This window comes from Prionailurus bengalensis, chromosome D1 (assembly GCF_016509475.1).
Source record: "Prionailurus bengalensis isolate Pbe53 chromosome D1, Fcat_Pben_1.1_paternal_pri, whole genome shotgun sequence".
NCBI lineage: Eukaryota > Metazoa > Chordata > Mammalia > Carnivora > Felidae > Prionailurus > Prionailurus bengalensis.
The window spans coordinates 775848-908731 of NC_057346.1; the positions used below are offsets into that span (position 1 = coordinate 775848).

Below are 132884 nucleotides of genomic sequence, written 5' to 3' on the forward strand. Positions count from 1 at the left end.
CGAGCCCCCCCGTCCACCCCACCACTATAATACTTTAAGCAAGGGACTGGTGTACATTTTTAAAACTGGAAAGATCACTGTGGCTGTTGTACGGTAAACAGGCATGAGAGGACATGGGGAAACTGTCACCATTTGGTGAGAAATGGACCCACTTTGAGCAAGGATGGTGTCAGTAACGACAGAGTCATGGGCCGAGTTGTGTCATCCCCAAAGCTCCTACGTTGAAGTCCCAAACCCCTGTGTCGGGAGGTAAGGCCTTCAAAGAGGAAATTACAGTAAAATGAGGTCGTGTGGCGGGGTCCTCACCCCACCCGACTGGTATCCTGATAAGGAGATAAGGACACAGAGACCCCAAGGGAAGGCGCATAGAGACACCAGAAACTAGCCGTCTACAAGCTGAGGGGGACCTTGGGAGCACCCACCCTGCGACACCTTGGGAATGGATTTCTGGCCTCCAGGACGGTGGGAACGTTCATTTCTGTCATCACACCCTGTGCTACTTTATTCTGCAAGCCTCACCACATGAGACCTGAAGGAAATGGATGTCTTACACGTGAGTTTTAGGCCCAGAACCAGTGTTACTTGATGGACTGAATTAGGGGTGGGGAATGGAGATTAGAGAAGTCAAGGATGACTCTCAGGTACCTGGTTTTAGTACTTTTAGAACAAATGTACTCAAAATGTTTGACAAGAAACAATCTTAGAAATAAAAGGGCAACATTGGTTGAAGGCCTTGAAATCTGGAAAAGAAAGATGGAAATTATTTTTTTCTGAGTTGCCTTATTAATCACAACTACATGTTTTATTTATGTTCCGGGGGTTTGTTTTGTTTTGTTTTTTAAGTAGTTGTCACAACTGACATGGGGACCCAACTGAGCAAGCCGGACACCCCAAGAAAGATGGGAATTAAATGAAATAGGATATGGGCGCCCAGCTGGCTCAGTCAGTACATGATGGGACCCTCAATCTCAGGTTGTGAGTTCAAGGCCCATATTGGGTGCAGAGACTACTTAAAAATAAAATCTTTTAAAAAAGTTAAAAAAATTAAATGGGATAACGTATGTGCAAATGTCAAGCAAATATAAGTCATTGTTGTTGACTTTACCATAGTTGTTGTTAGTGTCTGATACACAAGAATCTACTCTAGGTTGTTCTGGGAGAGCAAGGGTGGGACCAGCACTTGAGGGAAATGGGTATAGAATCATAGAAGATTGATGGGAGCAAGAAAGGCCAGAAGGAGCCTGGGAGACCAGCCAGGAATTGGCTGTAGGAATCGAGGTGTAAGCCGAGTAGTGTGTGATGTCTCTGGGAAGGTCAAAGGGACTGGAGACATTTAGTAAACATACATGTATATATTAAACAGCCAGAAAGGAGATGTAACTAAAACACCTGCCTTTTTCTACATGGTCAGCAATCTTACCAAATTTCCTTCCTTCCTTCTTCTTCTTTTTCTCTCTCTCCTTTTCTTTCTTTCTTTCTTTCAATGTTTATTCATTTTTGAGAGAGAGAGTGTGGGGGGGGGGAGGGGGAAGGGTACAGAGGATCTGAAGTAGCTCTGAGCTGACAGCACTGAGCCCAATGCGAGGCTCAAACTCATGAACCATGAGATCATGTCCTGAGCTGAAGTCGGGCACTAAACCGACTGAGCCACCCAGGGGCCCCTTACTGAATATTCTTAAAACCTTCTTGGGGTCAAGATCCATGGCTAGCACAATGCTTTGTACGAAAACTCAATAAATTTTGTAGATAGGTAATCTATCACACTTTCCTCCTTTTTTTAAGGTAGTAGTATGGTGGGATACCTCTGGACCAGGAACTGGATATTCTTGCTCTGCCACGGAGGAGCTGTATGGTTCTGGGCCATTTACCCCAGTGCTGCCCAACAGAGCTTTCTGAGATAAGGGGAGTGTTCCAGACCTGTGCTGTTTAATCCCAAAGCTACTAGCCATGTGTGTAGCTATTGAGCTAATAATACTAGCTTGAAACACGGCTAGTGTTATTAAGAAACTGAATTTTCTCTTTAGTATGTGAGTAGGGGTCACCACATTGGAGAGTGCAGGTCTCTCAAGACGCTGAGTTCCTCTGTGTAAAAGGAGAGAGCTGGGTGAAGCGATCTCTTTGGCTTTTAGTTAAAAAATGCTGTCGCTCCAGTTCAATACAACCAATTCATGCATACATTGTAAGGGTTCAAATTTTGACCTCCCAAAACAAAATATTATTCTTAATGTTAAATTATACACTTTCACACCTAGAAAATATGTAAATAATTTAAATATGTAAGTGATGTAAAGTAAATGTGTAAATAATGATGTTCACAAATGGTAATCACATATAGATGACGTTGTGTTTAGTGCAGCACAGTTATCTTACTGAGAAGAACACGGGGTCCCTGCAGAGGGTTCAGAAGACTGCAAGGAGGTGGTGAAGGACTTGATTAAGAAACAAGACACTGGGTAAAGCTTAAGGAACTGGTATTGTTCAGAAACAAAGACTCAGGGAAGACTTATTAAAAATTACATTCACGTTTACAGAGGGTTATTAGAAATGGTGTCCAGATGTTCTCCACGTATTAGAGCACTAGAAACATAGGTTAAAGAGGAAATAAGTTAGATATCGAGAGGCGCTTTCAGAGAGTTTCGTATATTAAATTCTCCAAAGAAATTGAATGGTTTTTAAACATTTCTTGTGCCACATATCATGTTGAAGATACACATATATCAAAACAATAGTCATGGGGCTCCTGGGTGGCTCAGTCAGTTGAGCTCCAACTCTTGATTTTGGCTCAGGCAGGTCATGATCCCAGGGTCATGGGATAGAGCCCCGTTGGGGCAGAGTCTGCTTGAGATTCTCTCTCCCTCTCTCTGCCCCTCCCCTGCTCGTTCTCTCTCTCAAAATAAATAAAAATTTAAAAAATACAATACTCACATAATATTAAAATATAAACAATTTGGAGTCAGTATTTAATGGATCTTTTAAAATAAGATTAATTGTCAGCTTTCTGATAAGATTCAAGACATCACTTTTGGAGATCCTTTACAACATGATTTTTTTAATTACCAAAGATATATTATGTGCTAGATACAGATATTTATAGAATAAATAATAAGATTAAGGGGATACTTAGCTATAAAACAGTGAAGATGATATTTACAAAGCATGTTACTTACTATTTATAGAATAAAAACAGAATGTGAAGTGTAATATAAAGTTCTCAACATTAGCACGCATCAGAACCACCTAGAGGGGCTTAATAGGGGCTCAATCGGTTAAAACGCCAATTGTTGTGTTCACCCCTGGAGTTTCCGTAGGTCTGGGTTACGGCGTGAGAATGTTCGTATCTTAAGTTTTCAGTGAGGCTGCTGCTGGTTCGGGCACCACACCTTGAGAACCACTGACAGAGAACATGGTGTCCTCAGTATTTTTAGAAGTCACCTTTTCATTTCCAGTATAATTTAGTAAGTAGAGTACATGATGAGCTCTAGTAGCCTTTACTTTCAAGCCTGGACGTGGAAGGCGCATGCTCTGTACTATGCGCAGCCCCAGGAAGGCTCTTTGAAACTTCTAGGATGTGTCCCACAGGGGTCTGCCCTAGGCTGGTGGGGCTTCGTACTCCAAAGTTTTTCCCATCTAGCTCTCAGGACTCCCATACAGATAACTTGAGACAGATTTTATAATAAAAGAAATCTAATTAAATGATTATTTTTAAGTAGACCCCATAGCCACTGTGGGCTCGAACTCACGACTCAGATCAGGCGTGGCCTGCTCCACCGACTGAGCGGGCTAGGCGCCCCTGATCTCGGGATTCTTAAGCTGCATGACGCCATAATAAAAACTCATTCATACTTGTTATTTTATGTACTCTCCATTGTTATGCTGTGAAATAGGCATTATTACACCAATTACTGTCCCGGCCCGGCACATAATCGGTCCCCTACACGTAGGTAGACAAATGTTTCACGAATTTTCACCTGCTGTGAGCCAGATGCACAGTTCGCACCCACGGCAAGACCCAGAAACAGAACAAGTCCGAGCTTGGAAGTTACTGAAGCCAAGAGCGCACAAAACCCGAGGGTGGTCGGGCGAGATCTCCAGGTTCAGTAGAAAGGGAGGCCTCGGGACCCTCAGACAGACAGGGGTGGGTTCTCTCTCCCTCTCTCCCTGCCGAGTCTCAAGTCAGACCCTCCGTAACTGCATAACCCACAGCCTTTGCGGTATGAAAACCCCTAAAAATATCTTGTCCCATCATTTGTTTTCCTAAACAACTCTGTATTTGGAATGAGATTCTGTGTCTTCATACTTTCATCCTGACTTCCCAAAGATCAACCCAGCTTTGTCCTTAACAGTGAACACTATGACCACATCACTGTAAACCACCACTTATTGGTTAATAGAAATAAAAATTTCCTTAGGTAACCGGGGTCCTAAACCCCTTTATCATTCTGCATAAGTAAATCTGACAACACTTTTGAACTGCCTGAAATTAACTACACTATTCCTGATGGAGTGTTTGAGCTCTGGAATCTGACAGGTAGATTCAGATGTAGATCCATGTTCTAGCAGTACAACTTTAGTCAAGTTATTTAACTTTTGTATGCCTGTTTCTTCATCTAGGAGAGATTTTTTCTTTTTTTAAAGAGGATTGGAAGACCCTCATGAGGTCTCTGTCCATACACTTATTTGTTTCTAATGTCTATTTACTTAAGAGAGAGTGCATGGGGGGGGGGGGTGGGGGAGAAGCGAGAGAGAGAGAGAGAGAGAGAAAGAGAGAGAGAGAATCCCAAGCAGGCTCTGAGCTGTCAGTGCCAAGCCCGACATCCCACAAGCTGTGAGATCATGACCTGAGAGGAAATCAAGAGTCAGATGCTCAACCGGAAGAGCCACCCAGGTACCCCAGGAAATTAATGATTTTAACATGCACTGATTGCAATCCAATACAGTTGTATTCACAGATACACCAGATAATTACAAAATTTACTTAAATATTAATTCATAACCCATTGCAGACAGTATTACTTGGTAAGAGGACGTTTATTTAGAGTTGTACAAAGCATGCCTTCTTGTAATCACGTACGTACATCTCTGGGATGATGGTAAACTGGTGACTGGACTAGTGCAGTTATATAGATCTTGTTCAGTGAAATACATGGGGAATGGAATTGAAGGCAGGGATGATTATGAGGTTGAAGGAGTGAGTTATGATTTCTAAACTGAATTGGGAAAGAAGTGAGAACAAGGGAGTGACAGGTTGGTAGAAAAGAGGGAGACAATGCTATATGAAGCGTGAGTGATGAAACCAGAGAACCAAGCGGTTATTAAAAGAATAGTATAACAGACCCTGATTTCCCAACTGGCGTATTTCTGAATATGACCGTGTGGACACAGGACCTGGTGGCTAAGGTGGAGCGGATGGGAAGGTCCACTGGCATGGATGGAGTGCAAGTCGTTGTAGGAGTAGCATTTTGAGACAGTGACCTACACGGACACTGAAGATCATGATCTTTTTGTGACGAGCATCCCCTCTCCAGTGCCTTAAACTGGGAATCGCTCCAAAAGCAGAGCTGGAGAGGAAGAGAGGGGACCAAGGACTGAATGCATGTTACCTTTATCCCTTATTAACCTGTGACTGAAATTTTATAGATAAAAAATAGTAAATGACAAAATCTTGGTTAGTGTACAGAAGTACTCAGAGAACATAAAATCACTCCTGTTCCAATCCACTCATCACAGGAATTTTGTTCTCAGTTTAATGGGAGATGTAACAATATTGAGCAAAGCAACCTCTGCTGTACCCTGAGCCCTGTAACTGGTGTCCCCAGCCACAGAGGTTCTAGTTAAGGGACAGCTGCCATTAAAGCCCTAGATTTTCTATCACTTTGGTTCTTGAAAGTTTAAGTTTTTAATGCAGTTTCTGCCCACAGGCTTTGTTTGTGTAGATTGACTATTGGATGTGAGGGGAAGAGACTGACAGTAGGGTCCCAGAGAGGCCGCAGCACAACACATGGGGCAAGTGATCAATGACAGGTACAGAGAACTCCCCAGATGCCCTCAACTGGGGGAAGGGCCGACTTTATGCCCACTGGCTCATTTAAGGCTTCAACAATTGAAGTAGGTGTTATTACTCTGACCCCAACGTTAAATTAAAGAACAGGAAATGAGTAATGCGCCCAACGTGTCATAGCTACTAAGTGGAGGAAATGGGATCTGAACTCACATCTCCCTAACTCCAGAAGCTACAAGTTTGTGCTTAAATGGTCTTGACATTTGGGGCTGGGGAGAAGTCCCAGAGGCGATCATGGGTCTACTGACGCAGATCCCTTCGGAGGAAAGTGGGGTCCGAAGCAGTGGGGTGGAATCTGGAGTGCGCAGCCTCCCTTCTGGCCTGCCCGGACCACACCAGGTGATGGGTGATAGCGATCCCTGCTCAGAATTCTCCAGGGCATGTCCTGGCTGGAGGAAGACATTATCTCGCTGCTCAGGAAATTTTTTCTTGCTCAGTCCTATTTTTTATACATCTGTTACGCTAACATTACAGAAGAAATCATTTAAAAAGCTAGATTTCTCTAGCATGGGCTACTAGCTTTAAAATCAGAGTGATGTTGCACAACCCTGTGAATACACTTAAAAATACTGAATTGCTTAAATGGACGGTCTGTATGGTATGCGAATCACATCCCAATAAAACTGTTTTTAAAATAGCAGATTGAATGCATTTAAAAGCAAATTTTCATTACTTTAGAGTGATTTCGATGGCCTCCTCGCACACAGGACACTGCCACAGGAGAAGCAGGCATCCAGAGCCCCCTGTGCCTGGTGTAGGGAAGAATGCGTGTAACCTGAGTTCAGCCCTGATTTTTTTCTGCGGCCCAGGATGTCATGACTAGGTTCCAAGCTTGAATGCAAATTAAAAAAAAAGTTTTCACTTAAAAAAAAATAAACACTGAGTCTCCAAAACTCCTCCCATCCGGGGGCATACAGCCACTCCCCCGCAGTCCCCCTCCCCCCGACTGCCCGCACCCGGGCTGCCGCCGCCCCTCCCCCCCGTTCCCTCCCCACCCCCCACCTAGGTCCCCGGGGTCCCCCTACCCCCACGCCACCCCCCCCCCCCCACAACCCGGGTAGCCGGGCTCCAGTACCCGCGCCTGGGCCCCCGGGTCGACCCCACACCTGGGCCCCTGTCCCTCCTCCCCCTGGATTCCCCCGATCCTGCCCTTGGGCCCCCGCCCGCCCCCCGACCTGGGCCCTCCCGCATCCGCACCTGGGTCCGCGCACCGGCCCCTGCGCCTTGGATTCCCCGGCACGCGGGCCCCCGCGCCCCCTCGGATTCCCCCCACCTCCGCCCCCGCGCCCCCCCGGATTCCCCCGCACCCGGGCCCCCGGGGTGCCCCCGCACCCGCACCTGGGCGCAGCCCGCCCGCCCCGCCTCCCCGGGGGCCGCGCGCGCGGGTGGGTCACGTGCGGCGGGCCGGCGGGGCGGGCCGGGCGTCTGCAGGAATGCGGCAACTCGCGGGCGAAAGTTCCTGCGCGCGCCGGCCGCGGACCCGGGGCGGGCGGGCGCGCAGAGGAAGGAAGGGCCGCGAGGAGGCGGGGCCGACGCGCCGCTCGGGCGGGCGGCTCTCTCAACTTTAGTTTTGGCGTCGGCGGCGAGTTTCTGTCTCAGTCGGGCGCAGCCGCCGCCGGGGGAGAGAGAGGGGAGGAAGGAAGGAAGGAACTCCGGGAGCAGAGCGGGCAGCGGGGGAGGGGAGCCCCCGCCGCCCCTCCCGAGCGCAGCCGGCGGGGCCGCGGGGCGCGGGCGGGGGGCGCGGGGTCGCGGCCTGTCCCCCCCGGCCCCGCGAGCGCCCAGAGGGCCGCCGCCGCCGTCCCCCCCCCGCCACCCCCACCCCGGGCGGAGCCCTCGGCCGCGTCGTCGGGCCGGCGCCGAGCATGGACCCCGGGCCGCCGCCCGCACAGCCCCCGGCCGCCCCCGGCCCCCCGGGCCCGCCGCCCGCGCAGCCCCCGCCGGGGCAGGGCCCACCGCCCGCGCCCGGGCCGGCCGCACCCCCGGGGCCACAACCCCCCCCCGCCGGCCACCAAATCGTGCACGTCCGGGGGGACTCGGAGACCGACCTGGAGGCGCTCTTCAACGCCGTCATGAACCCCAAGACGGCCAACGTGCCGCAGACGGTGCCCATGAGGCTGCGGAAGCTGCCGGACTCCTTCTTCAAGCCGCCGGAGCCCAAGTCCCACTCGCGGCAGGTAACCGGGGATGGGGGGGGCGGGGGGAACCGGGGGGGGGGCCCCTCCCCGAGTCCGGCGCCGAGGTTTGCCGTCCCTCCGAGGTTCGCGGCGTGGCGGCGGCCTCGGGGGCCGTGCGCCCCCTCATCCTTTCTTCTTTTCTTCCTCCCTGGGGCTCCCGGGGGGTTGGCGGGACGGGCGGGGGAGGGGGAGGAAGGAAAGGGTGGGGGGCGGCGGCGGCCAGGCCGCGGTGGGTTCGCACAATGCGCGCGCGTCCGCGCCCCGCACCTCGGTCGCTGGGACGCGGGCGGGGGGGGTGGCGGAGGGAGAGAGGAGAGGGGGCCGGGGGGGGGGTAGCCGGTCAGGACGGGAATGCGAGGGGGAGAGGGGGAGGGGAAGAGGAGAGGGGGACCTGGAGGGGGGCCGGCTAGGACTGGACGGGAGGGAGAGAGGAGAGCGGGCGGGGTGGGGTGGGGGGGAGATGGGGCCGGGATGGGGGAGGGGAGAACCGAGGGGGCCGGGGGGAGGGGCGGCCAGGACGGGACGGGACCGGGGGGGGGGTTGGCGGGAGAGAGGGGGCCGGGATGGGGGGAGGGGGAGAGCAGAGTGGGTCAGTGGTGGAGGCGGCCAGGACAGGGTACGAGGAGAGGAGAGAGGGGGCCGCGACGGGCTGGGGGGGACAGGAGAGGGGCTGGCCTAGACGGGAGGGAGGGGGAGAGGAGACGGGCCCTGGAGGGGGGGAGGGGCCGGCCGGGACAGCCGCGGGGAGGGAACGGGGAGAAGAGAGCAGAGAGGGGCCGGGGCGGGCGGAGGCGGCCGAGTGTACAGGCCTGGGTGGGGGGGTCGTGAGGGGGGGTCGGGGGTAGGAGGGTCCGGGAAGTCCGGCCTAGGAGGGGAGGGGGAAGGGGAAGAGGGTCCGGGGGAGTCCGGCGGAAGAGGGGAGAGGTGGGGTCCCGAGGGAACGGGGGTGGGGGGCGCTGGCGTCCCCGCGGTGAGCGGCCGAGGTGGCGGCGTGGAGCGCGGGCCCCTGTCCTGCGGGGCACCTCGGGCCACCCGCGTCTCCGGGGGAGTCGGATAATTGTTCTCTTGTTTTGCCCTGTTGCTCGGGGTGGGGGTTGGAGCTGGGCGCCTGGTTTCTGGCTCTTTCTCCCGCCCGCTCCCGAGAGCGCCCGGCGGCGTCCAGGCTTTCCTGGAAGGCGCTGCGGGCTTAGCGCGGGGGCGGCCGGGCGTCGGGTCCCAGGGGGGCCGTGCGGGACTCTGGAGGGGGCACGGGGGGCCGGGGGGGGGGCCTGCGGGGCAGGGGGGCGCCTCGGCGGGCGGGGGACGGGATCTCTCCCCCCCCCCCCCCACGCCCTGGACCCCGGGCGCTCTGTGCGGAGCGGCGGTGACCAGCCGGAGGCCGGGGACACGCCGCCGCCGGGAGAGTGTTCGCATTCCGACGGTCTGGGTCCTCCGGTTTGGTCACGTCTTTTCTTTTTTTTTTTTTTTTTTGAAAAGAACTTGCTGCAGGCTAAGCTTCAGCGTAGGAACTTTGCCCAAACGTTAATTGGTTTTCCAAATACTGCGACGTAGTTGGTGCAGTAACTCGATCGGGAGGAAGGGTTCTGGCCTCCGGTCCCCCCGTTGGCGCTCTCCTGCCGCACAGCTCGGGGTTCAGGGCCCAGAGAAACTCCTTGAGTTGCTGGCAAAGCCCCGGGTTAGGCCGGAGCGGGGAACCGCCGCTTCCTTTGTGAGAGGTCGGCCCAGGTGTGCCGTGCCCCCTCCTCCGAGCCTCGTGTGGGTAGAGGTGTGCTCCGATGCAGGTTACTTCTGCGCTTGGAAAGCGTAACCCACGCAGGAAGATGAACTTCCCATTTTGTGGCATCTGTAGGCCACAAAGAATTGCAACGGAAAAGTTGCAAAAAGAAAAGAAAATCTTTTACTAAATGACTACGAGACTTTCCGTCGGCAAGTTTATGGATTCATACTATTCGTAATATATAGTTTTGTTTGGTTTAGATAAGTTTCTTAACCAGGTGTTGTGCATCTGCCAATTTGATTTTTATTTCTGCTAGGGATTTCCTAATTCGAGTTTATGCTGATCAAGAACTCAGCAGTCCAGCTGATTTTAAGGCATAAGTGCCTCAGCTGATTGCTTCCAGTCTTTCCCATATGAATCTAGGAAATTCTTACTTTAATAACCAAACCCAAATTCTAATCAGGAATTAGCTATGCTAGATTATGAAAAGTATGAATGTGGATCGTAAACAGTGCTGTTCACAAACTATTGGATATAAGTTCATTTGTGTATATATATGTGTATATATATATCTATAGATATACAGATGTGTATATGTATGTGTGTATATATATATACCCATATCTATAGATGTAGACATGTATGCGAGAAGCTGTTTGCAAATGAGAAAACTGAGGCTTGCGGAGACTGATATGATCTCTGTCACACTGGCCAGTTTGGACTGGAACTCAGATCTTTGGGGTCCGCTTGGAAAGTTTTTTCCTGCCATTCTATACTTGTAAACATGTAAGTGTGTATATTCTTACTACATTGCAGTTAAATTGTTGACATTTTTATCGTCTGGGTACAACTGCGCTGTTGTTTTCATTTTGTTAGGTGTCTGTAAGAACATTTGAAAGATTCTGAATCTTTCACTTTCATTAAAAGTTGTGTAGTTTGTGATGGTTTTACTGATGGCCTTTGTCCATAGGGAGAAAAAAATGACAGTTGTCCTGCGTTTAGGGCTTGGCTTAGGAAAAAAACATTGCTTAAAACCCAGTTGAAAAAGAAAAGAAAAAGAACGCATAGTTGTTACTCTTTGGGTTGTGCTCTACCGGGAACATTTTAGGACTCAGAAGAGCACCCATGCTGCCTTGCTCTTTTAGAAATTTGAGAATTTAGAAATTTAGAAATTTTAGGATTTTTAAAATTCAACATATCTTAGGAATGTTCCATCCATTTTGTACTATTCTCCTCTAAAATCTGTAGAAGGTACATGTAATGTATACTAGGTGGAAATTAAGTTGGATGGACTGCTAATCAGTAAAGTGACAAATGTTTGTAAAAGTGCACATTGAAATCACATAAACCATTGAAAAATACACAACTATAAACCTACATTCCTTTGTGTTGAATTTTAAATTTTGCCTTGGTGCTTAGATACTTGGTTGCAATGAAAATCTTGTCAAGGAAATTTAAAGGGACCCTTTAAAAACCATTTTTAAGAAATTTTCGTTTTAATCTTCCTCGTAGGCCAGTACTGATGCAGGCAGTGCCGGAGCGCTGGCTCCCCAGCACGTTCGAGCTCATTCCTCCCCAGCTTCCCTGCAACTGGGGGCCGTGTCTCCTGGGACACTGACCCCCACTGGAGTGGTCTCGGGTCCCGCGGCTACACCCACTGCTCAGCACCTGCGACAGTCTTCTTTTGAGATACCCGACGATGTCCCTCTGCCCGCGGGCTGGGAGATGGCAAAGACCTCTTCTGGTCAGAGATACTTCTTAAAGTAAGTGGCAATGATGGCGGGAGAGTTTTCTAAGAAGAACATATTTTGGAAAACACAGTAAGGTGATACCGGGATGTAAAATGTCACTTATGTTTATTTTACTTTATATTTATGTCAGGCTTAGTTTTATATACGTGTATTTTTCAGTTGGATATGACCTAATTGCATTCTTGAGGTTGGGTAATATTTTGAAAACTCGATTGATTCTTGGTTTGGAGACTTTTAATAATCTTTTGTGGCAGTTTGGGTGTTCTCATTTTGTCTTTGTTCCAAACCTATTAATGAGCTTGGCTTAAAACTGAAACAATACTCTGAAAAGTTTCAAATAGTGAGATTTACAGGCTGGCAAAGTCTAGGGAGATGGAGGGCACGACTCCGAGTTTCAAGTGCACCTCTCACTGGTGCAGTAGGACTTAGGGAGTCAGATCGCACAGCACTTTAGATGGAGACATGACAGACCCTTTAGCTGCAGTTTGATGTGATTTATTTCTCCTCCTCCAGCCCTCGCGCCCCCCCCCCCCCCCAAATGTAAAGAGAAGTTCACTTTTTCCTGTTGGACACAGTCACTCCCTGGCAAACTTCATTCAAGGTAGCAGATCCTCAAAACAAAATCCTTCTCTTCTGGGAAAACAAAAACAAGGCTACTATTTATTTTTATGAGCCCTTTTGTCATTAACAGAATGGCAATATCTCATTAAGTCGAAGAGGTCAAAATAGAGGTCAAAATAGAATTGTATCCTTTTTCGCTTTGAATTTGTAGGTAAAACCTTTCTATTTTTATCTGGCTTATTGGTGCATGTTATAAACTGAAATCGATGTTTTTAAAAAAGTTGTTGATCAGATTGACATAATAAAGTGAGAAACGATCCTTTAAGTTTTGATGGAGATCTGTCTTGACGACCTCCTCCTAAGGCAAATGTAACATTTATTTATTAGCTCAGATAATACAATTAGTGATACTGTTTTATTGTGTGAGTCTTAGTATTTTATGTTGTTTGTCTTTCAGGGTGGGGTTGTTGGTAATGTAAGATAGGGTTTTGAGACCTGCTTGTTTAGAAGAGCAGAGAAAGAAGTTAGATCTTGAGAAGTTTCTACTCTTTTTTTGCCCCCCTTTCCTGTAATATATTTCCTTTTAAAATTCGTTTTCTGGTGTGCTGGTATCCATTTCAAAGGGTCAGGTTTCAACCAGAACAATAAAGGGCCTGAGACTGGAAAGTACACACAAGTCTGGCAAACTCATCTGCATGAGCAAGATGGACGACCAAAGTAAATGATTGAAAGAGCTGCTAGCTGGGAGGGATGCATCTTGAAGGGAAAAGGAATGGAAACAAACCAAGTCGTTACAAGGAAACAGAAAAGCTATACTTTCTGAACCTCTCCCTGCTGGGTCCCATGCTGACCTGGGGAGTTGTTTTTTGTTTTGTTTTTTTTTTTTTGGTTTTTTTTTCAGCACTTAATAGCCTGCTTGTCTCCTGTCTTTAATTGATGCTGTAGCTAAAAGTATAAGGTTTTTTTTAAAGAGCAACATCTATGCTCATCTTAGTCTTTTGTATCTTGTAGTAATTGCTTATAGGTGACATCTATCTGCCTACATTTTCAGTTACTTTGAGCTGAAAGAATTATTCTATACATTTATTTTTAAAAGTTTCCAATGTATTTTTCTTTGGGAAGAAATACGTCTCTTAACGATATTGATAAAGATATGATGAGGGATATACACAAACACACCACACCACCCTAAATACCGCAATTGAATGGGTCTGTAGGGATGGTAAACCAGTCCAAAATAATATGGAAAGGTATGCCGTATGAAAAATGGTTGTAGGAGTGGAGAGAAGCTTACCTGGAAAAGAAAAAAAAGAGAGAAAACATGATTGTTCTTGAATGGAAAAAAAAAAGAAAAATTAAAAAACAAACAAACATGATTGTTCAAGATTTTTGAGGCTCTCTCCCATGGAAGTGAACTTGGGCTTATTATGTGCTACGAAACATGAGCGTTTGGGACTCCATGGAATAATTTTCTCCTATCGAACCTTTCAGAAATACAGGATTTTTTCTGAGAGGTAGATCTTTCCCAGTAAAAGCAGGCAAATCATGAATTAATTGGTACTTGTCAGGAATTGTATCGAGGGCCCCTAAGCATTGGTTTGTGGAAGATAGGTCCTGTGGGCTTATAAAATTTTATATTCTTTTAAAGAGTGTCTGCTTTACACCAATATGTAATTTGAAGAAGTTATAAAAAGTTAGTTCACATCCAGTTGTTAGCTCCTTTCATGATGTTCTGGGTTGGATGAGTTGCCATAATAAACAACTTACTTTGGTGTACCGTGCAGGTAAAGGGATTAATCTGTCCTGTGAGTCAAAGATGATGATAAATGAAGCTTTTGGAGCCAAGTTGCTGTTGTCCAAGTTCATTTTTATCCTAGTTTTGATGTTTTCAAGTTACAAAGTACATAATTGATTGAGATTTATACTTGGCATGAAGAAATCTGACTATGAATGGTTCAAACATGGAAGGTGATGTAATTTGATTGAAAACTTAGAAGTGTTGACTTTGGAAACTAATTGTTGCCTTGTGATCATAGATGAATGATTTTTTGAAGTCACTTGGCCTTTAGTCTCAAGGCAGGATAATTACTGAAGGATTGATCATTGCAGATTTGAGCCCCCCCGACCCCCCACCCTCCCATAGCGCAGTGAGCTGTTCCGGAGGAGAAGAGCGATCTTCGCTCGACAAGCGCGACCAGTGCAGTAGCTGCTACTCTTACCAGCAACACGCGTGCGGGCTCTGGCGTGATTGTGAGGATGGTGGGAAAGCTCAGTCTATGTTTTATGTAATATTTGTGCTGCCGAGGTAACGGTTTTAAAACTAATTTCTTCAACATTGTATATTGGGCTTTTATTGTACAGGAATCGTTGGTCTGTGTTACTCTGAGAATTGCTGCCTTCTTCAGCTGTCTTAGAGTTTTCCTACAGGAAATGGTTCTTCAAGTAGGTGGTCAACAACTTCCTATTTCTTTATAAGCTGCTGAATAACTTCCTGAATTAGTATTCTATAACATGTCTGGTTACAAGGAGTGTTTTTACTTCTCACATTTTATTTTATTGAATCTGATACTGTGTAACTATTAATGGTAATAGTTACAAAAAATTTCTTGTATATAATGTACCGCGTGGAATTACGATTTTAGAAATTTGATAAAGTGATCGTAAAAGTTTGTGAGTTTCATTGTTTTAATAACGTTCTAATTTTTAAAGGTCATTTTGTTTCATTTATATTACTTGTCATTTTCTGAATAATTGGACAGTGTTTTTAGTCCTTGAAGGTTCAAGGTTTCTTGTGGCTGTGATTTGATTAAAAGTTATATTACCTGGTTTTTTGTATGTATGTATGTATGTATTTATTTATTTATTTAGTGAGAGAGAGAGCGAGAAAATGAACATGCGAGGGGAGGGCCAGAGAGAGGTAGAGACAGAATCCCAAGCAGGCTCCACACTCAGCTCAGAGCCCGAAGTGGGCCTTGAACCAACGAACCCAAGAGATCATCACCTGAGCCAAAATCAAGAGTCTAACACTCAACGCCTTGAACCACCCAGGTGCCCCAAAAGTTATATTGAGTATCTTAATCCACAGTTTTAAGAAGGTATTTTTCCGGAGATCTTCAAACAGCCAGTATTCCAAGATTAAATGAACTGGCCTTGCAGATGTTATTGGTAACTGTAATTGGTTTGTTCCTTTTTTTCTTTTTCTTCCTTTTTTTTTTTTTTTTAGCTACGTGTTATTTCAGGAGTGAATGTTCCACTGCCCTATTTAAAGCTACCTCAGAAATGTATCAGTTAAATGAGATGAATTAAACCCTTTCCTACTATAATTTGACGTTTGCTTCCCCGATTCTCGGCACCCTCGCCCAGTAGAAGACTAAAAGCATAATATATATTGTTACCATAATAAAGCTGAGATGTTTTTCAAAGGAACAGCTTCATAAAGAATAAGGCTGTTCTGTTTTCTGGTTTCTTGATGTGTTAAGTGTGACCCAATGATTTCCCATTAAAAATGAAGAGCTTGGAATATTGCCATTAAATGTCAATTGAGCTGCAAAAGCAAAACAAAAACAAAGCCCTCAAATTGCAGTCACAGAGTGTTTTCTCTGTGAGGGGAGGGCCGATGTCTGCCCATCCCTCTGTCCTGCTTCTCTGTCCTGCTCCCTGGTGGTGGAGGGGGGAGATGGGAGTGTGCCCCCACCCTCTCTGCTCAGTAGGTAGCCATCCAGGGAAGAAAGGCTGTGGGATTTACGCGGAAAAACTGGAGACCTTGTTGAGTACAGGGGCAGAAGAAAAACACTTTGGAGGTAGCGGATGTGACAGAGTAAATAGAACATAGAGATTAGTTTATTTCCTGAGGAGAATAATGAGCAGTTTTTGTGTGAACTAAGAAAGATCATTAACAAACCAGCTGTGAAATACAGCAAACTCCCAATTGGCTGCAAGATGGTAGGCTAATTTTCTATAAAAAATAACATTCAAAAAAATACTCCTTGCCAAAAGCCTCGTATTAATTAACTTAAGAAAAAAAAAGGTAGGTAGCATTTGAATAGTTGAAACTTAAGAAAAAGTGTTTTTGAAATCTTGAGATCAGTCCCCATAAGTAATGTGGAGTAATAAGTTTCACTTCATAGTTAGGAACACAGTGTAACGTAAAATACTATTGCTAGCATAAATCTGAATTGCTTTTTACCTTAAGGTTTTTGGAGACAGGCACATTTTAAGCCTGACCTTTTAGTTGTCAAAAACTAAAGTTCAGACTTAAAGCAAAACCAAGTGAAGTCCTTTTAAAAATCAGTTTAAGATTTAAGATTATGTATACTTAATTTGCTGCCTTCAGTAATATTATAGTTTAGTCATTAATTACGGCTCGGAAGTTGAGTAACGGTTGAGTGGCATTGGCTAAAGGGAGGCTAGAGGCCTGACGAGCTGTGCGGTTCGCCAGCGGTTCTTACAGAAGGGGCCCCGGGTTCTGGGGTGAACCGGAACTTCAGGCCCTGAAGGGACATCGCTGTTGTTAGGGAGAAGAATTGTGTCCTGGTCCTGCGGCACCAGGTGTCCCCGGGAGCAAGTACTGTGGTGGGGGTGGGGGGGAGCACTTCTGTCTGCGGAGGGCTTGACCCCCGCTAAGAGCAAACAAAGAAGTTTGGTTTAAATCACAATGGTCCTTTTGCTTTTTCCCTTTAATGTTTTAGACCAGAACAAGTGGTCAGTAGTTTAATCCTCGTTTGGCTCTTAGCATGAGAAGAATCATAACCTTTCATAGCATCAGTTGATCAGATGTTTCTCTGAATAATGTGGAAACTTAACAAAATACTGCAACTAGGGATGTCTGAAAATACCGACATTTTCAGCTTTATTCGGCCGCGGCCGGCACGTCTCCCTCTGCACGGGTGCTGTATCACTGGACTTAGCAAATTCTTCAGTGGCGTTCTGATTGGGGAGCACTGAGGGTACATTTTGTTAGAAGCTCTATTTTTCCTCTTGCAGTTGCTTGCTTAACCTACAGTGAGCAGGGTTTTTGTTTGTTTTTAAGGTAAAGGCTATATGAGACCTATAAGTACATTAAGAGAGATGTGCTTTTTGGCATAGATCTTTTGGTGTAGGGTTTGGAGTAAAGATGGCTTTTTTTATTCAGGGTGCTCCCACGTGCTCCCATAGAACTGAGTGTGGACCACAGAGTTGTTTGGAATTTACCTCATCACGTGTGCTGAAGTGCCTGTAAGGGCTGGTGGACTTCTGGGGATGAGCTGAACTAAACCCTGCCACCCAGGAGGAGGGGACGTGGGGACTCCTCTCCCTCTCCGTGCGAGCAGGAGTGTGGGGTTTTCTTTTATACTTACAAAACTGTCCTTCCTCTTCTTCCCCGTGCGTCTGATTTTGTGGATTTTTAGTAAGGTGTTTGTTTTATTATAAAAATAATGCGGGTTCATTAGAGAGAATTGGAAAGTTCAGGAAAGGGGAAAGTAGGGCGGAAACTCCCAGATTCTTCCACGGGGAGTCTCATATCTAAGTATATATTTTGGTATTTAACTTTTAGTCGGAGGAACATATACGTAGAATTAGAAAATCTCTTAGTAATATAAGGTTAATAAAGAAAAAAAGGCATTTCTCGCCCACTTTTCTTTTTTTAAGTATTTATTTATTGATTTATTTATTCATTTATTTATTTATGAGAGAGCTCAAGTGGGGGAGGGGCAGAGAGAGAGAGAGAGAAGGAGAGAGAATCCCAAGCAGGCTTCCACACTGTCAGCTCAGAGCCCAATGAGGGTCTCAAACCCACGAACTTGAGCTGAAACCAAGAATCAGATGCTTAGACGGAGCCACCCAGGCGCCTTAGCCCACTTTTCTTTATCTCAGGCTTGCGTTCTCCAGAGGCAAACACTTGGAACTCCTTAGAGATCTGTTCCCTCCTCACATATGTAAGAAAACTCCTTACTTATAAAATGTGCCCCACTGCTGTCCTTAAAATTTCTGCATCCCCTAAAATCCGTTGCTTAATCCTCACAGTCATTTGTGTAACTTTTTTCTTTTTCTTAAAAAAAAAATTTTTTTTTAATGTTTATTTTTGAGAGAGAGAACAAGCGAGAGACAGAACATGAGAGGGACAGGGGCAGAGAGAGAGAAGAGACACAGAATCTCAAGCAGGCTCCAGGCTGCTCTGAGCTGTCAGCACAGAGCCCAACGAGGGGCTCAAACTCACGGACAGTGAGATTGTGGCCTGAGCCAAAGTCGGATGCTTAACCGAGTGAGCCGCCCAGGCGCCCCTGTGTAAGTTTTTTCTTAAGACCCTTTGCGCTGTATATGAGTTTCTGAACACCTTTGATATTTTCTTGGAATTGTTCATTGCCTGGTTTCTTCGTTAGTATTTTCGTTGGTGTTTTGCCCCATTGGAAACAGACCTGAGTGCTCTGTGCCCCTGCTCTGGACTGGCTGCTCCATTCTGTCCTCCTGAGGTTCCCGTATTGCCCTTCATGGTTGGGTTCTCTCTTTCCCACTTTCCTTGGTTTGCTCACTCCTAGAATTGGCTCATCCTTTAGGAGTTTCCTGAGGAAAGGGGTACATGGTAGGTAACTGCATTGAGATCCTTTATGTCTAAAAAGATTTCTGTCAACATTTGGTGGGCAGTTAGGTTGTAGGTAAGGTATTTTCTCTTGGAGTTTCAAAGGCCATGCTCCATTTTAGTTTAGCTTCCTGTTTTGTTATTGAACAGTTCAACCCATTGGGCCTCCTTTGGGGATTTCAGTGGTGTGTGTTTGTTTTATTTTTTAGTTTTTATTTTAGAGAGAATGAGAGCTGGGGAGAGGAGCACAGGGAGAAAGAGAATCTTAAGCATGCTCCACACTCAGTGCAGAGCCCAACGCAGGGATTTTAGTATTTTTATTTCTTTTTTTTTTTTTTTTTTTTTTGGCGGGGGGGGGGGGGGGGTGGGGAATCTTGAACTTCAAGATATGCCTTGGTATGTGCCTTTTTTTATTCACTGTAAATATTTCATGGCTTGGAAAGTCAGTCTCCAGTGTGAATGTGCCACTTGAAGATGTGTGGTGAATTGTCTGAACTGCCCTCTGGTCCTGGGAAAGCTTTCTCTTATTAGTTCTTGGATAACTTCTTCCAGTCGGTTCTGTTTTCTTTTTCTGGAATTCCTGCTAATCAAAATAACTCTTTAATTGTCTTGTCTTTTCTCTGTATTTCTTCACTTATCCTTTAGTTATGTCTTCTGGAGGATTCCTTTTCACTTAGCTTTTAATTTTTTAATCATTGTTTTGTCTTTTCCCAAAAAGCTCTTTATCATTCTTAATTTCCAGAGATTCTTTTGCTGCACTCATTGTTCCTTTGTTGTTTGTAATGACATGCCATTCTTAATTTCATGTGTGTAGTAATATCTCTCTGACGATTTTATAGTGGGTGTGGTTTTTTCTTTTTTTTTCTTTTTTTGTGTGAGTATGGTGGATGTTTCTTTTTAAATTTTCATCTGCTTCTATTTCTTAAGTGGGCTTCACTGTAGAGGGAGAGAGCTGGGACCACCTGGGCCTGCCTGTCAGTATCTAGTTAGGTTCTCCTGTGGTGGCTGGTTTCTCCAGATAAACATCTGCCAGTCCCTCCCCAGCAGACAGTTGATGGTGATGCGCGTGAGTGCCCACCACCAGCATTTGAGAACAGAACAGTTTGGGGCCTGCGGGGTTTTCTCCCTTCTTGGTTGTGCTTTGCGAGTGTCTGAATCCAGAGCCTCTGGGTTCCTCTCTCTGTAACATAAATTTTCCATCTCCTGCTTGGGCCAGGGAGGGGAGCGTGCAGTAGTTTTTTTTAAAGTTTTATGTTGGGGCGCCTGGGTGGCTCATTCGGTTGAGTGTCAGACTCTTGATTTTGGCTCAGGTCATGATCTCACGGTTCGTGGGATCGAGCCCCGTGTCAGGCTCTGTGCTGACAGCGTGGAGCATGCTTGGAATTCTCTCTCTGACTCTCTGCCCCTCTGCTGCTCATGCTTGCACACCCACTCTCTCTCAAATAAAAAATAATAATGAAAAAATAAAAAGGTGTATGTAAAATGAAGTTTTGTGAATCCAATTTGTAATTATTAGGTCGACTCTGTAAAGGTGCCACGTTTCTAAGCCCAGAACAATGATGACTGACCGTTTCATATGATTTGACCTCAATATCCCGGATCACTTTTTAATGAATACTTAATTACATGCTTTTACTAGGCATGTGATCAATTGCCTTTGTCTCGTTTAATGATGGTTTTGCTAGTTTACATCCTAATGTGTTAGATTTTCCTAAAGGTGGGACTGTATACTTGGACAGCAGAGTTGGCATTGCGCATTGTGTGAATTTTGTTCAGAGGCTTGGATTCTGAAATAATGTGTGGGTTAGAAGCACTGGAGACCTGATTTCCTATTCCTGTATGTGACAGTGGGGCCACGCCTGGTTTGCATTGGTGTAGACAGTGGTAGGATAATGGGAATATTTGTGCATATCTAGATTGATTAGATGTCCTTGGTGTACTTGTGTAGATTAGCCTCAGATGTGCATAACTTGGCTTTGAGTTAGTTTGGGTGTTAGCTTTGCCTAAGTGCTCATTCTTCAGTAGACCATTGTATATGTCCTAAAACAACATAGAATATTTTCTACTTGTGATATAACCATGGGAGTGTAAGTAGTTATAATTTCATGAAAACTGGGTTTATTTTTATTTTTATTTCTTTAATGTTTATGAGAGAGAGAGAGAGAGAGAGCGAGCGTGTGCGTGCACACGCATGAGCGGGGGAGGGGCAGAGTGAGAGAGGGACACAGAATCTGAAGCAGGCTCCCAGCTCTGAGCTGTCAGCACAGAGCCAGGTGCGGGGCTCGAACTCACAAGCCGTGAGATCGTGACCTGAGGTGAAGTTGGGCGCTCAACCCACTGAGCCACCCAGGCGCCCCAGTGGGATTTAATTTTGAATGGATTCACCCACAGTAGTGTCTGAGGCGTTGATGGAATTTGAACAGCCTCTGCCTTGATTACGTATAGAAGTCCTTAGTGGAAAAAGAGGAAGCAAACTTTTTTAAAAAACTGCATAAAATCTTTTTTTTTTTTAATGTTTGTTTATTTTGAGAGAGCACATGGCATACAAGTGGGAAGGGGCAGAGAGAGAGAGGGAGAGACAGAAGCCGAAGCAGCTCTGCGCTGTCAGCACAAAGCCCACTGTGGGGCTTAAACCCACAAACCGTGAGGTCATTACCTGAGCGGAAGTCGGATGCGCAACTGACTGTGCCACCCAGGTGTCCCTTTTTAAATTTCATTTATTTTTAATAAAACCACATAAAATCATAAATGACCAATGCAAAACCAGACCAGAGCCCTCTAGCTATCAGAGAAGAGGGTTATAATGATACCAAAAAAAATGGGCAGTTCTGGGTAGTAAAAGGTCTTAAAATGAATGGTACAGAAGAATGGAACAGAATCATTACATGTTAGTTAAATATGTAGACTGAGGAAGTACATTAAGCCATATGCTAAGGTGGGAAATGAGCTAAATGAGATTTCTGAGATCTGCGTGGAACTAATCCTTAGCATTGGTGGGGGTCACAGTTAAAATTTACTGAACTCTCTTGCATAACTTTCTTTTCCCCAATTAAAACAAACAAAACAAAAAACAAACCTCTGGGGAAGAGTTGGCCAAAATACAGATGTTTCTGTTTTTCCTCTACACATGTTCAGACTGATACAGGTTCTGTTTCCGAAATCGTGTAGTTTGGATGGGCTCCAGATGATGTAACAGGATCACTTTTAACCCCTCCCAGCTAGAGGGTGCGCAGACTTTCCTGTTAGGACTGGTACAGATCTCTTCTTATTGGGGACAGAATAAACACGGTTACTAGACGGTAATGTGGAAAATTAACAGTACTGTCTTCTGTGTACGAAGACAGAGCCCCGCTCTTGCGTACCTGTCTATGAAGTTTCCAGTTAGTGTCCATCACGCCCTGGGTAGGAATTTGCACAGCGTCATCTCTCAGTAGTCTGATTACCTCCACTTCTTTTCCCAGAACAGACGCGCTTGGTTCTGGATGGTGTGTGTTGGAGCACGTGCGTTCACATAGTTAATAGTTTCTTTCTCCTGCTCTTGTCTTTGAATTCAATTTATGCGCTCAGAGGTCTCTTGATTCCATAAACACCCGCCGAGCGGTTTTATGTAGCAGGCGTCGTTTTTGAGGGTTCGCTGGGTCCCGCTCTGGGGTTGGGTCAGGGTGGGTCTCAAGTCTCCCCTTTCTTGAAAGGGATCCTGTTTGCCCTTTCGCTGCTAACTCTCTCACTGGAGAAACCGCTGAGGCTTCCTGCTCGGAGGCTCACTGAGGGTAGACCTTGCCTTTTGGTCAGTACTATGCATATAGCTCTTGATGTGTTTGCTGACAGATGGCCTCACTTAGACTGCTCATGGATCGCAGCGTCTGCTGCTCCATAGCTTCATTAGTGTCTGTGGTCCCTGCATAATTACAGTGGCTTTTCAACTCCATCTTAAGAAGGTGGCAGAGGGGTGCCTGGGTGGCACAGTCAGTTAAGCGTCCGACTTCAGCCAGGTCACGATCTCGCGGTCCGGGAGTTCGAGCCCTGCGTCGGGCTCTGGGCTGATGGCTCAGAGCCTGGAGCCTGTTTCCGATTCTTTGTCTCCCTCTCTCTCTGCCCCTCCCCCGTTCATGCTCTGTCTCTCTCTGTCCCAAAAGTAAATAAACGTTGAAAAAAAAAATTTTTAAGAAGATGGCAGAGCATTTAGTTTCTATATTCTGAAGTTAATTTTGTAAGTTTGAGGCTCTTCTTAAACTCAAATAACTAGGACTCCTAAAAAAAATTCTGCATGTTTTCTGGATATGAATGAATAATGGTTGTACTTCAGGTTATTACAAGTTTGTTCCATGGATGATGAATATTTGACTGGTTTAGAATTCAGTGATGAAGAAATAAAATTCCGTTGTTGGAAAAGTGATCCCAGTGGGAAGACTGCTCTGGGGGGTCCAGGGGAGAGGTAATAGGCAGTGAGGCCCTGAAGAGGCATACTCATGTTGTGCTCAACGCAGTTAGCGTTTTCAACTCCATGCGTAGGCGTGCGGAGTCCACACTTAGCTGCAGACAGGTTTTCTGGGAGCAGCCAAAAGTTTTGCCCTTCTCTTGAATGACCTTTGCATCTTTAAGAGACTCCCTCCTGGGGCGCCTGGGGGGCTCAGTTCAGTGTCGGACTTCAGCTCAGTTCATGATCTTACATATCAGGATCGTGGGTTTGAGCCCTGTGTTGGGCTCTGTGCTGACAGCTCAGAGCTTGGAGCCTGCTTCTGATCTTTGTCTCTCTCTCTGCCCCACCCCTGCACGCGCGCTAGCTCTCTCTCTCTCTTTCTCTCTCTCTCTCTCTCACACACACACACACACACACATTCTCGCTCTCTCTCAAAACTAAGTAAACATTAAAAAAAAAAAGACTCCCCCCCTCTTCATCAAAATGAACCTATTGATGGTGGTCAAATCTGTACTCTGACTTTGGGCATTAAAAAAAAAAACCCAGTTCCACTATCATAACACTTGAAAAACCATTAAATGGTTTCGTTCTAGGGGTGCCTGGGTGGCTTAGTCGGTTTAAGGGTCTGACTTCAGCTCAGGTTATGATCTCACACACCAGGATCGTGGGTTCAAACCCCATGTCTGGCTCTGTGCTCACAGCTCAGAGCCTGAAGCCCGCTTCAGATTCTCTGTCTCCTCTGCCCCTCACCTGCTCACGCTGTGTGTGTGTCTCTCTCTCTCTCTCCTTCAAATAAACATTAAAAAGATAATTTAAAAAAAGGGTTTGGTTTTATTCACTGCTTGAAAAAAAAATGCTTTAAAAGTGAGGATTGCCCATTACGTGAATGTTTTCTAGTACAATTCTATTCTGTATGCATTTTGAAAGTTTATTTTGATGTTGCACGGTATCTTAAGATTTGGTTTTTTTGACACTGAGAAAATGCTAGTTGAAAGGGTTTGTTTTCATTTTTCTCATACTGTTTAAATTTAGCTTCCTGTGCATTTGTTTACCAAGTAAACTTTATTAGCATCATGCAAAGTGAATACAAACCCTTTTTCGTACATTATTTTATATGCTGCACAAATAGAATTAATAGTAAAATACGGTGTAAGAAGTTACAATTTTTTACTTTTAATTTTTTAAAATTTAAGTAATCTTTATACCCCATGTGGGGCTCGAATTTAGACCCTGAGATGAAGAGTTGCATGCTCTTCCGACTGAGCCAGCCAGGCGCCCCCAATTTTTTTACTTCATAAAGTTGCATAGGGAAGCTGCTGATAAATGAAACATGTTCTTTCAGAAATTTAAAGAATTAAAAAAATTTTTTTTTAATTTTATTTATTTTGAGAGAGTGGGGGCAGGGGCAGAGAGAGAGAGAGAGAGAGAGAGAGAGAGAGAGCTAGAGAATCCCAAGGGCTCCATGCTGCCAGCACAGAGCCCAGCCTGGGGCTCGAACTCATGAAACCATGAGAGCACCGCCTAAGCTAGAACTAAGATTTGGCTGCTTACCCAAGGCCACCCAGGTGCCCCAAGAATTTTTTTAAATTAAACTTTAGAATTCATTTTAGACCAGCAGAATCAGATGGTTGCATCTCTTTTATGTTACCAAATCCAAATAAACATTTGAGTACTTGTTTACCAATCAACTTTATTAAAATAAATGATAAAATCTAATATTCTGCCTATCATCATTTTAAGTTAGTGTGGTAACTAAGTTTTGTTTTTTTAAAACACTCTAGCGTTTTATTTATTTTTTTAAATGTTTATGTATTTTGAGAGAGGGGGCGAGAAAGCACGCACGAGTGGGGGAGGGGCAGAGAGAATCCCAGACAGGCCTCCCTCCACCCCGCTGTCAGCGCATAACCAGACGCGCAGAGCCGGACGCGGGGCTTGAAACCACCAACCCGGGAGATCGCGGCGGAGCCGCAGTGGGCGCTCAGGGGGCTGCCCTGCCCGATGTCCTCGTTGTTAATGGCAGTTCTGCTGGAGCGCAGTGCTCTGAGTTCCACCGCGCTTTGGGAGGAAGGAGCTGGAATGGGGCCCGCGGCGCAGCTCCCCCAGTCGGCGACGCAGACGCCGCCGCCGGTGTGCAAGCGGGAGCAGTCATCCAGGGTTTCTCGCGGTCGTGGTGGCTTGAAGTCCAGGAGCAAGGGGCCAGCACGGTGGTCTTCCTGCTGAGGTGTGTGCACTAGGGTCGAGGGCCGTCGCCGGGCTTGCGTGCCCTCCTGGCGCTCAGAGCTCTCCTTCCCGGTGAGTGGGAACCCGCAGGGCGAAGGTGTCCGCTCCCATAGTGTTGCCAGGTTGCGTGCTGTCGCCCAAGCTCTGAACAAGGTCAGCCCAGACCGGAGGTGTGGGAGGCGCCTTGGGGTATTGCTGCCGGCGCTTCTTATCTACCACACTTGATCGGACGTTTTAAAAAATAATCTTCAGGATGGGTGAATTATCATCTGAGGCCAAAAAAACCCCAACCAACCAACCAACCAACCAACCAATAAAACCACAGCTGAGGGTGGAACATAATTTCACGGGAAAAGTTTATACTGTTCAATAAAATGTCATGTTTTGTGAATAATATGAGGTGATAGGTGTTTCCTTTTGGGATACCATCAGATCAGCCATTATTTTGAAACCATCCAGTGGGTTAGAACATGGGCTTTTTGGTTCCACTTGAGGGTTTGTGTTCAAGACCATGGATTCCAATTAAAGTATAATACTCCTCATCCTCTAAAACTTGCCTCTTGTATTTTATCAAAAAGCCGTCTCATTCGGAGTTACTGAGCTTTAGATGAACTTAGGCGTGAACCCACGTGGAGAACGGCCGCAGATGAAGCGGAGCCTGGATTTCCTCGCACTGCCTTGTGTTTGGCTTAATTACAGTGTTGCTTCCTTTCCCTGCCCGAATGCAGTCTCCATTGTTACAGCCCATGCATCTGACTTTAGTAATTGGCTGTTGGTTGAGTTTTTGTTGGTTGAATTTACCAACTGGTGAGTTGTCTGAACTATCAAGTTAAAACATGGGTATGTGTGTAAAAATGCATAAACAAGGCAGCGAGGGAGACGAGTCCTCACAGCGACCGTCAGAACGTTGATGATGTTCTATGACCACAGTGTATTGTGTAGGCTCCGGGTAGCATATGAACGAACACTCGGGGAGCACTGCCTCACTGGGAGTTCACGAAAACGTTCTCAAACAATTTAACTTGAGAACCTAGTCTGTATCTCTTTCTTGAAAGGCCTATAAACATAGCTGCTCTTCTTCCTCTTCGTGAAATTGAGTAGTTATAAAAATGGGTTTAATCCATTGTAATCTATGTTATCTAAAAGTTGAATTGAAACAGTGAATCAGATCTTAGCCCTGTGATTCATACTCCCAAAATGAGTAATGTGGTTAGCAGGATATCCCTAGTTGTTCTCTGGACTTGGAAAAAAAAGGAAAAAGGTCCATGGTGATCCCTCCATTTTTGGTAGTGGAGTTGTATTAGGTCTGTGATGAGGCTTACAAGAAAAAAGAGCAGCTATTTCTGGAGCATTTCCTCAGGCCTGCAATTTGAAGCCATCATGGCAGAGTTGCTGAGTGAGTTGGTGATGACAGGCCAGCGCTCACTGCGGCCCCCGCCCTGCATGCAGCGAGCGTTCAGGACTGCTGTCCGTGCAAACCCAAGACCGGATACACCATAGAAGCTGGTTTCGGAGTTTTCAGGAAACTGTTCAGCATCCAAGAATACGGTGACTCCCCCCAGTCCCCGCCCCCTTGTAGTTGCGCACAATCAGGTCAGTCTTAGAGGCAGGACTCCAGACCTGTTGCTCAGGCTCCAGGGAGCAGATGCTGGCAGCTGTCTGTCCAAGGAACTGCGGTTCAGTGTGTACGACCCTGACACCTGTAGTCTGTGTTTGAGAGGAGTTCCTTTTGGGGATTTACATAAATTCATGGCTTACCTGTGAAAACCTTTTTTGTTTCTCTAGAATGTTGGGTTTTTTTTTAATGGTGATAGAAAGTAAAATGGACTCATTTGTGTTTTTTGGTCATCTGTGTGAAACTGAGTTAATTGAATGTTGGAAATTATATTTGATTAGATAACAGCAGTAATGAAGTGCGGACGAGTGAACTTCATTCTGCTCGGGATAAAATTAATAGCGGTTTTATCGTCAGGGCATTTCTAATTTGTGATTCTTACATCCTTTCTGCTCTTTGGTGTCAAACTTTTAAAACTTAGTAGGTTTTCTGTATTATAGCGCGATGTCTTAAAAAATTTAGGCATTGTTCCACAATATTCTCCACCTTATAAAAAAACATATTCCCACTGTTCTGGATTCAGTTTCAGGAAAATTTTAAATCATGGAGAAAAATGGATTTTAGTCCTACCTGTAATTTTATTTTATTTATTTTTGCAATACCTGTAATTTTAATTTCAAGAAAGCATCATCTGATAAAATCAGAATTATTGTTACAAGAATTGAAATCTGCTTTGAATTCAAATTCTTTGAAAGTGTTGACATTTGGAGCTATAATAATGTGGGATATTTGAGATGGTTTTCTATCATGGACATAATAAGAGATAAGTATTTCCTAACTTAGGGTCTCTGTCGGTCTCCCCTTCCCCCAACCCTTTATGCAAAACAGCCCATGACTGTCGACAGCACAGACTAAAAGGAAAAAGAACAGTGTTGTGGCAGGATGTCCCCCACATTATTAGGCCTGTTAAAAATGGCTCCCTAATCGCTGAATAATCGTTTTGAGTTTCACAGTTAGATTGTGTGAAGCAGTGAGCTTCAGAGCTGTGGCAGTTAGAATTCAGAGAAATATCTTAGTTTTGAGCCTAAACTGAGATTTTAGACATTTCTGTCTTTCGCTCAACGGTGACTTTTGGGAACTGCTTTTTGGATTTCGTCACCTGTGCACCTCTCTTTTCAGAATCTATTTAGATGAAATACAAATTCTCCTAGAGTGTCTTCCAGATTTTTCCTGGCCCCAAGTATGAAGTGGAGTCCCCTCTTCGGCCTCCTGTGGGCCTTGCGCTCAGGGAGTGGGGTGTCACTTACAGCCTCACCGGGTCCCCCGCTGAGCGGGCACATCGCCAGCACACACAAACTGCTCACCACCCAGTGTTGGGAATTGCTTGTAACTGTTTTTCCTAGTCGTTTCAGAAATACTGACTCCGTTTCCTCTGTTTGGCTGCCTTCTGGAGGCTCCAGCTCCGGTAACAAAAGAATCTCGAGCCCCGTGGTCTCTCCTCCGTGAGCAGGCAGGCATGTGGGAGCAGTTAGAGAAGGCGTGAGCCGGTATCTCCTTGACCCTCAGACAGCGCGAGCGCCCCGACTAGGCCATGCCAGGGACCCAGGAAAAGAAGAGGTTGCCGCGTTGGGGGTTTGTGGGGCAGCGTGGTCTTTGGTTGCTTGCAAGGACGGACAGGTTTTTATTCTGTACTAAGTCCCGAATCCTTTTGTTGACTTCGCTCTATTTGTGAATGGTTTGGTAACTTTACAGTGTGTGATTTCAGTAAAATCCTGCTTCTGGTTTAACAGCCTTTCCCTCTTACGTCAGTTCCCTGATTGCCTGCCACTCTGCACCACCCCCCCACCCCCCCCACCCCCCCCCCCCCACCCCCCCGCAATATTGCCAGGCAAAGGCCTGTCAGTTCAGCTCTCTGTCTCAGACACCCGGAGGGCCCAGTAATGGGCCAGTGGCCGCTTGAGTCACCCACTTCCGGAACCTTGGTTTTCTCCTCTGTACAAGTAGTGGATTGGAATGTGTGATTTGTAAGAAGTTGCCCAGCTTTCACATTCTGTGAAGGTAAATGAGAAAATTCATGTGAATTCTCAGGTCTTTATATAAATATTAAGTTAAGTATTTTCCGACGTGAGGTAGTTACAGTGATTTTCCATTTAGCATAAAGTGTACTAAGTTTACTATATAAATCACCACCACTAAGCAACACACTTAGTAATGTGGGAAACAAGAGGGATATACTTAGAGAAGGGATTTTTCTTATTGTGACTTAACGGGAGGAAAATGGAAAGTAAAAAAGCTTAAACACTGACATGAAGGGATTTAGGTAGAAATTAAGGTGGAAAATTGATATTTGCAGATGAAGGAGTTGGACACAAGAAGGCTGACTTTTCTAGATAAAGAATCAGTGATTAGTTTTGGGGTATGGTTTTGGTAAGAATGCAAACTGATTTTGAGAAATCCTGGTTCTCTTTGAGGAAGTACTAACATTTCACTACTTGTTTATTATCTGTTGAACTGTAAAAAAGATACTAGAGAAGGATTTGGAGATTTAAGCTTCCAGCTCTTTTTCATGTGTGTCTTCTAGCACAAACTGGGAGAGTTCTGTCATTATTCCTTAGAGCTAGAAAAGGGCTTTGTAGAGCTTTCTGAGGGAAGTGCTTTTAATTGTTGTCAGAGCCACAGCATAGCAGTATCAGACATTTTCCATGTCTGGGGATCTCTTCTTCACAGTCCGTTTTAATTTAGGACTGTTTTGATTGTCAAGTATAACTTAGTTGTTTTTTGTTTTTGTTTTTGTTTTTTTTTTTTATGCCCATTGTAGGCAGGAATACAGACTGCTGGTGTCATTTAGGGGCTTTGTCCATTCCAGGGTGTGGAAGAATGTTAATAGTTTGTGAGTTGGATACTGATTTGTATTAAGTTTGAATTTGAAAGAAAAACATTCAGAGAATTGTCTTTTTGAGTGTATGAAATTTGGTTTATGTACTACCTTTGATATTGCTGCTCTTACTGCTTTAAAGTTACAGTAGTCCTTTCTTGAATACTTGCGGTGTGAATATTCAACAAGAACACTTACCATGCCTTAACTCCTTTAATCTTCTGTGTAGTCTTGCAGGTGTAGGTATTACCGGCTTTAGGGGTGGGAGGTCTTCCTCGAAGAGGTGAGGAAACACAGATTCACCCATCCCGGCCTGTCATTCCATTGCATGAACTATTTCTGTTAAATCTATGTCTCTCTCTTTACGATCATAAAGTTTTTTTGTTTCTGTCCTACAAGTTTTTTTGTAGACTGGGTTAAATCTACACTGTATTTCCCATACAGTCTCATTCAATATTGAGTACTCGTTTGGGGACTAATAAACAACTTGTTGAACAAATATATATATGTATATATATTTCCCTAGAAAAAGAGATGTTTAATCTGGTTTTTTTTAATGTTTACTTATTTTTGAGAGAGAGCGCTAGTGGGGGAAGGGCAGAGAGCCAGGGAGACACAGAATCTGAAGCAGGCTCCAGGCTCTAAGCTGTCAGCCCAGAGCCCGATGCAGGGCTTGAACCCACGGACCATGAGTTCACGACCTGAGCCGCAGTCGGATGCTTAACCTACTGAGCCACCCAGGCGCCCATGTTTAATCTGCCCTTTAAGTACACACCAGCATGCTTCGGTTTCTTTACCGTGTTCCTTAAAAGAAATGACACCAGTAAGGATGAATTACTAGTATACAACAGCTTCCTGAGTGATTCTGATGTGTACATCTACTTATCAAATAGTTGTTAAATGAATTGAAAAAATTATTTATTTATTTTAGAGAGAGAATGAGAGCATGTGAGTTGGGGAGGCGTAGAAGCAGAGAGAAAGAGAGAGGGAATCCCAATCCCAAGCAGGCTCTGTGCTCAGCACCGAGCTGGACATGGGGCTCCATCCCACAACCCTGGGATCTTGACCTGAGCTGAAACCAAGAGTTAGATGCTCAACCCACTGAGCCACCAGGTGCCCCTGAAAAGAATATTTAGGTTTAGCGTGTACTTACATATTCTTTCATGTTATTAAACACAGACGTCACACTGTGAAATGGGTGAGTTTTCATTTTATGCACGTGCAAGTTAGCCCTTCCTCCTCTCTTGCCACCACCTCTGCTGCTGATTTCCACGTTCCTTTTATTGTTTCATGTGTATTTGTGATAGCGTATGTGAGAGTGCTGCATAAATTGTGGAGGGGCGTGTAAGTTCTCTTATTCCCTGCTTTGTTGATCGCTAAGAGCAGGTCACGTAGGAGGCGTTGGGGGAGGAGGTTGCATAGACCTCTTGCTTTATCTGAAGATCAGTGTTTTTGTCAAACAAGTTGCTTGTCAGTGCTTATACGTCGGATTAGAGTTTGATAAGGATTTCATTTAGGCTTGTGTTGCTCTGCTCTTACAAAGCAACTGAAAACAGTAGTTCAAATTACACTATTTATGATGACTTCCTCAGTGGATCTGTCCTCGTTGGGATGTCCTGTTTCTGGGAATGTTAAGCAGCAGGAACGGTTAAGATAGAGTGACCTTCTTCGTAAAGATGAGCACACGACTAAGCACGTGGGTAGGTTGGCAGGCACGTGGCGGAGGGCACCCCAGCACTGGTGGTCCCTGTTCCCATTGAGAGACTGCGTGGCCTCCTGGGCACCTTCTGGCTCCAGATCTGTGATCAAGAGTGGTAACTAACGCTGTTTGAACGCTGAAAGCAATGATACCAGACGAGTCAATTTAAAATAAAAACTGAAAATTCATGGCATTATAAAAGTTTTTCACACCCACACACAGATGATTTTTTTTCCCCCAGCTCTGCCCCAAATTAGTTCAAGTTCTATAGTTTTGTCATGATCTTAGGGTTGATTTATTTCCATGGCAGGGCAATATTTTATTATATAATTTTAAGCACAGAAAGAACGCTTTTATTTAGGGAATTTACCTATTGACATTTTAGGAACTCTGGTATTCTTTATGTTAAGACACCTGTTGTGTGAATTTGAAATGAGGTGTATTGATTTTACTAGGATGCCTATTTTTAAAATACAGAATAAGCTTCTGCTTTCAGGAATTCAGCCTAGTGTTTCACATGAGAGCGTGTGTATTGCAACATGATTTCATCTATTTTTGTAAAGAGCTGTTAATCACTTGGTGCCGCTCGGTCTGAGTTGTGTGCTGTGGATGGTCTCCATGAAGTCTCTTGATACAGCCTCTAGATTCTGCAGAAGTTTTTCCTATATTTTTAGCCCACTATGCTAGTGTGAAGCTGAATTATTTCATAGAAATATTTCGACACCAGAAGCTTACTTTCAGTAAAATCTTTATTGCACATGTTGCTCTACTCTTTGGCTCTACCTTTGGCTGAAAACTGCTCACTCACTTTCTCTTTCTCTTTGTCTCTCTGATTTTTTTTAAGCACACGGGCTTTTATTTAAAAAAGGAATTAGTATGTCCATTCTGCTTCCATTGTATTTTGATGTTTGAAGTTTTGCTGGATATTTGTTTTTGATGGGACTGTCATCTAACGCTTCTTGAATTATTCTGCAGGAGGGCCAGCACGGGGTGTGAACTGGAGTTCTTATGTGAAATGTGAGGCTGTGGCCTCTTGATCCAGGAGTGTTGCCAGCGGATCCGACGCCTGCTGTTTCCTAAGAATAGAAGTACTCTGCCTAATGATTGGAGTTCGAATCTGTGCTTATGACGTCCTCCAAGAGTTGGTCAGATTCTCAGATACACTGGCTGGTTTTGTATGTCTTTCGAGTGGACTAGCAACTGTGTCTTTGTAGGAGGAGGGACAGAATGTGCAGGATTCTTCAGAGAGCTCGGGAAGAGTTCCAGAGGACCAGTGGAGCCCGTACCCGAGACCCCTGTCCTCGCCCCATAGAAGGCACCTTCAGGTGCGGAAAGAAGTGTCTGTATTTCCGTGAACTGTAACCACTTGAAAAGAAACGTGTCATATGTATATACCATATACCGGGCTTGGGAACATAAGCGTTAGAAACCGTAGTATTGAACTGAGAAAACAGTACAGAAAGGTTACTGGAAAGCATCAAGAAGTGGGTTTGTCTGTGAGGCGTGAAAACCTGGCCGAAAACTTGAACCTGTTAGTTTGAAGTGTTGACAGTGAAGACAGCCTCCTAGGTCTGCATTTGATGGACAAGATGAGTCATACCTCAGAAATTCAGGATTCTCGTTCTCTGCTGCAGGCTGCCTTCTCTGTTTTTCTACGTTTTCTACTGGTTTGCTTATTCATTTTGTTCCTTATGCTTTTTAAAATTGGCAGTGTTTGGATGCCCGAATATTTTGGAGTCTTTCAGGACAAAAGTGGTTACAAAATCAGTGGTCCACTGGAGAGATCTAGAAGAGAAACTCCCCTAGGTAGTTAAGACAGGTCACTTAATAGAAATGTGGTTAGGTTGGCTTAGTCCAGTCAGTTACATCAAGGAACTAGTTTGCTTAGTTAAATCAGTGTAAGACGCATGCAAGTGATGTTCTTGTACATGTCTGTGCGACTGCTTGCCTAGAGATTGGGGCCTGCGGCCTGGCCCAGTCTCCTTTCTGGCCTCACTGCCCCCAGTGTGCACCACCAGAGAGCGTGCGTGTGCATTTGTGACTTCGCGTGGCACGATCCCTCTGCTGCCATCGGCGGTCTCCTCAGCCACTTCCTGTTGTAAGGCTCAGATGCGGCACTGATTTTTTTCCATAGCTTTTACTGACCGTGTTGGAACCTCCTTTCTCAAATTCTGGAGCATTAACTGCACTCATTTTTATCTCTGTAGCATTTCTTCGATTCTAATGTAGTTTTCACATGTGAGCCTCTGAAATGAGGGCACTTCTTTATTACAGTTTACGAACTGCTAGGTTGCGTGAAATAAGGTCCCCGTGTTCTGGGACCTACTGCAGACAGGTGAGGTTCCATGGTGCAGCTCCAGGCTCGAGCTGTCAGCACAGAACCCAACGTGGGGCTCGAGCTCACATACCATGACATCATGACCTCACCTGAAGTCAGATAGTTAACGGACTGAGCCACCCAGGTGCCCCTACCTTTTGAAATTATTAAATCCACTTGCTGAAATGAATCTAGTGCTCAAGGACATGAGCTACACCCTCTGTACTAAAGGAAGACAGCAGCGCCCCTGTTCACAAATGAGGGACTCCAGACCGAGTGACTGGGGCCCTGGTGGACAGGAAGCCAGGCAGAGTCCAGGGCAGTGCTGGGTCTCTGCCCCTGGGAAGGACCTTCAAGGAGGCAGGTCCCTTGTGGTGCTATTGTATTCTCAGTTTTAGGCTTTTGGGGAGGTCTTTTTTCCCTCACCATCCTTTTATTCTACCAGAGAATTACTCTAGAAGTCATTCAACAGCTGTTAACAATTTTATTACCTTGTGTTTATATTTAACGTTAGTTTCTCTGCCAGTCACAGCACGGGCTTTAAAAACCTGATCTTTTGGGGCGCCTGGGTGGCGCAGTCGGTTAAGCGTCCGACTTCAGCCAGGTCACGATCTCGCGGTCCGTGAGTTCGAGCCCCACGTCAGGCTCTGGGCTGATGGCTCGGAGCCTGGAGCCTGTTTCCGATTCTGTGTCTCCCTCTCTCTCTGCCCCTCCCCCGTTCATGCTCTGTCTCTCTCTGTCCCAAAAATAAATAAACGTTGAAAAAAAAAAATTTAAAAACCTGATCTTTTAAGTAAAAGAAAGAATAATAGTCATGAAAAAAGAGAAGGAAACCATTAACTGTTTAGGTTTTAGAAGTTACTTTGAATATCTTGTGGAATTGGGGTAAAATAAAGCTTTAGAAAAGTTTAAAAAACTTTGAAAGCATCCTTGTGAGTTTTCCAAGTGTTTATTTAGAATAAATAATACAGAGTCTACATTAGAAATGAGAATTTGGAATGTTTTTTAGTTGTAAGTTCTAGCCATCTCGTGACAAAAGAAAGTAATGGGGTGTGCATGCACTCGGGACACTGTGTTGTTTCTTAGTTTACGTGTAAGACAGATCGCAGCTTTGATCTCTACACTGCAAGGAAATATCCTGAGTTACCTGTAAATACCTGGTTCGTGGCTTTTTAGGAGTCTAAGAGCACCACTGGTTTGAAAGCGGAACTTAAGTGTAGGTTTATATCCACCTGTGTTTCTGCAGAGAGCGGACAGGTTTGGATTCACTTTTATCTGTCTGGAAAATCTGGTGTAATAGATAAGAACCGAACAAACCAGGCCTACAACTCAGTCCTCCGTGGTTCAGCGGTGGTCGGTATGATGCAGTGGGTCCTGCGTGCTTCCCGTGCACCACATGTTAGGGTTTCTGGATGCCATTGCTGCCAGGTTTAAGGATCCCATGAGGGTGACAAGACCTAATTGGTATCAAATTTGGGGTTGCCAGACAGTACTGGAACCGTCACAGATGAATTTGGTTTGCCCTTTTCAGTACTATCTTACTGTTCTCCCCGGGCGCCTGGTGGCTCAGTCAGTTAAGCGTCCAGCTCTTGGTTTCGATCTCACGGTTTTAGAGATTGAGCCCCGTGTCCAGCTCCACGCTGACAGTGCAGACCCTGCTTGAGACTCTCCCTCTGCCCCTCTCCTGCTTGTGCTCTCTCTCTCTCTCTCTCTCTCTGTCTAAATAAACTTTAAAAACAAATGCTACCTTGCTACTCTCTGGATACTGTTCTGCTCACCAGTGCCTGCAACGTCTGTATTCAGTGTTTGCCAGGTCCCCACTTAAGAACAGTCCACTTTTTTTTTTTTTTTTTTTTTTTAATTTTTTTTTTCAACATTTATTTATTTTTGGGACAGAGAGAGACAGAGCATGAACGGGGGAGGGGCAGAGAGAGAGGGAGACACAGAATCGGAAACAGGCTCCAGGCTCCGAGCCATCAGCCCAGAGCCTGATGCGGGGCTCTAACTCCCGGACCGCGAGATCGTGACCCGGCTGAAGTCGGACGCTCAACCGACTGCGCCACCCAGGCGCCCCAAGAACAGTCCACTTTTAAAAACAAATAAAAGTTGTATTTTTTATTGCACAAGTGGTGGAGGTTCAATAAAGTGGGGAAAATTAGAAAAACAGGCAAAAAAAAAACCCTCAAGTAAGTTACTTATGATCTCACTACCCACTGATAACATTTGTCTGTATTTTCAGACTCTCTGTACTGTGTCTAGTAGTCCTTGGACGTGATCAGATGGCTGCCCAGTGAAGATACAACTATTGGGCTTGCCCTGGTGGCAGAAGATAGAACCTGTTTGAACAGGACATTTTCACTGCTGTTTGTGGCATTTTCGTGGATTGCCTGGTGTGTCTCCATATATTGCTATGTAGTTTTTGTTACATTTTGAAGTGAGTTTTTTTTAAGTTGTCCAAGTGACCACTGTGGGCAGAACATGGTCCTGTGGGACTTGAAGGGACGCTTTTGGACTAATTGCGTGAAGAGAGAATGCACCTTTCTGGGGGATAGTTCAACACCATGATGGTCCTGTGCAGGGACCTGAGGCTCTCACTGCACATACCTTCTCTGGGCTAAATATGCAGGAAAGTGAGGGTAGAGGGGCCGCGTGGGGTCGGCTCCCCTGCAGCCACTTGCCGAGAAGGAGAAGCAGTGTGCCCACGTCCTTCCACAGAGCTTGGCAGTGTCGCTGTAGCGTCCCTCGTCTCGTGTCTGTCAATAAGTCTCAGATGTTTTGGTCTTCGGCCAACTGCAGTATTGTCCACCAGCATTCTGGCAACTTTGAAATGATGGGTCAGTGCTCACTTATCTTGCGTGGCACTTTGTGGATGTAGAATCTGATGAAGCCTGAGTTAGATGATGTATTTGGTTATTGACGGTTTGATCCTCCTCTCTTCCTCCTTTGAGGTGGCGTTCCCGAGAGTAGGGGTTCCCTTGGCTATTTTTATTTCATCAGATTCAGAATGTTGATAGAACATTTATGTGTGCATGTATGTATTTATTTGTAAATGTTTATTTTGAGAGAGAACAAGCAGGGGAGGAGCAGAGAGAGGGAGAGAGAGATTCCCAAGCAGCCTCTGCACTGTGAGCACAGAGCCAGATGCCGGGCCTGATCTTACGACCCTGAGATCATGACCTTGAGCTGAGATCCAGAGTTGGACAGTTAACCAACTGGGCCACCCAAGAGCCCCTATTTATTTTTTTAGAAAGATTTTTACTTTATTTCTAAAAAATTTTTAAGTTTATTTTTGTAAGAGAGAGAGAGAGGCAGACTGCGAGTGGAGGAGGGGCCAGGAGATAGGGAGACAGAATATGAAGCAGGCTCCAGGCTCTGAGCTGTCAGCACAGAGCCCGACGCAGGGTTTGAACTCATGGACCACGAGATAATGACTTGAGCTGAAGGCGAATGCTTAACCATCTGAGCCACCCCGGCGTTCCAGAAAGATTTTATTATTTGTTTTCTTTTTTTTTTTTTAATTTTTTTTTTCAACGTTTATTTATTTTTGGGACAGAGAGAGACAGAGCATGAACGGGGGAGGGGCAGAGAGAGAGGGAGACACAGAATCGGAAACAGGCTCCAGGCTCTGAGCCATCAGCCCAGAGCCTGACGCGGGGCTCAAACTCACGGACCGCGAGATCGTGACCTGGCTGAAGTCGGACGCTTAACCGACTGCGCCACCCAGGCGCCCTTGAAAGATTTTACTTTAAAAAAAAAATTTTTTTTTAATGTTTATTTTTGAGAGAGAGAGAGAGAGAGAGAGAGTGAGAGAGTGAGGGAGGTGCATAGAGAGAGAGGGAGACACAGAACTTGAAGTAGGCTCCAGGCTCTGAGCTGTCAGCACAGAGCCCGATGTGGGGCTCGAACCCACGAACCGTGAGATCATGACCTGAGCTGAAGTCAGTCGCCCAACCGATTGAGCCACGCAGGCACCCCGGAAAGATTTTACTTTTAACATCTACACCCACCCTGGAGCTGGAGCTCAGATCCCTGAAATCAAGAGTCACGTACTCTGCGCATTGGACTGGGGCTGGGCTCCCTACTGATAGAACCTTTGAAGGGTGACAAATTCTTATACATGCAAATCTTTTTTTGTATGTATTTCCTTAACGGAAATACATCTATCCAAACTGTATTTTCTTTCATGTGCTTGTGATCATAGTGTGAAATTTCATTTTCTCTACCTTGATGAGATTATGAAACATTTTTCAGTCCACGTAGAGTCTTTATGTTGCCCCTCTTAATGCTTTGGGATTCACTTGGGAGATGTATCTGGGATTTTGAGGATTGTGTGAGGAGGTTCTACACCAGTGCCCCCCAGCACTTCACCCTACACACCTTGACGTTCTGCTTGGACTTGTGTCCAAACCCGCTATTTTCAGAGCCCCCTAAATTATGCCGTTGCTATGAAATGAGCCTGGGAACCTTTCCCTGAGAGGAGTTATCTCCTGGCTGAGCGCCGGTCTCCACGAGTGGCTTCTCTGGAGGAGCCCCTGCCCCTTTCTTGGCTGCCACGCTTGTGTGCCGGCTGTCAGAGCCTGGATCTGCCCATGGCGTTTGTGGATCTGGAGAGTCCGCTGAGTTGCACAGAGATCTTTTCTTTGAATTTTCCTTGTTTGCAGGCTCACTGCTGAACTTCTTTGAGATGAAGTTGGTTGCAGTTGTTGGGAGACAGAATTGAAAATGTGATTCAAGAGACTATTAGGAGTTTCACCAGGTCTTCGGCTGTGAAAGAGAAACATCCAGTATTCTGCATGATTAACTTACTTGCCTGTGAAATCATTTTTTTTTTTTTTGACTGTGGTACAAAACACATAGATACATACCATAAAATTTCCCATTTTTTTTTTTTAATGTTTGTTTATTTTTGAGACAGAGAGAGACACAGCATGAGCAGGGAAGGGGCAGAGAGAGAGGGAGACACAGAATGTGAAGCAGGCTCCAGGCTCTGAGCTGTCAGCACAGAGCCCGACGCGGGGCTCGAACTCACAGACCGTGAGATCATGACCTGAGCCGAAGTCGGACGCTTAACCGACGGAGCCACCCAGGTGCCCCTAAAATTTCCCATTTTTATATTCATTTTTAAGTGTACAGTTTGGAGCCATTAAGTATGTTCATGAGATTGTGCAGCCATCACCAGTGTCCATTTCCAGTTTGTTGGTAACCCCACAAACTGTGCATGTTAAACAGCAACTCCATTCTCCTTTCCCCCAGCCCCTGGTGGAAACCTGTTCTTCTGTCTCTATACACTTGGCTGTTCTCTGCACTTCATAGAAGTAAAAAATACAATATTTGTCCTTTCGTGTGTCAGACGTTGATTCTTACAGCCGAGCAATACTCATCGTGTGTATGTCCTTTTGTTCAGTGTTGAGGGCACTTGGTGGGTTTCCCCTTTGTGCTGTTGTAAATGATCTGCTGTGAGTGTTGCTGTATGCGTATCTGTTGGGTGTATGTCCAGAAGTGGGACTGCTAGGTAATGCGGTAAGTGCAGGTTTAATTTTTTGAGGAACTGCGGCCTGTTCCTGTGATAGCGGCACCACCTCACGTTCGCGTTAGCGTCGCAGGAGGGTCCCTACCGTGCCACATCCCTGCCGACACTTGTGGTTTTGGTAGTAGACGTCCTTGGTGGGTGTGAGGTGGTCGCTCGCTGTGGTTTGATTTGTACTTTCCCAACAGTGGGTGTGTGGAACGTCGTTTCGTGTGCCTGTTGACGTTTTGCGTCTTCTTCGGAGAAGCGCTCACTTAAGTCCTTGCTCACCTTGTTGATCCGAGATCGTAATCACACTGAAAATTCTGAATCCTTATTTTTTCTGTGTGCAAGATGAGTTCAGAGCCTATGCAGACTCCTCAGGAAGTGCTCTCATGTCTTAAACGTGCGAGTGGACATGTCAGATACTGGCAGCACTTCCCTGTACTTTGTATTATGACAGGCTAGGTTCTGCCGAGTAACAAACAGCCCAGAAATCTCAGTGACTAAACACTTGATTTCTCATTCACCGAATGCACTTTGTGATCTGGTGGCTTTGCAGGGTGCTCCCTTCCCTGTGGTGTTTCAGGCGTCCATGCCATACGTCTCTCTCACGTGACTGCCATTTCACACGGTGCCTTTATTGTCACCACACAAAGGGGAAAGAAACATGGAAAATTCACACCTGTTGTTCAGTGCTTTGCCTGAAAGAGAGACAGAATTTATTCCAGCCCGTTGGCAGGAACGAGCCCCTAGACCCCTCGCTTGGAAAGAGCGTAAGAAATGCGCAGGAGCCTTTGGTGGGTTTTTGATAATCAGTAAGAGTATCTGCCACGTAGAGATAATAGAGACTTGTAAGTTTGGAATCAGAGTTGAGGTGTTTGATTCTTAATAAGTAAAGACTGAGATGACAAGTGTTTTCTGACCGTCTCCGCCACAGTATCCGTGCCTATTGATGTTGTGAACACTCTCTTTGCAGCCGCGTAGTCATCCTTATCCTGTTGATTCCTGTGTTCCTAGATCTGTTCTCACTTAAAAATGTTCCTGTTTTATTAACCTCGTATTTGTTAAGTGGTAATGTTTTAGTGTAGCACCTTAGTTCTGTAATAAGAGACTCTTGGGAGTCGAATGTGACCTCTGTGAAGACTTAATCAGGATCGGTTTAGTCTGCTTGCTCCCTGGAGTGGAGGCATTTGGTAATGTCTAGAGACCAGCTTGATTGCTAGAATCGTGGTAGTCTTTTTCAGCCAGGAGGGTGGTTAGTGGGAACCTACAAGGGCTCTTTTATTGAAGTGGACAAGATCCCGCTCTGACCAGCTCCTGGCACAGGTCAGAGGTTGCCTCCTCTGCGTGTCCTCTGTGTCCCTCAGGTGGGCCAAGAACCTCTCCACAAGCACTGCGAATCTCCCTATCTGTATTTTAAAAACATTTTTTTAACGTTATATTTATTTTTGAGAGAGAGGGAGACAGCATGCGCAGGGGAGGGGCAGAGAGAGACAGTCAGACAGACAGACACAGAATTGGAAGCAGGCTCCAGGCTCTGAGCTGTCAGCACAGAATGCGATGTGGGGCTAGAACCCATGAACTGCGAGATCGTCACCTGAGCCGAAGTCGGATGCTCAAATGACTGAGCCACCCAGGCGTCCCCCACTCTCTATCTTGTTTATGAAAATTTGTTTGTTGTGGCTCCTCCCCTCCTGTAGGAAACTTCTCTACATCAGGGACCACGTCTTCTTCTTTTTGACGTCAGCAGTACTCGGCACTTGGCACGTATTCAGCAAGTGTTTTAAATGGACCATAACTCAGATACTAGTGTTGGCTTTGGGTTTAGTTTTCTCATTTGGTATGGGAGAGTTTTGGGGTTGCAGAAGAAAACTCTGATTGAAAGGGGACTTGGATTCTAGCTCTCCCTCTGCTGGGTACTCTGTCATGATCTCTGGCAGGGGGTTGAGTCCATCATGGATCTCCATTCTGTTCTCTGTGAAGTGAGGGAAGATTGGACCTCCCAGGTCAAGAGTCATGCTCAGCCTGTAAACATGGTATCACAACCCACATAGCCAGAGGCCAGGCAGCCTTACTGAACACAGCTGTGTGTCCACAAGGGAACAGAGCAGGCCTTCGTGTAACTTCCAGGTATTTTCCCTGTAGTTTAAGGCGGGGGATTAGAAACAGTAGTCAACAGTAAGGAAATACCAAACACTCGGAATCCAATTAAGGAGGCCCCTCCTGTTACCAGTATAGGAAAGCTTAGGGTGTGCTTTCTGCTGTATTGATGACCTGGGGAAGCGAAGTGTTCTATTCAGTGTGGGTCACATACAGTCTTCATTGAGCACTGCTCACCCGGTAATGAAGAGCTTCAAGATGCTGACGACATGGCTTGGCCGTGAGTTGTTTTTCAAACTCTGAGTCATTGGCATCAAAGCAGTCGTGGATGGTGCTTCTACCGGTGACCTTGATGTCAGCAGATGTTGGGACAGGTGGGCAGGGCCCGCACCTTTCATCCTGGCTTCTCTAAACCAAGCTTCTCACTTTAAGAGATCAGTCTTGGTGTTGCCTCCAGAGGCCACAGTGCTCGGAGTCTGCAAGTCTGTGCTGCAGCCCCGTTGCAAGCACTCAATGGCTGTGTCTTTCCATTTCGCCATCTATAAAATGGAGCAGTTGGTCTGTAAGCTTCCTTGTGGGTCTAACATTGTACTATTCTGTATAGGTTTCCCTTTTGATTTCAGTGATTCTTTTATATGTATTGACCTAATCACCAGTTAGTGATTCAGAAGATTCAGGTTCTGCCTGGAGCATAAGCAAATGGTCTGAATATAATTTAGCATCTGCTTTAATTGGTAGAAGTCAGTTGTGTCGTGATGAAGTGATTGGAGGGTAAGTTGAACAGCCATCCTGGAATAGATCGTGCATATTCAGGGTTTCCTCTCATTCAGTAACTCGAATTTGTTATTCTGTGCCTTAGTCTGTACAAAAAAGGAAAATAAACATTTGCTTATGAATAATAAGCAAATACTTAGAAGCCTTTTGTAGAATTAAAGTCTCTCACAACTGAAGCATTTTTGTCTATCTTTGTTTCCCCTGTACCTGATACCGTGGTCAGTGTTAGGACCTTGAATGGGTAAAGGACTGGACGATAAGTAAAACACTGTAACTACTGTAAGATTTTGGGAAAGATCATTAGGGTTGAAGTGATTAAGACGGCTCCAGGAGACCTAAACAGGTTACTGAAAGAACACACAGATTTGGGGCTTTCCCACCAGTTTTATTGAGCTCGAACTCGCATACAGCCCCGTACAAGGTCAAGGTGTGCAGCATCATGCTTTGACTTATGTACATTGTGAGATGATCACCATAATAAGTGTAGTTAACACCCATCATCTTATGTAGACACAGAACGAAAGGAAAAGAAAAACCACCAGGCGGGGGAGATGCCTGGATCCTGAAGGTGGTTCTCCCAGGGCGAGGCCGCACTGGTGTTGTGTGGTTTCCCCAAACCACAACTTGACCTCAGCCACACAATTTCTTTGAGAGGGGTTGGGGCAGGGGATAGAAAAGGAATGTTTTCCTTGTGATAAGAACTCTTAGAGGGGCGCCTGGGTGGCTCAGTTGGTTAAGCGTCTGACTTCGGCTTAGGTCATGATCTCGTGGTTTGTGGGTTTGAGCCCCGCGTCAGGCTCTGTGCTGACAGCTCGGAGCCTGGAGCCTGCTTCAGATTCTGTGTTTCCCTCTCTCTCTTCCCCTCTTCCCCTCATGCTCTGTCTCGGTCTCTCCCTCTCAAAGATAAATAAACATTAAAAGAAATTTAAAAAAAACAAAGAAGTCTTAGAAACTTACTCTCCCGACAGCTTTCACGCATGTCCCAGAGCAGCATGCGCTGCTGTCCTCTCGCCGTGCGTTATGCCCCCAGAATTCCTGATCTTATCACCAGACATCTATACCTTTTGGCCATTTTCCTCCCCTTACCCTCCCTTCACCCCCCACCTCTAGTGGCCCAGGTCTGATTTCTTTTCCTAGGACTTTAGTTTTTTTCGTTTCAAAATTCCACATTTCAAAATCTTAGACATCTTACTGTGTGAGCTCCTGTAGTCTTGTCCTTTGCCTGACCGACTTCACTTAGCATGACGCCCTCACGTTGCATCCCTGTAGGTGCAAATGGCAGGATTTCCTTGGTTGTTTGGTGGCTGAATGATATTCCCTTGTATGTGTATACCACACCCCGTTGATCTGTAGATGGATATTCAGGTGGTTTCTTTGTCTTGACTGCTGTAAACAATACCAATGGGAGCTTGGGGATGCACAGATCTTCTGAATTTGTGTTTTTGATTCCTTCGGGCAAATACCCAGAGGTGGAATTGCTGGATCGTAGGGTAGTTTGATTTTTAATATCTTGAGGAACCCGCACACGGCTCCTCACGGTGGCTGCACCTGTCTGCAGTCCCACCAGTGGGACACGAGGGTCCCTTACTCTGTCCCTGCTTGTGTTTGTCACGTCTTGTGTGTTGTCGATGGCCATGCTACCAGGTGCGAGGTGGTAACTCCTTGTGGTTTGCTTTCTCTAATGACCAGTGATATTGAGCCCCTTTTCACGTACCCGCTGGCGGTATGTAGATCTTTGGATAAATGCCTGTTTAGGTCCTCTATTTTCAGTTGGATTAATTGCGTTTTTTTCCTGTGAAGTTGTGTGGATTCCCTGCATATTTTGGCTGTTAGCTCCTTAGCCGAGGTGTAGTTTAGCAAATATTTTTTCCTAATCCATAGATTTGGTCTTTTTGTTCATTGTTTCTTTACTGTGCAAATTTGGGATCTTTATGGTCCCCAATATTGGTGGTTTTATCAGGGCTTTTTTTTGAGTCGTTTTGGAGGTTGCTTAAACTGGCAGGTTGTTTTTGTTTCACTGTCCTACCTCAACTTCCCTGCCCATGGAAGCCACCAAGGTTGCTTATTTGGACTTTGGTTATAGAAGAACAAGTCCGTTTTACCACTGATTGGGCATTTTCCCAGTCTGTAATCTGATGGTGTTGGATTAGGAAATTCTGAGATCTTGAGAGGCTCTTCTAACAAATACTGGGTCTTCTCCCTGATGTACTTGTCTGATCACATAAAAATTCTCTTGATACAGATGTGTTTCTACTTTAACTCATGCATCTGAAACAATTTGTGTAATAGAGTCAGGGTTTAGCCTAATACTTACTAGTAAAACAAATTCTCAGATCCTCAGATTTCTTCTCTGCTAGATTTGTTATGGTGGCACGGTTCTACTTCCCCACAGTGCCTCCCACTTCCATAGAGCTTCCCAAATCTACGCAATTGCACACATGTTCTCTTGGTTCCTGAAGACGTTCGTGCACATGTGTCGAAGGTCCTGAGCCTCCACTGGGCATGCGGTACAGTGGGGGTTGGACGTGCACGTCCCTCGGTCATTGTGGTGGCACCTCTGTAGAAGTTTTCAAGGAGATAGGAGAGCCTGGGGGAGCCTTCCTAGGTATGGTCACTTCAGCTGGCCTCAGGCTTTTGACAGCTTGGAGACATGAAGGAGTGATCAGTGGCTGAAGTTTTCCTTCCGGTGTAAAGTGTTTGTTTTAATGTTTATTTATTTTGAAGCAGAGAGAGACCGTGTGAGCAGGGGAGGGGCGGAGAGAGAAGGCACAGAATCAGAAGCAGACTCCAGGCTCTGAGCTGTCAGCACAGAGCCTGAAGCGGGGCTCGAACCCATGAACTGTGAGATCATAACCTGAGCCGAAGTCGAACGCTTAACCGACTGAGCCACTCAGGTGCCCCTAAAGTGTTTTTTTATAATTTAAGAACTTTAGAATCTGCCTTTCTTTTGGTGTTGTGGTCCTGTCTCCACTTGGGACTTGAACTTTTTGGACTGGGGCATTGTGGTCAGGCCTTGGACGCTTAACTGACTGAGCCACCCAGACACCCACTGACACTGTGTTAAAGAAGCCATTGTTTTTATGTAAGTACATGATATGTGAATTACAACTTTAACAAAATGAATTCCACCAGTAACCAAATAAAGTTGCTGCTTTTGGTAACCGCTTTGAGTTATTAATCATTTTAGTTAACAAAAGAGAATTTTAAAGAGAATTTCATTGAAACTCGCAATCTGGTAGTGTCTTCGTTAATGTTTTAGATTCCTAGAGCTTGGATTTGTTCTCAGTAAATTGGTAGGCATCCAGAGATTGGAGCCATGCCCTCTTCAGACACAAGAACTCTTAATGATGACACACTCTTGGGAACTGTCCCTTGAGCAGTGTGTCTTCCTATTAACAGGCTGCCAGAGGTTGAAGCAGTTCCTACTTGCTCTTGGTACTTTGTTAACAAAACAATATAACCGTTTTGTTAGTTTCCTTTTAATGACCATGACTGTGACTTTTTAGGACATCCTACCTATATGCAAAAAAAATCCACTTCAATAAGATGTTAATGTATTTTATAGTATAACTGAATTCCAGAGTCATTTAATTTGTAAAGTTCAAAGAAGAAAACTATTTCCTTTTTTTTTTTTAATTTTTTTTTTTTAACGTTTATTTATTTTTGAGACAGGGATAGACAGCATGAACGGGGGAGGGTCAGAGAGAGAGGGAGACACAGAATCTGAAACAGGCTCCAGGCTCTGAGCTGTCAGCACAGAGCCCGACACAGGGCTCGAACTCACGGACCGCAAGATCATGACCTGAGCTGAAGTCGGACACTTAACCGACTGAGCCACCCAGGCGCCCCAGGAAAACTATTTTCAGTGACAGGATCATACTTTACTTGCAAGTTGAATGCTAGGTGTTCTGTTTGTGTTTTTTAGAGAGCACAAGTGCACACCAGTGTGAGCGGGGGAGAGGGGTAGAGGAAGAGAGAGAATCCCAATCAGGTTCCGTGCGATCAATGCACAGCCTGATGCAGGGCTTGATCTCACAAAGTGTGAGGTCATGACCTGAGCCAAGATCCAGAGTCAGACGCCTAATGGGCTGGGCCACCCATGTGCCCCAACCCCTGCTGTTTTTTGTTTTGTTTTGTTTTTTTGTTTTGTTTTGTTTGAATGCTAGTTTCTAGTGTGAACAAATATTCTGATTCTGCTGAACTGGGGAATTTACAGAGTGATTTTTCTCTTGTTAATGAACATGTTAAGCCCAGAGGAGACAGAAGAGAGACATTTAATCTGTATTTATAATTCATTGTCGATAGATTGCCGAGTAGTCTCTGTGAGCCAGCCCTACGTAATAAGATAAGCTCGGTTTGAACAAGTGTCTAGCATTTGATTTCTTTAAAAAAATCAAAATAAAAAAATAGCAGCATGGCATGATGACACAAACATAATGGATAGAGGGAGGATGTGGACTACTTGGCCATAAATAAGAATCCTATTCTCCCTTTGTCACATTCAAAATACACAGGTCTGGGGGCGCCTGGGTGGCGCAGTCGGTTAAGCGTCCGACTTCAGCCAGGTCACGATCTCGCGGTCCGTGAGTTCGAGCCCCACGTCAGGCTCTGAGCTGATGGCCCAGAGCCTGGAGCCTGTTTCCGATTCTGTGTCTCCCTCTCTCTCTGCCCCTCCCCCGTTCATGCTCTGTCTCTCTCTGTCCCAAAAATAAATAAACGTTGAAAAAAAAAAATCAAAATACACAGGTCTGGCAAACCACCCTATTATCATCTGTAATAGTCCTTCATGTAAAACTTATTAATTCATTTATGATTAATACCAATAACTGTAGTTTAGCTAAGTGGTTGTATCACTGCATTCAAGATAAATTTTTTCTAAGTGTCCACCTACTGATGAGTGGATAAAGAAGACGTGATATACATATGCGCACGTACACACACACACAATGGAATATTACTCAGCTGTCAAAAAGGATGAGATCCTGCCGTTTGCAACAACATGGATGGAGCTAGAGGATATTTTGCTAAGTGAAATAAGTTGGGGAAAGAGACATCATGTGATCTCACTCATATGTGATTAACAGGATTTCAGAGTTATCCAAGTAACAGCTTCTAATGTGACATCTATTAAATAACAAAACATCAAAATAAAATACTTTTTATATAACTTGTAATGGATTGCAATTAAGGCTAAGTAAGACCATGCTTACTGCTTATTTCCATAGAAACCGTCTTGCACTGTTCGTCCTGTTCATCCCGAGAGTGCAGCATAGAGTAGTACAAGTTAATGTTCAGGTTTTGGGGTCCCTCCCCAAGTTAGGGTGCTAATTCAGGCAATTGAAGACATCCTGCAGTGTCGTCAAAGTGTTCATGGCACATGGGGATTAAAGACAGATGTGCAAGATTCTTCAGCTGACTCTAGTATCCGGGGTCGGGGGACCAGCAGTCTTTTAGAAGTTCCCCGTATGTCTGTTCGGTGGGGCCATCCACCTGCTCTGCTTAGAAGGGTTTATTGCGGGTTTTCACCTGGGTAATGTGTGTGGGGCTGCTGTACTCGTCCTGTGTTCATATTCTGGGTGGCTGAAAGCTTGTGAATAGCTGAAAACTTGAACATAGCTGTAGATACCAAGTGAATGTGGCTCTCACAGGAGACATGTGAGCCAGCAGAGGGAATAGGTCCTTATTTGGAAGCCACTGGTGTCTGAAGAAACACAGAAGGCTGATTATAGCTTTGTTGGATGCCTAAACCTGTCTCCCTTCTCGGTCTTTGGTTGAGGCCGCAGGCCTCTGAGTCACCTCGCTGCAAATGAAGTCAGAGTTGGTGCACAACCATTTGTTTGCTGATCTGCACTGGGCTTTTCCCAGCTCCAGACGGACAGTTCTCGAATGAAACGTAACACTGCCAGGGTCTCTAACGTGTGGTGAGAAAGTTGACTTCTTTTTTGACCTCTGGCATATATATGGTAGTTTCATTTAAAACAGGATTTGCTCAGGAATATCAATATAAGCAAAACAGGGGAGTAGGACAGTCATCTGTTAAAGAGATTGGATCTTCTGGGTAAATAACCGCGTTACTATTCTATGTAAGGATCTCAGATTGTGAAAGAATATGTATGGGGCTAGATCACTTATTGTCCAATCTCACTGTGTTTAAAAATACTGAGGAGCCCTTAAGTCTTGCACTAATTCTCATGTAAGTGGTTTCAGGACTGTACTTTGAACGATATTTGTGTGTGTTCTGGACCTTTAAATTTCTTAGCTTTTTTTTTTTTTTTTTTTTAATTGTGGCATTCTTCTCCCTTTTTTTTCTTTTCTCTCTCTCTCTTTTTTACAGTGATTCTTAAGAAAGGAACTAGGTAGCCCTTATAATTTAGAGAGACTTGACTTCTGGTCTTTGCTCTTGTACCACATCTGTGAGTCTCTGCATGTACGGTGACAATCTTCACTGTCTGCGTCATAAAATGGGGACACAGAAATACTCCTTCTTGAACTTTTGGGAAGATGTTTTCAGTCCCTGTGGCGTTGTGAACAGAATACAGAGAAAAGCTGCCTGGGATGAGGGTTCAGAGAGGTGTGCTTGTTTCAGGAAGCGAACGCTCAAGCTCTGGCCAGATTCTCCCCCCTTCGTTGAGGAACAACTATTTGGAAAGGGACACGCTTAAGTTACTCTCACACGGCCATGTGCTGAGGCTGCATAAGTTGATTTCATACTTGGGAGCAAATGTTAATTTTGTTTAACCTAAAGGTATAGGGTCTGATTACAGTTTATACAGTGTGATCAGTGGTCTGGTTTGTTTTATGTGTTTCTGCCCACACTTGCTCATATTTTAACCCATTTTTAATGCCTTAGTGACAGCCCAGTTATTTAAGTTTCAATTGAAGATTCTGATTTCTGGTAATGTAAAACCTGTGTTATCGTAAGGGCAAATTCTCATCCTTATCAAGAAATTATAATATGTGCATATCTCTGAACTTTTGAGGGTTCTAAAAATAGTCCATGGTAGGTACGCACAGTTATAAAAAGCGTATGGTTGTGGCTTAGGAATCATAGCTCAGAGAAGGATTAGATTGAAGAATGTATCATTGTTCCTGAGTCAATTAAGCGTGTAGGTTTAGCTTGGGAACGGCCTCCAGCATGTGACTCTATAAATAACACTTACACAACAAACAGGGCTTGATAAGTGAGCAATAAATCTGGGCCGACTGCCCACTTCTCCAAATTTTAGAGCCAGTCCTGCTGTCATAATACTTTGAGGGTTTGAAAGCAGCAATACAACTTTTAAAATTAAAACGTTCCTCGTATCCATTTTGTGTTATTCCTGGGTTTCTGGTTATAATCTTATTTTGTTGTTCAACTTTTCTTAGTAACAAGAATCCTTCAGTTTGGTCGCTTGGCTTCTCATATATATGTACAAATGGGCTTACTTTCTTTAGGAATGACAGTGATTTGGTTGCCTAGATGTTTCTAACATAAAAGCAGAGCATAGTTCTTTCATTTCATTTTTGTTCACCTTTATTGGGAAAAATCAACAATTTTTTTTTTTTAATAAGACTGGTTGTTTTTTCTTTGTCTTGAACCTTTTTTTTTTTTTTAACTTTTATTTATTAAAGTCTTTCTACCCCAGGGTAGGGCTCGAACTCACAACCCTGAGATCGAGAGTTGTATACCCTAGTGACTGAGCCAGGTGTCCCAGAAAATTAGGAATTTCTAACAGTGCCCGTGGCATAGTTGCATTACAAGCCCATGCAGCAAAGATGATTTCACAAAGGTGCATTTTATCAAGGGTCACTACATGCCTGCCAAATTTTTTGGTTTTCCCCTACACAATGAAGAAGGTCTGAAAGGTGTTTGAGGAGTTTAAACACTTGTCAGATGTATTTTTAGATAGTTTCTGTTCATATAGTTTATTATGTTGTTAAATTCTTAAAATTGATTTGTGCCGTCAATCAAACACCACAGAATCTTGGCTGAATTGGAAAGAACCAGTCAGCCAGGTACAGTTTAATGAGACTGGCTTTTGTGAAAGGTAGGTTTTACTCGTTTAGAAGAAAAACATTTCAAATTAGTAATCAAAATCTCCCAAAAAACAAGAGTCCAGGGACGGATGGCTTTCCAGGGGAATTCTACCAAACATTTAAGGAAGAGTTAATAGCTCTTAAGGAAGAGCTATTCTCTTGAAGCTGTTCCAAAAAAATAGAAATGGAAGGAAAGCTTCCAAACTCTTTCTGTGAAGCCAGCATTATCTCAATTCCAAAACCACACAAAGACTCCACTAAAAAGGAGAAGTATAGACCAATTTCCCTGATGAACATGGATGCAAAAATCTCAACAAGATACTAGCCAACCGGATCCAACAATGCATTAAAAAAATTATTCACCACGACCAAGTGGGATTTATGCCTGGGATGCAGGGCTGGTTGAATATCCGTAAAACAATGTGATTCATCACATCAATAAAAGAAAGGACCAGAACCACATGATCCTCTCAATAGATGCAGAGAAAGCATTTGACAAAATACAGCATCGTTTCTTGATAAAAACCCTCAAGAAAGTAGGGATAGAAAGATCATACCTCAAGACCATAAAAGCCATATATGAAAGACCCAACGCTAATATCATCCTCAATGGGGGAAAGCTCTCAGTTTTTTTAAGTCAGGAACAAGACAGGGATGTCCACTCTAGCCACCGTTATTCAACATAGTATTGGAAGTCTCAGCCTTAGCAATCAGACAACACAAAGAAATAAAAGGCATCCAGATCCTCTAGGAGGAGGTCAACCTTTCACTCTTCGCAGATGACATGATACTCTATATGGAAAACCCAAAAGATTCCACCAAAAAACTGCTAGAACTGATCTATGAATTCAGCAAAGTGGCAGGATATAAAATCAATGCACAGAAAATGATTGCATTCCTATACACCAACAGTGAAGCAACAGAAAGAGAAATCAAGGAATTGATCCCATTACAATTACACCAAAAACCATAAAATACCTAGAAATCTAGCCAAAGAGGTGAAAAAATCTATACATTGAAAACTGTAGAAAGCTTATGAAAGAAATTGAAGAAGACACAAAAAAAAAGAAAAAATATTCCATGCTCCTGAATAGGAAGAACAAATATTGTTAACATGTCAATACGACCCAAAGCAGTCTACATATTCAATGCAATCTCTATCAAAATAACACCAACATTGTTCACAGAGCTAGAACAAACGATCCTTAAATTTGTATGGAACCAGAAAAGACCCTGAATAGCCAAAGCAATGTTGAAAAAGAACACCAAAGCAGGAAGCATCACAATCCCGGACTTCAAGCTGTATTACAAACTGTAATCATCAAGACAGTATGGTACTGGCACAAGAACAGATACTCAGATCAATGGAACAGAATAGAGAACCCAGAAATGGACCCACAAATGTATGGCCAACTAATCTTTGACAAAGCAGGAAAGAATATCCAATGGAATAAAGACAGTCTCTTCAGCAAGTGGTGCTCGGAAAACTGGACAGCGACATGCAGAAGAATGAACCTGGATCACTTTCTTACACCACGCACAAAAATAAACTCAAAGTGGATGAAAGACCTCAATGTAAGACAGGAAGCCATCAAAATTCTGGAGGAGAAAGCAGGCAAAAATCTCTTTGACCTTGGCCGCAGCAACTTCTTACTCAACTGTCTCCAGAGAGAAGGGAAACAAAAGCAAAAATGAACTATTGGGACCTCATCAAAACAAAAAGCTTCTGCACAGCCAAGGAAACAATCAGCAAACCTAAAAGGCAACCACCGGAATGGGAGAAGATATTTGCAAATGACATATCAGATAAAGGGTTAGTATCCAAGATCTGTAAAGAACTTGTCAAACTCAACCACCAAAAACCAAATGATCCGGTGAACAAATGGGCAAAAGATACGAATAGACTCTTCTCCAAAGGAGACATCCAGATGGGCAACTGAGGCATGAAAAAATGCTCAACAGCACTCATCGTCAGGGAAATACAAATCAAAACCACAATGAGGTAACACCTGACACCTGTCAGAATGACTAACATTAACAACTCAGGAAACAGCAGATGTTGGCAAGGATGCAGAGAAAGAGGATCTCTTTTGCATTGTTGGTGGGAATGGAAGCTGGTGCAGTATATATATATATATATATATACACACACACACACACACATATATATATATATACACACACACACACACACAAATAGATATATATATACACACACACACACACACACACACAATGGAGTATGACTTGGCAATCAAAAAGAATGAAATCTTGCCATTTGCAACTATGTGGATGGAACCAGGTGTTACACTAAGCAAAATTAGTTAGAGAAAGACAAATGTCATATGATTTCACTCATATGAGGACTTTAAGACACAGAACAGATGAACATAAGGGAGGGGATGCAAAAATAATATAAAAACAGGGAGGGGGACAAAACAGAAGAGACTCTTATTCTCTTCATTCTCTTCATTTGTCTTCATTCTCAAAATCTTGCTGACTCATTGCTCACAGTGGCCACGCCCTCTGGGACAGTTGACCCCATTTAGGGTTTAAGTCACAGTATTACTTGGGGACCAAACAATAAGCCAATGGAATAAGCTTTCTGTTCCTCACATGCTTATTGAGCGCCGTGTTCACATCTGAAATAGAAATGGAGTGTGAGGCGGTTTACCCTGCAGAGAAGTTCATGATCTCATAGGAGAGATTAGTTATAACCTGGTGGTGTAGAGACACTTGTTCTCTTGTTTGTAGCTGGTGGTTCTTCTTGCTGCCAATGCACATCAGCCTCTTGTAGCAGGAGATATTCTGGAGAGGGTGTATTATTTTAAAATAAAATTCATAGGTGATAGTCAAATTCATATGGAATTAACTATATACATAATTTAAAAAATCAGCATCTATATAATACGGAGGAGAAATAAAGTAACTTAGGATAAAATAATATATGTGTTAACATATAAATGCTTGGGCATGAGTGTATCAGGAGTCTCGTGCTTGTGTCTGTACCTATAGGCACCATGAACATGACAGTTCTGAATAAGGACCAAGTGTGATGAGTTAGTAACTACAAGTACCAAGGGGGCATTACTCTCAATAATGTGATCATCCAAAAAGGATATATCATTAACAGTGTTCCAAACAAAAGTAGGTGTGGCTGATTGCCTTCCAGACAATTTCGGCATATAATTAAAATTGTGCAAAATGTGCTCTTGAAGTATAAAGTGGAGCTTTCTAGTAGGTGCGGATTTACCTCATGGATGTCTCGTCAGACGCTACAGTTGTTGGAGACGGCGGGCGTTGCGGGAAACCTGGCGTCCGGCACCCCCTCCCGTTTGCAGGAATGCGATAGCCAAGAATGCCACCCGCCACCACCCCCGCCGCCCCCAGTAAAATGCTGGTGCGGAGTCAGACGGGAGGTAGAAAGACTGCAGTGGTTCTAGCTTTGGTCCCCGTCACTGGAAGGCACGATGGGACAGTGGGACTCAGAGCAGAGTGGCCAGCCAGCCAGCGGGAGGTGGGCGGGACTCACGGAGTTCGCCGTGCCGTTTTGCAGGAACGGGGAAAAACTTCGAGTTTTCCCTGCAGGTTGTTGAATTTTGCTTTCCTGAAGTCTGGCATCTGAACTGTGTAGTTCTTCACGGACACGGAAGAGTTAACCCTGCAGGCGTGAACCCCTCAGCGGAGGTGATGGTGATGGGGTCGGGGTCTCACCCTTGACTGTGCAGGCTGCTCTCCAGGCAGCTTGGGAAGCTTTGGATTTACTGCAGCAGCAGCTCTGTCCCCCGCTCCCCCCCCACCCCCAGAGCTGGCCTGAGGCCACCCTTTGTTGGGGGGGGGGCGGCTTCTGACCGGAACCCCCGCATCAGCATCTGTGTCTTCTGCTGAAGTTGCTGCATGGAGCCTCACTAGCTTACTCTTCCAGTACTTTTATTCGTGAGCAGCATCAAGTTCATCCCAAGCGTTGGGAATAGATGTAAGGAACTCCTCAGTGTTTTTGTTACTGTAAAACCCGTTTCCCATGATGTTGGCTCAGTTATCCCTTACAGGATTAGGTGTTCAGTGTTCGATAACAGCATACGAGCACGAATTGGAAGAGCATTTTATTTTATTTTATTTTATTTTATTTTATTTTATTTATTTTTTTTTCAACGTTTATTTATTTTTGGGACAGAGAGAGACAGAGCATGAACGGGGGAGGGGCAGAGAGAGAGGGAGACACAGAATCCGAAACAGGCTCCAGGCTCTGAGCCATCAGCCCAGAGCCCGACGCGGGGCTCGAACTCACGGACCGCGAGATCGTGACCTGGCTGAAGTCGGACGCTTAACGGACTGTGCCACCCAGGCGCCCCTGGAAGAGCATTTTAGAATTTGTTGGGGTGGGCTTTGCTGGTTACTTAAGAAATGTTGCCTCTCCCCCTTTCGTCTTGGAATTTAGATTAACAGAGTTGAGCCTCTTACAGCCTATGTGAAAAAATGATTGTATGAAGAGATTTTCAACAGTGAACATTCTGAGACGTTTGGTTACAGGACTGAGATTTCTTCTTTATCCCCAAATTCCGTTGTTGCTCTTGTCCCAGGAGTCAGTCCGTCTACACCTGGGTCGTTACAGTTCTGGTTCCTTCCTATTCAGAGCTGGGGGTGTGTGCAAATTGAACTAATGGTCCAGAAACATTCTGTCATTTGTTTCCTTCCCTGAAAGTTGTCCTGTCTCCCTGCTGTGTCTCTTTGTCGCCATCAGGTGAAAACCAGACTTTTTCCCAGGTGCTTAAACGTTCTTGACTTGGCCCATCCATTATGAAGTTTTTCCTATTTTATTTTATTATTATTATTTTTAGAAAAGCATCTTTTGTTTTTCTTTTTAATTTATTTTAAACAGAGAGAGTGTGAGTAGGGGAGGGACAGAGAGAGAAAGAGAGAGAACTCAAGCACTATTACTGCAGAGCCTGACCTGGGGTCCAAAGTCCCGACTCGATGACCTGATCTGAAATCAAGAGTCAGATGGACGCTTGACCAACTGAGCCACCCCGGTTCCCCGAGTTTTTCCTATTTTAAATAGTGGTCTAGCACAGGAACAAAGCCAAGAAAGATATTTGATGCCTTTGTGTTGGAGGGGCCACGTTACTACTGCTTTTATATCACTGAATTTAATCCTTGCAGCCCTAGGAAGTAAGTAAATAAATCATTCTCGTTTTAGTGAAGATGAAACATTTTGATAAAATGACATGCCTTTGGGGCACCTGGTGGGCTCAGTCGGTTAAGCTTCTGACTTCGGCCCAGGTCATGATCTTGCAGTTCATGAGTTCAAGCCCCACTTTGGGCTCTTCACTGAGAGCACGGAGCCTGCTTGGGATTTTTTTTTTCTCTCTCTCTCTCAAAATAAATGAATAAACTTAAAAAAAAAAAAAAGTGACCTGCCTGTACAACCCAGATTATCATTGTCGGACCTGGGATTTCAATCCATGTCTGTTTTAACTTTTCTTGCTGTTCCACAGAGAGGTTTCTAGAAGGAGGGATTTGGGTCTCTGAAAGGGTAGATGGAAGTTAGGTGTTTTATAGTCCAGTTGAGGAAAAGATGGCCTGAAGTAGTCTGGAGAAATGTAGCAGATGTTTCTTTTTTTTTTTTTTTTTTTTTTTAAATGTTTTATTTTTTCTTGAGAGAGAGCATGAGCGAGGGAGGGGCAGAGAGAGAGGGGGACACAGAATCGGAAGCAGGCTCCAGGCTCTGAGCTGTCAGCCCAGAGCCTGACTCGGTGCTCGAACTCTCAAGTGGTGAGGTCATGACCTGAGCCGAAGTCGACACTCAACCGACTGAGCCACCCAGGCCCTGCCCCCAGATGTTTCAAAAGAGTAAGAGATTCCTGTTAGGCTAGATGGCTGCTGATTATATGGTGCTGACAGCACCTGGTTTGCATGAGGGGTTTTTAAAGAAATATGTGTCGTCTAAGCCATCGTGTGTGGCTCACTGCTCATCATGGAACGCATTTGTGTCGTTGAGGTAAACACTAGGAAGAGTTACTTTTGGTAGATTCTGAGGACGATTTAACCGGAGTCTTTGACGCCAGTATTTTTACTGGCGCTCAGACACTGTCCTGTAACAAGAAGACCGTGCCTAGAGACGGAAGCACCGTGTGTGTCAGCATGTATCTCAGGTTATACCAGTGCCAGAAAGCTTGTTTTAAAGTAAGAAACACAGCAGGGAAAACAAAAGCAGCATACATTTTTAGAGTACAAACCACCAATTTAAAGGAATAGAAACACATAGTACCCCAAAACCAATTTATGTCTTTACCAATTAACTGATCATTAACATTCTTTAATGATGATCGTACACATTCTCTGTAATAAAGGTCACCTTCTCTTCTGATGGCAGAACTCATTTGCTAGTCCTGAATTTTTAGTCTTTATAGTTGATGAATTGGAAAAGAAAGCATTTAAGGTTTTTTTTTTGTTTTTAAGTTTTTATTTATTTATTTCGAAAGAGAGAGCCAGCAGGGTAGGAGCAGAGAGAGAGAGGGAATCTTAAATGGGCTCTGCGCTGTCAACACAGAGCTGGATGCGAGGCTCAAACTCATGAACCATGAGATTGTGATCTGAGCCAATACCAAGAGTTGGTCACTTAACTGAACCAAAGGCGGGCCGTGAAAAGAAAGCATTTAAAAGGATTCTGAGAGGCACCTGGGTGGCTCAGTCGGTTAAACGTCCGACTTTGGCTCAGGTCATGATCTCAAGGTGGGTTCGAGCCCCACACGAGGCTGTGTGCTGAGAGCCTGGAGCCTGCTTCAGATTTTGTGTCTCTCTCTCTCTCTGCCACCACCGCCCCCCCCCCCCCCCGCTTACACTCAGGCTCTCTAAAAAAAAATGTTTAATTAAATATTAAAAAACAAATAAAAGGATTCTGAGTCTCTCTCTCTCCCTCTTTTTAAGTTTTATTTATTTTGAGGCAGAGTGCTAGTGGGGGAGGGACAGAAGGAGAGAGAGAGAGAGAGAGAGAGAGAGAGAGAGAGAGACTCCCAGGCAGTCTCTGCACTGGCAGGTCGGAGCCCGCCTGTGGGGCTCAGTCCCATGACTGGGACATTGTAACCTGAGCCAAAACCAAGAGTTGGATGCTCAGTCACCTGAGCCACCCAGGTGCCCGAGTCTCTCTTTTAATTACATTCCTTGAAGAAATTCTCTTGTGCTAGAGTGGCAGTTTAGCATTTTAGAAAACCCTTTTCTGCTTAGAGACCAGTAAGATGAGGTGGAAAGAGCACTGAGCCAGAAGGTAGAAGACGTTTTAATCCTGGCTCTGCTGCTTGCCAGCAGTGTGACTGAGGGCCAGCTCTGCTGTCCTCTTTGTTAAGGAAGGACTGTTCTGGAGCAGTGGACGAGGGCAGATGTGGGGGGTTCCGTTCTCAGCTAGGGAAGTCCTGATCGGGCCCGCTGCCTGCTTCTCAGCACCGGCCTCTCCCGTGCGGTCCCTGTCTCTGCTGTCCCTTCTGTCTCTGCGGTCCCTGTCACTGTGGTCACTGTCTCCATGGAAGAGCTACAGCGTCCTGGGAGAAGTCAGCAGAGATTGGCAACTTTCCTCTGCACAGTAAATCCTAGGGCTTCTGTGGGGAGCCAGCATGGTATCTGACGTGTGGGAAAGTGTCGGTGGGTCTGGTCTGGTCTCGTCTCGTCTCGTCTCTCCTCTTCTTTCACATTTTACTCATTTTAAGTAATCTCTGTGCCCAGCGCGGGGCTCAAACTCACAACCCCGAGATTTTGCTCCTCTGACTGAGGCAGCTGGGCGCTCCTGTGGGACATTTGACATTCAGAACCTGTATGGAGGGTTTCTCCTCCCCTCTTCCCGTAGTATCCAAGGGGTCTGGGAGAGGTCATGTTTGTGTGTCACTGATCCCATCCTCCGAAATCCTGGCAACTGCTCTCATTTACCACAGTCCTGTTGTATGTGAGCGGGAGAGATTCAGAAGAATGTGATCCTGGGTTTCTGTGCTGGGTGTCGTTGCAGATATTTCTGTCTACTCGCGCTTAATTCTGCGAGGACTGGAGGACGGAGGTGGTGATGGCGAGGTTGTCTTAAGGCATCTAAACAGCACCCCAGATGCTCTCACGTCATAAGAGGAAGCGTTGATAGTACAGAGACTGGAGATTTCATACCAGTTCTGAGTACATCCCAGCTCATCTGCCCTTGGACAAGTCTCTTAATCTTAATAAACTGTAGGTTGTTGTCTTTATTGTTTTGTTGTTGTTATTGTTAGTGTTTTTTCCAACCTTTCCGAGAGAGTCCAAACACAATGGCACGCTGTCATCCTCCTTGCTGAACAGCGATCCTGGGGGAATGACGGCTTGGGCCCTCCTGTCGTAGCTTCCTGTTCTTATGGTTTCCCCAGTAATTTGGAGGTGTGGCAGTGATAGTGTTATTCTTTTTAAGGTCAGAGTCCCTGCATCTTCAAGGCCCAGGTTTGAGCTTCTTAAGATGTACTCCGGACGGGAGAGTGTAAATACAAAGCTCCTTACAGATTTTTTTTTTTTAAGTTTATTTTATTTTGAGATTGAGTGAGTGCAAGCAGGAGTGGGGCAGAGAGGGAGAGAGAGAGAATCCCAAGCCCCGACGTGGGGCTCGATCTCACGAGCCGCAAGATCATGAACTGAGCAGAAACCAAGAGTCAGATGCTTAACCAACTGAGCCACCCAGGCGCCCTGAGCTCCATAAATATTTGTAAATACCATAGCTGTGATGAACTTGTGGGACTACACAGAACGTCTGTTTTCTAGTGGTTTATTTACTTCAGAATTTCTGCCCCTTTTTTGGTTGTGTATACATTTTGCTAAGTCATCTGGTACGTGAGACCAGGCTGTGCCATGTAAAGTGAGACCGACAAGCCACTGTATGCGGGAGAGACCATTGTCAGGCGTGGACCTCCGTCAAGTACAGCCGCTTACATTTCATCAGTCCCAAAGTTGACAAGTTCATTGTCTGCCGGCTTTTGCTTCTCCAGAGTGAGATCATAGGGTTTATCTTGGTCATAAATCCAGTTGCTTTTCTGTTCCAAAATAATAGCAAAGGTTTATTTACATATTTTTAAGGTGCTATAAGATTTCACACTTCTTATTTCCTGTAATAAGTTCAGCATCCAGACTTTGTAGAAACATGATGAACTGAACCTTTGTTTCTATGCGGTGTATAACCACGCATATTTTAAAACTCGGAAAATACTGTTCTAGGAGTTTCCCTTGATTTGATTTTCTTGGTTTACATATTTTGATTGTTATTTATAATTTGACGTTTTTTAGAATCAGTGTAGTTTGAGTGACAATTCTTTTCAAACCCTTTTCATATTAGCATTTATGTGGACTCTTCATCACCCATGTTGTTAAGTAACGCACACTGGTTTAATATGCATTCCTTCGGGAACGTGCCGAGCTACGCTAGGTTCCCCGCACTCTTCCGGGTGCACTTCCTTCAAGAAGCTTACATCCTAGTGGTAATAACAATTGTGTTTTGTAATATTCTGGCGTCTTTTATTGAATCTTCAATACCCATGTCTTTTTATTCTACCCTCTTAGCATTTATACAATATTTTTGTTATTTGGTATGTATGACCCAGAACTTAACATGTTTGAGTGTTGTCCTTTTCATATATTTGGTACATAAATTGTTTTCAGAATTCCTGGGTACCACGTGCAGTCCTCTTGTGTACTGGACGTGCGACCTCGTGCCAGTCCCCGAGTTTTCATTCGCGTAGTGGGGCTACCAGTAATACCAGCCTCATCCGTCGTCTTGCTCTTTCTTAATTAAGAGAATGGAAATCCTCACACCAGAACTCCCGCTCCGACCAGCCAGGATTCCTTCCTTCGCCCCGTCCCCCGGCTGATGCAGTGGAAGCCGGGCCCACAGTCCCTTCCTTCCCACCGTGTGCAGTGACCCCTTAGCACATCTTCAGCTCGTCTCTTTCTGTCCACATTTAAATGTGTCTGTTTTCCTCTTAAACACCAAACCTCTTCCGCCTCTGGTCGTAGCTCCGCTTGCCTCCCTGGGCACAGCTCGCTCGGCCGCCTCACCCCCGTTTACCGTGCCCTCTTCCTGCCGCCCCCGCCCCCCTTGCCAGCGTGGCCCGTGCCCTCCTTGCTGCTCGTTCTGCTGGATCTCTCATCCCGAGTGGTTTCTTTTCTGGAGGAGGTGGGTGGGTGACCTGGAGAGAAAGTTTGATGTTCTTGGGGCAAAAAAGAAAAAAAGCTTTCTTTTCATTAATTCACTGACAAACATCTGTCACGCTTCTAATCACCAAAGATAATTGTAGCTGATAAAACGGATAAAAGTCCCTGTTTCCCTGGAGCTTTTTGTTCGTTGGAGGGGACAGGCAAACAAAATAAGTAACATATGTCAGATTATCAGGAAAAAAATAGAACAAAGAAGAGGGAGCAGACTGGATTTAGACAGGACACATTTTAGGTGGCGTGGACAGGGAGGGCCTCAGAGAACACGGCTCCGGCCCAGGGACCGGCGGAGGTGAGGGGGGGTGCCGCGCGTGTGTCCGGCGGGATAGGAGGCTTGCAAACTGTTTGCTTGGAGTTTTCAAGAATACTTCTGTGTGGTATGAAATGTTTTGGTAAAGATTCTTGTTCTTCTGATAAAAAGGAAGGCTGGATATTTTGGGGTATACTGTTTCAAATTGACTTATTAGGATAAAACAGTATTTTTCATGATTTAATCTTACAGACTAAGCGAAAGCAAATTCTAAGGTAAATTTTATTTTATATTTTCTTTGGCATCTAAATGATTACATGCTTTTATGGTCGGGCAATTTAGATAATGACATCTTTATTTCTTAAGGAGATTTAGATGGTCTTTTTTTTTTTTAATTTATTTATTTTGAGAGAGAGTGGAGGATGGGCAGAGAGAGAGGGAGAGAGTGAATAGCAAGCAGGCTCTGCACTGTCAGCACAGAGCCCGACGGGGCGGGGAAGGGAGGGGCTCAATCCCATGAACCATGAGATCATGACCTGAGCAGAAACCAAGAGTCAGATGCTTAACTGACTGAGCCACCCAGGCGCCCCGAAGATGTAGATACTTTTTAAGCAAATGGGACATTAGCTGAGGTAACATAGTACAGCTTGATAGGGCTCTGAATTAACTGACTGGGGTTTAAGAGCTTTTTCAGGAAGAGAAATTTTAGCATTTGTGTGCTTACATAACGTTTCAGCAAAATAATTGATCTCTTGACAGCAGTAGAAGTATACATTCTCTGTATTATATTCAAAACCATAATTTATTTCAAGGAGAAAGATGCATTGAGAGCATATTTACACATTGGTGCCCGCATTCCAGAATGTTCATGAGGTGGTTATGGTTGGCCATCAGAACAGGGTCTTCTCAGCTCTCACATAGAGGCCAATTTAGTTATAAGTCGGTTAAGATGGTTTGTGTCATTGATTAGTTTTGAGAGAAACCCAACTGCTGAGTATTCAGAAACTTGGAGCAGTCTGCATCCTGAGCCTGCTTCCAGTGCACCCCACTCTTCTCCTTGGTCCTCGCAAGTGGAGGGCCTTTAGGAAGCCTGGAGACCAGGAGTATGCAGTGACACATATGTTGAAATTTAACGGCCCGTAGTAATCACTTGGCCATTTCCTTTCCTGCTTTCTTAACATTAAACAGGCGGTGAGAAACATTTCTCTCCATTTTGTTCTTGTGGATGTTAAGCTTGTTTCCAGTATGACTACATGCATTACCATGTGTGAGATCTGGAAGTGTGAGGAGCACTGCACATCTAGACATTTTACACTTTAATTTGTTGCGTGGCTCCTAGGGAGGCTTGAAGAGGAGGAGGAGTAAGCTTTTACTGGGTTTGCTAAGGACTTGGTCTTCTGGAACGGGGTGCTTCCCTGGCAAGACAGAGAGCAGGCTGTGCCTGTATTGTCTGCACCTGAGCAAGTGCTAGTGCTGCTGCTGAACAGCCTACAACTGCTGGAGAAAGGAGTGCTGGGTGGGAGGTTGGGGTTTGAGAAACCGTGTGCTCCACCAGAGAGACAGATACTCCCTCTGTTGATGGTTGGCCTGCAGTGGCCTCCACTCGACAGGTGCCACTGTCACTCTGAACTGTGCAGACTCTGTGTGCTTCATCCCCTCCTCCCATTGCCGGTAGGTAATACCTAAGGTTCATTCTAGCCAGAGTGTAATGATCCTTTTTTCCTGTCTTGTCAGTAAGATTTTGTTTTTGTTTTTTTTTTAATGTTTATTCATTTTTAAGAGAGAGACAGAGGGGGAGGGAGACATAGCTTGAACAGGGGAGAGGCAGAGAGAGAGAGGGAGACACAGGATCCGAAGCAGGCTCCAGGCTCTGAGCTGTTAGCACAGAGCCTGACGTAGGACTCGAACTCACGAGCCGTGAGATCATGACCTGAGCCGAAGTTGGATGCTTCACCGACTGAACCACCCGGGCGCCCCGGCAAGATCACGTTATTGAGGAGATCTGTTCTAGCTCCATTTCCGGAAAGTTAACGACCGTGTATCATTTCCTTACCGTTGACACGGCAGCTCATCTTGAGACGATTGAAGAAGAGACGACTCAGATATGAAATTTAAACAGCTGCACAAAAAATGATTGAGGGGGGTACCTTTTAAAAATAGCCCTTACTTTTGGCCACCTCCCACTCAAAAACACTGTTTGTAAATGATTGTTTGATGGTAGGAAAACCTAGCATTAGCGAAGCAGAGTTCTGTAATTTTGCCATCCAGAAATAAACACTAAAACTTGTTGATGTCTGTCCTTCTCATGTTTTCAGCACATTTAAAGTTAGCCTCACACTGTGCATACTGTTTTACGACCTCCTTTAAAAAGCAGTACTACAAACATTTTCGTGATTAAATGTTCTTCTAAAATATTTTCAATACCTGTAGTAGCCTCCTGTACGATATACTATTTGGTTAGCCTATCCCTTTGATGACATGTTAGCTGGCTTTCAAACTTTTGCTTTTATAAATTTTACAGAGAGAACTTTGCATACATGTTTGAATACTTCTCTGGGTATTCCTTAAACATAATTTCTTAGGTAGTTTTATATTCATAGTGATTCTAGTTACTGTTTCACTGAAACAGACTTTGCTGGAAGAAGAAAACTTGAACCATCCTACGTCGGATACTGTGCTAGACACGTTGGAGTCTTCTAGTTCGCAGAATCTTCGACCCTTTGCACCCTCAGTTTTACAGATTAAAAATATCCACGTGCATATGTAATAAGATATTTTGCAGTAAGTTAACAGTATGCAGAAAACGTTTAAATGTTTTCTTTAGCAACTAACAAAGGCCTTTGATGGTCACGAGACACTGAAAACTTAATAGATCTAGGTTTTACTTCTGTTTTGGCTTTGGAATATATATTTATAATATGTAAGTTTTACTTAATATATATTTTAATATATATTTAATATTTAAATATTTAATATATATTTTAATTTAATATTTAATTTAAATATTTAATATGTATTTTAATATATAATATATATTTTAATATACATTAACATATATATTTTTTCTCCTCTTTGTATTTTTACCTGAAGGTCTAAAAAAGTATATGTTAACTGGCATTCTTAGCTCCCAGAGGAAAAAGTGGGTGGTTCTCTTGTGAATTTTGGGTTCTGGTCATGTGACTACATCATAGGTGATTAATTTACAAATCGCCTTTTATGTGTAAATTAGAAGCAGCCGGTAATAGTCTCCTAGGTGAAAATGGTGTTCCCTTCCCTTAAATTCCAGGCATGGTTTTTCACATCTTGTTCCTGTAGGATCTCGGTGGTGAAAGTGCAGTGGGCACAGGCCAAGGAAGGTTCTCACAGAGGACGGGCGGGCAGGTGACCGTGTGAGAGGCCTTCCGTGGGTGCACATAGATCTCCTCTGCTTTGGGAGGTGGGGTTGTTGCTTTGGGGACCTGGTGTTCGTTGTCTAACACGGTGGTTTGTTTCGTCCCAGTCACATCGATCAGACAACAACATGGCAGGACCCCAGGAAGGCCATGCTCTCCCAGATGAGCGTCACGGCACCCACCAGCCCACCGGTGCAGCAGAACATGATGAACTCGGCCTCAGGTGAGTGAGACCCTGTCGTTAGAGCACATGGAGGAAAGGCTTGTGCACCACAAGGACCTTCCATGGAAAATAGTCATCATCCTTGTGAGAAAACTGGAGCATGGGCGACCGTTAATTCCTACCCGTTTTTTGTTTTTGTTTTTTTAACCCGTTCATTTATTTTTGAGAAGGGGGATGGGGCAGAGAGAGAGGGAGACACAGAATCCGCAGCAGGCTCCAGTCTCTGAGCTGTCAGCACAGCACCCAATGTGGGGCTCGAAATCACAGACCGCGAGATCATGACCTGAGCTGAAGTCAGACGCTCAACCGACTGAGCCACCCAGGCGCCCCGTTTCTGCCTGTTTTTTTGTGGGAGACTTCGTCCTTTATTTCAAAATCGCATGCTTTACCCAAGCCTTGTTCAGTTACTAATATATAGAAGGGCTGCAACCAGAAGGCACCGTTCTTACAGTTTCGGTTCTGAAGTCAGTGTCTCCCGATTCTTAGTTTGGTTAATTTTGACACACTTGTGTTTGAGTCGACTTTGACCCACTGCTTTTTTCTGTCTGAGGTCTTAAAGTTGGAGGTTTCTTTTTTCTCTTAGTGGTTTGCGTGGGAAGCCAAGCTGTGGTGTTCTTAACTACCTTTTAACGAGCGGATTTGTTCTACCTTGAAAGTAACCGGAAGGTCGCAATGTAGAAACCACTAGTATGTGTTACTGAACGCAATCTGCCCTTTTCACTGATGATAGACCTGAGGGTGGCTCTTTTCTCTTGGTTGGCAGTGTGTTGAAACATGCTGGTTTTCTCATCTACATAATGGGGATTCTGTTGCCCATTACTACAGAGGGGGAGATATTAAAGGAAATAATACATAGGAAGCTTTTATTTACAGTTCTAGTGCAGAATAGGTACTGAGTGAAGGTTTAGTGACTTCCTAGTCAGTCAGGTACCTCTGCTGTGTGGGCCCCAGGCCATAGCTACCCCCTTGGGCCTCTTCGTGCAGATGGGGAAGGGGAGCCCCGGGAAGACACGGCTCCGTGTTTGCATCTGGGATTGGAGGCTTCGGGTTGGGTTTCTGCCTCGGCCCCGGTTCGGAGCACAGAAGGCAGCGGCCGTTAACGGGCCACCTTCAGGGCCGTGACGGTGTGTCTGTCACGGCCCATTCCTCTTGCTCACCCGGCAGACTGACCAGCCCATGTGGGTGGCTGCAGTGTAGACTGTCTTCGGCAGCAGGCTTTGGAAAGGACTTCTGGCCTGTGGGGACAACAGGCCAGCCAACCGGCTCGGGGCCCAGGAGAGCCCAGGACTGGAATCGTCCTTCTGCCCCGGAAGGCGGGGCTGGCGTGTGGGGTCTCTGGTCTGTCCTTGCCCTTGCTGGGCCAGACACTTGAATTCTGAAGACTTACGTGCTGAAAACAAACATGAAGAAAGATTCATGACGAAGCTTTTCTTTTTTTTTTTTTTCTTTTTTTTTTTTTTTTTAAATTTTTTTTTTTTTTTTCAACGTTTATTTATTTTTGCGACAGAGAGAGACAGAGCATGAACGGGGGAGGGGCAGAGAGAGAGGGAGACACAGAATCAGAAACAGGCTCCAGGCTCCGAGCCATCAGCCCAAGAGCCCGACGCGGGGCTCGAACTCACGGACCGCGAGATCGTGACCTGGCTGAAGTCGGACGCTTAACCGACTGCGCCACCCAGGCACCCCATGACGAAGCTTTTCTTGTCATAAACTTTGTTTATATAAACTGTTGAAAAATTCATTCCCTTAATCTCCCATTTAGCTTGTTTTAATGTGAATACATTTACTTATTATGCAGACTTATGTGTGATATTTAACTTAAGTCTTAAGGCAAAATATTATGTATTTGATATTTTTACTTGACATCTAGTTCTCTTTTATCAAATTTCCAAGTAAAAGTTGTGAAAGCTGCCTTGTATTTATAGTCCAAAGAAGATGACTCACGTTATTCATTTTGTCATGTTCCACCTAAAACCATGCCCTGGAAGCCAGTAATAAGTAGGTTATTAATTTAAAGTTTATTTTGGAAGATTTAGGCATTTTGCATGTAACAAGTTTGATTGTGATTCTTTAGAACATGGGTTTAATTTTTTCCTATTACATTTTCTAATGATAACGGCCTGAGCAAGTAGGGAGAATTTGTATTCAAATTTGTGTTTAAATTCAAAAGTATATATCAAATTGGTTATAGTGGGTTTTAGAATATTTGCATGTATTTTTTTAGCTCCGTGTTTTGGTTGTAAAGTATGTTCTATATACCGCACATAAACCAGTAGGCACGCTTGCCCGTAGCTTTGTTTGGTGAACAGAGTGACTCTGGCAGGGACTGTTGGAGCCAAGTGGCGTCCAGCCAAGTGGCGTGCTGGGTTAGGAGTGGGGGGAACAGAGTTGACCTGAAATGGGACAGGCCCCCGAGAGAGATGTGGGCACGTGTCGGGGTGGTCAGAGAGAATGGTAGGAAGACATGTGAAGAGTTCTGGGGTCCTTTTGTACCATCTCCCTTAATTCTCACAGTGGCCACTTAAGTTAGGTGCTTTCACTAGACTCCCTTCCCATATGAGGAAACTTACATAATTGTCCCCACATCACACAGTTGATAAGCGGTAGAAGCCAGGATTCAGGGTTTGCCGGTGGAGGCCCAGAGCCCATCCTCTTAATCTACATGTGAACCAGGCTTAGAGTCAGTGTCCGAGGAAAGCCTCCACGCAGCCGGAGGCGGTCTGTCAGTGCGCCCGGCTCACGGGACAGCTCTTCTCCAGAAGGTGGTGGGTGTGGGGGGCTCGCTGAACAAGGCTCCGCACCGCGCGCCGCCGAGTACATACTGCACCTTAAGAAGAGAGAACATTTATGGAGGGCATGCAAGGTCATTGTCTTCAGTGGGCTGGTGGCGCAGAACGGTGCTTTAAGAAAGGAAGAGACAGGGTAAAACCAAAAAGTGTTTTGTTTTGCTTTGTTTTAACTCAAAGACAAAAACTGATCCTAAAAAAGAAAAGGAGTCACACAGAGTTTCAGAATGAGAGCAAGATGTTAAGGGGATATGAAAATTCTTACAATGGCACAAATTTAAATCTAGATTCTTGTGAATTTGGTCACAAACACAAATGGCGTAAGTGCCGCGTCAAGTGCTGAGGCTGTAGATGGCATGTGTATGGTGTGAATTCACACGAGTCCGTGGTTGGCTTTCATTTTTTCCCCGCTGGTGGACATTTAAGAATAGGGGACTTGTACACGGTATTGAAATGCTTTGGAACAAATGTCACATCCTCCCTTCCTGTGAAACGACAGCTCTCATGTCACCTCAGTCAGGTCTTAAGCGAGGGGCTCCCCTTTCTCTGTTGGGACGCACGCACGGTGCTTGGTGGGCTGTGCTTTCCGGAGTGGGGGGGTGCGTGCCGGTTCCGCAGATCACCACGAGAGAGATTGGCCGGATCTGCCCCCCTGTGCTACCAAGGTCATCTCTTCAGGAGAGTTTTGAGCCTGGAGACGGTGAGCAAGAAGAATTGTGAGGGTAGGTATTTAAATACATTCGAGAATGTTCGCTGTAACAGAACAGCAAGGGGCTTCCAGCTCAACAGGGCGCACACAGTGGTCACTGCCCGTCTCTCCTGAAGCACTTTCCTGGGTCGGTCATGCTACATGCAACTTGACTTACATTTTTGTCCTTAATCATTTAAGCAAGAACTTTTTCGTTTTTGCTTTTTAAAAAAGAATTCTCCTCCTTCAAATATTCGAGTCTAGCTTTGTGTTCTGGTCTGTTTCTAATCAGACCACCTCCTTAAAACTCTCATTTTCTTTAGACTCTCCAGACCCGTTTTCTGTATCACTTTTCAGTGGTTCACTGAACTGACTGATCTTTTAAAATTCTCTCCAAGTCTGAGATTGGATGAAATCCTATTTTTTGCATTCAGTCTAATTTAGTTTAGCAAAATGATCAGTTTACTTCTGTTTTCATAAGTTCTTTTTCAAAATATGAGGTTGAAGTGATGGATTCCATTGCTACACTGGATACCCGTGGTTTGTAATTGGCCAAATTTCTTAATATGTATCACTGAGAAATCACTGATTTGCCAGTTAAATGGTACACCGGGAGAGGGTTCTAGAGACCTGATTTACTAGATTCTTTTTTATTTTTAAATGTCTGTTTATTTTTGAGAAAGAGAGAGAGAGAACAGAGGGAGACAGAGAACCCCAAGGAGGCTCCACAGTGACAGCGCAGAGCCTGACATGGGGCTCGAACTCGTGAACTGTGAGATCATGACCTGAGCTGAAACCAAGAGTCGGACCAACTGAGCCACCCAAGTTCCCCAACTTAACTAGATTTTATGAAGTAGATTAATTCATATCCTTTAAGTGTCCACCTAATTGGCATATAAATGACAGTGAACTTTGTAAAAGGAATTTGATAAGTGAGGAAAAGAAAACTAAAAGGAGATTGGAGCCATTCAGTAAGATAATATTCCTATATCGTTTTACGTAAAAATCTATAATAACGTGTACCTATATAAAAGTATGTAGAAGCCCTACTCTCTTACATTACTCTAGATGATGGGCGCCCAGTGGCTCAGACAGTGAAGCACGTGACTCTTGGTCTCGGGGTCAGGAGTTTGAGCCCCACTTTGGGCATAGAGATTACTTTAAAAACATTACTTGAGATGATTGCCCTTGGGAAATTCTGTCAAGTGTGTTAGTTTATAGCATGCAAACAGCCTTTTGTGCATGCTCGTGATCTGTGTAAAATTGGTCTCCATACGGAGAGTTTGTGGGACATTAGTGACTTTTATGATAGACAACGTGATACTTCCTTAACCAGCTTTATTTATGTGAAGATACTAAATGTTGAGTAGTAGCTCGTTAACTATAACCGGTAAGATTGTGGAATCTTAGAGTAATGGTAAAGTCAAGGACAAGTATACCATGTGATGATCCACAGATAACTGAATGCCAGAGGCTGGTGACTGTTTAGAATCATTAAAAATCATCAGCCTTGATTTAAATTAAGCAATAATCCAATTATCTGCTTTTTAAAAATGTACCTTTGGTACCCATGCAGAGTCAGATGTCCTATTTTACAGGTACATTTTAAAGAATTCATTGTCTGTATGTTTTAAAGTGAGGCATTTATTTGACTAACGTCCAGATCTACCAGTGCAGCTCTTTGAGATTTCCCTGCTATGAAAACCTGCATGGAACTCCTAGGAAATGCCTCGAGGTGGGTGGAGAAAATGGCCTCCTGATCACCAGAGATGATACATGTTAGAGGAATGTGCTGACCCCCTTCTTGGCAGTGGGGGAGACTGTTTGGAAGCAGGCGGAGAGAGGCACATGGAGCTGCCATCACGTTTGCTGGCCTCATGCAGTCTCTGTCGGGGCCTCCTAACCCGTGGGGAAGAGAGAGGGTTACCAAGAAAAATGACAGGCAGAGAGTGGATGTGATGAGGTAAAAGGACCAGTAAAGGGTAGATCATTGTAAGGTTTTTAACTTCAAAAAGCAAAGGGCGTGGAGCCAAGTGGCAGAGCTGACCGAAGCTTTAGGAGCCACTAATTCCTGCTTCCTGCTTCCTGCTTCCCGCTTCCCGCTTCCCGCTTCCTGACTGTAGCTCATCAGCTTTGAATCCTGCTTTTCACCTTCTGAGTGAACGGAGGGATGGAGAATAAGGGCTAAAGTCCAGCGGACAAGGATTTGCATCCCGGCGCTGTCACTTACTGCTTGCGCCATCTTGGATGGGCTGCAGGAACGACCCGTGTCTTCACCTGGAAAATGGGAATAGCAGTTAACATTGAACTTACAGTAGGCTTGCTGTGAAGATTAACACAGTCCACATAACGTGGTTGTGCATAGTTAAAAATTACTCAAGATACATCGTGCTTGGTATCTGTCAGGTGTATAAGAGGTAAGTAAGTGTGATCTGATCTGATATTTTACATTTTAAGCAGTTGATAGTAACAGGTAGCCACTCTCCCTTTAAAATACTATATATATATATGTATATATACACACACACACACACACACACACACACATATATACACACACACATATACACACACACACATATACACACACACACATACACACACACTATATATATATACACAAATATATATATATATTTGTAAGTTTATTAGAGTGAGAGAGAGAGAGAGCGCACACATGCACAAGTGGGGATGGGCAGAGGGAGGAGGAGAGAGAAGTCCAAGCAGGCTCTGAGCTGTCAGCACAGAACCCGACGTGGGGCTCTAACCCACAAACCTTGAGATCATGACCTGAGCTGAAGTCAGATGTTTAACTGACTGAGTCACTCAGGCACCCTTAAAATAATTTTTTATGCTCAAATACAGGTCATTGGTTCTCATCCCAGTCATGCGTTATTTTCTGGCTTTTAGATTCTTACACATTTCTCTAGTATAGATGGTAGACTGTTAAATAAGGTTTTCTTCTTTTACAGAGTGAAATTTTTTTTTTATTTTTCTGAAAGGTCTTGACGGTTATAAGATGGAAATTATTTGTTAACCTGAAGTGATTATATATGGACTGAGAGTATACTAAAATATATCAAACGATAAAACAGCAACAAAGCCCAAAGACAGAGCAGTGAATGGCGTAAATGACAGAGACCGTGTTTCACTCATTACTCTCAACCTCCTATCCCAGATTATCATTATTTAAACCAAAATTGCTTTTTTTTTCCCATTTGGAAATGTAGGTAAATTAGGAAAAGATGGCCACAGGATAAGAGAATAGTAAAAAGCAAAAAAGCATAATAATCCAAGACCAATATAACTAATTCTCTGGAAACTTGGGGTTTTTTTCTGTACATAGTTTATGTCTTGATTGATTTGATCATGAAGTTCCTAGAAAATGGTAATATGGAAGCAGCCATTTTTTTGCTTTAAAAATATGGGCCTGTCTAGTTCATATTATTAAAAGTCGCAAGTAAACAATATATGGGAACTATGAAGATAAAAGTATTTGTGAAATACAAAAACTAACTCGGGGCGGCTGGGTGACTCAGTTGCTTGAGCGCCTGACTCTTGATTTTGGCTGAGGTCATGATCTCATGGTTAGTGGGTTCGAGCCCCACATCGGGCTCTGTGCTGACAGCACGGAGCCTGCTTGGGATACTGTCTCTTCTCCCGTCTCTGCCTTTCCCCTGCTTAGGCACACGTGTGCTCTCTCTCAAATAAATAAACGTTAAAAAAAAACAAGAATAGTTACTTCAGTGTGAACGTCCAACCAGGTTGCAAGTGACAGTAGCTTGCAGTTATCACGTGTCTTGTAGTTTGTCCTTCTGAAGTCTTGTTAGACCCAGTGACGTACTACATAGGGCACTTCTCAATCTTGGAGGCTTTGGGACTTTGCTCTCAATGGAGTGTGCCACTGGTGTCGAGTCAGCTAATGGCCTCTGTCGTGCTCTGATGGGGAAAGCTAAACTATTTTCTAAATAATATTAAAACTCAGAATTAACCTGGACAAGGCAGCAACATTTGGCAAATGGAACAATAGATATTGGCTGATAAATCGTCTTTCTTTATGTTGAGTCTAAAATAAGCACCCTGTGTAGGAATCTCCCAGTCCCCAAATACAGAAGCAAAACTGTGAGGTCGCTTATTCTGGAATTGAGGTATGTGTTTATATATTAATGTGCTGCCCTATACAATCTGTAGCATTTTCAAAGTATCCATTTCTTCATTCCTTTATTGGAGACAACCCAGCTCATCATGTTGAAAGGTAGATCTATAGAGTTTCTTCATTTTTCAATAGCTTGAGGATCAGAAGTTTTTATAATGCCTCTGTTTTAGACAAAGGAATTCCTTCCTGTCTTCTTTGCTTCATGTTAGAGGTTCTCTTTGTGCAGTGATTGGAGAATATACAGAAACTCAAGGCTGTTGAGTTCCCTTGACCTGGTCTTAGGACACAAATAACAGATATTTTTAAAATTCTACTAGGAGTTTTTGAAGTAATCGTTTGGGAAAGTGAAGCTCATTTGAATTCTGGAAGTTACTAAGATTTTAGTGTAAATACTGAGCCTAATGTTCTGTTATTTTACCCAACAGACTAACTTGTAGAGTAAGAGGATATTGTTAAAGAACATACAGGAAAAAGTTGGCATGTGAGTGTCTTTGCTGCCAGCTTCTCTGTGACATGAGTTGTTGGATATTGGTGCTTACAGATAGAAGCGGCCATGTTCAACTTTGTTTTCAGTGATTATTTGTAGAATTTTGGAAACGTTGCTTGGCTTTGGAGTAGAGAGGCTGAGAAAGAGATTCAGTTATTTACATTTAACAAAAAAATAAATGCCTGTTTTATTTCTTCTCCTGACAAGTGTTGGAATATTATTTTTGTCTTTCCCACTGATTTCTAAATACTTCTGGTTACTCTTTTGCCACAGTAATTTTATGACTCATAAGAGGAATATTTGTGTGAAAGATTAAAATGCTAATTCTTTAAAAATGATATCCATAAACTACCATATATAGGCAGCATCAGTGAAATAAAAAGAATCCTGCAACAATAAAGAGTTTTCCAAAATATTTATTCTTTTAATCAGTAAGATAAGGAGGTGGCAAAACTTCAATTAGGTTAAAGTTGGGGGGTTTTTTTCAACTTTTTTTTTTTAATGTAGACTCCACACTGGGTGTGGCTTGAACTCCTAACCCTGAGATTGTGAGTTGAGCTGAGATCAAGAGTTAGATGCTTCACCAACTGAGCCACCCAGGCGCCCTTCATTGCATCTTTGAGACCCAGGTTTATTTCCTCATCAACCTGACTCTTTGCATGGTGTATGAATTTTAGTAAAGTAAATATATTACTGGAACAAAATCGCACAACTGTTCCAGGAAAGAGTAGGGAACTGACTTTTTTAAAAAGTACCTACCCTACTTTACGTCAAGCTCTTCTTGTAAACCTCTCCCATTGAATGGAGTGTTCATCTCCCACTTTGTGGATAAGGAAAGGAAGTTTCAAGCAGAGTAAGGAACTTGCACAAGGTTGGAAGGTTAATACAGGATCCAGCAGGGTTGACTGTAGGTCCGTCTGAATCTCGAACCCTTTTATTCTTCTCTCTAAACTAGGCTGTCTTTCTAGAGTGTTAATATAGAGCTGAAATCATACTTAGTTGCATTTTTATGCATCAAGGGTGTTTTGTTTTTGTTTTTTTACTAACCAACCGAATTGCACTGTTGCTGTGTTGGTGATGTGTGAGCTAATGGTAGGTCGTTCTATAAGAGTTTAGTGAACACAGGTGAGCCTTATTAGTTTTTTGTGTTATGAATGAGTGGTTCTTAATTTGTGGCGGGAGGGGGGACCGGCTGGGGGCGTGTTAAAATCAGACGGTGACCCAGTAGGTCTGGACCTGAGGCTCCACGTTTCTAACACATTTGCAAGTAGTGTCCATGCTGCCGGTTCATGGGCTGCACAGAACAGAGGCTCTAGAATGGTGAACTTGAGACCACGGAAGTATTATTAAGGTCTACTTTGTTACTTCTGTGTTCATATTATTCCTACTTTATGTTGGAATAAAAGCTACACAAGTGATAGATAGGAATCCATCAGTTCATATGAGAGCTTATTTAATATAAAAATTCTGTAAAAATGGTACCAACTTTTTTTAATGTTTGCTTATTTATTTAGAGAGAGAGCACGAGCATGCATGAGTGGGGTAGGGGCAGAGTGAGGAGGAGGAGGAGGAGGAGGAGGAGGAGGAGGAGGAGGAGGAGGAGGAGGGAGAGAGAGTTCCAAGCAGACTCCACACCGTCAGCACAGAGCCTGATATGGGGCTCAAACCCACGAACTGTGAGATCATGACCTGAGCCGAGATCAAGAGTTGGACGCTTCACCAAGTGAGCCACTCAGGCACCCCAGTGGTACCAACTTTTAAAAAACCTATGATTTATAAAAGCACAGACTAAAGATCCGAGAGATTGTGACTTGATCAAGACCAATCAATTATTCTTTCCACAGGTAGGTTTTTAATCATTTTCGCTCAACAGACTTTGGTTGTGTAGTGTGGCTGTGCTCAGCTGTGGGGATACCAAGACGAAGAAATCAGGGTGTTTGTTTAAGACTCAGGGCCTGATGGGGGAGGCGGGGGTGGGGGGGTAGGCGAGTGAGTGGTGCAGTGCGTGCAGGTGAGCAGCCTGGCTTTGGGCTTGGTAGTGTCTCTAGTCGTTGGGCACGAGAATCTTCCAGCGGCCTATAGGAGCACATCCGAACTTGAAGGAGAAAAAGAAACGGCTCGTCACCACCCTTGCGTTTACTTTTGTGAAACAGATTTTAATCGGTATATTTATAGTCTTCTTAGCTTCTAGGCCTGTACCCAAAAATGATAGTTTTGACCGCATGACCTAGGGCTGTGTGCTTTAAGTCCACTGTTGCTGTAGATACCAGAAGGGAAATCCTATTTCTTTTACCAAAACTTGATTTTATAAGCTGTTTTCCTCAACCAATACATTTATAAATACTTGTCCCACATTTAGATTATTGAAGGCACACAAAAAGTTAGTGACAATAATACTTAATGATTGTACATGACAGTTTTTTTGAGTGTGTCCACCTAAGAATCTTTCTCGTGTGGACAAGATTTTATCAGGGATTGTCTAGGGTTTAGAAGACCAGGTATAGGGATTTCAGACGCGTATGTCTATGGAAGACTCCTTTGGATACAGAACTGCTGAAGAGTCAGGGGTGAATATATTTCAGTTCCCACATATTCTGAAAACCTCAAGTCTGCAGAGCAGAGTGTTGCACACTAGGCCTAGTGCTAGTTTCTAATAAATGTTGCCATGTTTTTTCTCATCCACCTTGCAGAATTGAGCACACTTGCTTATAGAAACAAAACAAAACTCTTTTTCTGTGTTCTGGGGCAGAATGATGTATCTTCCCATGCCACTGACTGGCCTCTAGTTAAACTCAGTGTAAAAGAGTAAATACAAGACAGTGTGCAGTATAAACCTCCAAGAAATCTAAACGAGTGCAATTTCTTTTTTTTTTTTAAGTTTGTTTATTTGAGAGAGACAGAGACTGTGCAAGTGGCAGAGGGACAGAGAGAGGGGGACAGAGACTCCCGAATAGGCTCCGCGCTGCACCACCACACGGGTGAAGGCCAGCTGGGAGGCTGCCGCTGAAATACCACCCCATCCCGGAGATGTGAAAGTCTGCGTGCCAGTTTGGTTTCAGGGACAAGTGCAGCTGGTGGTACTTTAAAGTAGAATCCAGGGGCGCCTGGGTGGCTCAGTCGGTCCAGCATCCGACTTCGGCTCAGGTCACGATCTCACGGTTTGTGAGTTCGAGTCCCCGATCGGGCTCTGTGCAGACAGCTCAGAGCCTGCAGCCTGCTTCGGATTCTGTGTCTCCCTCCCTCTATGCCCCTCCCCCACTGTGCGCTGTCTCCCTTTATCTCTCTCTCTCTCAAAAATAAACATTAAAAAAAAAATTTTTTTTTAAGTAGAAGCCAGTCAGAATATGGGAACATGTTTTGTAAAGTGTGTCGTGTCCACTTGGTGGAGAAGAGAGAGAGGCTGGCGCCTCGGGTGAAGCGCAAAAGGTGTGGGAGCCGTCGTGCACATGGCACTGGCGCCTGCAGAAGAAAGCGTGTGACCGGTGCTGGCGGGCACGCATCCTGGGCGGCCTGTCTGTGCCATCGTGTCCTCATCTGTAAGGTGGGGGAAATGATAGTTCCTTTACTGCGGGGCTGGTAAAGGAGTCAACACGCACTTGCGAAGAGCGTCGAATGCCCCCACATACAGTAAGAGTTTGTGAGCTGTCCTAAGTGCCAGCTTAGGACCAGAATCCGAAACTCACAGAGGTCAGCAGCAGATTCCTTGTAGAGGCCACGGCGTCTTTTACAGCGGCTCCTCCTACGTTCTGAGGAAATGACTTCTTGAGAATTCTGTACTTTGAACCACTCATCAGGGTGTGTTTAGTGAACTTTCTGAGTCGTGGGTGTCGACTCTACCCCTGAATCGTGGGGCAGGCCAGTAGGACAGGTTGCTCTTCAGCTTGCGGGGTGGCTTATCCAGACTTTCTTGTTTGATAAGACATTGCAAATGGCAGTCATTACTAACGCAAAAGTGGATGTTGAGTCACCGTCCGTGTTAGGACCTGGAGTGTTTTATTCCTAAAATATTGCAGGAAGTTATATTGCTGTAGCAGATAAGTTATCGTTCAACCAGTAGTAGATCCTACCTAAAAAATTATTTTCCCCAAGGATAAGTAACTCTGATTTATGAATTATTTTAACAGTAGCCTAACACTCTTCTTCCTCTTGCTTATCCCAGTTTGGATTTCTCACCTTTAGGGCACCCGGCTGGCTCAGTCGTGACTCTTGATTCTTGGGGTCGTGAGTTGGGTGTAGAGCTTACTTAAAAAAAAATTCTCACCCTCCTTACATCTTATTAAAATGCTGACATCTTTCTGCCTTCTTGATTAGTGCTTTATTTTTTTTTATTTCCCCTTCTTCCCCAAAAGACTTCGGTGCAGTGGTCAGGTGTGATAGGTTGGAAAGCTCCCATATCTTCCCTGTGTCTGAGGGCCTGTCTTCAGCACACGTGAACATGACTTAACATGAAAATGTTTATTGTCCACTCAGACTCGTTTCGAGGTTCTCCCTGAGCTTGGAGAATTGGTATCACCCTGGAGCACTGGTAATTTGTGTTAGGTATGCGTGCAGCCCTCTCCTGGTTGGAACGATGAAAGCTGTTTGGTCAAGTCTTGACCGTCAAAACCATGCCCCACGTACCTCTGCCCTCCACCCAGTCCCACTGACTGGGATGCTCCTTCCCGGCTCATGACAGACTTCAGCTCGCACCCTGTTGGACTCTCTGCTTCCTCCGAGCAGCCCATGTTGGCCCATGTGTCTAAAAGACCCTTTCCAGGTGTTTTGCATCCGTGTTGCTTTATGTCTTTTTCCTCAGTGCACTCATTAGCCAGCACTCTTCTGTCCATATCTGTCTGTCCTCCCGGCTAGAACAGAAGCTCCATGAGACAGGGATTGGTCTGCTCACAGCTGTAAATCTCCAGTCCCAGAAGCGTGTCTGGATGTAGTAGGACCTTGGTAACTATCTCTGTGTCTTTGGTTTAAGTCATGCTGGATAATGGAGAGGTTGAACTTACACGGAAAAAACACTGTTTCATGAGCGTAAATCAAGGATTTTAATTGAATTCCATGTTGATTAGTTTCAGACATTTATTCCCCTTTCTGAGTAGAGGGCCCTCGGCCCTCTGCTAGACAATAGAATAGAAAAATGCACTGTGTGCACAGAAACGGACACTGCTGTGTGCAGGCACTTCCCCCTCTGGCCTGGACAGAAACACACAGCCAGTTAGAGCCAGATGACGAGTGAGGGCTCTTCATTTCCACCGGGACAGAAAAGCTTTCTCAGCCAGACGTGGTGTCGGGCCAAGTCACCGGTGAGAATCTGGGGATCTCACCTACTCATCTCACCTCCAGGGTCCCCGCTCTTTAGTTCCACGTAGTTCTCACGGGCAGAAGACCTGTGAGCTGCTTCTCCTTAATAGTTGCTGGAGCCATTCAGGTTTTTCACGTGTTTACAGGAAGAGCACCACTCAGGACTTGTTTGGTCCTGGTGGACATAGCCGCTCGCGTCGCCCTCTCCCGGCAAAGGTGGTGCCTTTCCCAGACCTGCAGCGCTTGATGGTTGGGGCTCTGAGCCGCCCACGGTACCTGCTAGTGGACACTTGGGGTGTAGAGGTGCCGTCTGACCAGCCCTCAGCGGTTGTAAGTGTCCCCAGGCCGGCACCATCAGTGCCCTATGGGCGAACCTTCTGAACCTGGACTCCTAAGGGTGGGGCTTTCCTGGTGATTTTGAGCACAGATTTAAGATCATCTGATTTAAATAAAATAAAATTTGGCTACTTACATTTGCTTCATTTCGTGTGCTCCATATTGAAGAAATTTATATATAACACATTAAATCAGAATATAAATTGAACTCAAAGATCATTCTAAATTTATTTTGATCAATTCCTGTGGTTTTCTCTTAAGAATGTAGTTTTGTGGGAAACCCAGATTTCCCCTTGGACTCAGTACTTTACTGTGTCTTAAGGTTAGCCCAAACACATGTTTGAGTCAAACTTTGAGGAGCCTCTGTAACCTGTGACTCAGTCTGTCGCTCTTGCTCTCTGTGCTTTTCATGGTTATTCTTTTTTTTTTTAATTTTTTTTTAACGTTTATTTATTTTTGAGACAGAGAGAGACAGAGCATGAATGGGGGGAGGGTCAGAGAGAGGGGGAGACACAATCAGAAGCAGGCTCCAGGTTCTGAGCTGTCAGCACAGAGCCCGACGCGGGGCTCGAAGTCATGGATCGCAAGATCACAACCCGAGCCGAAGTTGGACGCTCATCCGACTGAGCCACCCAGGCGCCCCTTTCATGGTTATTCAACAGTTAGCTTATTAGTTTAGCAGAATGACTTAGAATCCTGCATTAAGGATCAAGTCACTGGATTTCTTCTAAGGACTACTTAACTAAAAATCTCTGTGTGTGCGTGTGCGTGTGCGTGTGTGTGTGTAGCCCAGATCTGACTATATGTCTGTATATATTTGAAGGGCAGAGGGAGAAAAAAAGAGAATCCCAAGCAGGCTCCATGCTCAGCATGGAGACCAACATGGGACCCGATCCCACAACTCTGGGGTCATGACTTGAGCCAAAACCAGGAGTCGGACGTTCAACTGACGGGGCTACCCAGCACCCCGATATATTGTTTTCTTTCATTCACATTTAAGGTTGAAGATCTGTTTCTTGTCTGTTATCTTTTTCTGCTACTAAGGATTCAGTTGTGGTGCAACACTATTTTAAGGTAATCTTTGCTCATCTGTGCCTTTGCCTTTGATTAGTACCTTTCTCGGTATCTATTTTGAACCATCTCTTTCCATGTAACATCATATTTACCCAGAATGTTAAATGAAAAATACAGATGAATATATAAAGCGTTCTTTTCTTTTCTGTTTTGCACATTAGCATGCTTCTAAAATTAATTGTACAGTAATTTTTAAACATTTTTAATGTTTATTTTTGAGAGACAGAGCGCTTGCATGGGAGGGGGCAGAGAGCGGGACAGAGGATCTGAAGTGGGCTCCGTGCTGTCAGCACCGAGCCTGATGTGGGGCTCGAACTCTCAAACTGCGCGATCATGACCTGAGCTGAAGACGGCCATTTAACTGACTGAGCCCAGGCGCCCCCAGTACTTGTATTTCATATGCACCTACCTCAAGTAGAAATAGGTGTGAGAATCGGCAGCAGTCAGTAGTTTGCACTGGGATTGTTTCTCCTCTGTACCTTCGTGTCTAAAATGAGGGCCATCAGAGGTTCAGTTTTGATTGTTGATGGTGCATAAATAAGAATGGTATCAGTGAGAAGTTTCCTGAACTTAATTTTTGAAGTTTGCTGTTTTTAGTGAAATACTAAACATTTATTGATTTACATATAACAAATAATATTTACATATAATAAATATGGTAAGTACTTAATGATTTAACTTGGATATAAAGCGATAAAGTCACTATTTCCATTTTGCAAATTTAATGTATGGAAATGCATAAGTCTTGGGAAATAGGTTTTATGTCTTTGGGAAGGAGCATATTGTATGGTTTAAAAGCAGAAGCTCTCAAGTCAGAGATCTGAGTTCAGATTTTACCTTGAGCAAGTTTACAGTCGACCTTGGGTGGATGACATCTCCAAATGTCCCTGTGTTTCATCTGTGTGACCGTGTCCTTACTGGCGCTGCCGTAGCTGCCCCCAGCGGTTGTGCGTTATGCTGACAAAATTGAAAAACGCCTGTGGCCCCTAAACTTGTGAAAAGGGAGAAGTGAATTCTGATGCAGGCATGCCTCATTTTAACGTGTTGTACTTCATCGGGCTTCTCAGACGCTGTGTTTGTTACAGACTGAATGTTTGTGGCCACCCTGCATCAGTCAAGTCTGTCACACGTTTTCCCAGCAGCATTTGCTCACATCATGTCTCTGTCACATTTTGGCAGTTCTCATAATATTTCAGACTTTTTCATTACTATATTTGTTAACAGCAATTGGTAATCCGTGATCTTTGATGTTACTGTTAGAACCGTTTTAGGTGCTGTGAACCATGCACACGTAAGACGGCGAACATAATCAGTAAACCCTGTGTTGTGTCTGCCCCACTGACGGCAGTTCCCCCCTCGGCCTTCCTCTTCCCTGAGACACAGCGGTAGGGACATTGGGTCCATTAGTGCCCCTACAGTGGCCTCCCAGTGTGCAAGTGAAAGGAAGAGTCACACGTCTGTCACATTAAGTCAGAAGCTGGAGATGATCGAACCCCGTGAGCAAGGCACGTGAAAGCTGAGACAGGCCAGTAGCCGGGACTCTTGTGCCAAATAGTCAGCCAAGTTGTGAGTGCAAAGAAGTTCTTGAAGGACCTGAAAAGTGCTTCTCCAGTGAACACATGAACAGGAAAGCCAAGCAGCCTCCACGCTGATCAGACCATTCCCAGTGTTCGTGTGAGCCACAGCCTAATCCAGAGCAAGGCTTTGACTCTCTTCAATTCCGTGAAGGGTGACAGACATGAGGAAGCTTCAGAAGAAAAGTCTGAAGCGAGTGGAGCTTGGTTCATGAGGTTTAAGGAGGGAAGGAGTCATTTCTACTTTCAAGTAAGTCTTTTATTATTTAAGAAATACATTTCACAAGGCAGTGGTTCTTCTGATTGAATCTGGGCAAAGTAAACTGAAAATCTCTGGCAAGTGTTTTTACCATTCTAGATGCCTTAAGAACAGTCGTGATTCATAGGAAGAAGTTAGAGAGCATCAGCATTAACGTGAGTTTGGAGGACATTGATTCCAGCTTCAGGGATGACTCGCGGGGCCCAGAACTTCCGGGGAGGAAGTTGCTGCCGACGTGGTGGACACAGCAAGAGGACTTGAATCACAAGTGGAGCCTGGAGATGGACTGACCTGCAGTTTCGGGATCAAACGTACATGGGTGAAGAGTTGGTTCGAACGGACGAGCAAAGGAAGTGGTTTCTTGAGATGGAATCTACTCCTGGTGGAGACGCTGCGAAGACTGTTGGGATGACAAAACAGGATTCAGAATAGGGCACGAACTTAGTTAATATAGCAGCAGAGGGTTTGAGAGGATGGGCTCCACTTTCGAAAGAACTTCTGCTGTGGGTAAAATGCCGTCCGACAGCCTCCTGTGCTCCAGAGAAATCAAAGGAAGGGTCAGTTGATAGAGCCAACTTCATTGTTGAGAACATTTTGAGAACTTGCCATGGCCATGCTGAGCACCCTGACCAGTCAGCAGCCCTCTGCACTGAGGCAGGACCTCCACAAGCAAAAAGGGCACACCTTGCTGAAAGCTCAGCTGATGGTTACTATTTTTTAGCTATAAGTATTTTTTAATTAAGGTATGCACATTGTTACTTTTATTAGAGATAACGCTATTTCTCACTACCGTAAACGTAACTTTACATGCACCAAGAAACCAAAAAATTCATTTGGCTCACTTTATTTTAGTGGTCTGGAATGGAACCCACGACGTCTCTGAAATATATATGAAGCATTAAAAGGAAAAAGATCTATGTGCTGTGTCAAGAAGAGATGCCAATAATATATTTAGTGAGTAAAGCCAGTATGGGACAGGTAGAGTATGACATGTGTGGGTATACATGTGTTATCAAAACACATGCATGAGGAAGAAATGCAGAACATATCACAAAACTGAAAACTGAAGTTGTTTAGTTTTTTCCCTGGTGAGTAGGACACAAAAAACTTAGGCTTTTTCTTTCCTTTTTTTTTTTTTTTTTTTTAATTTACTTATTTTTGAGAGAGTGAGCAGGGCAGGGGTAGAGAGAGAGGCGGGGAGAGAATCCCAAGCAGGCTCCATGCTGTCCATGTGAAGCCTGACGCCCAACACCGGGCTCAAACTCACAAATCGTGAGATCAAGACCTGGGCCAAAATCCAGAGTCGGACGCTTAACCAACTGAGCCACCCAGGCGTTCCTTAGTCTTTTTCCATTCTGCCTTTCTGTAGTTGTTAACATTAAAAAAAGAGTTGTAAAAATAAATACACTTAGGAATAAAAAGTTTGCTTTAAGGAGCACAAAGTACTGAATTTAATAACGCCATTTTTGTTTATAAACCTATTAATTGAAGTGTATGTACTACATGATTTTAAGCTCATTTACAGAAGGTTCGGAATGTTCAAAGGGAGGCCCTCCATTCTTCCTCAGGTATTTATTGTGCAGGGTCTGCCGGCCTGTGCCCTAAAGGCTGGGTGAGCAGGTCACTGGCAGGACAGACAGGTCATTGCAGCTCTGTCCCGTACATGGGAACGCAGCCTCGAAGAGAAAACTAATGTGTGTGGTCAGGGAAGGCTGATGGGAGGGGTGACATCTGAAGGAGGAAAGCCTGGTGGCTGTTCGATAGAAGACCCTGGAAATAGGGGGCGTGGTGAGAAGTTGGGCTCTGAAGGAGGCTCCCCAGTGGTGAAGAAGGAAGAGCTGCTGCCTCTGGGAGGCTGAGTTCTTAGCGATACCCCGGTGCAGACGAGGCGGAGACAGTGCAGTGGCGCCTGCCTGCCGGGTGGAGGGGACAGGGGAGGCAGGTGTGTGTCCAGGATGGTGCTCTTGGTGGAGAGCCATAACCAGTAGAAAAGGCAGAGGTACCTGCACGGGGGGCAGGCTCGGGGACGGTGGCAGGGCCCGTTGGGGGAGGTGTCCGGAGCCATCCCGCGACTGCTGCTGACTTGTTCCTCTCTCGGCTGCTCAGGAACTTGGAATGTCAAAAGCGATTTGCCGCCGGGCCCTCTTCCCAAGAAAAGGTGGAGCCCAGCCATCGGGGTTCATTTGTGGAGGTTCTGCCTTCCCAGTAGTGGCGTCGAGCCCACTCGACAGTGACTGCCGCTGAGAAAAGCGGGTGGGTCTGTCGTGTTCACCGAGGTTACTTCCCACTCGCCTGCTGATAGACACCGGCCCTGCCAGCAAGCTGCAGCCCTGGACGCGGCTGGCACTGGGTGCCCCAAGCCGGCGGGCGGGGCGGGGGGGCCGTTTAGGAGTGCGTGCGACCCCATCAGTGCCCGGTGTCGGGCACGAAGCCGACTGGCCTGTGGCCGTGGGCGGTGGGGGGGGGGGGGGATGTGCAGAGCCCCCTCAGGGTCACTCCTAGGGCTGGCCGGCACCTGCCAGGGCTGGTACATGGAGGAAAAGAGGACTCAGGCCGTGCAGGGTGGAGTGAGCTGTGCGATGTGGTAGCACACGGAGCCCTGTCGTGGTTCAGTGTTGCCGCTGGAGTGGGGTCCGTGCCGCTGCTGTGGGGGTTCGGGGAGCGCACATGCACCATCCACTTGGAATGGCCCTCGGTTCCGCCCATCCACACCTGTACCTCGTGGAATTCCAGCCAGCGCTCCGACTCCCGTCTCCACCTGACTCACCTCCCTGGATCCTGGGGTAGGCGCGCAGGTGGGCCCAGAGGTACCTGGAACTCACAGGTCTGCCCTGGGCCCCCCCTCTTCCTGCTGCAGCCCTCACAGCCCAGCCGTACTGTAGCTTCCTCCCCCCAGGAAGGTGCAGGAATCTCCCAGCTCCCTTCCCGGGTGCTGCTCCCTCTCTCCGTAGCTTTCAGATGGGGAACCCTGCCCCCTTCTTCGCCCACCTCCCCCAGCCACTTCTGGGTTGCTGAAACGGCACCTTTTCCTGACACTTGTGGACTGCAGTGCCCCTCGCCGAAGAACCTTGTAGTCATTTATTAATTAGTAGTTTGTATAAAGAAGTGGAGACGGGTCAGGAATCGGGATACAGATTTCCTTTTCTCCTCTGAACGTCTGCTCAATTCTGTGACGTTTTGTTTTTAAATATGCAGTCCCCCCACCCACCCACCCCCTTGTTTTTTTGTTTCTACCAAGTAAAAACCAATGGTGATTTTTTTTTCTTTCTGTATTTATAGGTCCTCTGCCTGACGGATGGGAACAAGCCATGACTCAGGATGGAGAAATCTACTATATAAACCATAAGAACAAGACCACCTCTTGGCTAGACCCGAGGCTTGACCCTCGTTTTGGTAAAGGTTCAACTCAAAACCTTTTTTAGATATTTTTGATAACTCTGTGTGTGTGTGTGTGTGTGTGTGTGTGTGTGTGTGAATTTGGGAACATCCCCTGAAATAAAATTGCGTTGCTTTCTAGTATTGAACAGGAGGACTGCCCAGCCAGCTTTTCCAGTCCTGCTTTTATACCTCCTTACATATGTTCACTCTGCACCTGACACATGCAGGTGTGAGTCTGCTCTGCAGCCCAGGCGCCTGGGCTGGGGGTGGGGTGGGACGGCTTGTGGCAGCTTACTAACCCGAGTCCTGCTCCTTTCACCCTTTGAGCGACGCAGTGAATGTGCGTAAAACGGTCTTTCTAACTGCAGTGCTAGTCAGGCTGCCACGCTGCTGTAAGGCCTGGGATGCCGGCTTTGGTCCTGACCCAGCGTCTGCTTCTGTGCACCTGCAGCGAGGAGTGGGCTGTGCTGGAGGCTGTCTGGTTTTCTGTCCTCCACTGGGCTGGAGCTGTCACCCTGGGGAGGCGCCAGTGAAGGCATTTTCTCTGTTCTTCTCCCTCTGACTCGCTTTCTTTTTTTTAAGGAAGGTTCCTTAGTTTTTTATTCAGGAAACAAAGCAAAGCCGTATTCCCTTCTAAATCACCCTCTGCACAAAGGAACACTCCCCTCCCAAATGCACACATTCACATTCTGATAATCATATACAACCTCTTTAGTGCCTTTTTATCCCGTGTTTTTCCGCTGTTCTATTATTTCATTGGGGTTTCTGAGACACTCTTCCAAAGCCACGGAAAAGTGAATCTAAAAAGGAGCAAAGCATTGTGGTTTTGAAGTTTGCATTTTGGACTGGATACGGCTAAATGAAAACAACGTGCAGATCATCGAGTAGGTCAGACTGAGGAGTGTGGGGCTTTTGAAGCTCTGCGGGGTTGACCTAACAACAACTGTGGGGACTCTTACGGGAAGGAGGAATTAACTCTGTGAATGCCTTCAAAACACAATCCTGGGGGGAAAAGAAACTCTGCCCAGAGCTTCTTGGGTAAAATTACTTCCCTCTCAGAAACATTGTGAACGGTTTAGCTATGTCTGTATGTATACCTTCAGAAACCTCCAACATCTGGGTTCCCCCCACGCTGACTGGTCATTGGTGGGCTAGTTGGGACCCCCTGTTCACACGAAGCCAAGGTGGATCAGAGAACAGACTGTCCTTTTGACGGATAGCCGCTTGGCTTCAATGTTAGACTTTTGAGCTTCAAAGTCTGTTTGGGTGTTAAAAAAAGTAATGTGGCATGTTAATAATTTGCAACTTCAGATTTTATTTAATACTTCAGTAAGCCTTGTGGTTCAAATAGGAAAGTAAGGTAGAGAATTTTAATAAATGTTGCCATTTGTATGGACTGGAGCGATAACAGCCATGTTTCCTTAAGTCATATTTAATGAAATGGATTCAGCTTGTCCACATTTTGGAGATTTTTTTTAAGTGGTCTGTGGTTCCCCCCCACCCCCACCCCCCCAACGTAAGGTTATGAAAGATGATAATTAACTCTTGGCTGACTCCAGAAATCAGGAATTGGGACAAAGTTGTTGTTGTTGTTGTTTTTGCTTTGTTTTTTTCTGTAAGTGCTTTCAGTTAAAATAGTGAAATAAAGCAACTTGACTGTGACCCTAGGTAGATCCATTAATTATGCACAGAGCTTGGTATTTTGTTTTGAGTAAGGAAGAGTACTGAAAACAATTCTCCCACCCTGCCTTCAGCACATGCATACGCACATTCAATTGCATATTCCAAAGAAAAGTTCCATAAAATTCTCTTACTGCCCATAGTTTCCCTGTTTGGGCCCACTGTGTGTGTGTCTTCCAGACAGGCTTGATAGCCTGCCAGAGCTTTTTATTTTGTGGCCTGACTTTTAATCTGTTCCAGACCTTTTCAATCAGAGCCCCAGTGTAACAGGGGGGCGGGGGCTTCTCCAGGCTGGGGCTCTGGCGGTTAGAGCCAGGCTGCTGAGTGCTGGGGTGCTCATGAAGTCTGAGGTTCGAGACAGGAGTGGGTTTTATCTCTGCCAGAAAAATACAGATTGTCCGCTTTCTGACCCTTTGAGCTGTGCACGTACAAACGGTGGGTTCTTGTTTTCGTGGTTGTGAGGTTGCTTTCCTGTACTCCCCAAATCTGTATTATTTACCTGTGTTTAGCTTGGGTCAAGTTAATCTTCTCTTGTGACGTTGTGGAATAGAAGGATCCACCTCTGTGCAAGCTGTGTGAGCTTGACATCCCTTCCCTTCTTCAGACACCAGCCTCTTACATTTTAGAATCCTGTGTCCGTCCTCCTTCCTGCAGAAAGTTAATAAATTATGCATATGACTTTAGGAAATTAAAGAGTAATTTGTGGATTGCTTTTCTTTCATCCGATTTTCTTGTTTAACATTTAAAAACTATACATTTTTGACATTTACGTTATTTTAGAGAATTTACTAGTAATTTGTAACAAATCATGAAGTGACATCACTGACAATAAGGATTCCCTGATACTTATTGGCTTTGAGAAAAGAAGGGGTTTTGTTTGTTTTTAAGGATTCCTGTCAGGAATTTTGAATTAATCCAATTAGGAATTGGTGCCTGAGTATTATGTAGGCTGTTACATTACGTCATATGATGACTCTTTCCTGGAGATTTAAAATATGTAAATGTATTGTAAACATGAAGAGTCTCAAGTTTTAAACATTTCCTTATTATGTAATAGTCCTATGAATAGTGTCTGGTAAAAGCCCTAATGAAAACACACAAAAATATCATATCTTTTTAGAATGAAAGATCTCCAAAACACTAATAATCAGGGGACTCATCTTTTGTGTAATGTTACTGTCCTTACTGTTTGTATAAAAGGACATATTAAATAATATTAGCAATTTGTGTTTCTGGAAATAGGTGCTGATGGTACCACTGGAAAAAAACATGTTTGGTGTAAATGGAATATTGCAACTAGAGATTTGGGCTAAAAAATAGATCTTTTGAGTCTTAAACGATGTAATGAACAATCTGGTGTGGCAAAAACAGAATAGTCTTTAATTCCTAACAGTTCTGTGCATAGAAATTCCGTGCACAGAAATGTCAAAGGTAATTAAAACCCAGATGTTGATTTTGGTTCTTTGTTTCAGTTTCCCAAAACTTGGTGTGCGTGCGTGTGTGTGTGTGTGTGTGTGTGTGTGTGTGAGTGAGAGAGAGAGAGAGAATTTCCTAAAATAAAGATAACTAAAATGAAAAAAAGAAGAATAGATAAATTTATTAAGACTCATAGCCAAAGTTAAGCACATATTTCTTTTTTATTTATTTTATTTTATTTTAATGTTTTATTTATTTTTGAGACAGAGAGACAGAGCATGAGCAGGGAAGGGGCAGAGAGAGAGGGAGACAGAGAATCTGAAGCAGGCTCCAGGCTCTGAGCTGTCAGCACAGAGCCGGACATGGGGCTCGAACTCACAAGCCACGAGATCATGACCTGAGCCGAAGTCGGACGCTTAACCAACTGAGCCACCGAGGTGCCCCAAGCACATATTTCTTAATCAGGGTTAAATCTTTGCGTCAATAATGAGGGGTTTATTAAAATTTTTAACTTTTTAGATATACATTAACCTTTTTAACACCAAATATTCTCGATAGCTGTTGTAATAAGTGAAGTGGTACTTTACTTTTGATGAAAATGTGCCTAATGACCAACTGAATACCTAAGTCTGCTCTAGTGGACACAGGAAAATGCACTGAAGGCCGTGGACACTGAACTTATCTCCGTGAATGGAGTCTTGGGTGGATAGAATGTCAACATCTAACCATTTGAATTTTACTAAAACAAGTGTCTGGATAATCATGCGTTAAAGTATTTTTTTTCCTTACACTCTTTTAAATCTTTCCTGGTGATCCCAAATTGTACCTACTGGGTTGTAGACTGCATTATTCACTCCTTAGGAGAGAGGGAAAAAGATAATTCATTGTATTTTAGGTAAGAAGAACTGTTGCTAATGAAAAAAGTTTAATGCATAAACCTCCCAAAATTTGGCCCTGGAAAGAAATGTATAATGCCTCTAACCCGCATTTGTCAAGATGTAGCTGGGCGGTGAAAAGTGGTATTCTGGGGCTGGGGGCGCTCAGCATCCCTGGCCCTCACTCACCAGTGCCACTCAGTCACTGTTGACTCCCCACACCAACACATACATGCTTAAAAAAAAATAATGGGGGAAGACATACGAAGAATTGCTCAAAATAGGTGTTCCTGTGAGACGTAGGGAAACTGTGACCTGTCCAAGGTTCTATAGTTCTGTGACAGAACTGGAATCTGAACTTGATCTTTTCAGACCTAGAAGTGTTTTGAAATTTAGATTCCATGCAGTTACTGTTTTAGGAACACCCCTAATTCATCAACACTGATACGTGGACATTTCAGAGGGAAGAAGGTGACAATGGTTAATGTATTTCTATTGTGACTCACCTTGAGGAAATTACTCGGAGGTTTCCAGTTACAGAAGAGATGGCCCGATGGCAGCGGAGTGTGAAGCCGTCCGGATGGATTATCATGCCACCTCTATCATGTCCTTAAGAGCCTGTCTTCCAGCCTCAGGTTTGACCTTTCCCTAGAGTAGGAGCTTAGCAGTTGGTTCTATTTAAGGAAAGTTCTAATGACCAGAAAGTATGTGTCCCTTTATTACCTAGAAATTTACTTCCCGTCAGATTTGTGAATATAGTTCAATCCCAGAAGCATTCTCTGTCCTACTGTGGCTTGTCCATTTTTTTTTTTTTTTCGTGCACTAAGAGTTCTGGGATCTCAACCAGGTCGCTCCCCTTCCCTGGACACCGTTTTACTACTGACTCTTTAAATGTAACACGCAAGGTAGTCTTTTTTTATGTGTGCGTTTTCCACTGAGAAAGATAATTAGGGTGTGTCTCAACTTTTGTATGCCTTCCAAACATCCTGTTTTCACATCCACAGAAGGACAGAAGGTAGCTAGCCTCCCGCTTACTGTGTAGTGGTTATTCCGTAATGTGCTGAGTTCAGGTGAGCTCTGATGCAGAAGATGTTACCTGCTCAATCGGGAATCGAGATCTGAGCTTTTCTGGTACCACAGAATAACCCAACTCACTCGGAAGAGTACCTGACTTCTCTTGACTTACATGTGATGAGATTATACTGGATGCTTTTTGAGAATTATTTCTGGCGCTTAATTAAAATTTAATAAAGGATGCTAGATTGTGGGTTCTTCTGTGACTGCTTTGGACCCTTGCTTAAGGCTACTCCCCAGCAGCCTTACGGACTCGAGCCCATGAGGTTTCAGAGACACTTTTGGACTTTTTATTGCATCATCTCAGTTTAGCGCTTGGCCCTCCAGTCACAGCTGGGAAGTACTTTTGAAGAGGAGACAGAGAAATCTTTCAGCCCTTAACCTAAAGATGAGCCTGATCCCGTGGTGCATATGCCCAGGAAACAGACCTGATTGGGGAGGGGGGCGGCGTTCTGCGTCGAACAGTTTGGTCCTCACTCAGTCTCTGGGTGCAGAGGAGTTTAAAAATGCTTACATTAGCAGGGTTCAGCTTGGCTGCCTTAAAGATGGTGCATCTTTGGTATGCTTTGTTTCTAAAATGGAGAACTCCTGTAAAGCTGCTCTGATAGAAAAGGCAAAAGCCTGATGGAAGCTGATGTGAAGTAATATCCCAGGCTGTGTACGTAGTGAAGTCTGACTTAAAACACAGTTCGAGATTGTCAGCAATTATTACCCTTATTTTATGCTTTTTTTTAACTTAAGTAAGCACTTAGTGAAATGAATATCTATTTTTTGAAATGAGTGTTTTAACGCCGAAGATTATAGAATATCAAAATAATTTCAGTACCGGAGTTTTGCTGTTTATTTGTGTACGTGTGGTTTGTTTTATCATGTTTGGTTTTTGCTTTTTAATGTTACATTCAGGAGGATGGTGCCCAAAAACTTGATCCATGATGATAAAAGCAGTCTCACCAACGGTGAGCACACGTGTGTTAGTGAGTTTGCATGTAGTTTGTATTTGATGGTGGTTTACGTATGCAGTCACATAAGGAAGAAACATCTTTTTTTTTACGGGAGTTATCCATGTGGAATTTTTAAAACTTAAAATCTTTATAAAAAAAAATGTTTTCCTTTTAATGTTTACTCATTTTTTGAGAGCTAGAGAGAGAGCTTCAACGGGGGAGGGGCAGAGAGTGAGAGGGGCAGATGCAGAATCCGAAGCAGGCTCCAGGCTTTGAGCTGTCGGCACAGAGCCCAGTGCAAGGCTCAACTCACGAACTGTGAGATCATGATGCAAGCTGAAGTCAAACGTTTAACCGACTGAGCCACCCAGGAGCCCCTTTCATGCCAGTCTCTGGATAGATGTTTGAAAGAAGTTGAATTGACCTAAATAATGGTTTGTTGTCAGTATTTTTTAAACAGTTTAGAGATTTAAAGTCTTAAACCCAGTTTTGGAGGCCTGTGGGTGGATGTTTGGGAAAGGAGCAAAGTACAGAGTGTGAGAGGGAGGGACTGAGGGATGAGGGACTCCCCACCCCCTGCCTGTGATGAGACCTGGGCCCTGGGGCTCAGAGCCTGCAGCCAAGCCCTGAGCTGGGGCCTGGAGCCGGGGTCTGGAGGAGGTGAGCTGCTGTCACCTAAAAAAAAACCACAGTGAGATGCCGGCTGGTAGCCGGTCAGACTGCTAAAATCAAGGACAGACTGTGCAAGAGTTGACCGGAATATGGAGAAGTTGGAACCCTCACTCGGTGCTGAGGGGACTGAAAACTGATACAGCCGTTTTGGAAAACGGTGTTGGCAGATCCTTGAGTTGGACACACAGTCGCACTAGGGCCTCGCAGGTCCTTTCCTAGGTGTTTATGCAGAAGAAGTGGAAACCGAGCATCTGCACAGACACCTGAACACAAGTACTCAGCAGTGTCCTTCACAGCAGCCGAGAAGTGGAAATGACACAGGTGCCCGTCAGTTGATGAACGGATGAAAAGGGTGCTACATCCGCATGGTGGTGGAGTGTTACTCGGCAGCCAAAAGACAGGAGATGCTGGTACACGCTGGTACACGCTGCAAAGATGGTTGAACCTCAAACATGTGCACGGTGGAACCCGCCAGTCCCAGAGGCCACGTACTGTTTTACTCCGTTCTGTCCAGGATCAGCACATCTACAGACAGAAATCTGTCACCGTCTCCCGGAGTTGGGGGCACAGGAAGTGTAGTGCTGAGGATACCCAGTCTCTTTCAGGGGATGAAAATGTTCTGAAGTTGGTGATGGCTACACAATTCTGTGAATCTATACAAACTGTTAAAAGGGTGACATAGGTCAGTAAAACTTATTTTTTAAGATTTTATTTTTTTTTTAAATCTACTTACTTTTGAGAGAGAGACGGCGTGAGCAGGGGAGGGGCAGAGAGAGAGGGAGAGGGTCATTCCCAAGCAGGCTTGGAGCTGTCGGCCCAGAGCCCTACACGATGCTCAAGCTCGTGAACTGTGAGATCCTGACTTGAGCCAAAACCAAGTCAGACACTTAACTGACTGAGCCACCCAGGCCCCCAAGATTTTATTTTTAAGTAATCTCTACACCCAGCATGGGGCTGGAACCCATAATCCCAAGGTCAAGAGTTGGTCGCTCTACCGACTGAGCCATCCAGGCACCCCAATAAAGCTTACTTTTTAAGAAATCATTCCTGGCACAACACTGCCATTTCAGTACATAGCTTAATCAAGAGCATTCATTTCTTTTAACAAGTCTATTATTTTAGAGTCTTCAGTGTCCTTGTAGATATGTGCAAAACCTAAAATTTGTTTTTAAATGTTAAGAACAAACTAATATGTAGGCATGCAGTGTCTGAGACTTGATAAAATATTAGACAAAGTAACACGTGCCTTCTTGAGTCATGAGGGACTGGGTGTAAGTTAACGTTTTAAAAGTTCAGACACTGGTTCCAATTTTAAATTTATGCTTAATGAAGGCATCACTAGGACTGAATGTATTTTCCCAAAGTTTATGGTTGAGTGTCCATTCTGTAATACTTTGTAATATTTCAAGATTGAGGTTAGCAATTATGAAGTCTTAAAAACATTCTGAGATTTGAAAATGCAGGTCCTGAAGATGAAGTCTGGGAAGAGACCCGCAGGGGGCATGGCCGCCTGTGTGTTGAGAAGGTGGTGTCTTTTCAGTAATTGCTGAGACGGTAGCTTGCTATCATAAAGCTGACAGGACTGCAGGACTGATTTGTTAAGTGAAACTTGAAACAGTTACTATTTCATAGTCCAAGCTGCACAGACTCTGAGTTTTAAAATACAGAATATTTTTTTAAAACCCTGTCATATTTTTTAAGGACTTTCTTTTTCTCTTTACCTTCTAGAAATGTTATTAAAAGTGGAGGAGACCTTGGGATTTCAGTAGTTGATCACGGAGAGAAGAACTTCGCACTGCTGTTCTGTTTTTTGTTTTTTGTTTTTTTGTTTTTTGGGGTTTTTTTTTAGCCGCCCTGCCCCCTTTTCCTGGGAAACAAAGCCTGTTTTGTTTCTCCCCTGCTTGTGAGATCTCTGCCAGGCTCCTGTGGGTGCGCTGCTCTGCTTTGTTGAAATGTGTGAGATACTGAGAAGGTAAAGAGCAGGATGCTTCTGGAGGGAATCATTCCAGCTTCCGTAGATCAGCGGGGTTGTGTTGGTCACTGAAATACGCTCTTCATAGGGAAAGCTTGTAGCACTGTTTGTGTCCACAGGTAACAGCGTTTGGGCAGACACAATTAAGTCCTCACCAGTGTCAGCCAGAGAGACCATATCTGTTGCTAGTTTTGTGCAAACTTCTGTTCAGTTCTGCAGAGTTGTTTTTCCTTCATCTTTTGCTCTCCTGTTTCTCCCTTTATGTGGGTTTTGAATAGTTAAATAAGCTTAGATCTGAAAAAGAGCCTACCAACCAATTCAGGAGCCTTCAGCAGCCCTCACTGTCCTTGATGATCACCGCTAACAGTATTTAATTCTGGAAAACTGAAGGGAAGCACAGGATCCTTCCCTCTTTATTTTCAAGCAATTTGTTATTGTCCATTTTCACAACAGTACATATTTATATTAACTTGTTAAATGTTGTATTTCTTAATAAAAATCCAGTGGGGAAAGCTGAATTTTCAGATGCTTCTTACTAGATGAAATATGTAAGTGTATTGCTCGAGAGTCAGTTTTGCAATCAGTCAAGTTATTAATGGGCTATTTCGTAGCAGTTTCTTGTTTAAATTATTTAATTGCTTGGAACCAAAAACATATTTTCCCCAATAGCTGTTTGTTCTAAGTTGCACTTTATGAGGTGTTCACTGCATGTGATCGGTTCTCAGATCATCCCCTCAACTCCTCCACACCGAAATAGCAAATGTATAGAACATTTCTGAGGGGATATATATCGAGTACTGAGTATTGTGCTGGAATGCCAGGAGTGTGTTTCACTAAAGGAGAAGGATGTCTCAGGGTTGAGTTAAGACTGCACTACCAATTTTTTCTGTTTAGATCTTACTGGAAAGATAAATATTCGTATCTCTGAATTGTAGTGTTCTGACAAACCGGGAGTGGCCTGGTAAAGTGGGAGAAGGCAGAGGGCAGCATAATTATCTGTAGGACTAGGAATCTTAAAGTTTAGGAAGAAGTGCCCCAGGGGAGGAACGAGGTAGCATTTATGGAGCACCTCGTGTCCCCAGGGCCAGAGTGTGTGCTCTGCATAGATGAATCTCCACAGTGTCTCCGAAAGGGACATACGGTGTCCCCAGACACAGCTGAAGAAGCTGAGGATTAGAGGAATGGCTGAGTTGTAGGGTTGGTTTGACTACAAAGGCAGTGTGTTTGGTATTGTGACAATACCTGTTGGTGACAAGTAGATGTAAGCAGTTGTATTAAATGAGATTGTTGATTCCAGACTTAAACGTGTTTGGAAGCATAACGGTGTCCTGAATAGCCTATGATTTAAATGGAAATCACAATACAGATTGTGGCAGACCTTGGCACTTAAAATTTCGGGCTTATTTTTTTGTATCCATTCCCCTACAAAATGCTAAACTACAACCGTGATTATGAAACTTTAAGCCATTTATTCTTTCTAAAGACAGATCATAAATAAATATGATTTTTGTTGGGCAGTATAAGACAACTAATCCGGCTTTGAACAGCATGGAGCGGCAGGTCCTGTTTTGACGTCCCGTCTCTGCTCTGCCAGACAAAATACCAAAAAGAGATCACCAGAAAGACATGACTAGGGTCATAAATTGCGGAAAATAATCTCTGTGGGTCAGAAGGTAAAACCCACATAATACAGTGAGCAAGGGCAGGCAGGTTTAGGGGCCTCGGGTCCTGAGGATGTCAGGAGCTCAGAGTGTTACGGACAAGGGAGACAGGACAGCTGTGGGCCTGGCCTAGTCCAAGAGCGAGGACTCACCACGCATCAAGTACAAATCTCAGCAATCCGTACACAGACCCTGTTCTTTTAACTACAGTGCAGTTAAATTAGATTCCTATGGGGCGCCTAGGCTCACTAGGTTCAGCGCACTAGGTTTAGCGTCCGACTTCAGCTCAGGTCATGATCTCGGGGCTTGTGAGTTCAAGCCCCGCCGCAGGCTCTGTGCCGACAGCTCGGGGCCTGGAGCCTGCGTCAGATTCTGTGTCTCCCTCGCTCTCTTCCCCTACCCCCCTTCTCAAAAATAAATGAACGTGTTAAAAAAAAAAAATAGTCTCGATAAAGTCAGCTTCGAAAAATGCATATGGTTTGCCCTACCAGCCATTAACACATATCATTAATGTTGGGATTAAAATTGTGGCATCTGGGATAAGATTAATGAATAGAAAGTCCAGGAGCAACGTAATGTGGCAATTTAGTCTGATAAAAGACGTCTTTGGGGGAAGGATATACTTTATGTGGGTGGTGTTGGGCAAATAGGCATGAAAATATAAAATCAGATTTATTCACTCCATATTCCAGGATAAATTCCAAGTGGAATGGATTGAATTGCCAAATACATAAAAAGAAAGTGAATAGCTTTTGAATTAAAAAGTTGATGAATTGCTTTGTCATCAGGGAGTGGGGAAAACATAGCCCAAATTTCAAAAAGACTGATAAATTTGACTGCTTAAAAAATACAATTATATGGAAAAAGCAAACTAAAAAGAGAGATGGTAAACTGAGGGAGATTATTTGTAACATATATGTGACCACAGCTGTCTCCCCCTTGTATATAAAGATTATCTAAAATAGAGAATGTAAAGAAAGACTAGCAAGTCTCTTGGAAAAGGTACAGACACAATTGGCATGAAAAATGCAAATGGCCCTTTAAAATAGGGAGATGGATCAAACTTTTGAAATAAAATGTAGCAAAGTAAAATGACATTGACCAGCCATTTCTCACTTTTCAGATTGGCAGAAGTCCAAAAGTTTGGCAAGGATTTCATGGGGAAAAAGGACTGTCCTACATCACTGGTAGGGATACAGCCAGGTACAACCCTGGTGTGTGAGGGAAGAAGCAGGGAGACTTGGCAAAAGTACTCATTTTTAACATGAAGTCAGCCACCTCTCCCAACTAGGGCTCCACCCCAAGATACAGTAGCAAAGAGACAAAATAATGTGTGTATGAGCTTATTCTAGGATAGTGAAAACTTAACAGGAAATTGGTTGAACGGGATACTAATAAGCTATTTTAAAAAGAAAGTGAGAGAAAACCCCTATATCCTGCTTTGGAGTGGTCCCAAGGATTTGTTGTTGGTGAGGAAATAACAAAAAAGGCAAAGTGGAGACAAGTAGAAAAGTAGCCTTAGCGTACATGCTGCCCTGTGTCTAAGAAGTGTGCGTGTGGTTGCGTGGATTTTGCAAACACTGGTGACTGTTGGCTGTGAGCTGGTCAGGGTGGGGAAGTAAGGCAGGTTTCTCCAGTTCGAGAGCACAGTGTCACAAGTGAATCTGTAAATTGAGTCGGTGGCCATGTGACAGGGAGAGGGACTCTTAGGTAACTAATCCACAGTGATGTGACCGTATGTACCTAATGAATGTTTTGAGTCAACAGTGACAAGTTAGAAACTTGTAATAATCATTTTGTTGGGCATAAGTTCAACAGTCTGGGGAGGGCAATACCTATTGATGTTGTTAGAACCAGGTTTTTCAGCATAAGAGAAAATGCTTATAAGATCAAAGAATCCAAGTAAACACCCCGAATGGTAGGTACTGAGATTACGTCTGGATGAAAGGCTATGATGTTTGCTTCAGAATAATCGGGGAGACAGCAGGATAGAAGGGACTCCATGTGTGTGGATTAGGATGCTGCCTGATGAGCACGTGAAGATCTGTCATCTATGTTTTTTCTACTTCTCTCTCTGGAAATTATTTGGAAACTTTGAAACCTGTTTGGAAGCATTACAGTGTAGTAAATAGCTCACGAGTCAGATGGAAATCTCAGTAAAAACTGCAAGTATTGGGAATGGAACAGTCATGAGTTACACTATTTGAAGATGTAGGACACTCAGGAAAAGCACGACTTAAGGGTACATTTATTGATTTAAATCCTCCGAGAAAAAGATTTAAACTAAACGACTTCAAGTCAAGAAGTTAGAAAAAGAACTGGAGAAAGCCTGGAGAGAAAAGGCGGGAGCCTCATCACCTACTGCACACTCCCCACCCAGTAGGCCGGACTGAACGAGGCCATTGTGCATGAGTTTGGCCTGTAACAGTCTTTCCTGCGATGTCCTCAGCTCCGTATCAACACACGTGGTGCCACAGCACGGGTGGCCAGTCTTCAGTGGAATTTGCTCGAGTTATACATTGTCTGTCTTCACTACTTACATTTCTGCCTCAGTGAATACTCAACTCGAGTTTTTTTAGCACCGACCTTGTTCTAGATGCTGCAGAGCCCCGAGGATACGTAGGCCATTCCTGTGCTGGCACCTGGAGGGACGAGGGTCTTAGCGCATCGTGGATGCTGCGAAATGCCGGGCAGTTCGCTCAGATCTCCCAGAGTTGGCACTTACCAGGCGGCCTCTGTGGCACAGCCGAGGATGCATGAGAAATTGTCACGAGGAGTTGGGTACCTGCCTGGGGCAGCAGTGGGTCGCAGGAGCTGTCCGCGTACATTAGGTCGGATTTTGGTGGTGAGGGTCACAAGAGAGGTTGGTCTGTAATGTTCCTTTCTTCGAATGCCCTCGTGTCAGGATTGTGTTGGCCTCGTGAATGCTGTGTGAAGTGTGTCTTGTTTGCTGTTGTCTGGAGAAGGTGGTGTGAGATTGGTATTCTCATTCAACATTTGTGAAGTTGTTTGGGCCTGAGTTTTTGTTGGTCAGTGTGTATTAACGATTTAGTAGAAGCAGGGACCCAAAATCTCACCTTGAACAGTTCTTCACGTGTCTGAAAAGGTGATGTGTCCTTCCCATTTTCACATAATAAAACTTCCCTCCGCGGGAAATCCAGTAGAATAAGGATCCACCCGTTTCTGATTGTCACATGGTTACAGGTTCAACTAGGAACCAGCTCCTGAGTCTCCCTGGGCTGTGTGAGGGGACACAGCGGTGTTGCTGGAGATGAGCCTCTGCTGTCCAGATCTCGTGGGCTTGTTCGATCATGAGCGAGCCTCCCGTCGTGGAAATCTGCTTGTGTGTTAAGGGTTGATCATTTTAATGGGCTTTGCTGCTCTGAATGCTGAGTGTCATTTTGTGGGACTTGCATCTTTATATTTGTCACAAACCCTGTGCTCACGTCATTCACACTCCAGAAGTCACCACAGACGTCCCTGCCGCTCAGTCCTTTGTCAGCCTCCCAGCTCTAGAGGCAGCGGACAAGACAGGTCCCCAGCCTGCGCTCGATCCTCTCTGGATGTGCGTGTAACGCGTCCTGTGCTTCCTGTGACATGCTTTGCTTTTATGTGGCATGTCTTCTGCCCCTGTCGCTGCAGGTGAGAGCGTCTTCTTGTTTCGGGCTCTCACCTGGCTGGCATCTTGTAACGGCAGCAGGGGTGACAGCGAGAACAGTAAATTAACCTAACCGTCATCCTGTCGGTGGCTTTCCTGCTACACTGACTGTGCCCAGATGCTTTTGAAAACCTGTCCTTTGCATTTACGATTAGATTTTTAGGACCGATGTTTTGTTTCATTTTAGCCGTGAACCAGAGGGTCGGGCAGAGCGCCCCGGCGAAGCAGCCCCCGCCCCTGGCCCCGCAGAGCCCACCGGGGGGCGTCCTTGGCAGCGGCGGCTCCAACCAGCAGATGCGGCTGCAGCAGCTGCAGATGGAGAAGGAGAGGCTGCGTCTGAAGCAGCAGGAGCTGCTCCGGCAGGTGAGGCCCCAGGTTAGAGGCCAGCCTTCGCTTTTCGGGCTTCGCTTGCCGCGCGTGGGTCGGGGGGCTCGGCGCTCTGTCACGGCTGGGGTGACGCAGACGACGCGCCGGCTCCGTTCTCGTCCTGCTTCCCCGACCTGGCCCCCATCGCGGGTGGGCGCCTGTCCCCCCTGGGCTGCGGAGCCGTAGACGGCGCGGCTCGGACCGTTTTGCCCTCGGGACCCTGGCGCGTCCCTCGGAAGACCCCTTTTCCCGGAGACGGAAGTCCGTCAGGGGTGATAGGTCACTAAGGCGTTTCTCAGAGGACACGTGGGATTCAGCGTGGCTGAATCCAGGGTGTTTGACTTAAAACGTAATACACGTTGCCCCCAGTTGAGAAGGTCCCTGCGCAGGGACCCAGTTGAGAAGGTCCCTGCGCTGGTAGGCCCTGAGGGCTTTCTCAGGTTGGCCCGGGTGCGGCCTACCCCTGGATGGCTGGGAACCTGTCAGGACCTGTCCCCGGAGTTTCCCTTCAGAAAGTGCTGCTGGTCTTCGTGTTCCACCAGGACAGACGGTCCGTCCCCTCAGGATGCGCTGGGCCCCGCCTTGTTCCGGAAGGCGAGCTGAGGCCACAGGGTTCAGACACTGGGGATGCGGTCTTAGAGTCACTTACTGTTGAAGTTTTACATCAACTGTTGTGACAGTCCACACGACAGGGAGTGCGATTCTGAAAGTGCGGGAGGCGAGGTTCCGCGAAGACAAAGCCTCCTCCTCCTCCTCCTCCGTGTCCTGAGTTCTCTTCTCGGGCGTCAGTCACCACCAGTTTCTCATTCTCTGTTTCCAGACACATCCTCTGTGTTCACAGACGTGAAACACGTGCATCCGCTACTTGTCTCGCAATTGCAGTGTGCCACGTGTGGAAGTGACCGCATCGACCCGGGTGCGGGCGCTTCTGAGGGCCGTGCGCTCACAGTGTTCCTGGAAACCGTGATTTGAGAAACTGGAGCCCTGGGGAAGGAACCTAAGCCGGGGAAGTCCCAGACAGGCTCAGCTTGAGGCCGTGCTGCCCGCGACCTGTCGTGTAACTCGAGCGTGCTTGGCGCCCACAGCGGGTCCTGATGGCAAGGGCTGTGCCAGGGCTGGTGTCAGTGAGCCGTCGTGACAGACGGAGTGCTTACCTGCCCTCGAGAGGGTGCAGAAAGGAAGCCGACGCAGTTCACTGTGTCTCTTTCCAACAAATTACTGGAAAGGGAAAATAATTTTCCTTTAAATTAAACTTTATCCTCGGAACAAGGGAATACCATCAAGGATGTAATTATGTCTCTGTTAGAAGAAAGAACGCAGCGTTTCACTCCATCACTGATCGGTCCTAGGTGGTCTAAGGAAGGACAAGGCTCAGTTTCACACACGGGGTGAAAACCATCAAAACTGAGAAATCTCACTAAGAACAATTAGTTAATTGCCAGTGTCAAAGTCTTAACTATTTTAAAGTGTCCTGAGTTTTTTAAAGTCTAGAAATGGGCCGTCCATCATTATGTTGCATTCCGTAGATCAGCCTGGGCTTTTTGTTTGTCTGTTGTATTGTCTTGTTTTTTTTTGTGATGGGCGATGCTGCTGTTTATAAAACTCTTCCTCCCAAAGAGTTTTTCCAAGTCTCTCTCTCACTCTTCCTGTGGGTGATGGGTCCTGGCCAACATAGCTTAGCTTCCTTTATGGGTAATTTCTTTGTTTCTACTTTACTACTGACTGTGTTGTTGTCTTTTCTTAATGTGGAAGTGACAGATCTCCTCTGTTCTTACACTAATAGTCTGTTTGTTAGGATTTTTTGGTTTTGTTTTTTGGCAATCAGTATAAATTCATTATGTCTTAAGTCTTTTGGCTTCCTGTGAATTTGTTAGTTTCTCTTATCACTGAAACATTAAATTGTATGTTTTTTCCTGCTTCTGATTCTCAGAAGCAAACAATCTACCTGACCAATTCGCATTTTATTTGGGTCCTGACACCTCAAGCCTTGCTGTCCTGTCCTTGCTGTTGAGTCCTCGGGGAGGTTTTGGTTTCTTGTGACTCCGTCGGCTCCTGTCTTCCTCGGTCTGCTGCTTCCTGGGCTGGCTTGGGAATCCTGTGCTGTGGTCATGTGTCTGGATGAAATTTGTAAGTCAGCCTACACAGCCAAACCATGCGGCTCAAAGTAATTTTTATCCATCTTATTTTTTACTCTTAGGCAATGCGGAATATCAATCCCAGCTCAGCAAATTCTCCAAAATGTCAGGTAGGCTCTTACTGATGTTTTAGCATTGAAAAAAAGAAAAAAAAGATATTAAATTAGGAAAGTGAGATCCTTGTGCTCAAGGGGCCACACTGAACGTTAGCTCGCTCAGGTATAACTTTTGAGCCATCTTTCTCCCAAAATAACTTAGGTTCATATTGCCGCTCCCGGAAAGTCTGTGCTGCCTGCTTCCCGCTCACTCCTCCCAGGAAGCTGCTAGTTCTCATTTTGATTCCATGGAACTCTTGTTTTATTCCACATTTGAAGCGTATTATGTCTCAGTTGCACATCCCATCAGCCTTCAGGTGTGCCTGATTTTCATTCGCATAGCTTAAAATAGTATTTATGATGATTTAGGATTTATAGGAATTAATCATTAGAACAGCAACAGGGTGACACAGATTATTTCCCTGGTTAGGCCACTGGAAGAAATCTCGAGTCATAATGGTGCTCTTAGCAGAAACAGTTTTTGCAGGGCATTTCATAGGAAGAAGATCACGATTCTCAGAAGAGAGGAGGGTCTGCTGGGGTAGTGTTTTGGGTTTCTTTGTTGACGTTATCCACATTTCTCCCTGATGAACCCCAGAGAGCACTGGTTGAGAAGGCATCTTACGGGGACGGCAGGACTGTGGCCCTGTGGCCCTTTGACTGCAAGCACTTGTTTGGTTCATGGGAAGATAGACCTCTGTGCTCAGGGTTCACAAGATTGGAAGGACTGAAGCCTAGGGGACGCGGCTTGTGTCTCAGGTGGGCAGAAGCAACCAGGAGGCGCCGTGTGGCCGCTGCGTCAGCGTTAGCGGCGGAAGCGGGCTTTGGCAGGGCCCCTCTTGGTTTGGATGTTGTCACCTTGACCGTGGGATACCACCCTCCCAGAGACTAGGTAACTATGTGAGAGGGAAAGCGGTTCCTCATCCCACAAATGTCTTCTTGAATCAGGAGATTGTGTGAGGCGGGTAAGTCAGGACATTTGCTTTGACAGCGGAGCACGATCCTGCCCCGAGAGCCGCTGCTCGCGCGTACGCCTGGAGGCCACGGTTGTGGACCTTTAAAAGGAGAAGATCCGTGCCCTTGCTTTTTCTCCGGAGTGTTTATGAAAGAAGGCCAGCTGATGCCTGAGATTTATTTAAGCCAGAACAAGAAACCTGGAAGAGGTGTTTTAAAATCAACCTCGGATATGCTGGAGGATGAAATAGGATTTGTTACAGGAGTTTTGGTCACTGTGTTTCCCTGACAGTTGTGGAAATGTCAATAAATGTTAGGAAATTTGGCACGGGGTTAAATTTGAAATAGCTCAGGACAGGGGTGCCTGGGTGGCGCAGTCGGTTAAGCGTCCGACTTCAGCCAGGTCACGATCTCGCGGTCCGTGAGTTCGAGCCCCGCGTCGGGCTCTGGGCTGATGGCTCGGAGCCTGGAGCCTGTTTCCGATTCTGTGTTTCCCTCTCTCTCTGCCCCTCCCCCGTTCATGCTCTGTCTCTCTCTGTCCCAAAAAAAACCAAAAAAAAACCAAAAAAAAACAAAAACGGTGAAATAGCTCAGAACACACAGAACATGGTAGTATTTGTGTCAAGCAGACGTGTGTGTTCTTGCGTGTTTTCTAGATGACCTGATAGAGCCAAGGAACAAGCTCACAAAGAGGAGCCTTGTCTTAAGTGCGGATGGCTTCCTGCAGGGTTTGCAGGATGATCAAGAAAGCCAGGAAGACCTTTCCAGTCTGGAGGAACTGGACCTGTAAAGGAATAGTGGAGGAAAGGTGACGGGTTATTCAGTAGTTCAGTGCCAGTCACTGTTCAAAGTTTTCTTTTACTTTTCTAATAGAAATTAAGTGCAGATGAGTTCCCAAGCAACAGGAAGTCAGTGTCATTATTTTATAATTTTACATACGATCATATACTACGTTCAGACACTGTGGGATGTGGGAAGGTACCAAACTTCACAGTGTTGCTGTCTTTCATTTTTTCCAAATAGGATTAACTAAACAGATCTGGACAGCAGGGTTCTCTGGTTGTGTAAACTGATGACAGTATGCGTGAGGTTAATGCAGAATTCTGAAAAAGTAAGATAACTTTAAAAGGATTGGTAGATCTTAGTTAAAGATGGGAAATAACCATCTTAATTTATTAGGATTTGATTGCAGAATTTTGGAAAAAGTTGTCTTCAGAGCACTTAAAAATTTTAATTTCATTTGGATTATTCACTGTTTTTATGTTGGAAAAGCTATTTGTATCCTCAGAAAACACTTTTTGCAACTACAAACGTCACGTCCGCTCCTGAGGCTGAGCCTGTAACGCTCACTTTTCTGGCCGCGTCGCTTTCTCGTCCATCAGTTGGAGACCTTCCACAGCTGTCTGTGGTTTTCAGTTCCATTTCTGTTTTGGGGTCTTTTGAAAGACATATTTTGAGAAAGATTGTGCCCCGAGTGTGGTCGCTTTTGCCTTTTCCTGTTGACTCCCGCCCCGCTGGCTGTGTGCACTCTTGCGTCCGGTGGCCCTGATCCCGCTCGTGAGCGATTCCCCTTCCCTCTTGCCCAGTGAGACTGTCCAGTTCCTCTTCGAGGCCTGGACGTCAAAACCCGTTCTATGTGGCCTTGTCAGAGTCCTCGAGACCATTCAGGAAATAGAAACAAGTCAGCTGTGCGTAGGTATCTTAGCTTTATTTCTGAGCAAATAGCTGCTTCAGTCTTCATAGAAATGATAGCTGTTAGTAGTTTGCCGCTAATGACTTGGCGTACTTGCCATTTCTTGCGGGTAGTACTAGATGCACCCGAGGGTGAGACCCATGGTGTCTGTGTGGAGGACGTGACGCCACACTGATCGCCTGCAGTGGTGAAGAGGGTTGGATGTCCCTAGTTTTAGCCACATGGAGCAACGTAATACCACTGCTCAGGGTCACGTGAAAACAATGGCCGTCTTTTTTTCCTAGAATTTAAGAACGGTAAAGAATTTGGCTTTTTGTTTCTCCAAGTTGTCTTTCTTGTTAAAGCTGTTTCAGAGTTGACTTTGCCCAAGATTATCTCTCCTCTTTTTGAAGTCCTAGTACTGAATAAACCATAAATTCATTTAGGTGTTTCCTCATCAATTTTTAGATTGTATTTTTAATAAGCGTGTTGAAAATTCTGATATACTTCACACCCGCGTATTCTAACATGTTATCTCATTTGTGTTACTCATTAAGGTCTCTATAATTTTTTTTAATTTTTTTTTAACGTTTATTTATTGTTGAGAGAGAGAAAGAGACAGAGTACGAGCAGGGGAGGGTCGGAAGGAGCGGTAGACACAGAATCTGAAACAAGTTCCAGGCTCTGAGCTGTCAGCACAAGGCCCAACTCAAGGCTCAAACCCGTGACCCGTGAGATCATGACCTGAGCTGAAGTTGGATGCTTCTTCAGTGACTGAGCCACCCAGGCGCCCTGAGGTTTCTGTTATTTGAAGAATGTTAAAATTATGTGTATTACTTGAATTGACACCATAATTAACAAATTACTGAAGACCTAATTCTGGAGATCTTTCAGAAAAAGTGTTGAATCTCAGGAGAATGCTGGGAACACCAGACTACCCTTTCAGATTTTGTTATCATACTGTAGTTCTCAAAACTGCCCCAGATCCATGTGTACAGTTTTTTAGTAAAAAATGTTCTGCAGCTAAAGATAATTTGGTGAATGGCACACATACTAAAACACCAAAAGCATTCTAATCATTGACTGAATGTTTTCGTCACTTAAAATGTAAGGAAATATTCTGTGTTTATAGCTGCTGGGTTGGGAAGCGGGGTCTGGCAAGGTCTCTGGAACAGTGGAAGAAATGGCCTTTTTTTACCCTCTGTTTTTAAAATTATGGACATAACCTGCTATCACTAAGACAAACTATTATAAGATGTATATTTTTAGAGTTACTCTCCATTTCTAAGTTTGGATTCTGGTTCACTAAACTAACCTTCCTTAAACAAGTTGATTACCCTGAAAAAAAAACACGCCTTCAATCACGCACCATGCATTACCCTAAAGTGGATGCACTGTTAACACAGCTCAGTGCTTGCTTGCTTAAAGACAGACTTGATTTAAAAAAGTAATTGAAGTTGACGTTATATTTTATAGAATTTTCTCTAAGTGGAATCATAACTTTTTACCTGTGATTATTTTGAGATCCACTCATGTTGTGTCCGTACTTTTTTTTTTTAAGTGTACGTATTTATTTTGAGAGGGAGTGAGTGGGGAAGGGGCAGAGAGAGAGGGAGGGAGAGAATCCCAAACAGGTTCCACGATGTCAGCGAAGAGCCTTACACAAGACTCCCTCCCATGAACTGTGAGGTCATGACCTGAGCCAAAAACCAAGAGTCGGATGCTTAACTGACTGAGCCACCCGGGCACCTCTCTCTTCTTTCTTTTTATTGCTAACTAGTATTCCATGGTAGGGCTATCCTATGATTGTTTCTCTTTTCACTTTTTGACAGACATTTGGGTTGTTCCAAATTTCGACTTTGTGTAGACATGTGCTTTCGTTTTTCTTGGATACCCTAAGAATTCAGTAACCCAGAAATGTTCTGTTTCCAGACTGATGACTGCTTCTGCTGCCTTTCTCCTTATTTTTCTAAATGATGTGAAGCAAAGTACTCATTTTTTATGGGGGAAAAATATTTTAACTACCAGATATATATTATCTTAAAGTGTCTTTTTCACCCTGTGGGGAAGGATACTGCTATTTAAGCGACTGGAGGGAAACGTAAAAAGGGCCAGTGGCTTCTGGTGAGACCCCAAGTCCATAAAAGTCCACGACGTAACGAGGGCCAACTTGAGTTTGCCCTCACAAGCCACCCCGGAAAGTTCCCTTTGGACCAAGCTGGGACCATCCGTGTTACTCACAGTGCAGATAGCTGTGACTCCCAATGTGTCTATGCCACATTAGCTAAGATTTAGAAGCTCGCTGGGAAAAGCTGCCGCATTTTTTTATTATTACAGAAGAAAAAGAGCTAAAAATACTTGCTTCATTTAGAAAAAGTCAAATGCTCTAAAAGAACTTTTTGACCTTTGAAATACAGAAGCATGATTAAATTTTGGCCAAATTTCCTATAACTTGTTTCTCCGTTTTTGAAAGTCTGTCAAACTATTTATTCTAACTACCGTTGGGAAAAAGAGAAGCTTAACAAACTTGTATTTTTAGCTTAGTATTCTAATTTTAGGCATTTGTTCACAGTAAAAGACTCCTTAGAGATAGACATAACTTTCAACATGAAGTGTCTCAACTGAAATCAGTTTTTATAGATGATCCAGTTATGTCCCCAAACTTGTTTTGAAACGTCTATGCCAGATTCACTGTCCATATTTGTCCAGAGTGAGTTCTGCTAAAACTACTTTATTGCACTAGAGTAGGCTTATTCTATACAGGTTCGTATCGATGCATGCAGGCGTAGTTTTAAATGCCGTATAATGGACAAAAGGTTTCTATGGAATATATTTTGTGACTAAAACATTCAGCTTATGTAGCTTTTTTCATACCTATCCAGTTATAATTATTTTTCTCTAAACTCACTTGCAAAAGGTCTATATGGCTCTGAAACACAGTTGAGTATTGTACCGCTAAAATTCTTGATTTTACATAAGTTGGTTCACTTTCACATTTCCATTTCTTGGCCAAGGGTACAAGCAGTTGTAAGCTTGCTTTCAGTGAAAAGCCGGGATTTATCAGTCCCTGCTGACTCCACAGGCCCTTTCCTCCAGAATCTGACGAGGCAGAGCATGGAGTCAAGCACTTCCCCAAATTTCCGTGTCCCCTCTGAGGACTGCCTTCACAGGACTCTCTGTGTGGGTGTGTGGTGCGTGCACGTGTGTTTGCGCAGGAAGCACATAGGTTGTTCTCTTTGCGCTCAGTTGAGCTCCAATCATAAGTTAAGGGGGAAATAAGTTGGTCTGTTACCCTGCGTAAATGCGTAAATGCGTTTGGTTTCCTTCCCCTGTTTTTGACAGTTTGTTTCAAATATCAACAAAATTTTTCCATCTTCCTTACTGAACCCAGTGGAATAAATTATATTAACAGCAGATGGAAATACAAACATTGAGAATTAATGACTTGGGGAGGGGGCTACCAAGTTGACTTTAATTACTTAAAGCAGTTTTGTCTTCAGCAAATACTAGGCTGTGTTAAGAATATCCATTTTTGGGTAATATGTGTGTAAGTACTTATACATCATTTATCCTCAGTAAAACTGTTCAGAAATTACGTAGGGCATTTAATCAACTCTGTTCTTTTTGCTATGTCTAGAAGTTTCAAAACTGGGCTGAACATTCCTACCTTGCTTTGGTTTCTGTGATCTGTGTGTATATGTGTCACTGGCCTTAGCACGTTATGTTTGTTTTCATGCCGCTGGCAATGCTGACGCCCCCACCCCACCGACACCAGTGCAGTAAAATGGCATTTTCTCCTGAGCCTCTCGGACTCACTTCACATGAACCCGACACGGCCCCTGTCACGGCCCCCGCACAGATTGGATGAGAAGCGCGTCTCCGTGGTCCCTTGTAGCCCTCAGGCGGCTTCGGGCACATCTCCAGATGAACTTCTTTGCGAGCGTTGGCGGCGGGTCTGGGCGGCCGCTGACAACAGCAGTTCAGCTGTCAGAGACCGCGGCCGACATGATTCGGCAAAGTGGTAAAATCCAGAGTAGCAAAACCATGGAGAATCTGCGCCTGACAGTTAGCTTTAGCTTCATAAAACGATGTCGAAAAAGTGGGAACTTCATAAACAAAAGTGAAATAAAAATTGGTTGACATAAAAATCATAGCCAATTTATTGGTTATTTTAGTAACGAGTCAGAGTAGTGTCATGTCCTGTGTTTGCTCTGCAGAAACTGGTGCCTGCCTTCTTTGATAGGAAGTAGAAAGCAAATGAGGCTCTCTTTACGATATTTGCGAGGTACTGCCGTGTTCTGACATCTCCGGCTCCCTCCCTCACAGAACTCTAAGCATCAGCTTCATCCAGAGCTTACAATACTTGTCGTTTTCAAATTTCTTCCTATTTACATCCTCATGTTTTAATGGCAGCATAAATTCTTCAGAGCCTCAGAAGTTAAGGTATTTTCCAAAACCGTCCATTTGTTCATTCATTCAGTGTGCCCTCAAGGAACAGAGGAGAAAGAAAGGAAGGAGGGAGGGAGGGAGGGAGGGAGGGAGGGAGGGAGGAAGGAAGGAAGGAAGGAAGGAAGGAAGGAAGGAACTACACTATTGTGTGATAAGTGTTAAAATCATGTTTTCCCTGTGCTCAAACTGTTACAGATGTAACCTCTCTCTGTCCAGTCTCTCCGAAGATGGAGATGGGGTCATGGCAGAGAGCTCCCCTCCCCAGGGAAGGGAACAGAGTCTTAGATAACAGAGAAGAGAGCAAAGCGCTCTAGTCGAAAGGCGGTGTGGACAGCAGGGCCGTGCTACAGACCCTCGCAGTTCTGAAGTTCTGGTCACTCAGCGGGAGGGGTTGGCGAGGGTGGAGAGCATGGACAGGGGACAGATGCAGCGAGTCCCCAGAGGCTGCTGGGAGAGTGGCTTGGCCTTTGGCAGGGACAGGGGAGACTCGGGGACGAGTTAGGAAGAGGAGTGCGACCGGGGAGAGCTTTGCGAGAGGAGGAGGCAGAAAGCCAGACGCCTGGACGGCCTGTGCGTTCCTACTGACGTGGGACAGACGTTTGGACGACCTTGACTGCGTTGGGCTTGAGAGCGTGTGCCGGGTGTGGGACAGTGACGGTGGGGACGTGAGAAAACAGAACATCACAGAGTGGGACTGTGGCCATTCAAGGCCAGAGACCATCGATTTAGACTAGTCTGGACAGCTGTGTGTTTCTCTGGCATTTCTTAGCAATCCTGTTGTAGAAATGGAGGAAGCACGTGTGTGGTACTGACTCGTGGTGGCAGTTTGTTGTGAGGTGGCCTCTTGTGTATTTCAGACGATCAGCTCAGAGCTCAGGCTTGTATCCCTGCGTCATTACTCACGGTGGCCAAGACCTGAGATCTGTTGAAGTGTCCATTTAGCTGCCCACCACTTACCAACCTGAGTGTCCTTTGACAGTTGAATGGATGAAGGGGTGTGTGTGTGTGTAAATCCTGCCATTTGTGACAACACGGATGGACCTGCAAAGTGTTACGCTAAGTGAGAGAAGTCAGTCAGAGAGACAAATACCGCGTGGTCTCCCTTACGAAGTGGAATCTAAAAACCAAAACAAAAGCCAAGTTTGTAGATAAAGAGAACACATTGGGGGTTGGGGGATGGGGACCAAAAGGTGCAAACTTCCAGGTATAAAATAGGTCACGGTGACCACAGTTAATAATTAACGGGATAATAATCGCATATTTAAAAGTTGCTAAAAGAATAAATATTAAACGTCCTCATCACAAGAAAAAAAAAAACATAGCTGTGTAGGGATGGTATCTACTCAGGTGATTGTGGGGGTCACTTCACAATGTGTACTAATGCTGAGTCTTTGTGTTACACGCTGGAGATTAATGTCGTGTGTTACTTACACCTGAGGGTTTTTTTTTAATGGGAAAAAAAAGGGGAAGCCACTCAACTGGAACAGGAGGAGAGGGGAGGTGGGTGGAGGTCACACAGGAAGCTGGTGGGCAGAGCACTTGTGGTCCCAGAAGGCAGGAGGAGTGTGTGTGAGATTTCTGGGGGAGGACTGTCCGTGCCTGCTCCGGGGTGATGCAGAGGGGTTTAGGGGTTGAAGTACAATGGTGGTCACTTTTACTGCAATTCAGAGATCCAAGAGTTTGGTGACAGATGATTAGGTAGGCGTTGTGCACAGGTGTGACCCAGGGTGAGCCAGTGCACTGAAGTGACACAGTGATCACTGTCCCAAACGTGACTCGAGGTTTTAGAGGTAGGTTTGGTCTTAAACCACACAGTCTCAGCTGTACAAGTGGGTGACGGAGGTGGGTGTGGGTCATTGGAATCTGGAAGATTGAGGAGCAGTCCTGTTGAGCGAATCATTCACTTGGTAATTGATGTGTAAGTAACCAGACATAACAGCGTGTCTTATAACTAAGTAGCACTGAAGTAGTGATGAGCATGAGTGGTAATTTAAGATCTTTGCAACTACATTATGATATGAACATGTTTTCCATTGATGGAAAGTCAGAGGGTATAACAAACACTGCTGTTTAGTTGCCTGTATTTGTAACTGAAGAAAATGCTAAATTGCAGTTGGAAGTTGGTGAAAGATAAAGGTGGCATTTTCTTTTCTTCACCCAAGTTCACAGACCCTCTGCACTCTGTCATGATCTTCCGGTTAAGAAACCCCCATTCGTAGGCTGTTGTATTCAGCAGGCGTAGACCTGGTTCAGTGGGAGGTGGTGCAAGCTCAGACTGCAGAGGAGGGAGGAGGGTGCGCTCTGTGGGGGCGGCGTCCTTTGGAGTCAAAAGACACATTTCAAGTCAAACCAGAAAGCCAAGAGAGAGGAAGCTGCACACCTGAGCTTTAGGAGATCTTGAGAGGCAGGGCGGGGACCCAAGGGGAGTAGAGGAGAAAGGACAGAGCAGCAGAGAGAGGTGCGTGGCCTCGGCCAGGCTTGTCTGGGTGCGCAGGTGCAACCCCAAGTCCAGCAGAGAGACAATGGCGGCTGCTCAGAAACCCTCCGATGGCGTGTTTCTGACTTTATTCCTGGTGCAGACTCAGAGGACAGTTGGTGCGTAGAAGTAAACTTGAAGAATTCTTTTTTGCGAGACCAGAATTGCCGTCGTGCCCGGTAGGGCGGGCTTGGGAGTGTCTGCCAGAGTAAGAAAAAATAACAAAATGAAGTTAGGAAAGTGTGTACATTTGGGGGATAATAAGACTAGATCAACTTTGAATTTATGCAACTTAATTTTCAGTCATTGGAAATGCATGTGAGAACTTGGTCTTTCTGACCAGGAAAACTGTTAGCTTTGAAGTAGACAGTTTAACACTTGAACTTTGTATGTACTTGGCCCCCTAGTGTGCGTTTTATTTCTTTCATTCGAACAGTACATTTGTTGTCAGTAGACTGATTCTGTTTGTGTTTTTTTTCTCTAGGAATTAGCTCTTCGTAGCCAGTTACCGACACTGGACCAGGAAGGTGGGACTCAGAACCCAGTGCCTTCGCCTGGGATGTCTCAGGAGCTGAGGACAATGACGACCACTAGCTCCGATCCCTTTCTTAACAGGTGGGTGAGGGCTGTTCCTGGCCACTGAGAAGGGGAGCAGCTTCAGGAGCGTCGGGGGGGACACCAGACAGCATTGCTGTAAATGGCGAGGACAGTGGAACTCCAGGTTCAGAGCCGGCTCCCGTGGGAGGACATGGGCCGTGGGGACCTGGGGACACTTTCCCAGTCATGTGTTGGCTTCTGTCTGTTGACTGACGGTGACTTAACACCACAGAGTCGGCGGGCACGTGCGTGCCCTTCCACGAAAGCAGATGAACGTGGTCCTAAACGTCCTCAGGCCTGCGTTTGAAGGATCCAGGGCAGGAGTTTCCCACATGAGTGTGGGCCCTGCGCTTTCGCTACAGGAAGTTCAAGGACATGAAACGTAAGGTTGTGCCTTTTGTGAAAACACACAGCTATCAAAGACACTGCTTCAAACTCACGCAGCCCACAGGTCCTTTTCAGTGAGTTCACCCAGATGGGTTTCCGGCAGAAATGTCGGTGCCGTGTATGGAAGCAGGTCACACTCTGCGCCAGGAAAACCGTTTACAACTAAGGCTTGACTACGGTTCATTCTTCTGGGTTGCAAGATATTTATGGAATTTCGGTTTTTAAAAATAAGGAACAAATGCTGTCTTGTCTGTGTACTTTTGCTTTTGGTTGTGTGTGTGTGTGTGTGTGTGTGTGTGTGTGTGTGTGTTTAACCAGTTCTAAGCAATGCACTTTTTAAACCATTTAAAAAATGTTTGGTTTAGGAAAGCTATCGTACCGTGCTTTCAGTCAACACCAGCTAAGCTGAAAACTTCGTGATCTTAGAAAAACAACATCTCTCTCATGTGACCAAAATACTTAGTACCGTAGAAATCCCATAGTTTGCTTGGTGGTAAGACTGGCACTGGTGCCCTGCTTCCCAGGCTTGATTTCGAAGGCCATCGAGAATGTATTTCAAGTTTGTATTGGCTCCTTTGACACATCCGGTTTAAAGTTGGGCCAGAAGTTGAGTGTATTTACACAAGATTGCAGTTGTGAACTTAAACGAGGTTAATTTGGAAAGGTTGAAGTCAGAACTTTGCTTTTTCCCCACAAGGAGAATTCAGATCAGTAGAATCCAGGGCCCATTTGGAGACCTGTGTTGGCCCCGGGGTACAGTTGGACTGTAGGGATGCAGGTGGACGGCATGTCCTTCTGGCAGCTGTTCGTGAAGATTCTCTTAGAACTTCACTGAAGGCTGGGCTGCAGTTTGAGACTTTCCTGGTAAAGGTCACGGGGTGTCCGGTCGTCCATGCTGCTGTTGTGGGGGCAGTCCTTTCTCCACTCGGTGAAGTACCCCAGCTTCTAAAACCCGTCTCACTGTAGCATTTCTCTTACAGAAACTGGATGGCTTCCCTGTTGTCTAGTGTTCAATTCAAACGTATCTTAGCTCCAAACACTTGGGACCCCACCTTGCCACCATGCTGACTCTTGTCCCTCGTGTGGCATCCCGTGTCCCCTCTGCCCTGACACCCTCGGAGGTCAGGTTCGTGTCCTCTCCATAGACTTTTCCACACCCCTCTCTTTGCTCTAAAAACATTTTGCTCACTTAACGCCGGAGTGTGATTCGTCACCGTGTTTGTTCACCTCCCTCCTTGACGTCATGAGCCTCTCAGAAAGCATCATTCGTAGGTTTTTGTTGTTCCCTCTCTGTCTTCAGGGGCCTGGGCTCAGGCCCATCCCATGGGAGCAGGTGCCCAGGGAGCATGTGTGAGGTGGTGGGCTGCAGGCCCCAGGAGTGCGGGCTCCTCGGGAAGAGTTGTGCATGGCCCCGTGAGTCAGCCCTTTGCCCCCGAGTGCCCTGTGCGTGGTGCGTGCATGCGCTTTTGGTGGAAGGGAAACCGAGCGTATCCTGAGGGAGGCCTGCTCCAAGGCAGCTGTATCTTACAAAGACGGTCTCAGACGCTCATCTGTGATTTCTTGTGTCTTTGTGAGGCTTTTGCGTCTTGCCAGAATCTGGCAGAAGCATCGGAGTAATCCAGCAGTTTCGGGGTGCAGGGTTGGGGGGAGGACAGAGCACCTGCATCAGGTAATAAGGGAGGAAATGTGGGGGGATTGGGTGTTCAACCCTGAGTGACTGTGAAAGCTGGTTTTCATAGCTTTAGGTGGGTTTTTTGGTGCACTTTTGTGTGAGCTAAAGAGCTGCCCAAGTGTCCAGGCATTGAGAAAAGTTACGGTTCACATCCCTGTCAGAGACCATCAGGAACCCCACTTTACCATAGATTTTTAAAAATTAGTAGTACCCAGATTTTGCTGTCCATGCCAGCTGCTGGGAGTGCCACGAGCTCAGGGCGATGTTCTGTTCACACAGCCAGTGAGGAGATCTACCGTACTGTGTGCTCGAGCAGGCAGTGAGATCTACTGGGTGCTCACACGGGCAGTGAGGATATTTAGGCTAGACTATGTGCTCCTGCGGGCAGTGAGGGGAGATTGTGTGTTCATGTAGGCAACGAAGACTGACTGTGTTTAACTTCATTAGCCTAAAGTTAAAATCTTGACTCGTGTTTTTCTGTTTTTCCCCAGGGTGTGTGCCCTGTAGTTGTTTTCTTAAATGTGTCCTTTAGCTGGAACAATAAGGGTTCCTGTCTTACGCTGAGGTGTTTGGGGTTTTTTCCCCTACACAGAAGCAAGGAGATTTGGTTAAGGAAATTCTCACCTTGTCGGCGGTGACTCCGTCTGTTTTGGCCCGGTCCAAAAGGAGTTCTGGTTCTTTGTCTTGCGTTGGTGTTTCCTTCGCTTGAACTCTGCACGAGCTGGGGATCTGAGTGTAGTGCCAACCTGTCTCGCCAGTACCTGGAGTTGCATTTTGACTCGATGCCTGTGCTGTGCCACCTGGGAGATGGAGACCTTGAAATAAGCAGACTGTGTGCACCCGCTCCGCCCCCCTCCCCAGACAGAGATGGGGTTGCAGAGAGCATACCTACACAGAGAATTTCTGTCATCTAGGAAAACTGTGGCTGTATGTTTTTTTCTTTTCTTTTCCTTAATGCTTATTTCATTTTGAGATAGAGAAAGAGAGCAGAGGAGGGGCAGAGAGAGAGGAAGAGAGAATCCCAAGCAGACTTGGCACTTTCAGCACAGAGCCTGACGCAGGACTCAAACCCACGAACCGTGGGATCATGGCCTGAACTGAAGTCGGATGTTCAACCGACTGAACCAACCAGGCACCCTCTTATTTTCTTTTCTTGCCACCTGACCCAGGACCTTCAGAGTGGTTTGGGTTCCTTACAGCTGCCAGCTTCAGTCAGGGTTAACTTGTCTGGGGCACCCGGGTGGCTCAGTTAAGCATCCAACTGTTGCTTTAGGCTCAGGTCATGATGTCACCGTTCGTGAGTTCGAGCCCATGTCAGGCTGTGTGCTGATGGTAGTGCAGCATGCTTGGGGTTCTCTCTGTCCCTCCCCTACTTGTGCTCACACATGAAATGTCTCTCTCGCTCTCTCTCAAATAAAGAAAGAAACAGACTTTGAAAGAAAAGGATGAACTTGTCTGCCTCCCTTCCCTCCAGGGCTGTGTAAGATCCCAAAGGAGGAGGGGCTCGTTTCTTAGGCTGCAGGAATGGTTACTCGTCATCTTGGAGAACCGTGTTGGTCCTCAGCAGGCGTTCCATGTTTACCTGGAAATCATTGGAAGCCCTCGTGTTGCTCTGTAACTGTCCTGTTTTGTAGTGGCACCTACCACTCCCGCGATGAGAGTACAGACAGCGGACTGAGCATGAGCAGCTACAGCGTCCCTCGAACCCCTGACGACTTCTTGAACAGTGTTGATGAGATGGACACAGGTGGGTGTGCTTCATTCTTAGCGATCCGTCGGCAAGACATGGCAGGTCTGTCAAGCTGCTGTGAGCAAAGGCAGTTCGGAAGAAAACCAGTTAAGGGGTACCTGCGGGGCTCAGTCAGGTAACATCTCACTTCAGCTCAGGCCGTGGTTTCGCGGTTCACGGTTCAAGCCCCGCATCGGGCTGTGTGCCAACAGCATGGAGCCTGCTTGGGATTCTCTCTCCCACTCTCTCTGTCCCTCCATAGCTTGTGTTCTCTCTCTCTCTCTCTCGCTCTCGCTCTCGCTCTCAAAATAAGTAAATACCCTTAAAAAAATAAAACCAGCTAAAATCCTGAAAACTTGATTCAGATCAAACCTGCTTTGTTTCTCCATGGCACTTTGTAATCTGTTTCCCAGTTTTCAAATATCCTGGACGACTTAGCTCTGATGACGACTGGTGATGTGACCTATTTTAGCACTTACATATTGAGTTAGCTGGCAAGGCCTTTGAGGACCCTCTCTGATGACTCAGTTTCTTTCTTTCCTTTTCTTGTCTTTTTTTTTCCTTCCCTCCCCTCCCTTCCTTTAAAAAACTTATTTTTTTGGGGGGGGGGCGCCTGGGTGGCGCAGTCGGTTAAGCGTCCGACTTCAGCCAGGTCACGATCTCGTGGTCCGGGAGTTCGAGCCCCGCGTCGGGCTCTGGGCTGATGGCTCAGAGCCTGGAGCCTGTTTCCGATTCTGTCTCTCCCTCTCTCTCTGCCCCTCCCCCATTCATGCTCTGTCTCTCTCTGTCCCAAAAATAAATAAACGTTGAAAAAAAAAATTTTTTTTTTAAATAAAAAACTTTTTTTTTTTTAAACATTTATTCATTTTTGAGACACAGAGCATGAGCAAGGGAGGAGGGGCAGAGAGGGAGACACAGAATCGGAAGCGGGTCTCGAACCCACGAACTGTGAGATCATGAGCTGAGCTGAAGTCGGACGCTCAACCGACTGAGCCCCCTGGCGTCCTGATGGCTCGTGTTCTTAATCTTGGAGAGAGACTTCTGTCTGCGATCCGCTCGCCCTCTATCGAATGCAATTCGGTGTGCACCTGCCCCTTCCCTGAGGGTTCTGCTCCAAGTTAGGCGTCAGGGGCTCCGAAAACCAGGGGGAAAGACGAGGCTGTGGGGCTCACCTGCTTACTGTCAGAATAGCTGCGGGGCATCTTGCAGGAGCCGAGAAGGGTAATCAAGGAACTGGCGAGCACCGATGGCCCTGGAGTTGGCAGCGAGCGCAGGGCATGCACTGGCCGAGAGACGGAGCAGCCCCCCGTGGCTCCAGCGGCCGGTTCCCTTGCTGGCCGGTCGCTCATCCAGCTCACGGCTTCAGTGCTCCTGAAGGTGCACCCTGCCACCTTCTTTGCTTCCCTCAGACTCTGGTCCCCCTTCCCGTGCCCACACTTGAGACCCATCTCATGCCCAGCACGCTTCCCCTGCCCCTCCCGCCTCCCCTTTGCTCTTCTCCAAACCCCTGTGCCCTCCATGCTCTGTGCTGCTTTCCCGGGAGGTATGTGCCCGGGAGCTCTAAGGAATGCGAATGTGGTCATGCTCAAAAAAAGGTTTCCTGGCCAGGTAAGTCAGGGAACCCTTAGAGGGAAGGCAAGGGAGGGTTATTTATTCACGGGCTTCTGGGAGGCTTGTTTTGCCCTGAGGAACGGGAATCTCCAAGGCCGAATAGAGTTTTCATCCAGTCCTTTTACACTAGTGGTCCCCAGGGTGTAACGCTGAGTCCCGTACAACAGGGGGATCACAGAAAGGAGGCTGTCTCCAGGTTTAAGATTACGAGTCATTGGAGAGGGTCCTCAAGTGCCTGGCCAGCTAACTCAGTATTTTAAGTGCTGAAATAAGTCACGTTACCAGTTTTGGTCAAAGAGCGCTTAAGCTGTCCGCGCTGTTTTAAAACCGGGAAAACATCAATTTCAACCTGCCATAAAGTGTGCTTGAATTCACTCCACACCGTGACTTTTGCATTTATCTCACTTAGTGGTTTCTCTCTAGAAGAGCATCCAGTAGCGATGCACGTGTGTGATGTACGTGTTCTTTCTCTTACTGGAGATAGTTTTTCAAGGGATTTCGGTTTCCCGTGACCCCCTTCAGTGCTCAGTTCATAGTAACAAGCAGTCAAGCTGCGGCTTTAGTATCTGAACCCGTGTTGAAGCAAAAGTAAACTTGGCATTATTTTGTCTTCGGTGAGTTGTTCAGCCTGAAATAAACTGTGGGCATCGGTTCGGGGGTGAGTCCGGTGTGTCTGAAGGCTCACGTCGCACAGCTCTGATGTCCGCTTTTTCAAACCCGACTCTCTCCTCTCCGTCCCAATTAGGCGACACTATCAACCAAAGCACCCTCCCCTCTCAGCAGAACCGCTTCCCAGACTACCTAGAAGCCATTCCTGGGACGAACGTGGACCTCGGGACGCTGGAGGGGGACGGGATGAACATAGAGGGGGAAGAGCTGATGCCTAGTCTGCAGGAAGCCCTGAGCTCAGACATCCTCAACGACATGGAGTCCGTGCTGGCCGCCACCAAGCTCGACAAAGAAAGCTTTCTCACATGGCTATAGAGCCCTCAGGTAGACCGAATTCCAAATCTGTGAAGGATCTGAGGAGATGTGCCCGAAATTTCCAGGCATAGCCGGTCGCAGTCTTGTGGCTGATACAGAGAACGATGAACAGACGTCCAGCAAGATTCTCTCACCCACTGTCTCGCTCTTCCTTGTCCGTTGCTGCTGTTAATATGTTGCTGACCTCTATCCTAGTTGGCCCTAAAGACTCGAGACTTTTGTTGTTTCTTTTGCTACTATAACTACTGTTCGTTTTGGGGGCTGGGGGAAGTGAGCCTGTTTGGACGATGGACGCCTTTCCTTTTGCCCAGTTAGACATTCGCCCATCACCCTAACTGAATACTCAGACTTGGAACTCGGATGCTTCGTGTCACAGCATTTACTCTGTCAGGCAGTTGTTTCTTCAGCTGCGTGTGGTGTGGCCAGTGGAAAACCACAACTGGCTCGTCTGCCAGGCCAGGAATGTCGGGTCTGATGTTACGTACTTCGCGCGGATTTGATGAGCTAGCTGAAACCGAGGCTGAAGACTGTTTTACTTTCAGTGTTTTTTTTTCCCCTCCTAGTGTTCTCGTTAGTCACATAGTGACCTTGATTTTATTTTAGGAGCTTATAAGGCATGAGAGAGTTTTTTCCATAGAAATATATTAATTATTGCCACGTACTCTAGTATAGGTTTGGGTGGGTTTATTGTGGGTTTGCTTCTTGTTTGTTTGTTTCCGTTTTGATTGGTTGGGTTGTGTTTTTGTTTTGTTTTGTTTTTGTTTTTGCCCCCACCCCCACCCCCCAACCTAGACAAATTACCATAGTAGCGAAGAATCTGTTTATAGTTGTATCTCGGGGCGGCTATTGTAGTGCCTTTGGTAAAAATCTACATTTCCTGATTTTTTTAACATCTTATTTAAATCATGATTATCTGCTCTCTCTATATATACCCACACACACACACTTATAATCTTTGTAATAGTGTGATAGCAGAATGTATCTTTTTTTTTTTAAGGTTTCCCTACTTTCCAATTTATTTTAAAATGGTAGTTTTGAATGTATGCATTTAGAATACATGACTAGTAGTTTATATTTCAGAGGTAGTTTAAACCTGGTTGGGGCAGTCTGCAGACATTTGGGTAGTTTAGTATTCTAGAAAGGGCTGTTTTTACGTAGAGTGTTGAGAGGAGCACAGTCTGCCCTCTGGCACACAGTATTGTCTGATGAATTTGAAAGAAGAAAACAAGATAGGGCTTTATTTTCCCCTTGATAATCCCTGGGACTAATTTTAAGCTTTGATGGGAAATCACTGAATAGGTTCATAATATACGTGACAGAGGTAAGCTTTACATAGTGGTTTTCCTTCCTTTAGCTTTGGAAATTTACCTTCGCCCTAGTTTTGGGAGTAAATTCTAGTACCTTAGTTCTCATTTGTAACAAACACATTAAAGACTACATGGAAATATTGCCTACAAGATAGTTCTTAAAAGACTTGCTCCTACTTCTGTATGCTGAGAACTGACCCTAGACAGTACATAGAATTCTGTCGAGGTTGTGAGTTAGCTGGTAAAGTGATCAGATTTAAGAAATGTATATCGGTAGTTGAGTTTAGCAAAGAAATAGAGATAATCCTGATTATACTTTTATTTTTACAGGAAGAGATATAACTAGAGTATGTGTCTACAGGAGTCATAATGGTTTCCAAAGAGTATTTTTTAAAGGAACAAAATGAGCATGAATCAACTCTTCAATATAAGCTATGAAGGTAATAGTTGGTTGTGAATTATAGTGGCACCAGCTAGCACCTCTGTGATTAAGGGTCTTTTGTTGTTTCTAGAATAAGCCCTTATTTTCAAGGGCTCATGACAGACATAAAAATCTATTTTCCTGGCTAAAACTGTTAATGGAAGATATGCTTGGGAAGATAGATTTTTTTTTTTTTAATTACAAAATCAGAGTATTTTGACCCTTCAGTTTAGAGGAGAGCAGAAGTCAGGAGTGAGACGTTTTAGATTAAGTACCTCCAGTGCTCAAACATGCAGTCGCTGTGCTGTACATAATGATCCTTAGGTTGATCATTTGCAATTACTGGATCTAAGGGTTTTATTAAGAAAACAACAGAAAGAGTAAATCTTGACTTACCTGAGGGGAAATGGCCACTGTGCAGATTCACTGATTTTTTTTTTTTTCTTTAAGAGCAATAATGAAATTGTACCTAGAATGCATAATTGAGTAAATGGACGATCCAGCATGTTGTTTTTTCTCTTGTGCTGAGGGTCAGAGCTACTCGGAAGGCACTCCCAGTTTGCCAGTAAGCTGCATCTGAAACAGCCACAGAGTAGGCTTAGGCCCGGGGGCGGGGGGCAGGGGGGGGGTGGGCATGGCAGGGGTCTCGAGGACTCAGTGGGACCTTGGTAGAGGACTTGATGAATTTCTTTTTCTTCCGTAAAGACTGGTCTTGCAACTCGCTGTCATTAAAGGTGGTTGTTCCTAAAGTTTCAGTCACTTCAGTACAGCCACAAAACAGGAATAGGAGTTCTTGTTGCCTCGACTTTAGCTCGCCCGGTTACACCTTGGTGCTGAGGCACCTGACGGCCGCCATATTTGACTTTGTCATGCCCTCTGTACTGATGACCTGACAGAGACCTAGGAGTCCTTCCTCTGATCACAGCGTTGATGTGGCCTTTCTTGTTGTATGTCCTCGTTCCTAACGTAAAAGTGTTTAAGTGCTTCCTGGTTGTATCGGGTAGCGTCGGGATAAGATTTTAACTGGGTATTCTTGAATTGCTTTCACAATAAACCAATTTTATAATCTTTAAATTTATCAGCTTTTTACATTCTGTGTTCTTTTCAGTTAGGGCTTCTTAGAGCTACTCACACTTGATGGAACGTGTTGATTTGGGGTTTCAGATTTTCCAAAGCACTGTGTGTGGTCATAACTATTTTCTAATAAATATAGTGTCTTTTTTAAAAAAGAAAAAAAAGCATTAAGGAAGTGACTTTATATACAAATAATATTGTTTCAAGTATTCATATTAAATAGGTGCATTTTACTGGGAGTTTGGCAGAAACATTGAAAAATAACGGTAATTGATTGTAATTCATAACCCACACCAGTGTTGACACTCACAGTGCAAAAGCGAGAAGCGGTGTCCAATGACTGACAAGTGCGGAGTGTTCACATCTGAGAAGTGAGTACTCAGATGTATTTTATCTCCGGCAAGCATGTTTTTGTAAGGGTTGTGGGTGTGCCTATCTTAACAGTTGTCTTCTGTATCATGAAAAGTATTCTCCACAATTTAAATGTTTTATATTAGAGAATTCTTTAACGCACACTTGTGAAATGTACATATATAGTACCCATTACCTTTTTGTTATCTGTTTTAGATGTAAGAGCATGCTCAAATGTTAGGTACTTACATAAATTGTTACATTTTTTTTTCTTATGTAATACTTTTTTGTTTATGTGGTTCAAATATATTCTTTCCTTAAACTCTTCTTTGGTGTTTTTAACAATTAATATATTTAAGACCTTTTGGCTTCTTACTGGTCTTCCAATAGAGCAAGTCCTAACGACAAGGAAATATAAAGTGATTATACTTGTGACCAGTAGACACGTTAAACTTAAGGCTGGTTTGGCTTTTGGACCTTTTGAAGCGTGGATGTCATTCTTTGGGTTGTTTGTTTAATTTTTTTTAATGCTTCATTTATTTTTGAGAGCAAGAGAGACAGAGCGTGAGCAGGGGAGGGGCAGAGAGAGAGGGAGACACAGAATCCGAAGCAGGCTCCAGGCTCTGAGCTGTCAGCACAGAGCCCGACACAGGGCTCGAACTCACAAACTGCGAGATCATGACCTGAGCCGAAGTCGGACACTTAACTGACTGAGCCACCCAGGCGCCCCTGGCCGTAATTCTTTGAATTTTATGTTGTGTGCTCTTCACATGGACCATGGCCATTGTTGGTGGTGTTCAGAAGAAACGGAAAGGAGCTTTATGCAGTCTTGCAAAATAGCCTTTGGTTTTTCTTTCTCCGCGGTATTTTCTCATGGTCTCCAAAATTTAAAACTTAGGTTAATGAAAATTATTAGTTATTGTTTTATAAATAATAACATTCACAAATTTAGCTGGTAGGTCCTGAACTTTGAATAAGAAGTAGATGTGATTGTCCTTGAAAATGATTTATTTCTGTGCTTGTGTATGTAGTAGTATCTTTCAGTTAAACTGTCACACATCAGTATTGCAGAGGGAAATCTGAAAACTTCATCTTTTGTTATGTGTAATTTCTTTACAGTGGAGGAATCCTAATTTTGTGGCCCTGGAACCTTAGCATTCCCCTTATCTTGTCCAAAGTGTCGTGGTTGTGCCTCTCAGTTCAGAACCGAGCCTCGTGTGTGTAGCATGGCCTGACTCCCGGGGGCTGCTCTGAGAGGCCATGCACTTGCCAGACAGCTGGAAGCCCAGTGATAGAAGTGCTGCCCTCACTCTGCGTCCTCTGGGTCCTAATTGTACAATCTTTAAATAGTTGGTTTAGTGAGTGTGTGTGGCACAATACTCAGGAATATATTAATTTGGATGTGGGAAGAAGAGCCTCTAAGGGGAGAGCAAGGGTGTGCCTTCTAAGTGTTTGGGGAAGGATTCGGTGTCTTACTGAGAACCTGATGTGCAGTAATTTACTTTTTTTTTTTTTTAAGATAGACCCAGAACTACAGTAAAATATGCCAGTAAGTGAATTGCTTAGCTGGTGAACAGAAAAATGGTTTTCCAGAGAAAGAAAGAACAGTAACTAGTAAGCCTACGTGATGACCGCGGGAGTGGTCAGTAGACCTGTGAGTCCTGTTCAGTGCCCGCGGCCGCCATCCTGTCAGCTGAGGTCCTCCCCGAGGACCCCATCACGTCTCCTTACCTTCTGCGAGAACAGCCAGCCATCCCTGCCCTGGGAACCACAGGTTATGTTAGCTTTATATTCAGTTTTGTAAGTCTGGCTTGCCAGGTAAATTTGTGTGCTGTGGGGAACCGGCTGCGTGTCGTCTCGCTTCACTCTTTGGACACGGAGTTGCTCTGTGTCCCTGATCACAAGAAACTTCGTAAAGGTTTGTCTTTTTCAATTAAAAATCTAATTAATTAGAAATGAAATTGAAATTGAATTCCGTGATATCTCTTACTGCAGTTTTTCCGCATCACACATGGAGTATTTTTGGCCATGTTATCTGGATACAAAAAACTATGTAAAATTGATAACTTCCTGAGCGTAAACACAGCCAACATAATAGGGTCACTGTTGAAAACAGGTGCAGAATAGAGGCATGGGCGAAACAAGGTGGCTTTTTTTTTTTCACTTTTTTTTAACATTTATTTCTGTAGGAGAGAGAGAGAGCATGAGCAGGGGAAGAGCAGCGAAAGAGGGAGAGAGAGAGAGGGAGGGAGGGAGGGAGGGAGGGAGGGAGGGAGGGAGGGAGGAAGACACAGAATCCCAAGCAGGCTCCAGGCTCCAAGCTGTCAGTACAGAGCCCAATGCCCTGTGAGACCATGACCTGAACGGAAGTCGGACGTTTAACCATCTGAGCCACCCAGGTGCCCGCCCCCAAAACAAGATGGTATTAAGAAGAGATTCTGAATTTTAAAATCTGCCATATTTTAGCAGAAAACAAACTTCTGGACCAGGATACCTGACCTCCAAGCTGCTAGGAACCTGTTAGAAGTTTAGAAAACAACAACCAGAAAAAAAGGGAAAAAAATTGATTATCTGTCTGCTATTCAAAGCAGTATTTGGAGATACCTGAGCCAAGAGCCTACTTTGCAAAATCCCTAAACAGCTAATCTGGTGCTTAGAATGCCTTTCCCAAAAGGGGGGAAACTATTAAAAACTAGTTACTCTAACTTTGTGATTAGTTAGTACTCCAAGTGGATGAGTGGACAGGTCTTGATTCTTAGTAAAAGGAACTTCTTTAAGAAAAAAAAGAAAATAGGATCTAAAGCAGGAGGTTACCCTTAGTTAGCATGATATTGAAGCCTGCTGGCTTCTTAGGGTAGGATACAGCTTTACCCGCATACTTCTTCCTGTCTTGTCCCCATGTGTATTTTATGATGAAACTAGTTCCTGTGACCTCCACAGAGTCTACGAGTTAAACAGCACCTTTTGGATGTAGTTTTCGTTGTGGGATATTAGAAACCACGTCTGAGTCCCTTTTAAGGCCCTTGGTTCAGTTACAGAGCAAGTTCTTGGGTTATAGGGATTTGCACGGGCTGAACAAGATGCTCCAGCTGACTGAAAGTTACTCAAAGCTGTGGATCAAGTGGCAGGATCTGAGGAAAGGTCATCTCAGGAACACCCCTACAAGCTACCGAAGGCTGCTGCTCCAAGCCAACATCGTGACAAGTGGCTGGAGATCGTTTCTCCCCGAGGGAGCCTCGAAGCAAGTTGTATTTAAGCGCCTCTCCCTGCCGATGGAGAGAAGCGTGTGTCCAACTGGGGTTCGGTGCAGGGGTCTCGGCTGTGATTCAGCAGGATCTAAATGAGAGAGGATCACAACCTACGGCACTCAGATCACTAGGGTGACCATGAATCAAGATCTTAGGTTTTATGAAGGGTACAAAGAATCCTATTTGTTGAGGAGGTTGAAGTCATACTGTAAAAGCTCCCACATTTGCTCCAATGTTTTTCTCTGGGCACCCTTATAAAATAGTAACAATGGGATTGTACGGGGTGGGGGGGAACACAGCCTTGAGACTCGGTTGTCTTCTATAATCCACACCAGGAACAACGATGTACCTCTTGCTACATTCTAGGCCAGAGGAATTTCTGTGGGATTCTGCAAGGGGATCTGCAGAACAGCATGAGCCTGGCCGGTGCCTCACAGGGCACGTGTGTGTTAACCAGCTCAGAACTCCCCTGGGAGGACACATGGTTCATCTGGAACAGGGTGGCAAGCCCTGGCCAAATCTGGAATATTGCTGAGGGAATTTTATAGTAACTTGAACTAAAAATTAACAGTTGACCGAATCTCTCAGTCTTCCAAAGTCATTACAGCACAAATCTCAAGGCCTGAACATTTACAAGAGTTTCCATTGTGTTCTGCTAAACGTGGCAAATTTCAAAAGCAAATTAATCAAGTTTATGCACTCCTGTCGTCATTTACTGCGGGAATAATCTGTGCAGTCTCCAACACTGGGCGTGAGGACCAAAACAAAACGTTAGGATGACTGGCACACTGATAACCCTTAAAAGCAAAATTGTTTAACATAACCATGGTCTTTCTCAGTATACCCTTCAATAGAGGCATACTGGTCCGTTCAGAATCCTTCAAATCTGAGTAGGTCTGCCCTGTCATCAGTATACACACCGAGTCCCTTCCCCTCCCCAGTTTTACAGAAGTATGCTGTTTTCAGTAACTATTTTAATCATAACTTACGGGAACATTTGCACCTGTTACCTTCGTTGGTCATACCAAATCCTTAAAGATGCAGGCGTTTTTGCCATGCTTAACTGAGTGGCTTGAACCTGGATCCAGACCCCACGGTGTCGTTCTACAGGGGCTACCAGTGGAGCGGGAAGCCTGTAACGGAAATGTGTGTGCGCGAGGTCATACTCCCTGGGGCTCACGACTGTCCTTACTTCTTGGTTCTGGGCTTCCCCGCTCCACTGCAGCTGTGACTTGCTCTCCGTGCAGACACAGTCCTAAGGGGACCGCGCGACACTGACCATGCTCCGTCCTGTAGGTCGTTAAATCTGTCTCGTTTCTCTGAAGTCTTGTACATTGGTTCAGCAAACACGCCGTTGGGTAATACTCGAGTACCTTCCTCACATCGCCTAAGAGACCGAAGAGACGAGAAGGTTAAGTGCCGACCGGCACGGTCCGCACGATGTGCCGCGAGAGCAGAGTCTTTGGGAAGTTGCCCTCCTCCCGAGACGACGAGCTCAAGCTCCGTGCCTGTAGGACCGAACCTGGCGTCGAGGGGCTGTGATGGAGCCGCCTGAAGCGCAGGTGTGGGCAGAGGACATAGCGCGGAGGGGGAACTAGGGACGTGTGGGGGTGGGGATGTTTCAGTTCGGGCTGCGGACAGTGGGTCATAGAATTGAGTGATGTGTGCAGGGCATTAAGTCTTAGGATGCTGGACGGGCCAGGACCGGGCACTGTGTGCTCGCTCTGCCAGGCTCTTCCCACGTACTGGCCTAGTGAATCCTGGCAGCAGGCCAGTGACGGAAGATCTGCCCTAGTTTGGCAGGTAAAACTGGCTTAGTGCTCGCTCACCCCAGTGCTGCTTCGGGCTGGCTGCTCCGGACCTGACCTCTGACCTGACCTCTGCCGCCCGCCGCTTCCGAGTCGGATCCCACAGTGAGAGGTGTGCACCCGAGGAGCAGCGGAGGCCTTGGAAGGTCCTCTGCGCAGAAGGATACTGCTCCCAAAAGTTACTGGAAGTGCAGGCTCTCAAACCGAATCTGAAGCAAGTCATGATCGAACTCACCCAAAGAGCAGCAGAAAGAGGCTGACACACAAGTGAAGTTACGGATTTCCGGACGCACCTCCCCAGATGTAAACTGTGGGTGGGGTGGAGTCGTTCCCCCCGCGTCCTGGGTCTGTTCTCCTCACCTGGGAAATGGGGGGCAGGAACGGGAGGGGACCTTGAAGGCTGTCTGCTTTGAGAGTTACCGTAGAAGTCTGTTCATCGGACGGACACGAGCCGGTACTGTCTGAGCACGTTCTTAACTCGTGAAACTTACCTCAAGTGAAGAAAAACGAGGCCACCACAAGCCCGTGTCACGGGAGGGTCCTTGGCAGCAAAGCCTGATTCCTGGGCGCATGGGGACGGTCCTGGCTCCTCCCTATGTCCAGACGGGCATATCATGCAGGCCAGTGTGAGCTGAGGCCAGGCAGGCCTAGTGTACAAGTGCACCTCTGTTTCACCCGGCTTTCGTGGACCCCGATGGCGACAGGAAGCCGGCAGCTTGGCCGGGAGGGGAGAGTCGTGGCTCAGAAGCTCTCCAGCGGGTGCCTGCGGAGGAGCCACAAAGGGAGCAGGAACCCCAGTGCCCGGTGCTGGTGGCACCGTTCACACCTCACTCCTCCAGGGCGTGTGGGCAGGGTAGCGAAGGGCAGCCTCCCTCCCTGCAGCGTGGCGGCCACCTGCGGCCGTGGTCACTCAACCCCTGAAGAGTCAGAGCCCGAGGGCCCTCATCTGGTCAGGGAGTGAGGGAGGCCGCGCACGGGGACCCAGAGCACGGGTGCGGGCCAGGGGCCAGGGCAAGTGGACCGGTGTGTCCCCCACAACCTTGAGGCAGCGGTGAGCTGGAGTCAGCCCCCAGGACGGCGCAAACGGAGCCTGAGGTGGATGCGGCTGGACAAGTGACCGAAGGATGGGCAGGTGCAGAGAGAGCATTCGCCAAGTGCAGCTTGCTCTGTGTTAATCCTGGGTCGTCACGAGGCACAAGTGACCTCACCACCTTAACCTAAGGCGGCTCTCTGGTGTGTCTGACCCCGTTCAACTTGAACTCGACACCCAGGAAACCCCACAGACGACAAGACCAGTCCGCAGTGCCTTTAGAATCCGGAGCAAAACCACCCAAAGAAACCAAAACCAACACAGAGCCCTCCAAGATGCACAACGTGTATTCAAACACTTGTCACTCCACTATTTTAAACCCCGTTAGCACATATCTGCATATGGTTAAGACCTGGTGCCACCATCTCATTTAAGGCAACACACGTGACGAGGGAAGGTTGGCAATCCTGTTACTTCATCCCAAACAGAAATAGACCTCGTTTCTCCAGTTCACTCTCTGCGTCTTAAAGTGGACCAGAACCGGGGCGCCTGGGTGGCGCAGTCGGTTAATCGTCCGACTTCAGCCAGGTCACGATCTCGCGGTCCGTGAGTTCGAGCCCCGCGTCGGGCTCTGGGCTGATGGCTCAGAGCCTGGAGCCTGTTTCCGATTCTGTGTCTCCCTCTCTCTCTGCCCCTCCCCCGTTCATGCTCTCTCTCTCTCTCTCTGTCCCAAAAATAAAAATAAACGTTGAAAAAGAAAATTTTTTTTTAAATAAAAAAAAAAAGTGGACCAGAACCACCTGTGTGTCTGATGACACCGTGGGGGGTGGGGCCTGTTCCTGATGAGCTGCCGGGCGGAGAAACCCCTTGGTCAGGCCCAGTGAAACCCCAGAGAGCAGCCTGGGCCGGACCTGCTGGAGCGCTCTGTTCCCAGGACGGCACCTGGCAAAGAGACCTGTGGTCTGCCCTCCCCTCCGTATGGCAGAGTGTTTGTCCCTTGGGTTACAATGTAAATGACCACTGGTCTCCATACCAGCTACTCAGCCCCACGGCTGCTGGGCCTTCCGGCCGGTACCAACAACCCCCTCACCAAACCCTGGAGCCGAGAGGCCTCCTGGGGTCTTGAGAGGCACTCGGGCAGGGTTGCCAGGGGCAAGGCCCACGAAGTCATGACTGAGGAGTCAGATCCACCAGACCACAGAGCGAGACGAGAGGGTTTAAGACAGGGTGCGTCCAGCTTCCAAACTCAGAATAGAAGTCTCCAGAGAAGAACGGGGCCCAGGGAGGCAGGGACCCTTGCTCAGAGCCACACAGCTGATAGAGCAGTCGAGCCAGGAGTAGAACCTGAGACTTTTGGCTCCCCGCTAATGTATCTTGTAACCACATAGGTAAAAATCAGAGTCAAAATTAATCTCAAAAACTCAAATTGTGTGCATATAGTACAGCAAGGGCTCACACCTTGGCAGACACCCAGCATGCGGCCTGATGGAGGAACAGCAGACCCGCATCCCTCTGGGACCTGTGCTCACAGAGGGGAGGGTCCATGCAGCCGCCCAGCCTCGGAAACCTCTCGTTCTCTCTCCTCTGTCTTCAGCGCACGTAGCTTGATTCATGCAAATTCAGGCTGTGGGAAGATGCCCGTCGGAGGGCCTTGGTGGGTAACTGCTGCTGCCAGCCATGCAGCTGGGCACACCGGGCACTGGTCTGAGAGTGTTAGGACTCATCTAATACCAATGATGAACAAACCCGCACTCTGCTTCCAACCAGTTCATTGTTTAGAGAAGTAGTTTCAAATACTGTCTGAATATTAGAATCGCTGGAGTGAGAGGGCATGAGTGAGTGGGAGAGGGGCAGAGAAAGAAAGAATCCCAAGGAGGCTCCATGCAGAGACCATGTGGGGCCCCATTTCAACCCTTGGATCCTGACCTGAGCCAAGATCAAGAGTCAGACGTTTAACCAACAGAGCCACCCAGGCACCCCACTTTTATAAGATTTTTTTTTTTTTAATGTTTGTGAGAGAGCATGATCAGGGCAGGGGCAGAGAGAGAGGGAGACACAGAATCTGAAGCAGGCTCCAGGCTCTGAGCTGTCAGCACTGAACCTGATGTGGGGCTCAAACCCATGAACCGTGAGATCATGACCTGAGCAGAAGTTGGACGGTTAACCGACTGAGCCACCCACAGGTGCCCGTTTTTTAAAAATCTTCACTGTATGTATTTTTTTTAATTGAAGTGTAATTAACATACAATGTTATGTTAGTTTCAGATGTACAACATATTGATTCAACAGTTCCATCCAACAGTTCCACTCGGTGCCCACCATGATCAGGGTGGTCTCCATCTGTCCCCACATATTGTTATCATATTATTGACTATTCCCTCTGCTGTGCTTTTTATCTCTGAGACTTATTTATTTTATAGCTGGAAGCTTGTACATTTTACTCCCCTTTATCTATTTTTTCCCTTTCTCCCCACCCACCTTTCTTCTGGCCATTACCAGTATGTTCTCTACGTAAGAGTCTGGTTTTTGGTTCGTTTCTTTGTGTCTTTTGTTTTTTGGATTCCACATGTGAGTGCAATCATATGATGTTTGTCTGACTTATTTCAGTTAACATAATGCCCTCTAGCTCCATCCATGATGTTGTAAATGGCAAGATCTCATCCTTTTTGATGGCTGAGTAATATTCCGTTGCACATATATACACATCATGTCTTCTTTATCCGTTCATCTGTCGGTAGACACTTCGGTTGGTTCCCTAGCTTGGTGACTATAAATAATGTTCCAGTAAACGTAGAGGTGCAAGTATCTTTTCAAATTAGTGTTTTGGGGCTTTGGGGGTAAATACCCACTAGTAGGATTGTTGGATCATAGAGTAGTTCTACTTTTAATTTTTTGAGGAACCTCCATACTGTTTCCACAGTGGCTGCTCCAATTTACTTTCCCATCAACAGTACAAGAGGGCTCCTTTTTCTCCACATCCTCACCAACACTCGCTGTTTCCTGTCCTGTTGGTTCTAGTGATTCTGACCAGTATCAGGTAACACCTCATCGAGGTTGTGATTTGTATTTCCGCGATAATGAGCATCTCTGTCTGCTGGTCATCTGGATGTCTTCTTTGAAAAAGTGTCTATTCAGGTCCTCTGCCCATTTTTTAATTGGATTCTTCATTTTTTTGGCATTGACTTTTAGAAGTTCTTTATATATTTTGGATATTAACCCCTTTTCAGTTAGATCACTTGCAAATATCTTCTCCCATTCTGTTGGGTTGCCTTTTCGTATTGCTGAAGGTATCCTTTGATGTACGTAGTCTTTTGTTTTGGTGCAGTCCCAACAATTCTTTAGCTTTTGTTTCCCTTACCTGAGGGCACATATCTAGAAAAAGGTTGCGATGGCCAGTGCCAAAGAGATTACTGCCTGTGTTTTCCTATAGGAGTTTTATGGTTTCAGGTCTCCCAGTTAGGTCTTTAATCCTTTTCAGGTTTTTTTTTTATGTGCAAGAAAGTTTCATTGTTTTGCGTGTGGCTGTCCAAATTTCCCATCACCATTTGCTGAAGAGACTGCCTTTTTCCCAATGTATATTCTTTCCTGCTTTGTGGAAGATTGATTGACCATATGGTCCTGGGTCTATTTCTGGACTCTCTATCCTGTTCCACTGATCTCTGTGTCTGTGTTTGTGCCAGTACCATACTATCATGATCACTACAGCTTGGTAATATGGTTTGAAATCAGGGAGTATGATATCTCCCACTTTGTTCTTCCTTCTCAAGATGACTTTGGCATTCAGGGTATTCTCTGATTCCATATAAAGCTTGTGATTATTTATTCCAGTTCTGTGAAAAATTTTGTTGGTATTTTGATGGGGATTGTGTTGAATCTGTAGATGGCTTCAGGTAGCATAGACATTTTTAGCAGTATTAGTTCTCCAATCCATGGGCCTGGTGTATCTCTACATTTGCTTATATCGCCTCCAGTTTCCTTCCTCATTTCTTACAGTTTTCAGAGTACAGGTCTTTCACCTCCTTGATTAAGTTTGTTTCTGGGTATTTCATTCTTCTTGGTGCACCTCTTAATAGGATTATTTTCTTAACCTTGGTGAGCTTTGAAAAACCTTCATGTGTGGGTTCTCCCCACAGAGATTTTGCCTTAATTGGACAGGTATAGAGCCTGGGCATCAACTGTAATGTGCAGCCAGGGTTGAGAACCCCTGGGCTACATGAGGAGGCAGACATGGAAAGTGGTAGGGGTGGCTCAGTGCGCCATGGTCTGGGTCATCCCCGTGGGCCAAGGAAAACCATAGTGGGGACACCTGACCCAGATACTATGGGTCAGAAAGTGTCAGAGGAAGTAACCGTGAGAGAGGGCCACTTGAGGCCTCTCCCTGAGCAAGTGTGTTTAAGGGGAGTCTCCCTTCCCATCGTGCCGCTTTGATTCACAGCTGCTGGTTGGTCCTGCCTGAGCCAGTTAGGGTCAGACTGGGTCTCCTGAGGGTAAGGGGCCAGGCACCAGGTACGAAGGTTTTCATACCCTACAGGAGGTGTCTGTTCTCTGCCTGGATCCGTGGTCAGCAGCGAAGCCCGTGTCTCCAGGAGGGGCTGATCAGGAGTGGCTATCAGGAAGACGGGGTCTGGCTGGCTTGACGAGCCCCGCTTCTTGGCATAACTCTCCATAACCCAGCATAATTTTTAGGGTGAGCGTTGGGGTCTGGAACACAGAACTCCTCATTAATATTGCAGCTGCATCACAAATCAAACAGACTTGATGTGCTGAATTAGGGATTGAGAAGTATTCATTACCTTGCTTTTGATGGCTAATCTCATTCTGGTTCCAAACAAGCAACTGGCAGAGAGTTCTTAGAATATAACCTAGCCGTGGAGATCGAGTCTATATAATACAGAGTATATCCAAGGTATTAATCCGAGCTGCTGAAGGAAGTGGGTATAAAATATATATCTTTATTTTAAAATCCTTATTTGGCCTAGCTATATCAGTGAAAAAGTGTCAGACTTGTGATTTATAAATCTCTACAATCTGAACGTCTGAGTAGACACTATTCCTGCAGGAGAGAATTTATCTTCCTATAGGATGCATCTCCAGTCTGAAACCTTGTCCGTCACTTGCTTTAAGTAAGTACGGTCATTACACGTGATTTATAGCTTCTCAAGCTGTTTTTCAAATGTTAGGTCTGGATTTCCAAGGATGACGAAGTCTGCGTGATACTACAGTGGTGGATACGTGACATGGCGCACTTGTCAAAACCCACAGAGCTGTGAATCACGAAGACTTGTCCATAATGTCTGCACATTTGTAAAAGACCATTTACAAATTTAAGTTTACAAGTTTAAATTTACGAGTTTAAGGGGGTCCCGGGATGGAATCCAGAAGTCTTGAAACTACCTCTCTGAAGCCGGTGGGGGAAACGTTGCTGACCTAAGTAGCCTCAGAAGTGAATGGAAGTCTGTGCACAGCCCTGCGGTCTACTCGATAATGTTGCTCCCTTCCAATGCTCCTGCTCCTGTGCCCTGGAACTGAGCGATTAACCAACCAGATGGATGACCGTGACCAGGGCCGGGTTTCCTGCTGCTGGAGTACGGGCTTGTATACGCAAGACGAGTGTGTGTGTGGTACCGGGCTAGACCGGAGACATCGGCACGAACTCGGGTTTGGTTCAATGTGGACACAGCTGATGGCACACTTGTGCAGACGTGGGTCCGTACACGGGGCAGTGTGCACACGTGCTTCCTTGCCGTCAGCTGAGTCTGGAAGCAGCAGCAGCAGCACACAGTCCTGTCCCCACCCCCTTTCTTACACAGACAGTAGCGCGTCGCGCACGCTGTTCTGTCCCTTGCTTTCTCACTGATCAATGTAACCTACGTACTTCCTCTATCAGCACTGAAGGCCGCGAGTGTTTTCACAGCTGCACGATGTTGTGTTGTATGCACACCCCGTCGTTGGTGCAACGGCCCCGATCGGTGGACGTGTGCCCTTCCCAGTCTCGGGCCATTTCCCGGTGATGCTGCAGCAAACGCACTGGTCCGTGCAGGACCCTGTTCGTGTGCAGGTGCGTCTGTCGGACAGAGTCCTCCAGGTGAGAACGCCGAATCACTGGGCATGTGCCCTTGTAGTGTGATCAGTACAGACAAGTTTCAGAGCACGGAAGTTCCACTTTTATGCA

At 45.3% G+C, this 132884-nt stretch overlaps 1 protein-coding gene and 1 long non-coding RNA gene across 9 annotated transcripts; one reads left to right on the top strand and one right to left on the bottom strand.

Annotated features, from left to right (window-relative positions):
* The first annotated feature begins 7602 nt into the window (after nucleotides 1–7602).
* Nucleotides 7603–120953, top strand: YAP1 (Yes1 associated transcriptional regulator). 8 transcript variants are annotated; one of them, XM_043579165.1, is made up of 9 exons: nucleotides 7603–8232; nucleotides 11462–11712; nucleotides 64255–64370; nucleotides 84299–84418; nucleotides 98534–98721; nucleotides 100910–100957; nucleotides 110978–111108; nucleotides 114784–114896; nucleotides 117235–120953. In XM_043579165.1, the coding sequence occupies exons 1-9, from the start codon at nucleotides 7921–7923 to the stop codon at nucleotides 117471–117473; spliced, it is 1518 nt and encodes a 505-aa protein (XP_043435100.1). In that variant the 5' UTR covers nucleotides 7603–7920; the 3' UTR covers nucleotides 117474–120953. The 8 variants fall into 8 exon arrangements, with proteins under 8 accessions (XP_043435100.1, XP_043435101.1, XP_043435105.1 ...); XM_043579166.1 differs by having other exon boundaries at nucleotides 7604–8232; nucleotides 84299–84412; XM_043579167.1 differs by having other exon boundaries at nucleotides 7606–8232; nucleotides 98534–98709.
* LOC122482884 lies at nucleotides 34324–34794 on the bottom strand. Its single transcript, XR_006297235.1, has 2 exons — nucleotides 34685–34794; nucleotides 34324–34451 (listed from the first exon to the last, which is right to left on the bottom strand). It is a non-coding gene; the product is annotated as an uncharacterized LOC122482884 (long non-coding RNA).
* Nucleotides 120954–132884: the final 11931 nt, after the last annotated feature.

Coding starts and splice junctions, on each gene's coding strand:
- YAP1 (XM_043579165.1), top strand. CDS start 7,921: ATGGACCCCGGGCCGCCGCCCGCACAGCCCCCGGCCGCCCCCGGCCCC. Junction 98,722..100,909: donor TCCGGCAGGTGAGGCCCCAG/GTTAGAGGCCAG, acceptor TTTTACTCTTAG/GCAATGCGGAATATCAATCC. Junction 114,897..117,234: donor TGTTGATGAGATGGACACAG/GTGGGTGTGCTT, acceptor CGTCCCAATTAG/GCGACACTATCAACCAAAGC.